Below are 127,699 nucleotides of genomic sequence, written 5' to 3'. Positions count from 1 at the left end.
AGGCATTAAATTACAAATTAAAATTTATTTTGTCATATAATATATGAAGCATTTTGAAAACATGTTCCATGTTATATGAAGCATGTTTAAGATAACATACTTATCTAAAGTGGTATAAAATGGCACTCTTAAGAAAAATTAGATTTATTTACCTTGCATCACATTGAGAAGATTAAAGTAGGAGCCTTCTCTGAAAAGAAGAAAATCTTGCTAATATAAAAATATGAGTGAAAGTTAACAGCAATTAGCAAACACCCAGTGAACCTGCATATCTGCTGACCTCATTATAGAAGCTACTTCTCAGGGAAATGGCAATAAAAAAGATAAAGGTTTAATAGTTGTAATAACTTTCTGAAGGAGAAGTTTCAGAAAGTGTATGATATTTTAAAGAAGCATGTGCCCAAGTTCAAGGCATAAAATTATGCAGTCAAGTCTCTTTTCAATCATACTTGATATATGCAGCATTTTTATAACAACTGGAGGTAGTCAGGTTACTTGATTGTGCTTTAAAATGGCATCATGTGCCTGGAAAACACATAATACTGGCCCTTTGAGGTTTTACTGCAGACTTAATTTGTGCTTCTTCTATTTGGCCAATAATTCTTGCCTTTTACTCTTGGAGAATTATGGTCAAATGAGTCGGTCACAAAAAGCATTATAGGTTCATGAAACCACATCCAAACTTGTATCTATCGGATTTCTGGTCAGCCAAAGCACTTGGTTTGTTTTTGGATCACTATTAATGCTGACATCATGCAGCTGCAGACAGCCACAATCTCATGAGAGTAAGGTGGCTGCAGTTTTTACAAGCAGGCGTCTCAGTTACTCTGTTACTCTGCAACAGCATTTCCACACAGTGACAGGAACCTCCTGGTGCTCTTTCTATGAGCCGACATCTGACTGGCTTAAATGTTGGCCTGAATATTATGAAACGTCATACAATATTTGATTGTAGATTGCTGAAGTTTAAAGTTTGATCTGCTTATTATCCTTAGAAACAGGGCATGAACTTTATTGACAGTGCCTTTAAATAGCAATCTTTAAGACTTGCCACATGTTGTCAAGCAGATTTAAGTCATAATTTTGACAGGGACATTATAACATATGGATACACATTGATCTGAACCATTCCCTTGTAGCTCTGGTTGTATATTTAGGGTTGTTGTCATGCTTCATGCTTGAAGGTGAATCTCAGACAATCTCTTACACAGAGAAGCTGTACATGAATACAAGAGACAAGGAGGGCGATGTAGACTTACTATTGTGATAATGACCAAAGTGACAAGAAATATTTGATATCTTTTTTTAGTAACTGCAAGACTGTGTCACAGTAATTAAAACCTGACAAACACAAATGCTGCTCTTGAAAAGCAATCCATTTGTAATGCTCTTCTTTAAAACAGCCGTCTCATAAAGAAGTGTGGTTTGTATCACTAAACTGCACACAGTGTGTATTTTAAAATGTATTTATCTTTATTAATGCTTTATATTAACAAACAGGGAGAAAATCAAAATTAGTTCATTCAGGCTTTTTTTGTCCTGATAGTGCTGCCAAAAAACTTGTTGCAAAATATTAGATCAAGGATTCCCATTCCCTGTTGTCTGCCTGCTGACTGCTTGTGAAAACTGCAGAAAATTAGATTTTTCTTGCAATGTACACTGAGTTTGAGATGGACACGCTGATAAAAAGCTGTGAATGTCTAGTTTCTTGTGGAGTTGACTGCACTTTCCAGAGGTAAAGTGGTCAATAATCCAGTCAGTTGGGTTTCTCACAGCTGCCAACATCACAGTGACTGCTCAATTGTGTTGGACGAGTCGCAGAAATCAAAACATGTGATCTGTACATCACTGCCAACATTTCTCCAAATGCAAGCTACATTGACTTCATGAAGGCTCTTAATTGATTACCTGTAAGGTGAGCCAGCAGCAGTCTCTGCAACAAGATGTAACAAGATGGCGGCGCCCTGCTCGGCTGCGGCTACTTCGGGTCCGGTTAGCATTGTAAACCTTATGCCACATTCGGCAGCTAAAACAGAGTTTTCCGTACTGACAACGCAGCGTCGTAGTGTACGAACAGTGTACACTCGTAACAATATCGTTAGACTCAGGAAATCAGGGCTTTTAGACTCCATCTGCACGGAAACGCGAACCGTACTCGTTAGCCTCGGACTGCTTCTCCGAGCGGCTAGCGAAACAGGGGTCCCTCCAACAACCACAGGACGCCCATGGAAACGTCGTAGACGGCGCGATAGGAAGCAGAAGCGTGGCTGTCGCGGAGGACTAACAGCTAAGCTAAAAGCTAACCCGTACAGATCGCCGCTTCCTTCACTGCTGCTCACCAACGTACGCTCCCTGGAAAACAAAATGGACTATCTCAAGCTGGAGCTACACTCAAAGCTGGAAACAAGAAACTGCTGTGCCATTGTCCTCACTGAAACATGGCTCAGTGCATCGGTCCCAGATAGCGCAGTTAGCCTGGACGGGCTAACAACATTCAGAGCCGACAGAAGCGGTGCTCTCACAGGTAAAACCCGAGGGGGTGGCGTTTGCATCTACACGAAGAACAGCTGGTGTAACAACGCTTCCAGGGTCTCCAGTCACTGCTCTATAGACATTGAACTCCTGACTGTGAGATGTCGACCCTTTTATCTGCCACGTGAATTCACCAGCGTCACCATTGTTGCTGTTTACATCCCACCCAGCGCCAACACGAGCAAGCCTCAGTGTTCTCTACAACAACATCACGGACATGCAAGCCACACAACCGGAAGGTGTTTTTTATTGTTGCTGGCGACTTCAACCAGGCCAACATGAAGACCGTGCTTCCAAACTTTCACCAACATGTGGACTTTGCTACTAGAGGGGAGAACACTCTGGACCTTGTCTACACCAACATAAAGAAGGCCTACAGAGCAGCACCCCGCCCCCACCTGGGCTCCTCAGACCATCTCTCTGTCATGCTAATTCCTGCATACCATCAGAGAGAGACCTGCAGTGAAGAAGGTGAGAGTATGGCCTGAGGGCGCCATGTCTGCACTGCAGGACTGTTTTGAGTGCACTGAATGGGGCATCTTCAAGGAAGCAGCTACACACAACCAGCACACCAACTTGGAGGAGTACGCTGCATCTGTATCCGACTATATCAGTGGTGCATGGAAAAAGAGACAGCAACAAAAACAATAGTCACTCGGGCAAACCAGAAACCTTGGATGACCAAGGAGGTGGGAACGAAGCTGAGAGAACGCAATGCTGCTTTCAGATCTGGATGATGCTGCGGCTCTCAGGTCTGCGAGGGTCAACCTGAACCGGACCATCAGAGACGCTAGCGAGCCCACAGCCGGAAAAATCCAGGGTCTCTTCCAGGACTCCAACAACACCAGGAACTGTGGCAGGCATCCGTCTATCACAGACTACAAACCCACACCTCCATCCTGCCAGACCGACACTGCTTCCTCAACGAGCTCAACAACTTCTTCGGAAGATTTGAGGAGCTGAACAACAATCCTGCGAGGAAAGCGACGCCACTCCCCCGATGAACAGGCGCTCAGACTAGAAACATCAGCAGTGCGGAAGGTTCTGAGGAAGGTCAACGCGCGGAAAGCTGCAGGTCCGGACAACATTCCAGGTCTGCTAATCAAGGAATGCTCGGACCAGCTGGCCACGTGCTCACGGACATCTTCAACACGTCCCTGGACCAGGCTGTCGTCCCACGGTGCTTCAAGTCTGCCACTGTCGTTCCGGTCCCGAAGTCAACCACCATCACATGCCTTAACGACTTCCGCCCCGTCGCACTGACATCCACCATCATGAAGCTTCGAAAGACTTGTTAAGGACCACATCATCTCCACGCTCCCCCCATCACACGACCCTTTCCAGTTTGCATACCAGTCCAAGCGCAGTGCTGAGGATGCAGTCTCCACTGCTCTCCACCTGAGCCTGGAGCATCTGGAGGAGAAGAACACCCACGTGCGGATGCTGTTCCTGGACTTCAGCTCAGCGTTCAACATCATCACCCCCAAGACCTGGTGGGCAAACTGGGCCCCTTAGGAATTAACACCCCCCTCTGCAACTGGCTGCTGGACTTCCTCACTGACAGAACCCAGTCTGTCAGAATGAAGAACAACACCTCCGATGTCATCACCCTGAACACCGGCACCCCTCAGGGCTGTGTCCTGAGCCCCTGCTGTTCACCCTGATGACCCACGACTGCCGTCCACACTTCAGATCCAACCACATCCTGAAGTACGCGGACGACACCACAGTGGGCCTCATCCGGGACAACAACGAGACGACCTATAGGAGGAGGTGCGGCATCTGGTGGACCGGTGCAGAGGAAACAACCTGATCCTGAATGTCAACAAGACCAAGGAGATCATCGTAGACTTCAGGAAATCCAGACCCACCCACAGACCACTCCTCATCAACGACTCAGCTGTGGAGGTCGTCAGCAGCACCAAGTTCCTGGGGGTGCACATCAACGACAACCTCAGCTGGTCTCCCCACATCTCCTCATGGTGAAGAAGGGCCAGCAGCGCATGCACTTCCTGCGTGGGATGAAGACAGCATCCCTCCCACCCCCCATCCTTCAGACTTTCTACAGAGAGACCATCGAGAGCCAACTGACCAGCTACATCTCCATCTGGTCTGGGAGCTGCAGGGCCTCTGACTGGAAGTCTCTACAGAGGTGGTGAGGACAGGGGAGAAGATCACGGGGGCTCTGCTCCCCTGCATCAAGGACATCGCAGAGAGGCGCTGCCTATCTCGCGCTCACCAGATCCTCTCCGACCCCACCCACCCCAACCATGGACTGTTTTGCCCCCTGGCGTCTGGAAGAAGGTTCCGCAGCATCTTGTGCAGAACAACCAGACTACTGAACAGTTTCTTCCCCCGGGCCATCAGACTGCTTAACGCCACGTAACACCCCTCCACACACTCACAAACCAAATGACCCCCCATGGACATGGTCAATACATGCACTTTAGTTTAGTTTTGTTCACAACACTGAACCTGTGTATTCTATGGCACTTGTATTGTATTTATTTATTATTGGGTAGTTTAAGGTTTTAGCTCTGCTACACTGGTAGCCAAGTAACGACATTTCGTTGTCAAGATTCACCTTGTGTTTTTTTTTGTACAATGACAATAAAGGAAGTCTAAGTCTAAGCCTAAGTCTCTCTGCAGGGCAAAGTGCTGGGGCTGAAGACTTCAGCTTTTGAAAATGACAGATTGTCACAGCGCAGCGGCTTTATCAGGCCAAGGCAAAACGACACACCAGTATGGTTTCAGCATCCCGAGGCTGCTACTTAATCAAATCTAGTCAGTGAGGGTCAGGGTTTAAACAGCACCTTTTGACCTATTCCTGTCCATTCATATGTGTAAGTAGCAGCATCACTGCATTAGCTGTCACTCCAGCTAATGCAGTGATGTGAGATAAAACTGCAAACCAGTCTTCCTCAAATATTCTTATTTGCTGTCCAAACATGTGGAGTCTTTATAAAGATGTAAGGCTGGTTCAAAGTACTGTCGTGAAAAAAAACTATTTCCAAGCACTGTTCAAGTAAAATCACCCAATCAGGTTTATTCATGAATTGTGCACAACTCAGAGAGCTCATGAGACAATCAATAATCAAGCCAGTCTGGATGCAAAGCTCTGCCAGGCAGAGACAACATGAGCTTTATGCAAAGATAAGGGATAGCAGCTGTGGAAAACAAACTTCCAACCTTGTACATGTAACCCAAATAGTTCTTTTGGTGAGAGTTTACAAACATTTTATATGACATGACTAGCAGATGTGACCTAATTGTAATCTTTTCCATCACAGTACTATTGATAATAACTTTATGAAAATGCTGCTAATGATCTGAACTTGTTTGCTTTTTCTTTCTTAACTAATGGTTAAGTTTTTGTTTTGTTTTTTTAAATCTCCAGGCATAAAAAAATGCAGACATAATGAGAGTTAAGACACAAAAAAATAAAGTTTCTATAATATTTATGATTACCTCTTAACATAAAGTTCAGTAAAGCAATGAAAATTATGAAATAAAAACTAATTTACTCAAGAAAAGTCACAAAAAAGCTGACAACTGAGATTAAATCAAAGATTCAGATTAGCTTTATTTTGGTGAATTCACATTAAAAAAGGTATACAAAATAAAACACTATTTTAGAACCAATGATTTACCAAAGAAGGAAGAAGCTGAAGCCCAGGCAGCTCTATGGCTTCATCAGTTTACAATAATGAATGAAATCTATTATGCAAATAAATACATACACATGTACACACAGACAAACCAAGCAAAGTGACACGGAGTCCCAGGTCTGTTTAAGAGTAGGTCTCTCTTTTTCTTGCATTGCAGCTGCGTGAATGCGTTTTGCTCCTCGTGTTTAAACCACAGTCTGTGTTATTTCCCACACGTAGGCTGAAATGCCAGATCTCAGGGATTATAAATCACAGATTCTCTGGAAAGCTTCCAGCTTGACTGAGACCAATGTGTTTGGTTTCTGTGAGTGAATCCAGCTGTTTGGATCCACGCGATGCAAACAGCTGCATCCAAATTGAGTAGATTGCTGTATTGACAGATGGTGGACCATTACTCCTGTAATCAATATTCTTTATTTTAGGTCTCTCAAATGAGAATTGTGCACCATTTTGACCTCAGTTTTTTTCTACCTGGTGTCCTTTTAATTTCTACTTTTAAATGCCTTTTTAAAAAATGTATACGTCTTGAACTGAACATATTTTGTTACTTTCAGCACAAATCAATGTTTTTTCATATTGGGACAGCAACAGAGAAATGCTTTTAAATTTAAAAGTGATTTAACAGATACTAGTTTCAGCATTTTTTTTCAATACAATGAAGTAATTGTCCCATTTTTAGCTGCACCGCTTTTCGATATGGGAAGTTTCCCAGGCTGACGTCGGATAGGGGAGGCGGAGGAGGTGTGTGTGATTTAGGTACTGAAGAGTCGGGGTGAGAAGGGTGTTCAAGCACCAGAAAAAAAACAAACAACTTATCTGTCCCTTGATTAACTTTTCTATTGCTTTCATGAAAAGTTTATTCCCCTGTAGGTTGTTGAAAATAAGGGGACTATTTGGTAGGCTAGGAACTATATTCATTTCCCAAATCTACCAAATAGGTAATAAAAGAAATATTGTGCCAATGTCATTAGATCATTAAAAGCTTAGCTAAATAAATATTTTCCCACAGAAAAGGATGAGGACTACAGAAAAAATATACATTTTGTTTTAGAAGATTTGTCTATTGACAATGCAACAAAGTACATTTGCCATTTTTATGCAGTGTGTAAAATACAATATTAACAAAAAAAAAAACATTTTTACATTCAAAAAACCCTTCATAACACACAGACCTCAGGCCTCTGGTCCAGCAGATAAATATTTCCCATATTCTCAAGTCCAAAACTTGACAAGTATGGGCTGAAGGCGGATCTCAAGAGCGATCTATCACAGCAAAAGAGCAAGAGTGAATTTAAGCAATTGTGAATGGAGGACCCTGGGCATGCGCTCTCGCTCTCTCTTTCTCTCTCTCTTTTTCTCTCTCTCTTTTTCTCTCTCTCTCGCTTGTTTCTCTCCACAGGAGAAGAAAACCAGCCTGTGAATGGGTTCAGCACTTCCACCCCTCACCCACTCTTCTCTCTCACATGCTCGCTTTCTCTATGTCTTCTGCTGAGAGGAATAAAAAATAACATGCATTCACAGAAGAGCACTCTCAAATGAAAGCATGCTTCACAGGAATTTGCCGTCACACAATTTCTGTTTTGATGCTTCAAAGGGGAAGAAGACCAAGTTAATAAAAAAATAATATGAAAAAAACACTGCTGCTGAGTTTTTATGGACAATATTCTCCGTTTGTTTTCACGTTTTAATAGAATGTGTTTTCTTCCTTTCTCCTCCTCCGTACATCAAGAGGAGGCTGCAGCTCCAGCGATGCATGGAGGATCACCTGGGAGATTATTTGAGAAACACCACCTGCGGGGTTTTGAGTGGCATCATTAACAAAGGTCAGATGTGCTCACTGTGAAATTATACACACACGAATTTCTCATTGACTTGTTAATGGACCTAATTTCCTTTGCGTTGGGTGACAATTTGGCCTTTTCTGTCTGTTGTGGGAACATTTAGACAAGAGTGCAACAATGCATTTGATTTAATTAAGAGGCTCCTTCTAACACTTTGCACTTGGATCTAAGCAGCCATGTAAATACTGCTACTGCCAGTAATGAAGCAGGCAGCAAGACAAATCAATGTAGAGTCTGAGAGAGAGCATGGTGGACTGTAGTAGCTCAATCCGTAGCTGATGGATATAAAAGTGAAGGACTACTCTGTTCTGGTGTTGTTGTTTTTAAATATGTTGAGTATTTAAATATGCTGAACTATTAATCCAATTAAAAAACTGACAAAAAAGTGTCCTGGTACATGTAGCTGATAGCTGTTTGAATAAGGTCTCCAGTAAAAAATGTGAGAATCTGTTTAGCATTTAGGAAATTATGATTAATGAAACACGCTGACACTTTATTGTGCCTGCCAAACATAACGCTGAGGGGAGCGGTTGACCGCTACAAGATGTCGGCCCTGTACTCGTCAGCAACATTAGGCAAGAATGCTCCATGAGGCATCTATTCTTTATAATGTCTATGATTAAAACTGTTAGTGTTGTTGGTTTTCAAGTAAATTAACACCGCCATATGGAGAGGACTCACTTCTCCACTTTCTACAAGAAAACTTGGCATTCCCATGGTCCCAGTCTGCTGCTACTGATTTAATAAGGGCCATCATAAACTATTTACACAATGCTCCATATAACACAGATGCTTAAATCTTATCTCCTGGGAGGTCAAAGAGGCAGATAAGTGTGCAGCTGTTTTAATGGCCCGAACAACGTGAACACGTTGCAGTCGTAACACTGGGACGAGGTCTGTCTTGCAAAGAAACACACCGTTAAGAGTCAAGCAGCTGTGTAAGATTCACTGCTCTGTCATGTAGGAAGATTGCAGCTTGCTCTTGTCAACTGAAGAGAGCGCTTGCTTGGTGGAAATGGATGCAAGAAGACTGATGTGTGTTGTGCTCATTCATGCAGCTGAAACATATGAAACACTTCACAGTGCCTGTATTTTCTCTGCCCCAGGAGTAAGCGTTAAACGCAGAGGCTCATGCAGCTCAGATGTAATCACCACAGTGTGATGAAATCAGGACACACACTACAGGGATGGCATGTTATCGCCACAAAGCACAGTTTGAGCACATGAAACATTCTTTGTTGAGTAGATAGAGTGGAGAATGTTTCCACAAGATGTAAAATCTTTTTTATAATAGGAATTCAAAGCTTTACAAAACATGTGTAAGTTGATTGTAAGGTATGCTTAAGTAATGTGGGATCTTATTAAACCCTTGTGTCTTAAAGTCCACATAAGTAGGAGTTTAGGTCATGTTTGGTTTCATCAATGCGAGGATTAAAATTGTTCATCTAAACTGATCTATTTTAAACCCAGCAGAAAATGTTGAGGTTTCAATGTATTGTATTTCTAAGCTACTCGGTTTCATTTAGCTGCAAGTTTTCTGTGAACAAAAAAATGTGATGATCAACAAAGAAAACAGAACAATGACTGACATGGTTCTGCCGTGTTTTCAGTGTGTTCGCACTGGTGGAAAATTCCAAAGTGGTGTCACATTTGTGTAGACTAGCGCATCATGTGTAGACTGGATGTAGCTTTAGTTTAAAGGTTAATTTGACACCAAAACAGTCAGTGTGAAACTCTATTGGGTTTGTCAAATAGAGTCACTGTTCAAAGTCTGTATATAGTCAGGATACACCATACACCATACTGGGCTCATTACAGTCAGTTGTGGAGTTCCTTATGGTTCTGTACTGGAACCTATTTTGTTTTTATTATATTATCTTCCTTCCTTAATTCAGCACTTCATTGATGTTTCTTGTCATCTTTTTGGATGATCATCTCTTTGATTATCTGATTAATAAACATAGAACAGTAGTTAAGGACAGCTTTTTGCAGCTTAATCCAGACAAAACTGAAAACCCCATACAGGGGGGCATTTTTTGGGGAACTGACCAAAAAAAAAAAGCCACAAAAAACAGCAACCATCCTGCACTTGGCCTGACTTGGTCAGATAGCACTTGGTGAGACTATTTTGCATAGCAGCATCTATCATTCCTTCAACTCTGGCCAGCAACATGCATCCATTTTCTTACTAACTCCGACCAACATCCCTGTCTCTGCTCAGTTCTTATGGCGTACTTTTCAGAAATGCATTCTTTAAACACATTTTCAGTTGTGTTTCATTTGTCGTACGCTTTTCAAATTATGAGCACCTTTGTGTAAAATCAAAATAAATTTGTTCAAAATGGCATAAAATACCTTTTAAAGAAATTATAGCTTGTCTACAATTTGTCTGACAGCACCTACACTGGTGCTGTCATTAAACATACCATACATCAAATATGTTGATCAATGTTCTAGTTATTAATCAAATGGAACTGTAAACAGGTGGGGCTTTAGCTTTGATTTAAAGAAACTCAGTGTTTCAACTGTTTTGCAGTTTTCTGGAAGTTTGATCCAGATTTGTGGAGCATAAAAACTAAAAGTTGTTTCCCCATGATTGGTTTTGATTCTGGGGATGCAGAGTAGTGGAGAATCCAAAGACCTGAGTGGATTAGAAGGTTGATACAACAACAACAAGATCTTTAATGTTTGTCAGTGACTTATAACCTAACAAAAGTATTTTAAGACAACCATTTAGACCTCAGACAAATCAGCGCCATGAAGTGGTATAGCGCTGAATGAGTGCAAAGGTCTCTCAACTGAAGAGTCAGCATAACTCTGAGACAGTAGGAGATTAGAGAAAGACCTCTCCACACTGGCTGCCTCTCTATCCACTCATAGATCAAACTCTCCCCATATTAAATAAATAGTTTTGATTGATAGGGTACAGGCAGGGTTCGAGGTAAATAGGAGTGGGGAGGGAAAGGCACAGTCCACTAGAGCAAATGACACGTGAGCTCTCACACACTTGTGCTTTCTCCAGGTTGAGTTTCACCTATGGACAGAGTAAAACCATACAAGCTGTTTCCACCTGCCTCTGGTTGTGCTCGGCTTAAACTGCCTGTCATCCACTGAGGAGGGTGCGGCATTCTCTGAATGCCATCAAAGCAGTTAGGATAAGTGTGTTGACAAAAGGATTTGCTCTTCATTCATCATTATTTGCACAAGTGGCTTTGCTCCTGTGATTTTGGTGGTTTCATGGCTGCGATGTTGGCTATTGTTCACTTCTCACATGAGAAAAGGTTGTCTTACTGCAGCACCAACTAAAACAAATGAGTGTTTGTAGTCATCTCCACAGGCGAAAGGGACATATCATCTCGTATTTGTATGCTCTTGAAGAAGGTCATGTTGTCTCCTGATAAAGATTCATAATAGAGCAGTCAGTGTGCCCCGATGTCAAACCGCAGGGTTAGGAGAGAGGGGTGCATGTGTGTGTGTGAGTATGATTGCAGTGTGTCTGTTGACACACTTTTGAATCCACAAGTGGTCCTAACATGCTACAGATGTGTAAAGGCTCAATTCTCCTGAGGTAGGTTGTGTGTGGACAGGCGCCTTATTGATTTCCATGCTTCAAAGATTAGCACACATTAGCGCTGCTCGCAGAGAAACATATATTTTAAAACTAACTACAATTCTTTCACTTGTGTTAAGAAGCAAACCTCAGACAATAACATAACACGCATGCAAAATAAAGAAAGCAAAGCTAAAAGGATGCAAAAACTTCACTAGAATGTAAAAAATACATTTCCTCAGTTTTTGTCTCATAAAGATGTAACGCAGTGTCTGCATTTCATTTGCATCTTATTCCATAGATGCAAATGAAATGCATCTGTGGAATAATTTCATTCTCACAAAAAAATAAAAATAAAATATGGTTGGATCAGCAAATTAACTCCAAACAGGTTTGATTATTTTTTTAAGGTGATGAAGGTGTGTAGACAACGAAACGTATTTGAGAAGCAGCGTAACTGTGGAGCGCTTTGATAACCGTCTTTTAGACTGCATGGCTTGGGTTAAACCACTCTGGCTTCCTTCCACAAACTTCTGATTGATGTTTGTGCTAACTAGAGTCAGACCTGCTCATGTATATTTAGTTCTACACCTTAAACAAACAGCTTCTTAATTTGAACAAATAGAAATAATTTCAGTAATTCTAATTCACTGAAAATGAGAAGTTTGGTCTGATTTAACTGGTCAGAAAAATGTGTGGTCTTTTTATTTTTATGTTAAGTAAATTGTACTTTATTCGTGTAAATAAAAGAAAAATGAATAGCTTATTATTATTATTATCTCATTTTGTTGATGCAAATTCAAAGACCCATCAATTCTCATTTTTCAGTGCACCTGGTTAGACTTGCTTTTCAAACAATATAATGAAACATTTTGTTGTGTAACGATGGCACTTGACAATTGTTGACTGTGTTCTTTCTATAAATGTACTTTTTGTGTGTTTTTATTAAGTAAAGCACTTTGAACTGCTATGTTGCTGAAATGTGCTAAACAAATAAACTTGGTTGATTGATAGATTGATTTAGAAGCATGGCCAACACAGACTGAACAACTCTGTTCAATTCCTTGCTGACGTTGCTGAAATGACATGCAGACAACAATTTTAGAACAGTGGTGGCAGTTACTTTAAAAAGTAACTTTTAATTGTTTACCAAGTAACTTAGTTAAATAACCGATTATCTGATTTGGTAAGTAATTAAGTTACATTAAAAGTAACTTTAGTTTAGTTACTTTCACCAGCTGCTATAACAACGCTCTGCCACTTGCGAAAATTTCATTGAGCTTTGCAAATACTTAATTGCAAGTTATTTTATAATGAAACCATCAGCTATGTGTCTCTACTTATAAGGTTGAACCATTAACCCTTATAAGTGGAGACACTCATACTGTTATAAGTTATACTGTTTTGTACTGTTTTTGTAACAGTACAAAAAAAAAGTTAGTAATTTAGTCATTTCTGTGTGTTCTTGTGCAGTTCACTATTGTCTGCAAAACTCTAAATGGGATTTCAGAGCCTCCTCCCGAACCCCTAACCTCCAGGTTCTGTGTTACGGCTCTGCATTTGCTGTCAGTGTCCAGTGCACAGCAATTCTCCTGTAGATCCACCTTTACAGACACGTTCATTCGTGGCTGTTTTCACGTTTATTGCGCTGTTCATATTAGTCTCGATGTTTGCAGTTTTCTGGAGGGCAATGTGAAGCTCGACGTCGCTCACAGCAAATATATTAACTTGACATTAACAGAGACAAAGCGGGACGGATCGTTCGGGAAATGATGAACAGGGAGAGCCTGACTATCCTTAATGTCAGACAAATTCTGACATTAAGATAGCCAGGGGTTTACTATGTGGCTCTGTTTACTTCCAAGCCCAAATAAGTAACTTTACACTCAAAAACAAATTTGAGGAGTCATGACTCCTCAAATTTGCAAGTGAATTTAGAACAAAAAAACAAGTCCAAAACTTCTTATAATAATCAGATTTGGGGACAGAAACTCAAAATAATTTTCCAGCAACAAAACGAGCCAGGACCATTCCTGACGCTGGTGATAACTGTTGCATAGAAATGGCGGTCGCTCCCCAAGACGCACAATAAAATTAATAATTACAAACAAAAATAGTAATGCACAGTGATTTGGATAAGTAACTTTAATCTGATTTCTGGATTTGAAATCGTAACGCGTTACTGACGTAATTGATTATTGTTCACAAGTTCTTCTGTCTGCTGATTGGCCCAGTTGAAAATCTACTGGAGGAATCCAAGTGAATGGGAGAAAGCTTAGACTGTGCTGTTAAGTGAGGTTTAAATTCAGTGGATTAACATACGAAGGCTAAGTTAGGTTTGCTAGGATTGCCGTCTCAGTTTGCTGGCAATCCTAGCAAAAAAGACTCATCCTGGGTTTGGATGAGTCTTAGTTAGATTACTTTTATTGACAGCTTCTTTGCCACGGCTTTCTGGCCAAACTGTGTGAAGGAGACAGGTTGATGGGTGAGTGGTAGAGAAAATGAAAGTATTGCATAATCTGGAATTGTATCCCCTTGTATGATAGTTCCACTACCATGTTTTACACTGGGGATGCTGAATTCAGTGTGTGTGCGATTTTAGCTTTCCACTCCATGTAGAATTTTATTACACAAATATGTTACATGACCATCTCCAAATTTGCTACCTTGCTCCACATAACTTGTGCCAACAGGATTTCATTGCTTTCTTTCAGCAATAACTTTGTTCTTGTCATTTTTATCAAAAAGTCCAGATTTTTAAGTTCATAACTAGTAATGTCATGTGAACAGATTTTACCACCTGAGCTGTGGTGTTCAAAGGTCTGAAAGATCTTGTAAAAGTAATGAGAAAAAAATGCTTACAAATTGAAGAAGCAACACTAATTTTCTCTTTCCTTTTGTAAGACTGTGGAAAAGCTTGGGCGAGATATGTGGGTAACCTTAAATACATTTAACAACATTCCTCTGCCCTTTTCAACAAAATGTGGCAACAATTTTTCTTAGCCAAGCTTATGCTCGATTAGTCAGATAACTGAGACACCCATGCAACGTCTTCAGCTTCTGCTTGATTAATTCTTCAGCAGTTTCAAAGTGATCAAAGTCCACACTCAGTGAGAGCTCGCTCTCCATTATCATCCTGCGCTGTAAGAACCAGCAAAAGGTCAGAAAAGGAACAACAAACAGCCACTTTTCAAAGGTTCAAAAGTCACCAGTGTCCTTGTGTACAAGTAAGTGGATCCAAGTAGAAATGTGCTTTCTGACTCTTCTCCTGTGTTCTCGGGTGCTGAGTCACCCAGTTCTGTCTGCCTGCAGATAACGCTATCCAAATGATCGTTTCTTATCTGATTTGACACCCTTCTCAGCTTTGTCATTGCATTAATATATGACATGCATATTTAGTTGCTCTGATGTCAAGACGATTCAATGAGCTGTCACTCGTGTGAAGCAGACGCAGGAACCCGGTTCCCACTTTCTGCAAACCTGACAAAACTTTTTGCAGGCCCTTTCTGACGATGTTAACATACTTTCTGGACGGTTTCGTCCTTTGATTGGGTTCTTTGATGAAGACATTTAAAGAAAGCATCTGTGGGAATTTCAGACAGCCACCTTTCTTTGAAGTCATGCTGTGATTTTGCTCTGCTCTTTCTCTTTAAAATGATTTCCCCTCACGGCTCCCCTCACTCCTTCCATAACCCCCATGATTCTCTCTGCTGACGCTTGCTGGGAGGCACAGCACTGTAACATGTAGATGTAATCTCCACCTCAGTGTGCCAAAAAGCTGCAATTGAATCACGTTGAGCAGTTGATCTGTGACGTGCTGACAGGGCCGGTGAAGTGACACATGGATGTTTGCTTTCAGGAGGAGGCAGGGAGTTTTCTGATATGGATCAGAGGTGTTGGAGACACAGATATGGGAGACACACTTTCAAGGACATAAGATTAAGAAAGTGTTTCTCAATTCGAGTCCTCATGCATAGCAGGGGGGTTGAGGACTATAATTGAGAAGCACAGGATTGAGAAGAATGCGGATTTAAGTTTTGTGGCATTATAACTGGAGAGAACAGGGGAGGCATTCTGAAAGGAAACAGGATAGTCAAACAGCCAATGATGGTTTGGGTTGGGCAGCGTATATGTTCGTCTTGTTTGTGAGAATGAATGAATAGCAAGAAAAAAAGGGAAATAAAGTTCTCACATACATACTCATACACCAATAGTAGGCAACTTAGGGTTAAATGCTCAGGGGCGCAGCAACATGTGGCAGGAAGCTAGAATTGCTAGCTTCAGATTATTTCAAATTTCAGGGGCTATTCTTTCCATTGAGTCACAGTCTCCCACATTGGCCAATAGGCCTTAAAAAATTACTTGTGGAGCTCTTATGAAGGGTTTGTTACTCTCGCAACTGTGTCTTGCCTGTGCATTTTTTTTTACAGTGCGAATGGTAAATTGATTTACATTTCTGTCAGTATTCCTGGGGATGACTGACAAATCTTTATTTACATTCATCCAGAAGATTCTTTTCTCTATATCCTTGCAAGCAGCTGCAAGCCAACTTTAAAAAGTTCTTATTCTGATGTGTGGAACTGAACACCTGAGCCCCAGATAGAGTTTCTCATTGTGAAAACCAGATAGAGTAATTCTGATGTACACACTGGAGTGATCTAAGTCTGCATTCACACCAGCCCTGTTTAGTTTGCTTTAACCAAACTGTAGTTTGTTTGTCTAGGAAGTCCTGTTTGTTTTGGGGAGGTGTGACAGCACAATCAAATTCTGATGTACAACAAAAAAGCAAACTCTTGTCTGCCTTAAAACGGTAGGTCTCAGTTCGAGTGAACTGCTCTAAAAGCTGGAAGTGAAATATAGCACAGGGAAATCTGGGTAGATGTAACCAAAATAAACATGAGAGTTTAGTACGAGATGGAGAAATAGTTTATGGTCGTTTTCCAAAGACAAAAGAACAATCATACGACTGCTAAAACCTGAAGCTACTCCATTTTTGTTTACTTTTTGCGACAAAGGAAGTTGTGCTCAGTGCCCTCTTTGTTGAACAGGTTATTCAAATGGTTTGGTACATATAACAGTGCAGTGGGACAGTGAACCACACCAACTGAAAATAAATCAAATATTGCAAATTTTGTCCTCAATCAAACCGAGTCTACTAGATTATCAGGTGTGAAAATACCCTAAGCTTCTGCAACTTATCTGTATTTATATACTTCTGACCCAGTGTAGTTTTCACTCTGGCTATAAAAGCAGGTCTGCAAAGAGGAAACTCCAGAGAAGAGGGAGAACTGAAGGAAGCTACAGTGTTGGTTTGTTGTTGGCTGCTCCCTTAGCACTTGGATGTTCCCTCCAGCACAGTTTCTCAGTGAAATATTAATCATGTCTGACAGCTCTCCTGGTTGAGGATAGACATAGGACTGGAGCTTTGTGCCAAAGTACTGAAACATATGACGGAACATGGACTGGCTCAAATAGAAACAACTGTTGTAGACAAAAAACGCATCACAACTCATGACAGCACAACATGGATCATGCTCATTAAGAATGTACTGTTGTAGAGTGTGAAGTGATGACAAGCTGCCATGCAAAAGGGGGAAGAGATGAATACTGTTATGCACTAAGAAGAGGAGGATGTAGTTTAAAGTACTTATGCCTTCAGATTACAACCACAAATGTCTGTTAGGATTTTTTGTGAAATACCCAGACAAACTGGAGCACAAGGATGTCATGAGGAATACTCAGGGCACACATTCATTTTCAGCCTCTGATTGTGTATTTCTCTACTTGCTTGCACACCCAGAAACTGACATTTTCAAATATGTTCCTTTAGCATTTTCTCTCAGTTAAAAAGAACAAAAAAGGCACAGCATGGGGCCAACTCTGTCGAAACCCCTGCTAGTTCCAGATTAAAGCAAAAAAGTCAAAAAAAGAACCGACTGCAAAAGAAAGAAGTGAAAACAGGACAACTGGTCCTACTGTGCCAAAATCATAATGGTTACATGCACGTATTTCGACAGGACACATTGCAGTGGTGGTGGAACAAGTGGAAGCAAAAGTCAGGTCTACACAAGGGTCCCCCTAAAAATGAATAAAGTTTGCTAGTGTGACAAATTGGAACTTGTCAGTTGTACTGTACCTTAACTCAGACTTTAGACTTTAGCCCCTCTTGGCTACTCTTCCAGCAAACGGTCTTCCGCCTTAACACTCGAACAATATCTCTACAACCGCAGCCCACCTAACACGTTCCTAGTGATCCAGCAGCACATTCTACCACAGCTCAAGCAGCTTGGTGAAGGCAATTTGTATCATTAAGATGCCGTACAGCTCAAGTCCACTGAGAGCTAGGGAGTGACTTAATGGCCATTGCTCACACCCATTACAGTGAATCAAGCAGACTTTAGTGCTGACGACGTTAGTGAATGCTGCCACTGTCAACACTCAGCTGTACACATGAGCAAATACTCCCAAACACTGCCAAAGAGGGTGCTTTTCACTGTTTCTTTTGTGATTAAGGGCATGAAAATAGTCCAGTTAGATAATCCCTCCCTCTCAACACCGTCAGTCCCACGCACTCCCACATTATCATATGCCACTCACCTCAAGAATTTACAAAGACAAAGCCCAAAGGCTGTGCTGAAGGATGCCGCCACCTGCTTCACTTGTTGCAAGAATCTGAGCCACCCAAACCTGAAGCAACGTGACGCAGAACATAGGCCACAAAGACAAGAGCTGCGTCGTGCCATGCAGCAGCGAATCAGCCAAGGCAACAGAGATGGAACGCAAAGGGGATTTCCATTTGCATGCCCATTGAGGAGTCAGGCCCTGAAGAGCATCTGATTCATTTTTTGTTCTAGAGGGCTATTAATCTTTTCAAGCACCAGAATTACTTTGCCTCTCAGGAATGGCCAGGAGATTGAGTTTTCTATTACAATCAAGCAGAGGCTGAGTGCAGCGTGCCGGTGGCATGCTGGAGGGTGTCTATGGAGGCACTGTCCTTGGAGCTACCTTTCCCATTTAAACAAAAACAAGAGGGAGGATCCATTATTGCATGGTGACAAGCCTGTAAAATTTCTATTCAGAGCAAGATGAGGAAGGTCACAAACACATATTCTGGTGTTATGGGTCATTTGTGAAATAAAGACGGTTAAAAATCTCAAATTGGTCCATGTGTCCTTGATCGGTCTCCATCGTTTATCAAACTTATCTGCAGAGGCATTGTCGACCTTATTGCTGGGTTTCAGAAGACTTCCTGTCCTCTCACCCAGTGCAGATGGAGGGCAGGAAGTAAATGCAGCCCGTTTACTTCTGTTGATCCAGCATCAAAATGTCTAAAGTCTGTGTCCTGTACGGTTGTTCCAACTGTTCTAGTAGAGAGAAATATAAATGTTATTTTTGTGTTTCGAAGATCTGCAGGTTGCAGTAAGGTAGTTCATTAAGAAAACAACAACAAAAAAAAAGTACCGAAAAAAGAGGAAAAAAGTGGATCAACGATCTACAGCTAAAAACAGGAGAGGAGACCAACAATGGCAGAGTTTGCAGCGCCACTTTCTAACACATAATGATCAGATCATTTAAATTGTGTTTTCAGATATTTTATTGGATGTACTTAGAAGGACATTCATTCATGTGTAAGGTAAAATAAAACAGCTTGGTAGTACTAATGTTAACTCTTTGCAGAGTCACAGACAGATGTAATGTTCATTCAGTGAAATTTTAATGTTAAAAAAAGCTAAATAAATTAAATGTAAATCATTCACTCTAAAGTGTAAACTAGTTTAAATGTTATTTTTTGTTTTTTTCAACAACTTGAAATGTGCTTGGTGAGTATTGCTCTGTTTTGTTTCTTTTAGTCTAGACACACAAAATGTGTATGAAAATGGTGTCAATGTCTCATCCTGTCTAGAGCTCAAGCCTTAAAAGACTTCCATTTATTACTGTTAAACATCTGCTGAAATAAATTGGCTTGTTAAAAAAAATGAGCCAGATCAGTCTTAACACGGTTTCCTAGACCCTCCAGGGTCAATAGGGGACACTTACTACACTGGCAACAAGTTGATTAATCAAATTATAGTCAATTGTCTTGTATAATCTGTCAATGCTGTTCATTAAAGCAGAGGCTATAGCCTCTTTGTAAATGTCTGTCGGTAAAGGAAATTAATTGCAAAAGCAATCCTCTGATTCTGTGAAACTGGCCACAGACGATGAGTCAGGGTCCCACACTGACAGCAGAGGAATATGGAAGCTACTCGGAAAATGAAAAACGACGACAGACACTTCTGTCACTTAATCAATGTGAAACCCCAGCAGGAAGAGCGAGCCACCTCCGGTGGGGGTGCGGAGTGCCAGGACTCATGTCCCAGGAACAAAAGGCGGTTTTAAATGGGCCTACATTGACAACGTAACTCATCTCAGTCACAGCGAGGATGGCGCCGGTGCCTGAGGAGGTGTCGACTGCAGGCTGCGTCTTCTTGGGTGGCGCTTAACAACAGCATCCATCTCTGTAACACCATGCAGCAGAAACAAGAAATCTTCATCACTGCTGGGTTGACTCCGGCATTCCTCCTGAAAAAAGCTGGAGGGTGGAAACGATGCTGTTGAACATAACTGGCTGCATTTCCATTACAAACGTGTGTAAATCTTTTTCTATGTTCCGCTAATGTCGAAAACACCATTTCACAATTGCAGTGTTTCCATTAAAGAGATTAAATAAAAAACAAAAAGTGTTTCCATTGCAGCTTTGCAAAATACATCTTTTTCCATATGGCTGAAAAGCAATCCTGCAACAGACTGCTGACCTGTCCGCGGTGACTCCGCCTCTCACCCGGAACGTAGCTGGAGATGGGCACCAGCACCTGCCGACCCCAATAGGGGCAAAGGTGAACAGAAAATGGATGGATGGATAAAAAACCATCCCAGTGTAAAAACTGTTTTATTGAAAAACTTGAGTTTTTGTTAAATTGCAGTGTTTCCATTCATTCCAATTGTACAAATTGAAATTACAAAACTGCTATATAGTGGGTGGATAATGGTGCTGCATGTTTTTTAATAACTTACACTGTGAACAAACTTTTTCAATTGTGTTTGTTCAATAGAAACAACATTATTGTGAAATTCTAGTATTTTCAACATTTGCGGATCATCAAGTTTTGTGTACATTTGTAATGGAAATGTAGCTACTCCCTCAGCCAGTTTCAACTCTTCAATTCTAAGCATTTCTGCTCATTTGGCTCTTTAGGTTTTCTTTAAAAATGAGGAAATATAAAAGGTAAGACAGAAACATCCATGCTTGAGCTGGTCAGTGTGTCTGAGGGCCGTCCGTTACCCTATCTGGCAGCTGCCTTCACCCCCGGGTGCTCTTATCTCTCAGACAAACGCCTTGCTCGCGGCTCTCATCTATCTGCCTGACATGTGCTTCCATGTTTGTTTTCTCTCGCCTGTTAGACACGGCCAATGATATTGAGCTGTGTCAGCGGCGCTTCTCCATTCGTGCCAGATGAATCAATCCCCCGGGGTGCTCCGCTCCCCTGTTTAGTGCAGACAGAGTCTTTGCCACTTCAGTCACTGCTTTAGGAAAGGGTTTGTGCTTTTCTCACTATTTATTAGGTAAAGAATGGCTCCTAAAAATGGCTCTGTCTTCTGCACATTCAGAGTGCTGAGCGGCATGGACGAATGAGTAAAGCTAAGTGTGTGTAAAGCCATCTGCAGCAGCTTCTTTTGTTTATTCAAAAAACCTGGAGATGCAGCTTGCATGGTGAACTAAAACACATATTCGCAGGATGGGGCCTAATTAAGCATGTCGTATGAACATCGTACAGTTGCCGTAGCTAACTTTGAAGGACCCAAAGTTCAAGGTTTTGGTATCTTTGAGGCGTTTAGAAATGATCCCGGATTTAAAAAATCTGTCTGATATTTGGCTAAGAGATTGCTTTCCTACATGGTAAAATGAGCAGTGTCAAAACACTAAGAGAGTCAATTTCAACACTGAGCCCAGGAGCATGTGCTTCCACCCTGTACAGTGTTAAAGTTACACTGCTCTCGGTGTTACTTTTCGAGTGTTATTCTAAAACATATCCAATAGTGTAGGACAAAGACCCAACACCAGCAGGAAAAGTGGAAGTCTTGCACGAGAGCAGCCAGACCAGGAATCAAACCTGCAACACACTGATTGCAGGACCAACTCCTGACGCAGTCATCCCCTGAAAAACAAACCGTTTCTGTGCTGAACTTATTTCTGTGAAATTATGTGCGAAGCCTCATAAATTGATGAGATATGGAAGATGTTAATAGTCTTTAAAATAGAGGTGCAACTTTAGCTGTATATCTGAGAAATATTTAAAGTAAAGATTTACTTTTACTTTTTTAGGGGAAAGCAGGTGGGCGTTGACCCAGCTGAAGGTGAGGAAGCCAGTGTAGTGAGTGTCCGCTCACTACATTACAAAGTTGATTTGTTTTTATGTTTTCAGCAAAAATTGTCTGTAGTCAAACAAACCTTTACAACAAACAGTGACTGGTGATTTAAAGTCAGCCGCAAAGTTCTGATTAGTGCATCTCTACTTCTAACCAAATTAAGTCAGTCAATGCATAATTTTTTTTTAATTTCTTTTATGTAACCAGGTAAATCCTGTTGAGATCTGGATCTCATTTTCAAGAGGGACCTGGGCAGAGAAGTCTGCAATAAGGATTTATTTCAAATGACTTATAAATGAAATGACAACTATGCTTAATACTTTCACAGTGAAATATAACCCTCTTTTATGAATTATTGCATAAAATCTAAACTATAACAAAAAATATATAGGAATTTCAAATTCTAAAGTTCTGTATTAGTAGAGTCCAAAATTCATCAAGTCTGACATAACTTTGCATGAAGCTGATGAAGGTCTAGATTGGATATATTTGGTATTTGCAGGATAAAGCTTTACAAACAACACATCAAATGTAAGTCATTATGAATTTCTTGTTTGACATATATACAGTGTGAAGTATGTCCTTACATTTTTACTGCATTAAATCAAGTATGCATAGCAATAAAATATGAAAGAATTTAAGAAAAATAACAGAACTAATTCATGAAGATGTGAAGCTGCATATGGTTTTGTATCTATCTATTGAAGCCTTGGCGCATCTGAATGATTAGCAGTGAGGTTTTGCAAGGACTCTCCTCTAACAGTCCCACTACTACAGCTGCTGCTGCACCCAGGTGGTTCCTCTGCCTCCGCTGCAGCGAATGTCTCTCCTGCTCCAAAGGAGTAGGAATCTGCAGAGATCCTCAGCTCCTCCACCATCTGTCTGCCCAGCTCCTGGATCAGCTGCCTGCAGCCCTGTGAGTCTGAACTCACAGCACCCGCTTTCCTGTTTACCGAGGGGGAGAGTGCACTGGAGGATAAGTGGGGGATGGGAGAGGAGGGGGAGGAGTTAGGCTGCGAGGGGCAGTCTTTACATGTTTCTCCTCCTCCCTGCTTGGAGTCAGAGCAGCCCTGTTCTTCAGCTTCAGACTCGTCGCTCTCGCTGGATGAATCACTGCTGCTGCTCTCTGTAGAAGCTTGTTTTTCTTCCTCCACCACCATCCTTGCCGCACTCTCAAGTTCATCAAGCTCCAGCTCCAAATCTTTCTTCTGAAGCGGGGTGTGTTGCAGAATAGTGGCCAACTCCAACATCTTCTTGGAACTGAGATTGCCAAGAAAAAGACAGAAAACGTTTTAAAAGGAGAGTTTCTGCATTGATAAATCAGTTTGAGAAGAAAAAGAGACATCAAACTACAAACTGATCGGTATTACCACCTCATTTGGAAAGAGGCATGGCGGCTGACTTATCAACCGGCTTGACGCACTAAAGACATAGCCACAGGATAACAATCTACAAATCTAATACTCATTAAGCAAATCCCATTCTTGTATGAATGCTAAGTAGCCTGTGATTTGCGGAGGCGGCGGGAGCTCAATGAAATATGGAATTATGAATGTTTAATAATGTAAGAAGATGAGCTCTGCTGATACAAGGAGGCTCGGGACCTTTTGTTCCCCAAACCGCTGCTTTCTCGGCAAGAGGTGAGAAGAGACTGCAAGGGATTACACAGAGAGGCAGATCAACCCTGCCCCCAACTCATCCTGCTCTGAAAGACACATACACACATGTACCTCTGAGTACGGGGAGATTAAAGCAGATTTTTGGGGCTGTGAACAGAAAGAGACGGAACCAATCAGACTGCCGTTATGGAGGCTGATGGAATCACTTCATATTTTACAAGTTACAATTCCCATATTTCAAAGTTTGGTGTTTGAGACAGTATTCACACAACTTGGACTGTTCAACATTTTTCTCACAAGTGGTGGTGTATTTTATTTGTATTTTTGTCAGAGCAAAATCGCACCTCGACAAAGGAACGAGACTTTTTAGGCAAATGAGACTGATTACAGAAGACTACACAGAGCTGGTGTGAATAAACCCTAATCAATCAAAGAAGAGCTTGTTGCAGTGTGTGCTTTCTGAAATACAGCTGGGATTGAGGAACAGAGATGTGGCTTAGAACTCACTGGATGCACATGTATGAGATTCATCTGTGGGAGATTTCCTCTTCATCTGACAATACAACTGGTTCTTTAAATACAAGGAGAACTGTTGTGTGCCATTGTCAGCATGTGTCTACATCACATTGCTGATTGATGTCTTTCTCAGATCAAATACATAAGAGTTTTCTATCCAATGGAAAATTGGGTCCTATAATGTAATCAGCAACTGCAACACATTAAAGTTAATGGGGTCTCGTAAATGATTCCCTGAGACTGCATATGTCAGACCAAGAGATACCTGGGGTCATACATGCATCAATTTTCATGGTTGTATTTACAAAAAACATTTTAAAGCAAAATCAACTTAACATCCACTTTCCAATAATGACATCTATCACACAGAATACCAACAAAACACATCGAAGCTTATGGTTGTGAGTGTGTGAAAACCTTGTGGAAGATCTATCACTGGCTCTTCTGAGTGTGTAACGTGTGGCAGATAGAAAAAGATAAACCAACCATGATCAAAACAAGCCATTAGTCTGAATAGATCCTGAGGAATGAAAGTTGGAAATCAGTTGAAAAGACTGCAGTAAAGTCCAGTCTGACTGCAGTCCAGATAATAAAAGTCCAGACCACGAGTGACTCCACGCTTCGGCCCTGCTTCCCCAGAGTTTAGGATTGCCATCATTAGGTAGTACATTAAACAGGATTATTGTCCTGCCACTTTGACTTTACAGTGGTGTCGCTGTGAACGACGTAGCAGACCGTTCAGGTGTTAGACATTGTGCTGCTGATGATTGTCCTCCTGCAAAGGCCCTCTTTTTGTAAAGGCATTACCTTTGTGTGGAGAACCCCGCCTACACATTATCTATGCTGGGAAAGTCCACTGAGCTGCCAAAACCTAAAGTGATTGCAATTTGTCCCCTGGTGCAGTTAGCACATATGTGCCGCCCCCATTGCCGTGGTGATTACTGAATTGGAGACCTCTGTGGATCACCACCATTCAGGATGTGTCCATTCAAGATTGGAGAAAGTGTGCGAGAGCAGAGCTGGAGTGTGTGTGTGTGTGTGTGTGTGTGGGAGTGTGTGTGGAGGGGCCACTGTTCTGTCATTCATATGCAAACACACTCTACCCCTCTTGCCCTCTCTGGGCAAATTAAACCACTGTCGAGCGCTGGGGTGGCTCCTCATTGTGAGGCAGTCCTAATGAGAGCCCTGTTCTGGTGAATGGAGTTTGTGGAGGCTGCACATTCATTTAAGACCCAAGAAGGGGCTGTGTAAGCAGATCTTATTCTACCTCTGTACCTATTGCACACACATTCCATTTTGAATTGAGAGAAAGGAGAAGAAAACAAACAGGCAATGGGGGCCGAGACACTCTTTGTTCTTGCACACACTAACAATTTGCAGAAAATGTGTCAGAAAAATCTGAAGACAATTTGAATGTGTAGAAGCTCATAACAGACTTCTAGAAGAGTATTTGAGCCATTCCAATTTCTATTGCTGTATATGCAGATGATATGTGCAAGATTTCAGGCCTCAGGCGTAATTCATTCCATTCAGTCCATGTGTCCAGACTTGTAGCAGATGTCTGCTGGACAGGTCTGAGCAGAGATACATTTTTATGACTGCATCCACAACAAACTGACAAGAAAAAGTGTTGACATTGAACACTTTTATATGCAACACCAAGGTAATAATGTTACAGCAGGAGCAACCAATTATAAGAATGTGCAGCATGACTACCCTTCTGTGCTGCACTAACAGGTGTGTGCTGGCTAACCTGCTGGAGAAGAAATGGGGCCAGGCCCCCAACTAGCTCATCAAACTTTCTAGAATCCATTTAGATTGTTGGGAATTTGTCATGAGAATTGTAGGAAATTAGTTCACACAAAAATTTTATCTCAACCGTGACAGTGCGCATGGAATCTACACAGCTCACAGAATTCACACAGTACACTTGAGTCACATTGTCAAACATCACACAAAAAGTCTGAAATGTACTCAAATTGGAAAACACTGATTAGAATACAATAATTGTTGGAAAATATATTCCGAGTGTCTTGAACTTGCATTTTCCATGCTAATGTAACTTTTTTCTTTAAAGATTTTGTTCTCTTGTGGCCTTTATTTGAAAGTAGTTTGACAGGAAACAGGGTAATGAGAGAGGGGGAAGACATGAGGCAAATGTCACCAGGCTGGGAATCGAGCCTGCGACCTGTGCCACCACAGCACCCCCATGCAGATATAACTTTTAGCTAGTTGCATAGCTTCACAGTAGCAGATCTTCACCGAAATGACACTGTCCAAAATACTAAAGGTCACAGAGTGATGGAAGAACAGGTGAGAGAGAGGTAAGGATTTTGTTGCCATAACATTTACTAATAGTATCGCCATGACAAGATTTTGCCATATTATGCAAGCCCTACTCTTAGTAGGACTAAGAGTAGGGCCGGAACACTTTTATGTATTCTTTTAATGTTACTTCATGACATATATTTGTAAATTTTTAATATAATCTTCATAGTCGGTCAAAGATGGCTCCTAAAATCTTAGACTGCTGCTTTCTGTTTACTCTGAACTCGTCTGACATGCATTGAAAACTCATTTGAAACTGATGCCCATAAAACAGGTTTCCCTCGTCTTTTCAAGTCAAAATGTCAGTTTTTAAAATTCAAATTATAATTGTCTTTTGGAAGACTGAATCCTGATTCAACAATCAGGATTCAGTGCAAAATATACCAAAAAAAAATAAATAAATAAATTAAAAAATTCAAGGAATAGAAGAATTGATAAACAGAGCAACATATGGATGTCATATAGACAAACAGGTGGATGGATAGGAGAACAATAGAAACCTGTAAAATTCATTTGCAACTTTCCTGCCCACCATATCTGAAATTTCCTACACAACCTGGGTATCAACTCATAAAAACACCAGGAATGCCAACAGTAGGACAGGAAAACGCTCCACGTCCAGTTCCTTAGCTGAGTGAAGAACTGATTCACAACATGTGTCAACAAAAATTCCTCCATTCTCTGGAGACGGAGAAAATCCCTGCATCCGCGAATCTTAAACACCTGTCGTTAGGATTGTGTTTTCAAAGAGCCAACAGGAGGGAGAGGGTACACTGATACATAACGGTAACCTTTGCTGATAAGGAAGACAAGTGAGGGAGCCAATAAAATTTCTGTTTAGGTACCTGACACTAAAAAGCCTTTGTGGGAGCATCCTGCAGTGACGCTGGGCCAGAGGGGCCTCCTGCAGTAGAGCCACTTCAGTCACGGCCCTGTATTCTCTTTCCCCCCATGGGAAGTCATTATTGAGATAGCAATGGAGAAGGGGGGTGCTTTTTTTTCGCTTCCCTCCCTCACTCTGTGGTAGGAGAAGCTCTGTTTGCAGTGCATACAAACGCTCCATCCGGAGGGAGGGATAATGTTGTACACAATCCGGCCATTACCACACTGCTGTTGTGGCTTTCCTTCATTAAACTGTGGAAGGGAGACTTTTTTTTATTTCGCCAAGGTTGAAAAGCTTCTGCTGAAACAAAGATGCCTCCATTTGCAAAGTATTTGGCGAGAACGGGCAGAGAGCGTCTCTGCGTATGTGCACCGCCTGTGTCTGTGAAGCCAAGTTAAATTACAGTTTCGGGTTTCTCTCATCCAGCTCATGTTTGCTCAAAGAGTGGCTCATTCAGTGAGCCTATGGACTTTAAAAACATGTCAGATAAAGCTTGTCCTCAGATGTAGAAATCTGGGTAAGAGAAGTACTGGAATCCCTTGGAGAGTCTTGTGGAGGCTTCATTCACTAGCTCAAGGAAGTCGGGAAGGAGGTGGAGATAAACAACTAGGAGATGCAATTCTTCAGTGTGACTAAACACTGGAATAGCCCCACAGACGCTGATAAGTATTGCAAATATAAGAAACACAGATGACTTTATCCCATAAGACATTGTTCAAGCTTGGTCTCACAGCAGCCTAATAAAGGCTTTACTGTAGCTTTGAGACAATGAGAAGGGGATCAATCAACTGTCTGAAGCCAGTCTGAGATGGTGTTAAATGGAAGGATAACAGATTTGACTTTGGGAATCATTCTTGTTAAAAATAATTTTAAAGCTTGACATGTTTTTTAAATATCAGTAATGTAAACTAAAGACACTGTTTGATCTACCCACTTCCATTCACAAGCAAATGTGAGAAGATTTCTTTGTTTTTATATAGTCACATACAATAGGGATGGATAGATAGATCAATGGTTGAATGGATAAATGAATGGATGAGTGAATGGATGATAGGGATGATCCAGTCCATCATAGGGACTGGACTATCATTCCAGCCCTATGATGGATGGATGGGCAGACAGCAAAGGGGTGATAGAAACCAGACAGAGATTGATGGATGGATAGAGGGGCATCAGACAGAAATTCTATGTGTGATAATGTGATGCCACCATTAAGATCTTGGAGGAGACTAGGTTTCCACACAAATGTTTTCTTGTACAAAAAATACTAAAGAAAAAACACATGCCAGCTAGCCCTGTGTAGAACTAAACTGACTGCAGGGAAGGAAATGTTTACACATCATGTCTGGTTTACCAAACAACAATAATACACCACACCAGCTGTTCTGGTATGAGTTAGCAGAGTACACAGCAAACTTCTCAAGTGACACAACTCTTCCTATTGTTTAATGACGGCCAAATTTAAAGGTACCCTTGGTTTAAATGAATTCACTATTTATTGCAGTGGGATAATCTCACACTGAAAGATTCAAACTTCTCTTTGAGAATACTTACTTTATGAGTGGACACTACCAAGTTACGAAACAATCTTTTTATCTAAACCAAAATCAGCACTGGCACCGCCGATTGAAGTACTACTACTCACACAAAGTACTACTGTGCTACTACTCAACCTATCAACACGATGGTGCCTACTCTTCTCCTAAAACAGTCTCTCAAACAGTGGTCCCCTGACCAGTAGAGGTCTGTGGGTGCCCCCTAGTGGTCCGCAAGATGCTGCATGTAAACAACCGTTTATGTGCCATGAGATGAGCTCAAAGTGCGATTCTACAGGGTTGTATTAAAAGTAATGATGGAAAACTCGCTTAAAACCAAATCACTCTAAAGAAAATCTGCAGATACCGATGGAAAGAAAATAACTCCAGGAAAATAACTCAGAGCTGATGCGTCATTCACTTGCGATTGGATTCCTTTGAATATTTTGGGAGTTTTCCCAAGATGCTGCTCTTTGCTGTGATAGAAACTATCATATCCATTCCATGTGTGTCCTGCAGATGGATTGAATAAAAACCGGTCATTGTCTGACATAGCATGTAATGACAAAAATTGGTGTACAGTTTTTAAAAAAAAAAAAAAAGCCAATTTGGGGAGTAGGTGTGTGGAGGGATGATGTAAGCAAAACTTCATCACAACCAATACTGCTTAGGTCACTAGTAAATTATAACATCAAATCTAAATTGGTGCTTGAGAGTTGTAGTCTTCAAATTATTGCATAATTTGAATTGAATTTAGCACATTAACTTCCATGAAACAAGACTTACTTATTTTATTGTTGTTGCACAAAGACATGACAGAAATGTCACTGTTTGTTCACCGGAGCACACAAAGGGAATATATATGTACTACTGTATTTGTGCTAACTATAACTTTGCATTTTCAGGCAGTAAATACCATAACACAACAAACACTGTGTTGATGTATTTGTATGCATTAGGTGAAATAATGTTTATCATTCCCATCCATTTTTTAACACTTAATTTTTGTATTATACTGATATTTAATTCAAACATTGTAAAGATTTGGCTCTTTTCAGTTTCAAGCCTTTCATTTCTCTATGCTTCAGAAATCCTTGAGATTCCTGAAGCATAGAGGGCTCCATCTCAAGACATCAGCCTGTGAAGCTGTAATGACAAGAAAAAAACAACACACATAATCAGTTGTATTAACTGGAGTGCTCTTCAAACATGAGAGGAACAAATTATGCAGGCACAGTTGTCTGTTTAAAATAAGCATGTGTATTCAAGACAAAATCTGGAGTGGTCCCATGCTGAGAGGAAATCTGCACTACTTATCCCAGTGGGATTAGTGACATTTGTGCCTTTGTTCTTCCCAGCAGGACCCATCAGGATCTCCATCACTGCTGAGATAGAGCAGTTCCTTTATCTCCTTTATTTTTAAGCATCTAGGATGACCATTTGACAGCTGAGTGATGCAGCCCAGAGCTGCTCACTTTTAACAAAGATCTTGATGTCACGCTACGCATGACTCCTGGGCCAAATCCCACTCTTCAAAGGAGGATTTAATTTCTTGGCTGAACCTTACAGGATAAGCCCCAAACACAACATCTGTATTGTTCAGGTTTTACAAGAAATACTATACTAAAAATATTCACACCCCACTGAATATTTTAGCTATTTCATCATGTTACAAGCATTAACTAAAAACTTGACCTCATAGAAAAGTAGCAATCATTTTACCAGAACCATAGATAGTTGAAACCAGAAATTAACATACAAGTAACAATAAGAAAAATAAAAAGACTCATACACCTTTTTCTGTCACAGTCCGAAGTTCAAACTTTCATAGTCTTCAAAATCAAAAGTTTACTTAAATTTCTACTGCATTTGGTATCATTACCTTTGAACTGAATGACTCAGGTCAAATGTTTTGGGTTTTCTTCCAAAGGTTTCTCACAACACATTGCTGGAGTTCTGGCCCATTCCTCTGGATTTCTCACAATACATTGGAACTATATAAAAATCTGGTTTCAAACTGTGATGTCTGATCCAATAGACTGAACAGACTGATCTTATTTTTGGCAATTAATTTGATTACATTAATTTGATCCGCCTATAAATAGGCTGGGTTTCGATGTGTGTGGGACATCTGCCGTTCCACTACCACCACCGGGGATGTGGTCCTGACGCGATGGGTGCATGTTTCCAGTAGCTGTATGCTGTAGCTGACGTCTCCAGCTGGTCTATTAGCCTTTGTTTGTTTGCTTTTTTGTTGTGATTTTGGCATGGTGGGACCAGTTGTTCTGTTTTTGATCTTTCTTTTGCACTAGATTCTTTTTGCTTTAGTCCGGTAGTAGTAGGGGCTTTCACGGCAATGTATAGGGTTGGTTCTCTGCTGCACCATTTTGTTCTTTTTGATCGGCTCACCAGGTCCAACTTTTGGGATTTAGTTTTTTTCCTCTCAGTTTTGGGACAAGGGGGACTGATGGTATTTAACTCTCTCGCTTTTTTCCTCATCACAGAAAATCAAAGCAGCTGAACCAAAAGAAAAGAGAGTTTTAATTTTCGAACCCTCATTCTTCTCTCTGTGTCCTCAAATATGTTGTGCCCTCTTTGGATGTAACAGTATGATCAAACAAGCTCATCAGCAGGAAGTATGAAGGGAAACTGAGGTCTGGAGCTACAAAAAAAGAAGGCAAATTGAACAGCAAAAATCAGAGTTAGTGTGCAACGTAATTTGCTAGAAGGTCACACAGTCAAACTCTGCTCTCACTCGCTGTGTAAGGATAAGAAGATCCCATGCACTGCGGTCTTAAATCATGGTGAATTCTTTGGAAGGCAGTAAATCTGAGACAGACATCCTGGCAGTCAGTGGAACTTTAGAAGGAGAAGTGCCCATGGGATGGCTGGGAGATTAGATAAATCAAGCTGCCCCTACAGTGAGCGTACATCAATTAATCGCATATCCATCATGCGAAGATGATAACTTCTGCTTTGTTGGCGACAAGCAATGACAGGATAGAGGCGTCATATGGCCGGGAATCCATTACGTCTCATCTTGCCACGAAGCACAGGTGAGGACTGATCTCTCAAGGGAATAAGTCGCGATGCAGGAAACAATGCCAACAGCCAACATGATCCATCATCGAACCAAGATCCACTGAAGGAAATGACAGGAAAGCCTCTGAAGAAGACACTGGGGGTAACTTCATTCTTCCTTCCAGCAAATGGAAGAAGGAAATGGCCAAGAAACATGGCAGAGTGAGGGGATGAGCAGAGGGATGGGTGTATCATCAGGATGAAAGAAACATTCATCAATTTACTCACTTTGTTGCTATGTTTATTGATTTTTCAATTCCGCTAGTGACTTTTTTTCAAAACAATAATAATAAATTTTGCTTATTCTGTGTTGTGTAATGCATGTACATTGTGTGAAATATGAACACAGCAAGAAAAGCATTAGCTCTAAGCTTCTAGATTATTTATTTAAGTCGACATAAACAAAATCAGAAGTGCTATGGCACTAACAACTGCCATAGAAATTGTCATGACAGCTGCGTACAAACACCAACTATGGACATATAATAGAACAAGTACTGTGTATGCACTTTTAGCAATATATTTCATGTTGTTGGAGAGTTTTATTGGGACAGTGCTCTGCAGCTGGACTGCAGCCTGTTTGTCCTAAGCAGCATCGAAAGTGGCGATGAGCTGCTATTAGCTTCTCCTGCTTCTTCAGCACTGCAACCAGTTTGACACAGTCATTCGTTCAACATCAAACCTTCACAGCAGAGCAGACTAATTTCACTCGGTGTTCACATTGCAAATAAATCACATATGTAAAGCTGAGTTCCACTATGGATCAATGCTCGCCAGTTGCTGTGACAACCTGTGCTACTTCAATTTCTGACTGTGGCGGGGGGAGCAAAGGAGGGGAAGCAAATATGTTCACTTTTAATACTTTAAGTATTTTAAAAAGACAGTAATGAATTACATTTACTCAAGTAAGAATGGTAATGTGGTACTTTAACTTTTACTCGAGTACATTTGTTTGTTTGCACTTTTACTCAAGTGCATTGTTTGCGTACTTCCTCCACCATTGCATTTTGGAGTGATTTCCGATAGGCTTGGTGTTCACATATGCTTTTGAACTGCGCTAGAATTCACTTTAGTCAAACTAAATGTAGGTTTTTAGGCAGATCAGCGTTAGCTTTTTTTGCCCATATCACACTGCATTCACATTGAAGCAGACTAAACAGGGTTGGTATGAATACGCCCTTAAACATTATGAAATCTCCATTGAGTGTGAGCCAAAATATACATCCTACGAGAGAAAAAGAGGCAGTCAGGCTTACTGTCTCTCTCAAGTGGCTGAAGATGACAAAAGCTTTGTAGCCTGGATGTCTTTTTCCCAATGTGACGGCCTGTAAGGGCTGATAATAAAAAACGCATCTCGATCAAAAGGAGATGTAACAATAGAATCTGCGCTTGGGGCTGCCACAGAAAGAGCTAATCCATTTAATAATCGATGTAGAGCATAGCTGGAATCACCCCGTCAAGCTGACATTAAGTTCCAGAGTGCAATGAGGAGGAGCAGCAGCGCTCCAGTCGGTGCCCCTCAGCAGATAAGAGACTGATTGACTTTTCCTGTGAGCTGACAGAGCTTAAGCAGGTCCAGGGACTCGTACAGCAGCTCTGTGTGTGTCAAAATGAGAGAAAAACAGGAGGCATGGTCTTATGGCAGAATCATTATGAGGTTGTTAAATGAATGTTCATGAATGATTTCAAGATATAAATAAATCAAGCTCAGCGGCTGAGTGAAACAAAATCTCAGAAATTCAATACCAGTGTTAGTGTGGAGAAGATTTAGATTCTTATATCAGCAAAAATTCTAAGTGTTTTTATGAGAAAAGAAGTAAGTGAACTAATCTTTAACTTATTTTTCATCTGCTCCTGTAAGTAAGCACTGGACCAACAGAAGCACTGTTCCTGAACCCTTGTGACAGTGTAATGGCTAGTGATAATGCTAAACAACAAAAGCTTTCTAATTCAACCAGGAGAACGAATAGCCTAGCTAGCAAAATAGCATCAACAGCTGTGGCATCCTCCAACATGGAACCACTTGGCAAAAGTAAATGCAGAGATCTTGCTTCCATGTCCCAACTGATCACAGAATTATCTAAGCAGAGGAACAACTTTAAATTCTCTCTGCCTATGAGTGGGGGTACTGGTTCTGACAGTTTGAGATTATGCACCAAACAACAGATTGGATTACCCTTTTAGGAGTCCTTGGAGTGGGAACTGGAGAATCCCCTTCCTGGGTACTCCCTTGTTCTGCTGGGGGACTTCAACATTCACATAGGAAATGACAGATAGACCTGGAGGGGTGTGGTTGATAGGAACGGCCCCTCTGATCTCCTCTGATCTCAACCTGAGTGGTGTTCTGTTGTTGGACTTCTGTGCTGGTCATGGACTGTCTATAATAAACACCATGTTCAAGCACAAGGGTGTCCATATGTTCTCTTGGGACCAGTACACCCCATGTGTACTGGTCCCTGGGACTTTATTGGATAAATTCAGATTCGTATTCCATGTTTCAGATTTGTAAAACTGGATTTTCAATCTCAGTTTTACTCCATTTAAATGTTCCTCTCATGTTTGAAGAGCACTCCAGTTAATACTGGGACCAGTACACCCCAGTACACCCCATGTCACCAAAGTTTGATGATCGACTTTATTGTCTCACTGAATTTGAAGCTGTATGTCTTGGACACTCCAGTGAAGAGAGGTGCGGAGCTGTCCACTGACCACTACTTGATGGAGAGTTGGCTCCTGTGGTGGGAGAAGATGCTGATCAGACCTGGCAGGCCCAAATGTATTATGAGGGTCTACTGGCAGAGACTCCCGTGAGATGGAGCTTTAACTCCCACCTTCTCCCAGAAGACTCTGAACACGTTTTGGGGGAAATGGTGGACATTGAATCTGAGTGGACTATTTTCTGTGTCTCCATTGTCGAGGCAGCTTATCAGAGCTGTGGCTGCAAGATTGTCAGTGCATGCCAAGCCAGCAATCCTCGAGCCCGCTGGTGGACTTTGGTGAGGAATGCTGTGAGGCAGAAGAAGGAATCCTATCTGGCCTTTTAGGCCTTTGGAACCCCAAAAGCAGCTGATCAGTACTGCAGCTTGGTGGTTGCTGAGGCAAAAACTTGAGCGTGTTAGGAGTTCAGCGAGGCCATGAAGAAAGACTACTGTCATGGAAAAAAATTACAATAAGGTCACATCTGCAAGTCATGTCTTATGAAATGTTTATGAACTCTCACCAAAATAACTATTTGGGGTACATGTATGAGGTTGGAAGGTTGATTTCCACAGCTGCATCAGGACCAGACCGTCTTGCCCCTTGTTTTCATTCCTTATCATTGTATAAATCTTACATGTTGTCTCTGCCTGGCAGAGCTTTGCATCCAGACTGGCTTGTCTCATGAGCTCTCTGAGTTGTGGACAATTCATGAATAAGCCTGATTGAGTGATTTTATCTGAACAGTGCTTGGAAATACTTTTTTTCGACGACACTACCGCACGGCTTTGAAGTGATTCTCACCATCCAGCATCTTAGGACAGGACAGCACCAACACTGTTTATAGTGGGGATGGTGTGCTGCTGACCTCAACTTGTGACGTTGTGGCAGGTGGGCAGAATACTGTAAAGACTTCTTCAATCCTACCAACATGCCTTCCATTGAGGAAGCAGAGCCCGGGGACTCTGGGTCGAGTCCCCAGAGTTCTACAATCTCTGGGAATGAGGTCGCTAAGCTGGGTCAAGAGCGGCAAGGCCCCGGGGCTGGATGAGATTCGCCCAGAGTTCCTTAAGACTGTGGATTTTGTAGTGTTGTGTTTTTGATGCGACAGGGCAATAGTGCATGGAACACTGAACCAACTCCACACCTACATAATTAATTAATGAAAATAAACATGTTAAAGTTCTGGACCTTTCCATGACATACTTGCTGTGCAATATCTATACTCTGCTGACTGGAAATTGAGCAATTAGCGTGTCATAAAACTGATACAGCAACAGTCTTCCGTCAGAGACCTTTTTAAATTAAATGACATCAGACTTACATAGCAGACATTGAAAGACACTTTTCATCTTTCATTCCTATTCAGACACAGATTCACACACTGATGATGGCAAGCTATTTGATTAGACTTAGACTTAGCCAGAGATCCAACCATTCTGAACACACTTGGACGACACGAGTTACGACAACATTAAGTTTCTCTTTGAGAATTTTTTTTTAATTAACTTTAAACAACGTACTTGTTTCATCTTTTACTTATGTGTATATGCAACTTTTCTACACACGCAAAAATTGTCTTCAGCTCATTTATATGTAGGGAATTCTCAGGCAGATACTCTTTTACAGGGTTTGGAAAGACCCTGTAAAAGTATTTTCTAAGACAGTGTGTTTTTTTAAGTCTTTGAAAATATTCACAAATATTATGTCCCAATCCTACAGTCCAGATGACTCTTCAATTGAGGACATAACACAAGCCATCAAACTTAAACCCTGCAGCTCATTGCTTGCATTTCAGCATTTGAACTGTTCTCAGAGCAGAACTTCAGATTTGGAACTGACGTAGGTGGACGGGTGGTGGGGTTACACTAAATCCCTGCGGACCTGTTTTGTATACATCTGGGCACCGAGCCTACAACATCAGGCACACATTTTTCAACTGGGCTTTTTTCTGGATGAGTACATCACTCAGCTGAACTTTTGCCAAGAGTAAAACAGAGTTCATTACTGAGAAAAGTGCTTGCAGGCTCACCTTTAACGTATGTGAGTAAATTTTACATATGAACTAGGAGGAGGAGAAAATGCAGGACCTGAATCTTCTGAAGAATAAAGCACAGATTCTCGATGTTAAGAGCTACAGTGACTTGCACACCCTGGACTTTTTTGTCACATTACAACCCCTAACTTGAATATACATTAGCACAGCACTGTAAAGTGGATGGAAAATGATGCCATATGAAAATGCATGGTGTGCAGTTGTATTCTTTCCCTCTAAGTGAATTTATTGTAGGAGCTCATAATTTTTTCAAAAATGGTCTAATTTGTAGAACGTGTCTGTATTTAGTCTAAGTGTTTCAGGAACTCTCAATTACGCTTGTCACAATGACAAATTTTGCTGGCCAATTAACTGTCCCAGAATCTGCTGTGATAAACGATAATATTGTCATTCAGAGACCATGCTTAGTGTTGTCTACATAAATTGTCTATTGAGTTTAAGAAAATGTATGATAATAACAATTTTATAACTCAGTTTTGCTAGTTCTGCTTGAAAAGTAGCTGAAAAGTAGCAGGAAAGTAGCGAGAAATAACCGACTGAACTATTTGCACTCTTGAATTGTCCCTACTGAGACAAATCATTCGGCTGGACCTCTCATCTAAATTACTAATGTTCTGCAAGAGCTGAGTGGCACTTCCCATGGCTCTGAAGGTAATTCCCTCAAGATGGTAGTGTATGAAGCTGAGCACAGATTTGTGTGCCTGGATGAACTTACCTGACCCTCTGGATCCAGATGCAGTAATCTGTGATGTACAAGTCGTTCATTATGTAGGCTGGGTCATTCTCTCTGAAGATTTTGTGAATATTCAGCAGGCATTTGAGGACACAGGCTTTCCCTTGGCACGGGAACACAGCGTGGCAGGCAAATGGAAAAACAGTGTTATTTGAAGTCTGTACAGAGGATGAGAATGCGCTGTGGCTGCTGGCAGATGCAGCATCCATTTTAAGGCTCACAGTCTTTGTTCCATACATAAAAGCCAAGGTATGAGATGAGAGGGAAATCCTAGCATGCTGCAGGGTAATTTGATCCATATGTTTCAAGAAGAGTTCCTGGGAAAGAAGGGACTCATTTGAGTCATAGGAGACAAAGAACCTGACTGTGTGTTTAACAACCTTGACACTAGAAACCTATATCGGATTCCTTTTGCATTCTATTTAATGCTGGTTCTATCTATAGTGTGTAACTTTATTATTGAGGCTGCATAATGCTGGTGTTTGTTGTGCAATGAGTTGTAAGAAAGGATTGCACAGTTATAAAAATTTGGCCCAATATCAAAATCCAATATTTTCACTGCAGCTGGGCCAATATTTACCAATATTGCACTTATATATACTTCCCAATCCTTTCTACACCTTGAAAGAAAACAATCATAGTGCTGAGTTCTCTGCTTCAGTTTAACTCCTGACAATAATGCAATGCATTCGCAACTTGACAGCACTTAGGAGGTGATTCAGCTATTGGATTCAAATGGGTTGGACCAGGGAGATATCTCAGAGTTGCAGGACACCAGCCCTTGAGGACCAGGATTGCCCACCCCTGATCCAAGCCAGGATCAAGGGTGCTTTACCATCATGTGATGTAAAGCATCAGATGCAGTGGTGTAGAACACGTGGCCTCTGAACTCTAGAGCAGTGGAAGCACGTCCTCTGGAATGACACATTGCACTTCTCCATTTGATAGACGAGTCTAGGTTGCTAGGACAACGGTACTTTTCTGACTACATTGGAGTGTGGAGATGTTTTTCTGGAGGTTCATAAAGACATGGAGGGCAGAGTCTGGTGTGGGTGAACTTGGCTGGCCTGAATAGAGTCCTGACTTCAACCCAATAGAACACCTTTGGGAATTTTTTTTTTTTTTAGTTTTTTCTAACACTTAGCTCTACACACATTTCTAATGATTCAGATTTGATTAAGTTCAGGAAGATATTTAATTTTATGCTGTCGGGAGATACAATCCAATTAACTCACATGACTTTCATACTTTATAATTACAAAATATCCTCACCCCACAGCTCAGGAGTTGGCATAAAGGCCTGTTAAAACATATCCAGCTGGACAGATACTTGAATGGAAGACACTTGACATATAGGAGCCTACCAAATATTCCATCCAAGTCTTTGATGAGAATAATGATTTCCATACAACTACACTGCAATATCAACTATGATTCAATAAGTTATGCAGTTCTAATTCAACTCATTGTCTGACTGCATTGTGCCACAGGTACAAGAGCTGCTTCTAACAGCTGCTCCATCCTGACATTTGATCAATGTGGCTGTTAGTTCTAGAGGAAACTAAAACACACTCAAAAGTATTCAGTCATCTGCCTCTACACACCTAGGTCACGTAAGCATTTGGAACACAAAAAATCAATGAGGTGAGTGAATGCCAATTTGGATGAAATATTAGTAATATTTTGGCTCATCACATATTTCGACATGGTCTTAGTAAATCTGTGGAAAAACCTTGCAGGAAAGTGTTGTAAATGTCACATGTTGCTTCATAGATGACATTTAACAATTAGTGGTTCAGCTGTTTACAAAATTGATCATTAGGTCAACAACATAATGTAGACGCTCTGTACAGTTCTGCAAGCTGTGCACACCAAATTAGGCCATCATTTTTCAAGGTTAGCAACGCAAAACGAGGATGCATGACATGGTTGGGCTGCTGTTGACTTATAATCACAGTCAGAAGACCCACAACAGGTGACAGGAGTTCATCTCTGATATATGTCAAGTGCAATGAATTGTGAACTGGATTCTGTTTTGTGACATTACATAAAGGTTTTGAAATGGCTCACTTTCTAGACACCCAAAAATATTGTCATTGTATGCTCTTTTTAGAAGCCTTAATAATCTTTTATTATTTTGTTAAAATAGCAAAAAATAAAGGTAGTTTTTTTAAGTGCTTGGGTTGTTTTCAGAAGCAGAAGAGACCCAAATGGAAGTATAAAACAGGTAAATTATGAATTTTGCATAACATGTTATTTCGTGTGCAAACATTTTAACTGAACAAAATTAACTAAAGTTTAAAAAGTAAGTATGACAAAAGATTTTGCATTAAAATGTATAAACTACAAAAGGCATTTGCTGTAAGTGCAAAATTCACCTGCCACACTGCATATGTGATTTGAAATGGTTTGGGTTTCCACATCGGGTTTGCAGAACAACAAAAAATCTACTCCTATCATTCTGAAATATGGTCAGAATGGTAGTATGTATAGTATGTATTTCCCAAAATTATCCACCAAAACGAACTGCTCCAGCCTCCCTTTCAATCAACCATTTAAAAAGCCTAATAGTGTGGCCATCAACTCCATTAGGGCCAGAGAATCACCTTTTCTTAACCTCCACTGAGCTGGTTGGCATTGTCTACTGGCATTCCCGACCAATCCAAATAAACAGCACACGAACAGTGAGGAAAAGCTTAAACTAACATTTGGTTCTCATTTAAAACATGGGGTTATACATGGGGAGCTGTGTCCTAAGAAGAATTTGGATCATATGAGGCAAAAGCACATATGCTTGCAAGACTTGGCCTTTTTTTTTCTCGACAGGAAGACTATCATTTTCTCAGCTTGTGGAAAACTAGAGCAAAGGTTACACTTTGATTCAAGCTAAATAGAAGCAATCAAACTTTTTAAATTAGTAAAGGTCAGGTAAGCTAAATCTCTCTACCAGCTTTGCAGATTTACAAGCATATTTGCCTATTTTTATTTGCAGAATTGAAAAACATCTGTCTGGCACTTTAAGTTGACTGAGCCACTCTAACACAACCCAATGGCTTGGTCCAAATGGTTTTCCATGTGGATCCGCTTCCTTTGAGGATGTCTTCAACTGGCACTCACTGAGAGTGTCTGTAATCAGAACTGTGACGATGGTGATGATGATAATAATAATAATAATAATAATGGAGGAACTGGGTTCCTGTCTAAGAAAGAAATTCAAATAATTTACTTTTTTATCTTTGGCAGGATGTTTTGGTGCTTTTGTCTGCCCATAGGTGAACCTCTACACAAGTCTCAAGTGTTCTGCTGCCTCTAATATGTTTTCTTGAGGACTCTTCTCCAACAACCAAAAGCCTAACACAATGTTTCCTAACCCAAGGTCCTCAAGGCACACTGCTCTGAATGTTTTAGATGTTTCCTTCCTTCAGCCCATGTCATAAGTTTTCTGATTGACCAAAAATTCATCCTGAGAAATCCAGCTCTACGACACAAAACCCAGATGGAGAACTGAATGGTGATGACAATTGATCAGAATTGTCATCACCATCAGGCTTCCAGGCTTGAGGAGTGCATGAATAAGAGATGTGCTGTTGATAGTCTCATACTGCAGCAAAATTTTCACAGCAGTCTTAAGTATTAGAGAAAAGTGATGTTTTAAAGTTGATCTCACTTTGGTCAGGGCAGATTCAGTTTGTGGCCTTAACAGTTTGTTGAGATTTTGAAGTGAAAAATCATTGGATCAGCGAACATATAACCTTAATTTTTCTTTGCAAGAGCTTCAGTGATGAAATATTATTTCAAATGAACACGATGTTTCTATACCCTTTAGTAAAGGGTATAGAAAGTTCACTCCCTTGGATGCTTTAACTCTTTTTTTATTGTTTTTACAAATCCGTCATGATCAACAAAGTAAAAAAAAAAAAACAAACAAAAAAAAAAAAACTAAGAGCAGTAGCAGGTTTTGTAAACCAAACAAACCTGTAGAAAGTGTTTTGCGTTTGTAAGGTTTTTTCCAGTAATAATGAATGCTTGGAAGATTGAGAGCCACAGCTTCCACCATGTCAGGAGCATTTAATCTGTGACGGGACTATTGGTAAAAACCAATAAAAGAAAATCACTACCCTGAACGTACTCAGACTCGGTTGTACACTTTTTTGACTTTTCAATTACTATTATAGTAGTAGTATAATATAGGTCAGAGTTGTTTAACTTCTCTCTGATCAGATGCCTCAGCTTTCCCAGCCTTCTCAACATTCAGGAGACTACAGCATCTTCTATAAAGTATCTGGATGCATGAACAAAGACATCTGTCGACTAGATCCTGTTGCAGGTAGCATATAGCTTTCCTGTCATGTTTGTAAAAGAATGACATTATCCTCATGCTGGCCTCCATACCTCCTAACTCCAGTGTCTCCTACACTCCCTGCTCCTCCCTGCATTTCTGATAGCTCCTGAGTTACACTTCTGATGCAGGTGGAGGGCCTTTTTGGGAATACTTAACATCATGCCTAAGGGCTGCTTAAATATTTACCACTGGATAGCATTTCCTCTGCAGCCCTAACCTGTCTACCACTGTGGAAAGGTTTGTTTTGCTAATACCTATGAGTGATTGTTTAAGCAGCCTTGTGAATGGAATGGCTTAAAATGGGACTGTGCATTAGTTTCCCTCACTATGACAAATTAATGAAGATGCAGTGTGCTGTTACAGATTATTAGGGGAGAGCCACATTACTCATTTGAGCATAATGTTTGAACTATGAAGGAGTACAGCAAGAAACATGAATGAACAGGGTTCTTACACATTTCTATGTTGACTGAAAAGTTAGCTTGCTTGTTTGTGCGTTGCCTGGGTGGTTTATGGATGGACAGATCAGCAGGTCGGTGAATGGATCCAAGAGCTAGACTTTTATTTGTACCAAAAGTTGCAACAATTTAACAATGAAAATTAATAAATTCAAAAAGTATTTCTGCAAACTTGTTCCTTTTATTCAATTTCCAAGCTTTACAAGGAACTCAGAACAAAGCAGTAACTCCTACCAAAAGCTGGGCTTGAGTATTAGATTTTGTGAACTAAAAAAATATATTAGGTTGAAAATGGAAGTAGATGTTCGAACATATGAGAAAGACAGTGTGGGGAAAGAGTGACAAACTGTCTTTTCTCTCAGTCTTGAATACTAATCTTCGTACTCGGTGAGTTGACGAAATGCTAATCAGGGCTTAAAAGGCCTAATTTGCTCTCATTTACCAGTGTTAGAATTGTCACCAGCAGGATAATCTCAGCCTTTAGATGTACCAAGTGTGTTTACATTGTTGACTATTCACAGTCTGCAGGGGCGTCTTCCTTGTCAGACTAATCATGAGTATACTTTAAGTTCATTTAGGATTAGTTAACTTGAAGTGTGTCATTTTAGAACAACTAATTTTGTGCTAATTGTATTTTAATAGTAATTAAGTTGTAGAAAAGAACAATTCAAAGTGTACTAAGTGTACTATCAGATGCTGTTTGGAACAACTAAAGTTATACTTTGTATACAGGTTTTTATGTAACATTAACATGCTTGAATAGTATATTTTAATTACAAATTTAAATTAAATTTTTTTTTAAATTGCCATGTTTCATTAAGCAAATCTTTTTGTAATTTCAAATTTCACAATTACATGAAATTCCAATTACAATGGATGTCCAGTGGCATGCCATGGGGTTTCAGTCAGGGACTTCAGTAGGCGTCAACTATATCTGAACAATACACACATTGTGAAGGACAATGCAAAAACTATTCACTACACCAAGCTCCAGCCATCTAATAATATGCAAGTAAATAAAAATACTCCAAGTTCAGCAAATATATATATAACAAAATATACACGCAACACATAATTGGTCAGCAATTTACCGAAATCTTTCTATGTTTACCGAAATCTTTCTATGTTCCCCAAATAAGATCGATGTTAATCTAAACTGCTCAAATAGCACATGTGAACAATTAAAAGTAATAATGTTCTGTAACGTGTGTATGGGAATGTAATACAAAAGTAACACTCACTCATTACTTGTAAATAAAATCCATGCGTCTGTCCTAGTTGTTAGCCACTCATAGCGCTCATAGTTAGTTTTTAAAACACCTTAAGAAGTTCATGAAAGTATATAAACTTTGATTGGCTGATAATTTTGTCAGTAGTGCCAACTATGGCATATTTCATGGTCTTTTTGTCAAAAGGGTAGCTGAATTTGTACAGCAGGTCCTGAGGCAGAGCAGCTTGCCAGATGTGCCAAGGGCACATTTTTAAATAGGAAATGAAAGGAAATATTCAATAATACCAATAAGTAACATGTTTGCAAAATAAAAAATGAAGTTACAGATACAATTTACACTTTTTCTTTCCAAATTTCTAGGACTAGCAGAGCTGGCTCTGACATCCCATTACTGATGGACACATAAATACTTATTGCTACTGGCTTTCTGAAGGTAACAGGTGCATTACTAGTCCCTTTTAAACTTTTATGTTGTGTGGTGCTCTTTGGTGACTCACCTGACTGTAAAATTTTAGCCGTGTCACAAATTGACGAGGCCAATAAAGCAAAGTGTCTGTAGAGGGGGTAGCACAAAACCCTCCGCCCAAAGGACACCAGGACGTCTCGTGAGCAGCTGTAGGTCTGCATAAAACAGAACATGACTTTGTGAAATGTATCCCACCTTAAAGTTAATATGTACTAGGAATTCAATTGACAATTGGAATCAGAGTTGGCATCCTGAAGGAAGAGGACTTAAACATGAAGTTAGATCTCAATGTCCAAAGTGAAGTCACCGGTATTTCCTTTGTGTAACATTTTTTTTAAACTGTTTGAATGAATTGTTTTAATAACATATTTCACAAGTTTCTTTCATTTGTTTATCATCATTTGTTTATCAGACCCAAATTATTGCAGTTCTGTCAGAGGACAGTTGGGATATAAAACCCATCGTTGGGTGTGTTTGGCTCATTCATCTACACTTTGCCACATAAAGTTAGCCCTTCTTACTTCAGTTTAAACTTGAAGTCATAGGGGCTTTTGAAAAAGGTAACTATTGTCTATATATTCAGACAAGTCTGTGGTTCATCTAGTCTATGAAAGAGCAAAAGAGATCAATTATTTTATCAAATACTACAAAGGACTTATCGTTTTTTACATTCCCAAGTTCCTCGGATTAAATATGAAGCTCTAATTATTCCTCACAACTACTCCTTTATAGAGTGAACCAAAAAGGGGACTCGTAGTTCTTAAACACTTCTGCGACCCTGGTCTCTTAATCGTTGCCTCTCGTTAATCACTGCATGCTGTCTCTACTTTAAAGTTATTTATCCAGGCTTCCCGCTCCCTTCTCCTCTTGTAAAGGATGCACTGTTAGGTTGTGGAACGTATGTCGGGGGTGGGAGGGATCGTACCCTTCCCAGGGGCTTGTTTAGCAGAAGTGTAAATAAGGTTTGTTGCTGCTGCTCGCCAGGGGACTCGGGAACACCAGCTCAGTCAAATGAGGACAAGCAAACACGAAGTATACCATTGTAGATGAAGGAGAGTCTGAGGCACCAAGTAAGACCTAAAAAACAGATATGGGAGTGAGAAAATGGTGATGGTGACTCGTAAACGGGCTGCCAGTCGAAGACAGAGCTGGTTATTGTTGAGATTAAGGAGGGAGGCGAAGATGGAGCTGGCGGGGGATGGAGGAGATGCTATGCTGATGGAGGCAGACAGCCCTGCTGACTGCCTGATGAGCATTAAAAGGGCTGCCAGGCAGGCGAAGACCATTCTCTCCCTCAATGCCGCCGCTACCGACATAAACAAAAAAGTCCACCTCTCAATCTGTAATCACAGTCTCCTCCAGGAACTCTCGTCCGATCACATGAGCATATCCAACACCCATTAAAATATTCAAATAGGCTCTGGGAGGCAGCCTCTGACACAACTCCCTGGTGTTAATGACAAGATGAGCCATGTCATAGACATAGACGGACTATTGTCATTCAACTGTACATTTAAAATGTGCATATTGTGCAAAATGTCTTTGCAAAGCTCCAATAGTAATACAATAAATAAGTAAATAAATGAAAGTAAATAAATAAGTAAAGATGATAAGCAGTGGACAGTGGACGTGTCGACTGTTAGTTCAGAAGAAACCAGACTTTTTTTTATATCACTATAGTGATATCAATAAAAGTACTCTGCAGTTGCTTTTCAAGTGGTTCTAAACTGTTTTATGCCCACTGTCTCAACCGGCATACGAACACTCATAAAAATCAAGACAATCAGAAAGGAAACACCATCTATCCAAGATGCTGGACTCAGACAATGCAGCTAGATCTCCAGATACTAGGATTCAATCTATGATGGACAGACTGAGAAATTCCATCTTTACTAAAGTGGATATTGTTGCTGAAGGTTTACACTCTGAGGTCACATCTGTTAGAGGGGAACTAATGCCCCTTTTCCACTGGTTCTATGGAACCACGCACCACTCTACTCGGTTTGCTTTCCGGCTCCCACTGGCATTTTTTCAAGGCCAATCCTTGCTTTTTCAGTCTGCTTTGGAGTAGGGCCAGCTCCTGTTCACTGATTGGCCGTGGGCGTGGTCAGATGTAGCAGTAAAGACAGAAGAAAAACAAACTGATTGGCGCAAAATTTCAAACTCTCTGCAACGCGAAAGCGATGGAGTCCTTTTCAGCTAATCTTTACCATTTACCATCATCAATCATAACTACACATTTCATAAATGTGTCTGCCCAACTTATAATTATGAGACACAAAGTCATAACTATGGGATAGAAAGTCAAATTTTGACTTTCAAAGTCATATTTATGAAATATAAAGTCTTAATCTGAGTTTAAAAAAGTTAACTCAAGTAAGAGAAGCATTACTTCAACATATTTTTACTCAAGTAGAAGTAAAAAATAGCCATCCAAAAAATTACTCAAGAGGAGTAGAAAGAAGTATTTGATAAAAGGTTCAACTACTGAGTAACTTATCAAATTATTAATTATCTAATATATAAAAATTACATCACCAGACAGACCAGTTGAGTAGAAATTTGGGTATTTTAAAGACAAGCTACAAAAACAAGATCAGGCAGAAGAACATTTTTCCAAATCAGATTTTGTTTAATAAAAAAACTTAAGAAACTTCATCAAAAACTGCAGGTCCAAGTCTGCATCTGGTGAATATTTGGCTAAAATACATTTGTTTTTCACTTCTTGTGTATCGAATTCCGAAGTTTTTCTTAAGAGTCGTGATACTTCATAATAAAATTGCTGAAGCAAAAGTGAAAAGTACAGCATATTAAAATACTCCTGAAAGTAATTGTTTTCAAAAGAAGTTACTCTAGTAATTGTAATACAGTAAATGTAACTAGTTACTACCCAACTTTAGTCATACTTATGAAATTCAAAGTCCTATTTTTGAGATAAAAAGTCATAATTTGAACTTGAGATATAAATCTATAAGTATGAAATTCAAAATCACAATCTTGAGATAGGAGATATGATTGACTATTATTTATAATTTAGATTTTCTACATCATAAATATGAGATTCAAAGTCATGATTATGAAATATGGGCTTCCAGAAGATTGAGCACCCATAATCTTATGGGTGACTATGTGACTTTCCATTTCATAATTATGACTTAGAACATCAAAATTAGGCCTTTTTCTTGTAATTCTGAGTTCCTCCTTGACTTTTTTTTTTTCTTTTATAGCTGAAATGAGAACCAAATACGGCATCTTGAAGCGCCAATAGTTATTTATCTGCCAATAAATAAATAACATTAAAATTAAGCTTGGGAACATGAATGCATATGAACTGGAACATTTATTCAAAATTATTTTTTGCAGTCATCTTAAATATAATTGTTCAGTATTTTAAAAAAATGTAGCCTCACCTCTAGCCAACACAGAGTACCGCTGAGTTTTCTAATAGTCCATGGTGACTCTACCTGCCGGGGAGAAATGAACAATTCTGTGACACTTTAAAAACAGAGGAGGAACATTTAGAGGAGGAGTTTTGATACAGTCTGTCTCTATTGTACAATTTCCCAAACAGAAAGTAAATTAATCTATTAGTGGTGTACCAATTTATCAACCAACGATTTATCTGTGCCTACTTACTTTATTTTGGGAGATTGGCCAATACTTGCACGTGAAGCTGATCTTATTCCTTGATCTTATTAATCTCAGCAGAGGTTATTCCTTGATCTTATTAATCTCAGCAGAGGTTTAAAAATCAACCATCGCTTTCTTCTGCTATACAGCGACAGAGATTTGACTGACAACCCTCCCATCAGTTCATGCTTGCAGTAATCACCCCGCTGATGCCAGTGGGGCGTCAAATAGGATTGTTTTATCCCAACTCTTGGATCGTTTGAAATCTCAGAGCTTCCAGAAAGAATGGAAATTGTTATTTGGGTAATTCTAACTGACCAAAAGAGAAGTTTGGTCTGATTTCACTTCAGACAGGAGTATGTGTCTTCATCTGGTGTATGTAAACTAACAGTTTGGTAACATGAATGCATGAATGCATATAAACTGGAACAATCTGTTACATACACCAGATTTTTCATCTGGTGTATGTAACAGTTTACATACACCAGATGAACAATTGGAACTGTTGCTCAACAGTGCAGTTGGTAGCACTGTTGCCTTGCAGCAAGAAGGTCCTGGGTTTGATTCCTGGACTCTGCATGTTTTCTCTGTGCATGCATGGGTTCTCTCAGGCTTCATCACACAATCCAAAAACATGACTGTTAGGTAAATTAGTCTCTCTAAATTCTCCTTAGGTGTGAGTGTGCATGATTGTTTGTCCTGTCTGTCTCTGTGTTACCCTGTAATGGGTGACCCTCCTTCCTGTTGATCTCTTGATATAGGCACCAGCATCCCTCGCCACCCCACTAAGGATAACATGTAAGATAATCAATGGATGGATGCTGCTCATCAGGAGTTGCCTTCACACTTACATTGTGTTCCCCCTCTGTACAACGCACTTCATAGGAGTACGCCAGCAGGATGTCAAGAAGGCTGAGCCATGCTTGGCAACGAGATGTCTTGTCCAGCAGGAAGGAGCGGTTTGTGAATTTTCTCAGCTGCTCTTTCTCTTCATCACTAAAAGAGACGGCTTCAGAAAAAAAAGGGATATAAACATAAAACTGACTCTAAATGTTGTGCACACATTACTAGGTATGAAAATAAGTTTTACCTCTGCTTTACTGTTCCAAACCAAAAAATAATGTGTGTTTCAGTGTATTCACAACCTTGGACTTTCTCAAAGTCCTTATAAGCTTAATTTTTTATGTACTTCAGAGTTTTTATGCAACAAATCAAAACAAAAAAATTTCTTAAGAGCAATTTTGGGAGGTCAGCCAAGTCACAGTGAAATGTAACGTAAAATGCGGTTTAAAAATGTGTTCAAGCTGCAGGAACAAAAATTGTTCTCAAATAAATTATTGAGACCTATAGAAGTAAAATGTTTAGGACATGGTTCAGTTTGGTTCAATGTCACTGATGTAATCTGCTATACCTTTAACAAATTCAAGACTGAATAAAAGTTTTAATGAGTCACTCCACTTTATAAAATTCCTCATAAATATTGATTTATTGTAGTAGCTCTCAATACAATGCATTATTATTATGTATTATTTAATGATAACCTAAGTTTTTTTTATTTTGAAACCTTTATTGGACTTGCCATGTCCTGAATGACTGAGTACAAGAAGGTAAAAATAACAAATATCTGGGAAATATAACTTAACATAAGTCTCAAAGAACCAGGGTTTTATTAGAAAAATATTCATATTTTATTTTGTGGATTTAAAGGTGGTAAGAAGCAAAGACATACTTTCTTCGAGGTTTGACCTCAATTTATCTCTGCTTATCTTCCCATAAATAAGCTGGTTTATCTTCTTCTGAAAAAATATGATGCATCCCCACAACATGACACACCCACCAGTATGTTTCACTATGGTGATGGTGTGGTCAGGGTGATGCGTGCAGGTAGTTTACCACCAATAATATTGGCCCAAAAGTTCCAATTTTGATCTCTGAGCAGAGTTCATATGTTTCTGTGTTCTGTGTTCCCAACATCCTTATTGTCCCTTTCCTTCAACAATGGCTTTCAATAGCCTCCATATGTAGTCAGAACTGGGATAATTGTAAAAATGCCCCCAAAAGTCAGACTACCCCTCAAGAAGTGAGGCAAAGTCCAACTTCTCACAGTTATGACTTACAAGACTGACTTTGGGTTTCAATGTGGCCACTTCTCCCAACAATAGTAAGACGTGGTGGGATCATGTTTATTTTACAAGACATGTTTGCAAGAGTCCATCTAAAACTAATGCGTCATGCATTGCTTTTAATTCTTAACTGAACAAATTAAAAGTGGGTTTTGTGTTGGAAAGTAAAATTTAAGACAGCATTCATAAAAGGTGTTCCAAGTAATGGCCACTCTGGGGTTCACATGTTGAGAACCTGACATTTCAGTCAATATCAAACCTGCTGCCTTGGTTTCATTAAGTGGTTTGTTCTTTAATGTTTTTAGGATATTGTTTTCCTTCCACTTAATAATCAGCAACTCTATGTTCGCCTTTCACATATAATTCTAATGAAATACACAGAAGTTTGTAGTTGTTACCAGGTCGGTAACACTTTATTTGAAAGAGTGTTCATAAGACTGATATGACACTGTCATAAATATGACAACACCTATCATGAACATGAAGTCTTTATGAATGTTAATGACCGTTATCACAATGTGTCATTTGGTAAATTGTGACACTTTAATGCAAAGTTGGCTCTTTTAATATACTTTTAATGCAACTTTTAAAGCAATTTTGCATTAAAAGTGACACTTTGACATCAGTCACAAATATTTATTAAGTATTCTTCATGTTCATAACAGGTGTTATGTCATGTCAGTCTTATGCACACCCCTTCAAATAAAGTGTTACCTGTGACCAGCATGTATCAAGGTAATAGGACCTGATGTATTGCTGTAGGAACAAACAGCTTAATCAAAGCAGATCTAGTGTATTAAGTCAATGTCTATATTGAGTTGAATAAATACGAGATGCATACCATTTTGCTAACTTTATGTTCAAGTTTGATTAAACAAAATTAAGTTTTCTTTACAGAAAGCGGTGCAGAGATCATTGGGGCTAAACTGCTCTTTCTCAGGCGACCTGCAGCATTGCACTATTTCTGTGCTTGAAACACATTCAGTGTACCAGTAGGTGCCAAACACAATATAATTAAAATGAAAAGTAAAAGATTACTTACCACACTTTGGTTTTCAGTTGAGAAAAAATGTATATCAACAAATGTCAAATGTGTATTTTTGTCACTGAAACTGAAAGTTATATTATATAGTCATACAGTAGAGCGAACTACTTAAAGTCTATTTCTGGTCATTTTGATGATGATTGCTTACAGATAAAAACCCAGGAATGAATGTCTCAGAAAATAAAAATATTGTGATGGAAACTCATAGTAGTTAACTTGAAATATTTTCAACTGTTTCTGAGCTTCTAATTGGTCTCTCAAGCTGTTTCCAAAACAAATGTGCACAAAACTTTGCTGATATTTCGATAATGTAAAAAAAATTAAATAAATCACAATTGCATTGTTTTCATTAAGAAAAAGTGAAACAGTTTGTTCATGAAATGTCATTAAAAAAACATTGCATGCCATCATCCTCCTCTCATTTCTTCGTCTTTTCTGCCAGTAGTAACATCTGATTGCTGATCAGGTCTTGTGATGTGAAAAAAAGTGTTTTTATTGCAGTTTTGCAAAACAAATTAATTTTAATGCAGTCGATAAACCACCTCAAGTCTTTCACAATTGCCATGTTTCCATTAAGGAAATTAACTTTTGTAATTCAAATTTGTGTAATTTTGAAGTCAATGAAAATGCAGTCAATATTTGAGTTATGGATCCATCGATTTTCTAACACCTTTCTCCCTCGTGGGGAGAAAGGTGCCAATCTCCAGCTAACATTCCAGGTGAGAGGCGGGGTACACCCTGGCAGGTCGCTGGTCTGTCGCAGGGCAACACAAAATTTGAGTCAATCGGATACAATCCTGGAGAACACTGTTAATTGAACAGATGTTAAGAAAACAGTCATTGAGACTCTCCACAAGGAGGGGAAGCTACAAAAGGTCATTGCTACAGAACCTTGTTGTTCAAAGAGTTGTGGGAGCACACAAGAGAGACGGGTGAGGAAAATCTGGATTCATCCCAACTGATGTGGTGATCACAGTATTTGTTAATAGTGACAATTTATATTTATGGAAATGCTATTTTATCACTATTTAACAATAGTGACAATTTTCTGATATTGTTCAGGCCTCATTTGAGTGTGTATTCACACCAAGAAAGTCCTCTGATCGATTTGTTTGGTCCAGACCAAAAGAGGAGTCTTTTTTTCCATTTGGTGCGGTTTCTATTACATTGTGTTTTCTTTTTTACATTTTACATGTAAAAAATGTATAATACACAACTACAATTTGTAGTAGTTGTGCATTACAATTTGTAATGTGCTTTACTACAATTTGTAAGTAAAGCCACGTGGGTGTCGATCATTACTCCCAGTGGGCAGAAATGACAAACTTCAGAAGTCCTGCTTGCCACATGTGTACTGCTACTACAACTGCGGCTCCATTTGGAATGTCAAGACCAGGTCATAAAACTTAATGTGATATTTTAAATTTTTGAACAACATTGGCAAATGCTGAATGAGATGAGACATTCTGCATGTCTTAACCCACAACATGCTACCAGCAACATTACTAAGCAGAAGGCATCGAATCAAGTACAATTTCTGTCTAATCAGTACACGTAGTAAAAGCGTTAGCAATACTGAATGCCTCATTTTAATCACAATGCCAAGCAATGGTAACTTGTAAAGTTCAGAAAGATATGCAGTTACTTTAGTTGGTCTAGATCAGGGATGGCCAGCATGCGGCTCCTTGACCGGTTCCATGCGGCTCTTATGTTCATAAAGTCGCATTCTGCCAGACGTGCAATAATGACGAGAAGTAGTCAAATGAACTGTCATTTATTGACAACAGCAGCACGCTATTCCTGTTGTCCGTAACCATGCCAAAACAACAAAAACAAAAAACAGTCTTTGTTTCACTTGCAGCTTTACTCTTTTCAGTCGTTCTGCTCTCACGCAAACCTCCGCTCACCCCTCACTCTCACTCCCCCTTCCCCTCGCTCTCTCATCCATCCTGATGCATTCGCGGACAATAGGAAATCATACACTCTAATTTAAATCTCTAAACAGCGTAACATCCAGTAACTTTTAGCACATACAGTAGGGTCGCTATAATATCCAAGTTTTGCTTTGCTTGAGTTCAACACGGTATCTTTGTCAAATGAGCATGTGCGCAGTTTTTCAGTAAGAGTAAAATCATGAGTAAACCTTTCGCGCTCAAAATGGCAGGGACAAAATACACAGGAAAACGAAAATATGAAGATGAACACAAGACGTTTGACAGAGTGGGAGAATTTATATTTTTTTGTTGAACGTAGTGGAAAGCCATTCTGTTTCATATGTCAGGTGTCCTTGTCGCATTTTAAGACTTCAAACCTTCAGCGCCACTTCAGCTCACTCCATAAAATAGCACATGTAATGCACATAATAAAAGGAAAAATGAATTGTAAAGTGTTCTATTTTTGTTTGTTTATTTGGTTAAACAGTGTTTGTTTGCATGAGAAAGTGCACACAGTTCATTGTTGAAAATGTCTGGCCTGTGGTCTTTGTAGTGTTAAAATAGTGTGAAATTTACAATAAATCTGGCTGAGCAAAAGTATGAGTATGAGGAAGGGATGGGTTGATGTTCATGTGTGCCCATGCATATGATGTGGCTCGTTGCGGTAACTTGGTAAAAAATGTGGCTCTTGGTCTTTGTCTAGTTGGCCACCCCGGTCTAGATGGAAGCTGGACTATATTCACACCAGAGGTGAACTGTACCAGAGTTTGTTTGAGTGTACTCACACATGAACGTAACGTCTGGACCATTTCTTCCGTTATATCTGGTTTGACACCTTAAGAATATTATTAAGTCTGTAGGCATTATGCCTGTATGAGATGGCTGAAAAATGTATCATGATATAAGCATTCAATAACAGCCAATATCAATGCATATTGATTAGCGTTTTGGTTCAAGTAACTGAAAAACTGCCAAAATGGTGACACGACCCTTCTAGTTTTATCCACAGTTTTCACTCCATGCTGTCAATTTTTATTTTTAAGTAGTCATGGGGCACAATGACAAAACCAGATAGTGCTGCTGTGCCATTTACTCAATAGGTTGTTGGTAGGTCACCAAAGAGTGAGTGAGTTAGTGGATGCTGGCCTGGCTGTAGGACGTTGAGCAGTTAAAGCCTACATCTCACCAGAATACTGTGCAGTTCTCGATCAGAGTGAAGTTATTGAAAATTCTAATGGATGTATTTTCTCTTTGTATTTATGTGTTACGCCTCTATAAAGGGGAGTAATGAAAACACAGACACAATGTTACTCTTTGCATATCCGGTGTTATAATTTCAAAACAGTTTCAGACATTACTCTGTTACATTGAACATTACACACATTCTAGTTATGCCGGCACAGTAAAACAAATCGAACACACACAGTAGCCTACGCCGTTAACCAGGAAGCTAAGTATAGCATAGCAGCTCTTAAACTAGTTATCAAAATCACCGCAGCGCTCTCTGTTAATTAAACAAACATCGCTATAACAATCACCACAACATTCTCTGTTCATTAAACAACTATCGTGTTAGAGCAATTTCTTATGAGTTCGAACTTTACCTATAAAGAGGAGTAATGAAAACACGGACACAATGTTACTCTTTGCATGTCCGGTGTTATAATGGAGCATAACCGTTACGTCCCCCTACATTCCAACAGACAAAACAATCGAGCCCCGAACGACCAACAAACTCTCAAAACATTCGATTCAAAAGGTTAGACTTTTCAAGAACCACAAACAAACATAGGCGGAAAAGCAACAAAGAAAAGTAACAGTAATAAAAAGTACATTTCTTTTAACTTCTTTAAGCTTAGGCTACCTTTTGTCGTATCTGTACCGTTTATCTGCCTGTAGTGCTGAACTTGAGAGACCAGAATAATCGATCGCAGATCATTAGATCTTGTTTTCCTTTTTCGTTGTTTGAAATAGTTTTATAACCACTACACACTCTCCTTCAACAGAAATGTCGTCCTCGACATTCAATAAGGAAAGGAGTAAGATGACAACCATAATCCATAAAACCATAGCGAGATCACTCGGTCCATACACAGGCACATGACCTAATCAAAGTCTTTAAGTGCCAATATCAAATCTAAAAAGGTGGATCAGCAATACACAAACATAGGATCATAGGTGGACATCTGAACTGGCCCTGGCCATATAGGCCTTGCTTGAAAGGGTCCATAATAGTGCACTGGATCAAGGCAATATGTGGACCTTGGTGGAAGTCCCAAACTATAACAAGAAGGATGACCAAATTCATCATAGGTGAATCGCTGTGGTGGTCGCCGTTCTCTCTGAGGCCTATCTTGTACTTGCTCATCTCCACTGTGGTTCCCGCATGCAGGAGGTGACATGGATGGTAATAGGGCTGGCTCCACCATTTTCCAGGTGTTCAGGTGCTCCATCTTGCTCCACTAGCAGGTCAGGCATCGCTTGAGCTTCCTCCAGGTTTAACACCGTCTCTTGTACCTCTTCTGGCCTCGTGCCTGCCCTTACTGCTGTGGGCTCAGGGCCTGCCGACACATTGTTGTGCTCCTCAGTAGTGGGACCTGTTCGGTTGTGTGGTTCAGGGCATGGGTAGTAAAACCATTCATCCTCTGAATCCTCATCACTGATGTCTTTTTGTTGACTGTCAAGTTCACTGTCACATGTCTGTTTTGAACCTTTTCTCCGTGATCTGGCAACTTTTAGGGGAACTTCCAGAGGTAGGTGGTCACAGGGAAGTAAGAGGTTGCGGTGTAGTATCCTACTATCTCTCCCCTTTCCTTGTTCAGGTACCACCTCATATACAGGAGCATCCTTGTTTAGGGTTAGGGTTAGGGTGGACATCAACCTTGTGGATGATGTCCTCCCAATGGTTGCGGAGTCCCACCTCTTGGGGTCAAATTCCTAACCAGGACACGGTCTCCGGGTTCCAACTCTGAGCTCTTTACTTTGCAATCGTGGTGTCTTGTTTCTTTCAGCTGATGTTCTTGCATTGTTCCTCGTTATCTCATAAGCTTGTTGCATTCCTTCTCGCCATTTTCTCATGTACTCCCTGTGATCAGGTGTACCTGTTTCTGGTGTCAAGCGGAAGAGTACATCAATTGGCAGTCTTGGAGTCCTTCCAAACAGAAGAAAGAAGGGGGAAAAGCCAGTGACTTCACATTTTGTGCAATTGTATGCAAAAACCAATCTGTTCAGTGAGTCTTTCCAGTTGGACTTCTCTTTCTCTGTAAGGGTCCTCAGCATTTGTATGAGCGTAGGGTTAAACCTTTCAACTTGACCGTTGCCTTCAGGATGATATGGTGTTGTTCGCGAGCCCAAAACTCCAGAGGTTCTTTTTAGTTGTGACATGAGCTGGGTTTCGAATTCACCACCTTGGTCGTGATGAATACGTAGGGGAAATCCAAATTTTAATGCATAATCATTAAAAAGTTTATCAGCCACAGTTTTTGCTGACTTAGATGTTGTGGCATAAGCCTGGGCGAATCTGGAGAAATGATCAATTATGACCAATATGTAATCATATCCACCAGCTGACTTGTCAACATGCAAGAAATCGAGAGACACCAACTCAAAAGGCTGGGTTGTAACAATATTAGTAAGAGGTGCTCTAGTCTCTCGGCTTGGTTTTCTCTGTTTTATACATGTGCAGCTCTGAGCCACATAGTGATGAATGTCCTGTTGCATGTATGGCCAGAAGAAGCGTTCTCTCACCAATGAAGTGGTTCGATCAACCCCTTGATGTCCCATGCCATCATGTAGTTCCTTCATAACGGTTGCTTTGTACTTTTCAGGCAAAACAAGTTGTGTTCGGTTGGCTGTTTTTCGACGCAGGATGTTGTCATCATCCAAGGTCAGTTTTTCCCATTCGTGTAGTAGTCTTTTACTCTCTGTGCTGAGTGATCTTAGCTGGTTTCTGTCAGGTTTTTTATTTAACTGACGATATTCAATCACTGGGCCAATATTTTTATCTTCCCTTTGAGCTTGACAAATCTCTTCCAATGAAAGAGGTGTTTGGTGTGAAGTGCCGATTTCTTTGCATTGAGCAGAAAGTGCCATGGACCACACTGCATGGGAACTTACGTTCTCAACTGACTGTACAACTGCTTGAACTGAACGGGATGACATTTCCTCAGTACAGTGTTCCATCATGATTTTAATATCCACTGGCAGCCTTGACAGAAAGTCTGCATCAATGTTTTCTTTCCCTGGTCGGTATCGAATGGTAAGGTGAAAATCCGCTAATTCAGCCACCCACCGACACCCGGTTGCATTCAGCTTTGCTGTAGACAAGACGTAAGTGAGTGGATTATTGTCTGTATATACAGTGCATGACGAGCCAATCAAATAGTCTCTGAATTTTTCACAGACGGCCCATTTTAAGGCAAGAAATTCCAATTTTTCAGAGTGGAAATGGTAGTTTTTTTCAGATTTGGTGAGTGTCCGTGAGGCATATGCTATTACACGCATTTTTCCTTCCTGTTCCTGGTACAAAACTGCCCCCAGACCCAGATTGGAAGCATCTGTGTGTAGTACAAAGGGTTTACTAAAATCAGGAAAGGCGAGGATTGGTGGTTCCACCAGGTGGTCTAACAGTTCCTCAAGCAAGTGCTGATGTTTTTCTGTCCAAACAATGGGAAGGTTGGAGGGGATCCCAGTTTTTCTTTTATTCTGTCTCTGCCTTGTAACATGTTTGTCATTTTGATTTGAATCTGTGGGAGCTCTCATGAGATCATAGAGAGGGGCAGCTATTTGAGAAAAATCTCGAATATACTGACGGTAATAACTCAGGAGGCCCATAATGGCTCTTAGTTCTCCCACAGTAGCTGGCCGTTTGTCTTTCAGGGCCCTGACAGCAATGGTATCAGCAGGGTCAATTTTACTGCCCTCTGATGAAACAATGCGCCCAAGATAGCGAACCTCATGCCGAAATATTTCACATTTGGCTGGCTTCAATTTGATGCCATACATTCTCAACCGTCTAAGCACAGTTCTGACATGTTCAACATGGCTTTTGAATGACTTACTGAAAACAAGGATGTCATCAAGGTATGGAATGCAAATATCATCCCTGAGTCCCTCGAGACATTCTTCCATGCACCGCTGGAAAGCAGCTGGTGCGTTCATTAAACCAAATGGTATTCGAATCCATTCATATAAACCCCAAGGGATCACAAAAGCAGTGAGGGGCTGACTGTGTTCCGCCATAAAACCCTGATGGTAAGCTTTACCTTGATCTAACAGCGAAAACCATGAGTTGCCTCCCAGGCCATCCATAATGTCCTGTACCCTGGGAATGGGCTGGCGGTCTGGTACAGTCTTATGGTTCAACTCACGGTAATCGATACAAAGGCGTAAGCTCCCATCTTTTTTCCGAACACACACCACTGGAGAAGAATAGGGTGAATTTGATTTGCGCACCCAACCTTGTGTGATCAGATCATGTAGATAGCTCTTCATCTCTTGATATAATGGTTTTGGAACTGAGAGGTAAGTTTTAGCCACGGGTTCTGTGTCTTTCAGTGAGATGGACAGTCGCAGGTTCTCGATGCATCCAATATCCTCATCCGAACAGGAAAAGGAACCTGACTCCTCTCTTAACATCTGTTTAACCAGATCTCTTTCAGGGGGACTGAGATGATCCAAATCAACTGGGGGATCCCAGTCACAATCAGAAGTTTGATGTTTCTTCATCTCCACATTAGCTACTGTTAATGGGGAAATGGAGCAGGACTGTTCAAAGATTGTCGTCGGGTAAACTGCTTGGACTGGCTGTGCTGTCCCAATAACAGTCTTTCCAGAGAGTATTATGTCATGGTCCATTGGATTTTGCACATCCACAGTCATGAATGATTTTGTACCTTTCTCTAGTTTTATGAGAGTGTCAGTGAACTCTAGACCTTCCGACCACTGTGGGTTGACACTAGGTTCGAAAATCAGAGTGGTCTCCTGTAGAGGGGTCATCATAACACGGCACTCTACTTTTACTGATGTATGTTTTGGGACATGTACTTGTCCTCTGGTGGTCTTAACATCATACTCCAAAAATTGCTGTTCAGCAGCAACTCTAGCCACAAACACTTCAGCATCATCCATTTCAAAGTTGGCAAAAGCTGCTTGGACAGCTTTGATTAACTGCTGTTTATTGGTGTCTTTGCTTTGCTGCAGCTCAGTATCCACTATCAGGCCAATGACATTTGAACCAATAATAGGGCAAGCAAGACTATTGCCTTTAATTACTAATGAAGGGACAACAACTTCTGTTGTTGGAACTCCATCTGCAGCTAGTTTGAATGTGACTTCTATCCATCCCAAGTATGGCATGTTTTGGCCATTGGCTGCAATGAGATTCAAAGTATCACTGTTTTCAATTATCTCAGAAATGTCTTTCAAAGTCACATGTGGCAGGTGTTTCTGCTTTCCATTGTTCACTGACTACAGTCACTTGTGTGAGCCAGAGTCCCACAATGCTCTAATTTGCTGACCTTGGATATAGCAGTCAACCAGATATTTTTTTCCAACTAGTGGAGCAAATTTAATTTGCTTTTCCTTTCGTGGTGTGGCTCGGACAGTACTACAGGAAGTTGTTGAGCATTGATTTTTATGTACAACCCAGTGTTCATATTGACATCCCTCTGAGCAATATAACACACTCTTACAAGATGAACATTGTCTCAGTCTCACCTTTAACCCGCTTGCACCACAGTGTGCACAGTGTTGGGGCACTGCTGATGACATGGTCACTCCCTGCCCCGCTGGGGTAACCCTTGCTCGTTTAAAGCACTCCCTCTGAATTGGCCGGATCTCCTCATTCTGCAGCCAGCTGAGAAGTGTTCACTGCTGCCACACCTGAAGCAGTGAATGCAATCCTCCAGATTTTCCTGTTGGCAGGCGTAGCACCTCCTCCTCGGCCGTGGTGAAGTGGTGGAGAGGGGGCGTTGATTTCCATATCTCTGATTGGGTGGGAGATGTTGCCCTTGGGGTGGTGGTAAATAATTGTCATGTGTTGAATGGGGTTGCAAGTAGCTGTATTGCACTGGAGTAGCTTGATGGTAACCATGATGCACTGCAGGCTGGTGTGTCTGTGATGAGTTGTGGTAAACTGGTGCTGATTGAGCTGGTGTGCAATCTGGTCCTGATACTGGGTTTGGGTGCTGCCTCTGCAGATAAGAGGACTGCTGCATAGACTCTTTAATAGAAGACACTTCAGCTTTCAGATCTTTAAGCAGAGTCATGTTTGCTTTCATCTCCTGCAGTTCTGAGAGAATATCTGTTTGGCTCTTGCTGTGACTCGACTGACTTATTTTGTCCCTCTTCTCAGTGGTGGTGTGGTCAGACTGTGAACAGTGACAGATCGCTGTGGTGCATGCATTTTTTTTTCTCCTGCCTCTCACTTTCATAGGCACATGCAATATTTAATTTTTCGAATAAAAGTTAATCAGTAACATCAGCTTGTTCTAGAGATGGCTGAAGGTCACGTTTTATGTTATCATTCAACAAACCAGTCATAACTGCATGGAGAAACATGTTCTGCAATAGCACTGGATCATAACGTAAGCCTGACTCTGACTCTTGAGATGCAAACAGAATCTTCTGTCGTAGATCTAGAGTGCGGATGAGAAAACTCTGAGGGGTCTCCTTAATGCTCTGTGCTTCTGATGACAGTTGTTTATATAATTCTGTTGCACTTTTTTCCTGATAATGGCAGCGCAGTATTCTTCTCAGAGTGGGGAGTGTAAGGTTGTTTTTTCCCTCTAGGTAGCTCCGTAATTGCATCCCTGGGACAATGGCCCTTATGACAGCATCAACAATCTCAGTCTCTGGAAAGCCTTTGAGAAGGCCATGTTCAATTTGTCGTGCGAGACTGGAAAATGTGAGGCGATCCTTTTGTCCTGGGTCTCCAATTTGTCCAGATATTTTGAATTCTTTGTGCCATACAGCAGGGGTCTGATGTAGGACTGAAGCTGGAATTTCAAGGCTGGACATTGGAACTTTATGTACATCCTCCTCGTGAGCATGTTTTAATTGGAAGGGTACATGAGACTGAGAGGGTCTGGTTTCTGTTGATATACTGCCCAGTGTCTCATCATATTCATTCTGTTGTTCGTGTCGTGTTACTTTAAGTTCCTTTACTTGGATAGCTGCAGCCTGAACTTGGAGTTCAGTTATCTTATCTTTCAAGCAGAGAATCTCTGACATTCCCAAATCCTCTAACTTTTGGAACTCATCACTCTGTAGATGATTACTAATCATTAAGATGAGCGATGTTCTATTCTTTCCTGTCACATGTTCAAATTTTGACCCAGCAATGGTGAGAAAATCACACAGTTCTGTTAGGCTTTCTGCTGGCAGTGTGCACAAAAGTCCTATTATCTCCGGCTGTAATGCCTCTACCTCGGTTGACCCCATCTTCGTTATGGTAGCTGATCAGTGTTCTGTTGTAGCAGTATTTTTCTGCTAAACCTTGGTTGCAGCACTCCTGGCACCTTAGGTTAACCTCAGATTACTTTTGCCCTCGGTTGCAGAAACTCAGACTGCCACACAGTTGTCCAGCAGATGTCGTCGGCATGGGTAAGTAAGTTAAAAGGGAACTGAATGAGAGCTGGAGATGTCTGGTCCTAGCAGAAGTCAAACTTTGCCTCACTCAATCCCAGAGGTGCCTCCAAAATGTTACGCCTCTATAAAGGGGAGTAATGAAAACATAGACACAATGTTACTCTTTGCATGTCCGGTGTTATAATTTCAAAACAGTTTCAGACATTACTCTGTTACATTGAACATTACACACATTCTAGTTATGCCGACACAGTAAAACAAATCAAACACACACAGTAGCCTACGCCGTTAACCAGGAAGCTAAGTATAGCATAGCAGCTCTTAAACTAGTTATCAAAATCACCGCAGCGCTCTCTGTTAATTAAACAAACATCGCTATAACAATCACCACAACATTCTCTGTTCATTAAACAACTATCGTGTTAGAGCAATTTCTTATGAGTTCGAACTTTACCTATAAAGAGGAGTAATGAAACACGGACACAATGTTACTCTTTGCATGTCCGGTGTTATAATGGAGCATAACCGTTACGTCCCCCTACATTCCAACAGACAAAACAATCGAGCCCCGAACGACCAACAAACTCTCAAAACATTCGATTCAAAAGGTTAGACTTTTCAAGAACCACAAACAAACATAGGCGGAAAAGCAACAAAGAAAAGTAACAGTAATAAAAGTACATTTCTTTTAACTTCTTTAAGCTTAGGCTACCTTTTGTCGTATCTGTACCGTTTATCTGCCTGTAGTGCTGAACTTGAGAGACCAGAATAATCGATCGCAGATCATTAGATCTTGTTTTCCTTTTTCGTTGTTTGAAATAGTTTTATAACCACTACACATGCACTATATACCATTAATGATTTATTACCCTGACCAAGTAGGTATAATTTTAATCTCTTTGAATTAGATAAAATATTGACAGTAAATTCACACTTGCAAGTCAAATCAATTTGAGGAAGACTCAAGATATAATATTTCTATTCATGCCCATGATAAGTGCACGTAAGCATGCTAAATGGGTCAGTTCATGTAAATGGAATAGCCACAAGGTTGAAGGTTTCATTGGATACCTCAACAAAATTACCTCAACAAAACTCATAATCAAGCTAATACTGCTGGCATGTACTGATTTAGCTTTCAAGGATGATGTGACTCCATGAGTCTTTCAAGAGGTGGAGAACCAAAACCGACTCACTATGAAGATTATCCTCCACCTCCTTATCAAGAAGTTCAGCAGAAAAGTCAATTCTAAGCGCCGCAAGCACAGCTGACAAAGCCCCAGTGTATTTAGACAGGTAAAGCGAGGATGTCCAAGTGTAAACATTCTACACATCCTTCAGATCTAGGAAGGTTTTGCTCCAACATACAGCATCAGACAACAGGTTAGACAGGAGGAAAATGCACTCAAATTTCTTACATCGCCGCATATGTTTCATAATGTTTTTGTGATGCCTTTTTGCAGTGGGGTTAGAAAAACAAGTAGAGGTTAAAATTATTTTCACACATTAACAGTTTATGGGTCAAAATGGTGTGCCTTTTTCTTCGCCTCGTTACGTCAGATTAATAAAAACCTGACAAATTTACACAACGCGAAACCGGCAACCTACAGTAAGTCTGTCTGCTGCAGCTGTTGACTGAGTTTGTGGCTGCAGTGCAAGAAAATTGAATTAGACTGAGTAAAATGTGCAATATCCATATGTTTGATAGCTCAGCCTGGAGAAAAATATAGGGGTTTTGCATGTGACAGTGTTTTTGAAGACTTCTGAAAATTAATTAACCAGTTCCTTTTGAAAGAAATCTCTGCTTAATGGGGATCTGCACCAAGTCTAATGGGGCGATGCAAACAGACTTCAATACCATTTTAGCAACCTAAGATGGAATTGAAGCCTTTCAGCGCTTTTGCTTAGTGCTGAAAGACACGCTGGATGTCTGCGGCGGCAGTGAGCTCCCAGTTTGCCCTGCTCTTTATTCCTCTCCCAGCTCCGTAGGAAACAGCTGAAAGCAATTCCTTACTCTGCGTGAGGATGAAGAGTCCCTGCTCTCAATCTCTGATGTGTATACTGTGTTGCCTAAAGCAAACAGACAAACACACACACAATATCTCTCTGGCTGCACTGGGAACTTGGCTCTGCTGCAAAAGAGATTCCTGCTGCTTTACGTCAATTCTCTGCAGACGTTACCTGAGTCTCTCGTCAGTGCAGCCACAAAGGGGAGAGCACAGCCAAGTGGACATAAAAGCCCACATGGAGAACATGCACTGAAGTTGGGCTCAAGATGCAAATGAAAAAAAACAAACAAAAAAAAAACAAGAAGTGACTGGAAACAGTTAGTTGACACAGGTTGAATGCATATCAGCAGCACAAATTTCAGCATAATTAGGAAGTTTATGATTGAAATGATACAATGCCTTGCAAACGTGGAAATAGCGTTTAATCTAATCCTGCTTCTCTTGAAATCAACAATCATCTACTTTCTTTTGTTCACAGTTAAGATAAGATGATGGTTCCAACACCATGACACAAAGCAGTCCACCAGCTCTCTGTCTTCTTGTCCATCACTGATAAACCCAACAACTGCAGAGTCATCTGAGTATTTCTGGAGATGACAAAAGTCAGACTTGTGCTGGAAGTCTGAAGTGTAAAGAGAGAAAAGGAATGGTGAGAGTACAGTGCCCTGTGATACTCCTTGTTCGACACACAGTTTTTCACTCTTACAAGCTGTTTGTTTAACAACTTCTGGTCTCGCTCCACCCTCGCCAGATTAATTTCCCACTAGAAGATCAGGGTTCTGTCCAGGTGTTCTCAGATTTTTGTATCTACTTCAGGGGTAGTATTAGCAGCACTGATCAGGGTACAGCAACGAAACAATTTGATTGACAGCTGACTGTATTCATTGATTAGATTGTGATTCACGCTGCTGAAAACTGCAAACAGCACTTAGCTTTTAGGAGTTAACGTTCAGCTGTGGAGCATAAGGGGCAGTTTAATGAGGAGTAGCGACAGGAACACATGCGGTAACTTTTGCAGCAGAATGACCGTGAATTAGCAGAACATGGATAATAAAGAAGAGAGAAATGGTGCACCTGTGATCAGCTTTCTGACAAAGCTGTTATTTTGCATTGACAGTGTAAAACACCAGAACCACATATTAACTTGTGATTTGAATTTTATTTTTCATTTGGATTAAAAAATAATAAGAAAGCTTATGAGTGGCTATTGATTTACATCTTTTGATGTAAAAAGATGTGAACCTAAGTCCAAAAGGTTGCACATGTTAAAAGACAAAGTGCCAGAATATAATTACATGTACAGCAAAATAATCAGCTGACAGAAGCTTTAACTATTTGGGCCAGCAATAGATTTCTATAAAGCACAATGAAATATCTGGGTTTACTTTGGTCTATCAGAACCAGAACCTTAAGGTTCTCCACTACGAGTGTCGCTCCAAACATCAGTGGAGTTAGCCACAACTTTGGTGGCCCTGAGGTGCAAACCACTTCCAAAACTGACATAGCACAATTACAAATACACAGCAACATTAACGAAGCACTACAACATTAACAAAACGGAAAGGATATGTCTCACTTGAAGACCTGAGAGATCGCTGAGTGGACAGCAGTGCGTTTGAACTGGAAGTTATCGCTTGAGCGGGTCGGCCCGTTGTTGCGATACGTTATAGTGTCTGCCATAGTGAAGGTGGCTAATTTGCCAGCAAGCTAACACAAATAAATGGACCGAACTTCGTAAAGTGACGTTCTGCAAAGTATTTTAAATTAATGAATGTTACTGACACAATCTCTCACACACTTATATATAGGAATAAAAAAAATAAATAACATTAAAAAAAAAAAAAAAATAAGGATGTTTCAAACTTAATTGTTTTGGGGCACAATTACATTGGATACAGCTGATTCTGATAAATCATTTTTATTGATGAACACACAAACACACACCTTTACAGTGTGTATTCATGAACAAATTAACACAATTCCATAATTCAATATGTATTTTCTATTTCAAAACACGAATAAAAACATAACTTCATTTAAATTTTTAGGCATTTTATTGTAAAGACAAACTTTGATAATGGTTGTCAAACTTTAGCTACGTATTTTTACTTTAAAAAATATTTATTACATTGTAATATGTCAACTGTGCAATAGAAAAGTGTGAACAAAATCTAACAGTTGAAATTATTTTTAATTTCTTTACATAAACTGTCATAATTACCTAACACTTCAAGTTGAGATATTACACTTAAAAAAACACAAAAAGTGAAAGAAAAAAAAGTGTACAGTACATTACAATTTTTTTTTATATCACACTGGCAACACAGAGACAGGCTGGGGTTCAGTCTGCTGTTCAAGCTGGGAACAGTTTGGTGACTGGGACTTCTGAGACATCTGGCTAGCCACAGGTTAAAGCGAGTGATAAAAATGATCTAACAGTGAAGTAGACAATACCTCCCTGATTCATTCACATTCAGGAAAAAAAAAACATATCTTCACCATATGGGGGCATTGACTTAGCATCTAAACACAGACAATGCGGAGATGAGCTGTGAAACATAAGTAAACAGCTCCAGATCTGATCTTTATGGACCTGTCCTGATAAAATCCCTCAGTCTTCACGCTGCTCTCTGGATTAATGTACTTTCAGTCCATTTCAGGTTCGCTGTTACATCAAACAAATTATTGTAACCTACATAAACTATAAGAAACATCTTACAAACTGACATGCCTTAATGTAACCATGTTTGACAACAGACAAACAGCGACCTGTCCTGCGAACCAAGACAACAATAAATAAATGACTAAGGCGCCTGTTTCTCATTGCCTCTCCCTCTTTAGAAAAACAATGCAGTATGAAAAAAGCTAGCTAGGCTAAAAAATAATCAGAGTAGTTAACTGGGCCAATTTAGTTACAAAGGAAACATTTCTTGGTTGTTTAGAAGTTTGTTTCACCATGGAAATGCACAGTACTGGCCACAAGTCAAGAAATTCTGCTTGTACATTTACATTATTATTAAGTTTACTGCTTACCTGTGAAAGGTTAAGGCACTTTGTACTGTAAAACCGTTGAAACGAGTCCACGCAGCATGTTTCCTCCACTGCTACTTTCAAGATGGCGGTGACGTAAGTAGGAGTCAGCGTATACTTATCATGCCTATTGTCCAATCAGCGATTTCTCAGGTCTCCAAATGGGACATACTCTTTCCATTTCGTTTATGTTGTAGTGCTTCGTTAATGTTATGTTTTCGAATTTGTTGAAGTGGCTTGCACCTCAGGGCCACCATACACGACTGCTGGTGGTCCTGATTTCTTACTGAGACGTGGACCAGCACAAGTCTCTCCAAGACTTTCATGATGTGGATTGTCAGGGCAACAGATTTATAGTTTCTGATAGTTTTCTTCTGTACTGGAACCAAGCAGGATATCTTCCATAACAGAACCTTCTCTTGGGTCAAGCTAAGCTTTAAGAGATGTTGCTCTGCAGCTTCAGAACTTCAGGACTCTGGAGCTGACACCATCTGCAGCCTTGTACTGGTTCTGCCTCTCCAGCTGCGGTGCAAATCTAGAAGTAATTACGTTTTTTAGAGAGAGAAGCTTGTTTTTTTCTTAGCTTATCTATCTCATTTTATACTGTCGGGACATAGTGACACTTTAGTTTTTTTGTGTTTTTTCTGTGTACTCCAGTAGCCAATAAGTGATATTTTGTTGCCAAATTCACTGTTGTGTCTTTGTGCAATGACAATAAATTAAGTCCAGGTCTAATTTATTGAATGGGTCTGTAAAACCCAATGACGTTTGGAGCTCAAAATGTAAAAGTTCACTGGGTGTGAATACATTTGCATTAATTGCATTGATTTCACCAAATACAAGCATGGATTTTGCGGAGTGATGATGCTCCACCACAACTCTTAAAAACCTAATACCTAAATCCACACAGTAGCAATATGAAGCCGAATGATTTTCTATCGGTTCTGCAGAGCCAGTATTCCTCACCGCTATGGTCATTCATCATTACCATGAAGCCTGTCAATTCTATTGGGCATTAACCATGAATGCATTTTGGAGAGCAGAATTATTGAAAATTAATTTCTGACCTAATTCCTCTAGTTGGAAATGGCAGCCTGGCTCGTCGCTGCTCTCTCCAATTCCAGATGGCGTGACGGCATGAATCAAAATATGCTTCAAAAAATGCTGTTGTGAGTTGGAAAGCTCTCCTGGGCTTAACTCTAAAAGCCAGAGGTCAAAATGCCACTTGATCTGGGCCCTATGATTGAGTCCAGTATCAAATCAAAGGGGGCGTGTGACAAAGGGACTCTAAACACTGGAGCTCTGTGTCAACATATGGCCCATTCCCTAATCTGATCCCTGGTTAGGGATCAGATTTGTTTACACATCCAAAAGGAAAGTGGAAGAGATACAAAGAGTCTGAGCTGTCAGGACCACTTATATCAGATTGGTGTGTAAATACAGACTCCCCTGCCCCCCGGAAGACAGCTGTGTCATTGGGCTGGACAGGACAGCACAAAGAAGCTGCTTTCTACTTCATTAGCACCAGGGATGTGCAGTGAGGTTCATTGCTGGTGAAGCACCGACTTAATCAGAATCAAATTTACAAATATACGGAGATTTCGTGCATGTGGACAACGCTGGATGGCAAAAAGAGTTACATTCTTTTATATGTCATCCATAGCCACGCTGCTGCCTAGAATAATTTTGTTAACTCAATGAAACTTAAAAATGTAGGTATTATTAATTTAGTGTTATGCTACACAGTAAACGGAAAACCCTTGGAAGTACAACTCGAAACCACTTCTTTCTAGCTCTCTCTAGCAGCCATAGCAACTGACACCAACGCAACTTTATGTTTCAGGAATTAACACCAAAAACACTCAAATATTTCCAACATAAAGAACAGAACATTCAGTGCATTGTAGTAGATTGTTTTTAGACTTAAATTTTATTTTGCAATTATTAATAAGTGATTGCTTTGGTAGATTATAGTTACTGTTGCTATAAGCTAATCTAACAGCGGTATGCAGGTAATGTTTCTTTTCTGCATTTCTGCACTCTCGGCAAAACGCACTTTTCATCAAAAAACTTTAAAAAAAAACATTTATTGCCATCTTACTTTTACTTATATAAAGTCCACGTGCTGCTCATTCTGTACAAAAATATCAGTTCATCCAAAACCAAGTCTACCCTTGAAACAAGTGGAGAAAAGATGGCAAAGAAAACAGAAAAGGCAGTTCGAGCAGAACATCCATAAAGTCTGTCTTTTCTTGTATACCACTTTGTTTGAAAAGAGCAGCTACCCTTCTGTCTTGTCGTTTGAAGTAAACCTTTCAGCTCTGCCACTCCTGACTACAAGTCACCGATCAGCACCCATGTCCACAACCATCTGTCAGGTTACATATATATCAGATTTAGCAGACAGTAAGAAAGGAGGTTGTGGAGAAAAAAATAAAACTCACAGACAAGACTTCCAACTCTTCAATTGAAATATCAATTGGCTAACTGGTAAAATCATATGCACGATATTTACGATTTGATGGCGAGCCACTTAAACCTTCTGACTGATGCCATTCTTCAGACTCAGCCAAGACTAATGCTATTCAATCTGTCAGACAAGCCATTAAATTTAATTTGGCCCATTTATCTACCCCTGCGCTCTAGACTGAGGTGCTCTGTCTCAGAAAGCAGATCAAGGAGAAGAGTAGGACGAGGGGGAAAAAAAGCCTGAAACTCGACCAATCAAAAAGAAAAAGAAAAAAAAAAGAGTGTGGCAGTGGAACCAGGGTAAAGAGAGAGAATCATATACTGAGACTTTAGCTTTAGTACTCAACTGTTACTGGTTCAAGTCCTGGCCAGATTATCTTTGTTCCCCCGCCCTCTCACATGTCTGACCACTGTCACATAAAAGCCCCAAAATGCTTTTTTTTTTTTTTTTTTTTTAAATGACCAGTCCCCTGCTGTGGCACAGAGGTGGAGCGTGCCACCCACAGACAGAGGTCTTGATCCTTGACAAGGCTGTCGAGGGTTCGAGTCCTGGCTGTTGACCTTTGTCACAACCCACTTTTTTCCCGACTCGCTATCAAATGGATGCTACAAGAACCAATAAAATCCTTTCAAAAATAATCAAATAAACATGACCAACAGCCTATTCCTCCTGCAAAACTGTGCAATATGTTTCATCTAAATCTGCTCTTAATCTAATGACATTGGAGTTCTGCACTTCTGCTGTAGCAGTAAACACCATGCCAGCTTAAACAAAGGATGTGCAGGAAATAGCAGCCCATTATTAAACACCCTGGCAGGAGCAAGAGTTCACAAGCTATCACCTTAGTGTGGAGAAAATGCTACAATGGCCTATTGGCACTACAGAAATTAAGCAGAGATTTGATAAGAATGGGAAGTGACTTCAAAAAGAGAAGCTGAATTAAAAGCAGAATGAAGATGGTGGGCGAAGACAAGCTGCGTTCCAACTTGCCACTCGCTGCACCATGAATGCTGGTGTTTAAACTGGCTGAGAGACATAGCTGAGATGAAGCGATTAGAGAAGGTCCAAGTTCAATCCCTGATAATGGTAAGTGTCTTTTCTGCTAAAGAGCCCTGAGACATTAACAAAGAATGCAGCTCACTAACAAATGAGTTGATGTCTCACTCTCCCAGAGGAGGACAGCAGGGTAAAAAAAGCTCAAGTGTCCTTGTAAGAGCCATATGATTGAAATAAGCAATTAATGTTGTGGCAGGAGCACACGGCTTTCAGACTTGGGTGGTGGGTGTGACTTGGGTGGTGGGTGTGGAGGTATGAATGGGAGCCTTACTGGCATGCTGGCTTTGTATGTATAGGGAAACGGGTGCGCAGGTGGTGGTCATAATTTTTGTTGACCGTGCTATAATGTCGCTTTATTGTTGGCATCATTGTATGGTTTAGCTTGGTCAGTATGTGTCAGTCCTGTAAAGTCTGAAGTTATGGCAGTCAAAGTGGAATAAATCGATGACTGCAACAACAAAGAAGCGGCCTGGAGTGTATTGAAGCACGAGTCTGACAGTTTGAAATTCACCGAGTTAACCCAGTGCGGCCCTCTACAACACTGTTAGTTTGCCACACAATTAGTCCTTCTGAGTATCAATGTGTTGTTAGACAATCATGATGGTGTCTGGCACATACAATAGCCAACTATATGATTTCTGTTTACAGCTCTACATATGGACTATTTTAAGTGTGTCCACAGAAGATTTCAAGTGGTAGTCCTGGCAACAAAAAAATGGTGAAAACACCCAAGGGCAACTGTGGCTCTGTGGGTAGTCATCTTCCTCCTGTCACATGTCGATGTGCCACTGGGCAAGGCACTTAATCCTTTAACTTGCCTACCGATCTGCGTATTTGTGGACAAATGTGTGTGCATTTGGGAGTGCGAATGTGAATGTGACTCCAGTGTGAAGTGTTTTGAGTGGTCAAAATTATTGGAAAAGCGCCTTATACGTTCAATCCATTCACTTCTTTTAGTTTTTCCAACTGTATGACAAAAATCTGTCTAGATCTTGCAAAAAAAAGAAAAAAAACTCAGCTGATAAAATAGTTTTCCTACTGCTGTCTGATAGGGGCATTTGGGGATATAAAAGCAAAATGTACATTTAGATGAAGCTTGGATTGCTTGCAAAATTCTGCACAAAGCAAACTTGGGCTCTGCATCCTAGGTGAATTAAGGAGGATTATCAAACTCCTTCCTTTCAGCAGGTGTTAGACACAACAACCAAGGTTTCCCCTGGTATACTGGAAGCCCAGTGAAGCCCCACAAGGCTAAAACTTTCTTGATTTTTTTAAAATTGTTTAAAACTGCTTTTTTTTTAATACACCAGTAACCCTGGACAGCAGAGCAGAATCATTCCGCAAAGGCAGGTTTATAGTTGTTGCACTGAACACGGCATGAAGCTGGTCGTGTGTAGAAATCACACCATTGCATCTTGGCTGTTGTTGCAGCTGGCTCTGAAATTTATCTCAGTGTGGTTAACGACCTATTTCTCACTCAAACTGGACAATTTGCAAGGCGTTCTTTTAGAGAAGCTTCACCTACATTTATATTCACCCCCTGTGAGACAACATGTTTCTTTGGAGAGTACGGTAGGAGTCAAGTTCAAAAGCCATCTCATTTGATCTGCTTGTGCAAATCACAAATATAACCTATACCTAATCTTGTACTTTCAGGGGTGCGCATTGTGCATGCCATGCAGTGAAGATATATATTTCTGAACAAAAAATTATGTGTGGCATGTATTTTGATACCTCACACACGCTGCCCAGTGCGTGGCTCTGTGTCTGCGGTGCAGCTTGATAAATGTTTATTCATGTGTTCCCGGTCAGACAGTGCGTTAGTGAGCGACGGTTCAGCCCATGGAGGAGCTGTCGTGCTCTCCTCAAAGTCACGCAGAATGCTGGGGTTTTTGTGTGCATGTTTTGTTTTTTGCAGTGCCGTATAATGCTTCAAACTGCGCCATATCAAATGTTGTTCCAGTCAGACTCAGTTGCTACACATAGCCGCACAGAGTACAGAGGAATTTAGCCCGTAATGCCATGACTACCAAAACAAATGTTCTCTGTTTGTTAACATTTTAACTGCCAAATTTAACAAAAAACTCTACAGACACAAAATGGAACAGTTTGGTCTCTACTAGTGCAACATAAATTAAATCTCCTTATTTGTGTTTCTGTATCCAGAAGAGAGATGTGCAGTGCAGCAGGTCTAGCTAGTCTGGCAGGGCCAGTCCAATGTCGTATGAGGACAGAATTTGATTTACGGATCCCTGTTGCTAAGAACATCAGCACCACTTACTGCGTTTCACCATAGATTTAATAGAATCTGGGAGAGGGAGTCTTGTTTAATTTGTCGAGTCTAAAAGCAATCAGTGATAATTGTACTTTACTGAGATATATCTGTGAGCAAACAGAGCTCAGACTCAGAGCTTAAACTCACATTATCAGACTGTTGCTATGGTAATAAGCACAAAAAAAATCTATGAAAATTGTTCTTGCCAGATCTTCAAAATATTAAATTTAAATGTTATACAATTCAAAATATTTTTATTTATTTATGCTGAAACCATTAAATCAAATTTAACAGCATTGATATTCTCTCTATTCTCTCCACTCACCCTGCACACACACTCTTCTCTCTCCTGCCCTCTGGGAGGCGTTACAGAAGCTTACGGACCAGAACCACCAGGCACCGGAACAGCTTCTTCCCCACAGCTGTCACGCTCCTGAACGCCTCCTGACACAAACTATAAGGTCTGTACCCCCCATCCCCGGACTGTTCCCCTCACATACATGATCTGTATACAATCTTTATATAATCTGTAAATCTAATCTGCCATTACTTATCCTGTATTATAAAACAACTAATATATATATATATATATACAATCCATTTTTCATATTCCTGTATATTCTGTATAATCTGTGTAATTTGTATAATATGTACATAGTTCTCATATTGGTTTATATTGTACAAAACATTTATAGCACGTCATTATTCTCTGTTTATATCTTGTACAACTGTTTATAAATATTTATATCCTGTTTTATATTATTTCTTAGATGCAAACTACATTTCGTTGCTTTGTACATGTGACAGTGCAATGACAATAAAGTTGAATTCCAATTCTATTCTAAATGTTAACTTTCTATACATGTGGTGTGTGTTAAAAAAATAGCTTTTATGTGGCCCCTGAAGGCCTGGGGTGCTTTAAGCAGGTGCTGAATTAATTTGGATTTAACAAAACTGCAAATAATTGAATTTAATTAATTTTTATTTTAATTGCACTTTTTATTTGCTGGTTTTCAGGCTATTGTGTGTTTAAATAGCATTTCACTGACAAACTTTCATCACATAATTACCCAGTAATGTTTTTATATTTCTTGTCAACATATTTTAATATTAAAACGTTTTTTTTTTCATGCAGAAAAAAGTGCTCTTAGTGTACAGTGTTATTCTTACTTTTAGTTTGTATTTGTGTTTGTTTTGTACATTCTTTTACTTGCCAGTTACTTTGCTGCTGGTACACCTGAATTTTGTCACTAAGGAAAAATAAAGGTCTATTCTATTTCAGCACAAGTTTCAATGTCCAACAAAGGTTTCTCAAGATTCTGAATAACCTATTGTGAGAGCCCTTTTTTTTTACAACACCCAGCAAAAATGTAGCAAGCTCCAGTGTCCAAATAATTTTCAGTTATCCAGAAAACATAAAAGATGGAAAATCTGCCTTTGCTCCACCACTAAAATACACAGAATCTCCAATAATTGAAATTTGCATTGTTCTTGCGATTAAGCAATGAATTATTCAAGCTCAACTCTCCTGACACCCAAATAACAGGAGCATGGATAAAATTTTGATCGAAAATAACTGTAACTTGTGTAGATTTCTTCTTTGTTTATTTTCAAGAGAATTGCATACAGAGAGCTAAATCCAGGTTAAAATTATTACAACATGGCACACTGGTGTGTATCCCATATGGCGCTGACTAGGGGTTGTAAATAATGATGATGTTTCCTTCTCCACAACAAGGAGGTGCAGAAGCCTTCTACATCTGATTATATTTGTCGTACAGATAGATGTCACCACAAAGTCAACTAAGCAATTACGGGAAATAATGCTCATAAAACAACCATATTTAATGCCCTTTTCAGGAGAATAAGTAGCTCTTTTTATTTACTTTTAATAAAGTATGTCTACTGTTAGTCCTAACTCTACATAAGATAAAATAAGTAAACTCACCAGATTCCCCTTTCTGTTCCGTAGAAGGACTCAGCTTCGACCACCATGGTGTAAACTTCAGCAAGCGATTTATCTCATCATCTTCAAACAAGTCAGCTCTGAAAAGACAGAGATGTTAGCAGTCCCAAACAACAGAGAAAATAAGGTTGGGATTAATAATCTTTACTCACAAATAATGGTCAGAAGAGAAAGCCAATGTCTCTGCCTCCAGCCGAGCTCGACGTCTCTCAGATGCCATTGTTTCCTCTGGGTTCTTGACATCAATCACGTCACTGAGTTCCTCCTTCAGGATATTCAGCATCACAGAAATATATTTGTATAAAACCTCCAAATGTAAAATTTGGCAATGTTTCTCCGCGAAACCAACCTGTAATCGCGCAAACACTCCAGACCTTTGATTAGCAAAGCCGTATTTCTGCATGGCTCCCAGCTTCTCTTCAGATTGATCTGTGTAAACTTCCTGTTCCAGCTGCCAGTCAAACTCTTCTTCATCCTCCTCCTCACCATCTCCTGTGGTTTCACTGCCTGTTTCCAGAGATCAAGGAGTCCAGTTCAATCCCTCAACAGTTAAATGTTGCAGCATTTACCTAAATTCAAAGTGACTCACCAGCACTCAAATCTTCCACCAGAGGTTTTGCTGATCGGGAACCTTTTGGTGCAAGGAGACTAGTGAGCATTTGAAGCCCTCCAAAGTGCTCCCCTCTTGTTTCCTTAGGAATCTTCAGTGTGAAAACACCTACAGCCAGGAAGGTAAATTATAACCCTTTCAGAACTCAAAAGAAATAAGATTCAAACATCCAGGATACATTTATGTAAGCACACTTCCAGGAAGATTGCTTGTAAATTAAATATAGCATAAAATGATTTTGATGTCTTGGTAGAGATACGAGGTGACGTTATTAAACAGAGGATTTCCAGCTTGACAATATAAAGTGCAGCGAAGTTGCCCTCCCACCAACACTCTTTGGTGTGGATGCAATTACTGAAGGAACACAATATATTTCAGTTTCTACAAAGTGTTTGGAAAATGAGAGCAGAGGAAGCATAGGTATGTAGGGATCTGCTTACTTTTGAACTATATTTACTTTTATATTTTGACATGTCTGCCATTGATTCAGGCTGCGACAAACTGAGAAAGAGCTAGATTCAGCAGATAAAGTTAGGTTTTAGCCATCATCATTGCATGCATTCATTATGCTCAATGGATGCAGGTTGGCAAGCTTTGGTGGAATTTCAAAGTTTGATTAAAAATAAAGCTCCATTAGGAAAACAAATGGCTATTGTTAATTTAGTAATAGTATCAACACTAATTACAAATCTAGAATAGAAATTAAAGCTGCAGTAAGCAACTTTTTTAATTGTATTTTTGACATATTTGTTAAAAATGTCCCTATGTCATGACAGTATGCAGTATGCAGTGATCCAACTGCCATTTGCAGAAATACAACTAATCAGAACCAACAAATCAGAGCCAGGAAGACGGTCTAATCACACTCGTATACACAGTGCTCACACAGTTTCCTTAGCTCTCTGCTGTGAGACAGCTCCACCCCCCACAGCGGTAAAAATGACCACCGCTGAGTAAACAGTTTTCTGCGACATTAAGTTGTTTTTCCAGCACCAGTTTTCCAATGTTCAGGTAAAGTCCATAATTTCTGAAAGTTGCGTATGCATAAAACATATGTAACTTTGCAAATAGAAGCTACAATTTTTGCATATTTTTTTGGGGGAATTACAAAAATTACACAATTACAATACTTTTGAGGATCTGTTTTTTTCTTTTTTTGTATGTAAAATTTAAGAATCCAATGGGGAAGCTATTTTTTACTCACTTTAAAACACACTAGCTCATTTAAAGTAGACTGCTTATATAACTAAAAAGGTCAAAACTAACTGATGAGTTCAACAATGTTGCCACACCAAAGAGATGGTCGCTTTAAAGATCTCTTAAAATTTCAATGGACCCAAGTGTTAGAGCTTGAACCAATTTGCAAGAGAAGGTGACTAATTGCTTAAGAATGGAGAGCCTTTGAAGCGGGAAGTTAATGATTGCTCATTAGGAGACTAAACAAGGACACTCATTAGCAGAAGCTTTATTAGCAAACATTGCAGGCTCATACTGACATTTTGTTAGCTGCAGATATGCTGACACTTGGGTAAAAGACATGTCACTGAAGAAGAAGACTGACACTACTAAACAAATGTCAGAAACAATTATGTGACACTAATAGTCAAATACATATTATATAAAAAATAAAAATAAAATACATATCTGATAAAAAATAAAAATAAAAGTCACATATGGTCTGGTAATGTGTGATTCATTATCAGATTTTTGTTACCCCAAAAGCAGATACTACAGATTGCCCCCAACTAGTAAGGTAACCATTGTAGCATCACAGAAGGTTACAGTGAGCATTTAAATGAGTGGAATAACATGATCAGTTAAGTCAATAAAAAATGACTTATTTACTAAATCAGCCATTCAGCCTGGGGATAAGACAGTGATGCCACAAGGATTAATCATTAAAAGCAGCCAAAGCCCTGTTCAGAATCTTGTTGGAATGTAACAAATATCAACAACAGTGGTTAAACAAAAGCTTTGAACTTAGGCTGTGCATTAAAACTTTACTTTACTCTGCCCCAATGCACTAAACGTGCATTAACACCAGCCTTGTTTAGTTTGCTTTAATCAAACTCTAGTTTGTTACCCTAGAAACTCCAGTTCTTTTGGAGAAGCATGAATGCTCTTTCACGGTTCGAATGCATATGTGAACGCCCAGCGGTCTGGAGAAAGCTCCCAAAGCAGAAAGTTGACTATAGCACAGAGCATTCTGGGTAAATACAACCAAAACAAACAAGTGTGTTACTGGTAGCAGGAGAAATGATTTGTGGTCTTTTGCCAAAAGACAAAGAAGTCCTACAAGCACTAAAATTTTACACCACTCCATTTTGCAAAGAAGGAAATTAAGCTCGGTGTCTTCTTCAGAGGGTTTTGTGTTGTTTCCTTCAGTTGTTCTTGGTGCAGCACCACCAATGGTGAGTGGGGGAACAGTTCTTTTATTTGGTTTATTTGACAGTGCAGTGAGAAAGCAAACTGAAAATTTAACAAATGTTGCAATTCATGTTTGGCTTTGGAATAATCTGAGCAGAGAAGTTTTGAACAAGCCAGAAATGTGCAAGTCTTTCATGACTGAAACGTATAATTTCAAAAATGACTCTACCCACCTTTATCAATGTCAAATGTAGCCTTTTCTGTTCCATCTTCAATAATTCTTCCAGGAAGACTTAATCTAAAATTAATAAGAGTTTGTATTTTAGAACCAAAATCAGCAAAACACAAAAAAACAAACTTAAAATCAATCACAGCTGACATTACATGCAAGTTATATTTGAAGCCTGTTTGCACTGCAGGGTCTGGCCTGGCCCTGTCCCATTGTTTTGCATTGAGAAGAGTACGATGTCAAAGGCGACGGGACCTTCATGTTAATCATTCCTGATAAAGCTGTCGAGGCAATCTACCCAGAGACTGTGGAGCAGTTTTGCTCTTGGTTGTTCCATCCAACTGATTTGGTACATGATTGTCAGTGAAGAATCTGATGGCAGCATTTATCTTAAGCCCAGTTCACACTACAGGATTTTTTGGCCCGATTTTGCCCTTACGACAATCTTAGAACTTTCTGAGTTCTAAGATTGTCGCTTCCGACGATCGCTTACGACTGATCGGGTCCAGTCGGTGCAACGTCGGGACCGCTTTGATCTAAAATCAGGGATATTGAACGTGTTTAATCATCTTGGCTCATTCATCACAATGTCTGTGGTGTTCTCCCCACAGGGAGCAAGAAGGAAGTCTGTTGAATGTGACAAGTAGCCAATCAGAAATGAAAGATAATTATAAAAATCATTGCACAGAGTACATCTGGTTGAGAAGCGCATTCCAATCTTTGGTTGAAATGGCGTATTTGATTTTATTCTGCAGTCATAGTACAATTTTAAACAATACAAAAAGTTTCAATTAAAGGAGCTGGAATATGTTAAGCTTTCGCGATCAGTTGGGGAAAAAAAGGATAACTGCCATCTGATTTTCTAAAAACAAATATGCAGGAAATGCTTTCTTCTACTTTAAGCTGCTCTGGTGTTTCAGGCATTCAGTTTTCTGAAACATGGAACAGTATATATATTCTACAACATAAACACAGCAAAAAATTATAAAATTATACATAAATGGCTAATTAAACGACAAAACCGATTAAAACCAGTTTTGCATGAAAAACTCGCTAAAAGAAAAAAAAAACTCACCTCCATGTTGCGTTGCAACAAATATAATCCTTGCTCGCAATGTCTCCAGTTTTTTAATCCAAACTTTGATTTGTGGTTACACTTTTTTGGGTTAACATAAGTCCGCAAACTAAAGTTACCACTTCAATGTCGTTGTCCATGTTTGTTCGTATCTGGAATTAGAATGTCTTCGAGTGAAACCTCACACTCTACAATCGAACCCGTTACACCTACGATTTTAAATTGGCTAGTGTGTGGTCTCTCACGTTTTCAGAATCGGCCGACTTTTCAAAAATCGTGTAGTGTAAACTGGGCCTTATCCTACTAAAAAAAAAGAAAAAAATCTTATCTGAGTGTTCTGTCTGGTTCTGCTGAACTACCGCTGTGGCTTGTGAGAGGAGGAGTTACTTCTTTTTGTTAGAAAAATTATATATATATACAGCTCAAAAAAATAAAGGGAGCTCTCAAACAACACAATATAACTCCAAGTAAATCAAACTTCTGTGAAATCAAACTGTCCACTTAGAAAGCAACACTGATTGACAATCAATATCACCTGCTGTTGTGCAAATGGAATAGACAGCAGGTGGAAATTATTTTCATATTTATTTCATTCATTCAGATCTAGGATGTGTTATTTGAGTGTTCCCTTTATTTTTTTAGCAGTGTATACATAATTTATTATTATTATTATTAATTTTTGTCATTAATTTCATCCGGATTGCAAGCATTTCTGTTGCTCTGAGCATTTCACTGGCGGAGCAAATATTCCTGAAAGATAAGTTTATAGTTTATGCATTTAAAGCAGGGAGAGCGGACCAATCGCATCACTGGCACCTCTGCGCGTTGAAGCCAGCGCTGCTGCTGCTTGAGCTCTTAAGCATGCCTCCTTAAGCGAATCGAGATACATAAATACAAAATTGAACAAAAAGAAAAGCCAATGCACTTTAACTCCATAAATACAACTCTGTTATTTCAGACCCCTTGTGAGGAATTATTTTTCTTTGACGAACTCCAAATTTAGGTAAGAGTTTAAAACCCACTGTTAGCTCTGGTTGCGCAGCTCTCTGTGAACAGCAGAAATAACCTGTTGTCACGTTTTCAGATGTGTGCATTCAGGGATTGGTGAGAATGATTTATCTTTAGGTACAAACAATTATGCGCCGTTTACATCTCAATACGCCGCCCAGCGTGTGTGTCTGTCTTCCCTGAAAAGTTTAAGTCTGTGTTCCCGATCAGCCAGAGCGTGAGTGATTGACGAACCAGCGCTAACCTCATCATGCAGGTTAAGCCTGGTGAATAGATTTTGTACTCGTCTTGTAGTGATGCATCACTGTTTTTTGACACTATTGTATTTTACTTTTTTTTTTTCATTTTTATTATTATTTTTTCAGTTACACAAAGCATTAAACCATTTTGTCCACTTTGTCAGCAAGAGTTTATGTGCATGGTCATGGCGAGATCTAAAAACTCTTCCCATAAACTCGAGAAACCAAAACAGTTTCTGTGGCGCTTATTAAAAACTCAAAAGACACCAAATGGAAGAGTTACGAAAGTCACATTAGCAGCATTACATTAAATCTTGCTCATCCGAGCGCGCAGTGGAGTGGATTTAACTCATTGTGCAGGGCCAGTACAAGACTGCATGAGACTTGGAGCAGAATTTGACTTTGGGGCCCCTCTTCCTGCTAAAAATCATCAGCACCTCTAACAGCTTCTGCGTTAGATTTAGTGAAATCAGGGCGAAGGGGAGTAGTTTAATTGGCCGACCTCTCCAGCAATAAATTATAATTGCAGTTTACTAATTTGTATTTGTGAACAAACATAACTCAAGCTCAAAGATTAAATCAGAATGTAGCTGTAGTAACAAAACAATCTAACTATGAACAATATTCGTATGCTGAAACCATTAAATCTAATTTAGCAGCCTTGATAATCTCAATAAATAAATGTTGCATTTATGTATCTGTTCAAATATTAACATTTATGGGCCCCTGAAGGCCTGGGGGTTCTTATGGAGCCGTTGACTTAATTTGTAATAAACAGCCCAGTCCTACCTTGTTCATTATTACCTCGAGTAATATTTTTACTTTTTCTGTCTGCTTAACATCTTTTAATACAAAAACACCTAACCCTAACCCTAACCCTGCCCCAACCACTGGGCTTAGCAAGTTTTCAGAGGTCATTATTATCATTTACATACTTACAGATAAGAATAGATTATGACGCCTCATGTTAAAATAACAGACATATAGTCAAAATGCAAAATAAATGCTCCTCTGACCCAGAGATCCGGAAGCGGACTCTGTCCCGCCCCTGCACCCATCAGCAACTCACTCCAAACCAGCCTTGTCTGGCCAGCCTGAATGGAACTACAGCTCTCTGGGTTGCAGAGAGAAGGTGGGACTGGAAGTCCTCGTGCAGAAATACTCGCCAGGCCAGCTCAGGTCAGCCCGGGTCAACTGTGCAGTGCAAATGGAGCTTTAGTAAGAATATATAAATGTTAGGTGAACTCACCTAAGAAAGTAGGGCTTTGCATAGAACTTGAAATCTGTCCCATCGATAAACAGGTCAAACTCTGATGTTCTGGTGTAGGGCACTCTGATGCAGATGGTAAGATAATCTGGATCCTGACTCAGGTCAAACGCAGGAGTGATCATGATGTAATACCGACCTGCAACGTGAAGACAGCAAGAATCATCAGTTCACTCATTGCATTCCAACTAAAGACAGCAAGCTTTTAAAATAGCACCCAGCTCGCCACCTGGTGGAGGACGCAGTTGTTGACAATTTGGTTATGTGGAGAAGACACGTGTTTCTAACAGACAAGAAAGTAAACAAAACTTATGTGTAGCACAACAGCACAATACATTAAAATAATATGTTTTCTAAGGAGAGTGGTTTACTTAGTAGACGTTCTTCCCAATACCAAATACATATTGGTAACTTCCAAAACTCACATGAAATGAGGTTTAATGTACTGACAAAGGTTTGAGCCGAATCATTTTTTGGACTAGTATTGCAGCGTATAATATTCAACACATTTCCCGTGCATTAGCTTTACCATAAAAAGCACAACATTCTCCATATGCAATAGTTCATTTGGCAAACCTGAAGCTGACGGCTTAAAATTACTTTTTAGCGTTGAGTATTTATAAATAAATAGTTTAATTCGTTTGGAAGTAGACCGAAATTAACCATAGGCCACCAGCATTGTAAATTATTAGATGTTTATCCAAGAAACAAACCATTTTGCCGCGGACACAAAAACTTATGTTAATTTCAATGTTTTTCAAAGGGAGTTCTATTTAGCTGTACACTACAGCTAGCCTTAGCATACACGAAGCTAACACGTGATGTATTTCCTCGTGCCTTTCAGTGGAGCAGCTGAAAGAAGATTTTTGCTCTGTATCGTGCGCTACAGCCAAACTGTTTAAGGACACTGTTACGATACTTAAAGGTATAAAGGAAAATAAATAACTCACCCAAACAAGCTAGGCTATACCAAAAAACTCTCACTGCCGTTTAATCTCGCGTCTATATTTTACCGTAATATGAAGTGTTAAACGGCAGTTCAACTGAGTCTGAGGTATAAACAGGAAGCAGCATCTTTCTAGCGAATGCTGTCAACACACACTAATACTAAAAATATACACACAGAGTATGAAGTGGTGAGTCTTATGCAAGGCATGTTTAGGCTCGAGCAGCACACTGTTTATTAAAACTGCTATGTGTTTTCTTCACTCACTTTCGCACAGTGAGTGAATTTGTTTCTGGATATTTTCAAATCTGCATTAACAAAAAAAATGCATAAATTTAGTTCCACAAGGTTGAAGTTTCAGCTTGAAGTTTACCCTGCCTAACTCCCAACCCGTCATAAATATAGAAAAAATAGATAATATAGATTTTTTTTCCCCCCCGGAGTTTCACTAAGAATAAATATTTTTTAAAAATCTCTTTAGAACGACATGCAAAACTTGTTTAAAATAAGAATGTTTCTTGTTATAACAATAATCTATATGTTATAACAAGATATAAAACTTGTCATAAGATTTATAGCTCATTAAAACCCAAAATGTTCTTGTTTAAACATGTAGCGATACAAGTGTTTAATTGCCAAGCCTGGGAAATAAATTCAGGAGAAATATTTCATGATGAGCTATGTTCTCTTTCTAACAAGATACAAAACTCGTTTAAACAGGATCGCTTCTTCTTGTAACAAGAAACTTGTTTTATCTAGAGTTCCTTGTCTAAATGAGAAAACTTGTCATTTTAGCGAGTTTTGCATTAATGTTTCTTTGTGTAACAATTTTGGCATCAAAAATTCTTGTTTATATCTCATTGTAACAAGAACATTTATTATAATAAATCCTAAAACAATCAATCAAATAATTTCACAAATATGCACTACTTTGTTTTGGGAAATCACATTAAATCCCAATAAAATATTCAAAAGTTTTTGAGTAGGCTATTACAATTTTAAAAAAGTGGCAGGACTGCGGAGAAAAAATTGTCTCCAAATACCTGTGCGTGTGTAATACTGGATTTATAATCAGTTTAAGAGTTTTTGTGTGTGACCTTGGACACACACGTGAAACATGATTTATAAACCATTGAAAGATGTGCGTAACTCCGGGTACTTGTAAACATGAGGTCAAATGCATACACTTAAGAAATTGTGAATACAAGATACTTGTACACGACTACTTTTGCAATGTATCTGCAACTTTAGCTGTACGTGCATCATTACGGTAAAACCGTAGAAACCCCTCCTCCGCCGACAAAATCCCTCCATGGACTGAGAATCCGCACTCTGCTCTCCATCATCATCTGCCGAAAATTGCGAGCGGGGCGCGGTGACAAAAATGCCAAGTTGGGCCGCTCGCCCTCCGCCGTAGACATGAGCTCTGCCACGGCCGTCGCTTCTTCCACCCGCAACAAGTCCTTATCAACATGCGGATCCACTGCAAAGTCGTTGCGATCGCCGTGGGTTTTGGAGTTTTTCTACTTCTGTACTTCTTCGGGGGGAACGGTGGCGCGGACGAGCCGCCGCCGAAGGAAGTTAGAGGGGATCGGGAGTTGGAGGAGGTCGACAGATTCCCACCTTCGCTTCTCTCCGATTATGTGGGAAGTGATGCCGTGGCGAAGTTGGTCAGAAAATCGGCCACGGGAGTCGGCGAGCGTGTGGGGCGAAAAGAGGGCAAGGCGACTGGAAGAGAGGGCAGCGTGAATGCAAAAAGGTAAAGAGGACAGTTTGTGCTTCTCTTTGCTTAGGAGCCAACCTTCTCATCATTCTTTCTTCAGTCTCTTTTTAAACTAAATTCCTCTATTTTAAAAATTTGTGATCAAGGGCGAAGCTTCATCTGCAAAGGTTCTCCCTTGTGTGCATTTAACATAATGTATCGTATTTGGCTGAAAATATGTATAAATGTATGGTAATGTGTGCAGAGACACTACAGGAGGCAATAAATCATCCTCTACTGTCAGTATGTTCATCATGTTACCCCATTTTGTAAGAACCAGGCCGTCATCTCATTCTTCTATTGACTCAAAGCTGCAAAAGTGATTTGATATACAGATTTTGTATTAATAATAATAAAAAAGTAAATGCACTCATGTACAAACCGACTGAATGAGATATTATTAGAAGCAGCATATAAAGGAAGCCCATCCTGTTCATCTGAAGATTATCTGATCTATTTTTTAATTTATTTATTTTACTGTTCTTTTTCTCTTTTTGGGGAGTTACAGAAAATGTCTGATCCGTCTTGGAACGTCACTTTCGCTTTCTGCTTTACAGGATGGACCCAGTTTTTTATGTTCTTGAGCCTCATGCATCCCTTGTGCTTTCACCTTCAGTCTGACTGACAGCGTCACAAGTGGAGAAACTCCTCTACCGTAATATGTATTCAGCACAGACGCCAGGGCTGGAGCCCCCAGACGCCGCTCGCTAGATAAAGAGCCATCAAGGCATTGCACTGAGGAAAAGTCCTTTGCGTCCTTGCAGAAGGCACGCCGCTGTTGCGTGTGCTTGGAGTTGATAAGGGAGATGGGTGGAAAGGGGTCACCGGTGGGCCCGCTTAGAGAAAAAAAGGAGAGGAAATAAGAGAAATGTTCCAGAGTGTGCTAAGATTAGAGGAGGCAATGAAGAAAAGGATCGGATTTTATTTATTTTTTGCTACAGACGATGCTTGGATGGGATTGTTCAAGCAGTGCCAGATTGATATTCTGGGATAGAAATTACTCATGCTTGTCTTTTTCAATCCCTATTCTGTGGTGAATCCGCTGTTCTGTTTGTCTATAAGTCGGAACGCCAGACAGATTTCCTGCAAGACTCACCAGATGAACGAACACATGTTCAAGTTTTAATCTTTAAATTTCCTCTGGACACATCACATCACTTCCGCAGCCAAAAATAGGTTTATCCCCTCATCCTCACAATTACAACTGTTATCACAGTTTTGCTCAAAGAACAAACATTTTTCATACTTTTAAAACAATTATTTAGTCATTTATACTAGATATTCAATCTGCGGTTTTTGTAAAGCTTTGGCTTGCTTGGCAACTATAAACCGGCTGACATCACACTATGTGTGTGAGGCAGCCACCGTAAAACATGGTTTTTGATCATTTAAAACTAGGAAAAAAATATTCTGAGTCAACATTTTATGTCATGTTGAACATCTTATAGAAGGAATTAGCAAAATTAGTGTTGGTAGTTAAAATGTGGCAATAATAAAACTGATGTTGCCTTACTGATGTGTTTAGATGATGATATGTCTTGATATGACAAAGTCTGTCATGATACAAATTTCGATTCAGTTCGATTCTCATGTCTGCGATTGATATGACAATATGATATGCTGATTTAACAAATCATTTAACTTCTGGGTGACTGGTCAAGCTGAAATGGAGACTCCAGCTGATTTTTTCTTGTATCCCATATATTTAGTCAAGCCTAAGTCAAAAAGTTATCTGCTGTTGATAGTCGTGTGTAAAAACATCTTTGCAACACTTCCTTAAAAGATTTACTTCATGACTGCATGCTTCTTTGAAATACTCCGTCATTTCCTTGAAGTATGTGGCTGTTTGTTGCAAAATCTCAGTCAATTTGTGACTCAGATGTTGTATTTGACTAGTGAAACACTTTCACACTGTATGCTAGAATACTTTGGTATGCAGAGGAGTACTGAGTTATTGAAAAACTGTGGTGAATGACCCAGTGGCTCTGCTAGCCCAAACCATTCAACTTCTACCGCCATGCATCACAGTCAACAAGAGGTGACAAGTGTTCATGATTTCAAGTAGTACTTATTCATCTCTGCTTTGGTGTTGGGGGCAAAACAGTCTTTCTCCTGACATCCATCAACCATCATATCTCTGGTGTGTCTTACCTCAGCATTTGGTTTGAGACACTGCCTTCTTTCATTCATATGTTCATGTATAGGATTATATTTCTGTTGATGTTTTGTGTTAAAACAAATCTCTTGCCCTGTCACTTCAACTATAGTTAAGCAGCGTTTCTGGCAGTAAAGAAGTCATCCCCTCACCGTGGCATTACGCAGAGCCATAAAAATGTCATCTTGCATGACTGAGCTCTCTCTCTGCTCTGGGTGTTTTGAGATCTCCCTGCTTGCCTGAGTAGCCAGCCTGATGTGCTGATGAGACTCTCATGGTGAATGAGAAGTCAGGAGAAGTCTGCTGTATATGTGTGTTCAGAAATTACTGATAAATGTTACTTTAGGAAACATTCATTCAAAGTCAAATGCAGGTTGCATTAAAATGAACAATTCTAGTTGAAAACTGCCTGCGAGCATGGCTAACTGTTTTGTGCTGGTTCTGCACCTGGAGAAGGCAGAGGAGCTCAATTTTTTTCATAGATTATCTATCTCGTGTGAGGTCATATATATATATATTTTTTTTTAAGTTACATGCTGCAGCTTTAAGGAGGTGTTACAAGTGAAAGTCTACTGTCTGGTAGAGCTCCAATACATCTGTGAAATATGTCTCAGTATAGTGCAACAGCCAGAGCAGAATCCAGCATCTTGCACAGCTAACCACAGCTTAAAATATTTTTTAGGTTTTCTGCTTAGCTTTGTGACAGTCATGATCAATCTGGGTGAGCATTGGTAATTATTATGCTGTTTTCCACCAATTCTGATTTCAACATTAATAGAGAAGAAATTTTGCTGTAATAAAAAATTTCCAATACTTTTGCTATTTAATATATGTTCCCAACCTTAATCTGATTTTTATTGAACTCAGAAAATTGAAACAAAGTACAGTACATATATAACAGCTAACAGTAGCAGATCTTTATTCAGACTTTACAGTGGAAAATAATGCCACTTCCATTCCTTCGTCGATTGATTAAGGAATCACTTGTATGAAATAACTCTGCTTTGTTCCTTCCTCAGATGTTCAGAGAACGTCTTTGATTCCTGCAGCTTCAGAGTACATTAAATGACCCAGTTCCATTCTAATAGCTAAAAACTATGACGTTGTGCTGTGGCACAGCTGTTGCTCTGGTTGTTCCCTCTGCATTCTCAGTTTTTCTTCCACATTATTGTTAATCATGCTGTAAACGTTTGCCCTTCTTTTCTTTGCATGTTTAATAAAACTTGCTGTGGTGCTGCTTTGCAGACAGAGAGCTCATATCCTGCTGTCTCTCTGGTGAATGCAATGGCTTCAGTTGCAGTCACCAGACTACTTCCAGATGTGGGGAGCAGTCCTTCAAAAGTGGTCCGCTGTGCACGGCACGTCACGTTTGCCAAACAAAGACACATTTCTGTTTAGTCTCTTTTTTTCCTTTTTTTTTTAGAACTTTGTCTATTTTTTCAATTTAACATACAGAAGTATGTTAACATGTTCACAAAGCATAGACAAAGCAACCCAAAACAGAGGGAAAAAGTAAATAAATGTGTATATAAGACAAAATTAGATAAGATAATAATACTTTATTGATTCCTAGGATAGTACACAATAAAAATTAAAATAAAGAAATAAGATTAAACATACAACAATAAATAACTATGTATATATATAAAATTCCCTTCTCACCCACCGCGGGTGGTTCTTATCCTCTGAGCTCGGGTCCTCTACCAGAGGCCTGGGAGCTTGAGGTGGACTGGGATGTCTGATGTTGTTCCTGGGATCTGTTGTAGCCACTGCTCCAGTTTGGGGGTTACTGCCCCGAGGGCCCCGATGACCACAGGCACCACTGTGGTCTTCACCTTCCAGGCCCTCTCCAGTTCTTCCCTGAGGCCCTGGTATTTCTCCAGTTTCTCGTGCTCCTTTATATATATATATATATATATATATATATATATATATATATAATTATATATATATATATATATATATATATATATATATATATATATATATATATATATATATATATATATATATATATATAGACACATGAATGCATGTACAAAGAAAAATAAAAGCATTGTGGGTGGGTTTGCCTTTGGAGGAGGTGCAGTTACCTACATAGCACATGGAAACTACTAAATTGGGCAAGGCTCCCAATTAGTCTCAGAAAAGTTTCTTTAGCTTCATGAGACGTTTGTGTTTTTTACAAACTCAGTAAATGAAGACCAGGTCTCTGCAGAATAGGATCCCTTATGATGAATGAGATTGTTGGATTCAGCCTGGGGACTCTGGGTCGGCCTCCAATCTCTGCAGATGAGGTTGCTCAGGTGGTTACAAAGCTCCTTTGTGGCTTGATTCATGAGAGCGTCAATACAAATCAATAAATTAGAAAATCTAATACATAATTAATTATACATAACTTGGAGTTTAGCCACAAAATCTCACATCTTTATGTACCTGTTGTCCTGAAGTTGACTATTTTGAAGTTGGGTTTGTCTTTTAAGAACAGTACTTGTATGCAGTAAGAGCTATAAAAAAGACTGCAGGGAAGTTGTGAATACTTTTTTATCCTCATTGGTCATTGTTGCAATAAATACCTTAATACAATTTTAAGTCCATATTAGAGTGTCAGTTGATCCAGTCAATAGAATAGATTAGGACATCTGGACAAAAGTAATGCTGACGCAGACAAACACTGTGGATTGTATACTCATTTGGTGCCAAAATGATGACTGCTTCAAATGAACGTGAAAAGAAATTTTGGTATTGAAAACTCTATTTCTAACTTTAAAAAATATAACATTGACTCAAGTAAATGAAGTAAATGCCAAACAAGGCCTTATGATTTTTCAAATATCTAAATTAATTTTACTGAGTGTAGGTTTCTAATTGCAACCTAACTTTGGTTTCTTTTGTAATATATTTTCAGAAAAAGACATGGCTTTCTGCACATACTAGTATTAAAATCTTGCAGTATATAAACTATTCAATAACCAACACAGGAAATGATCATCTTTCTCATTCCTGATATCTATAAACACATGTAGGTTTAAAAACTTGACATGCCAAATAGACTCTGGCAGTAATTTCTTCATATCTGGATTATTAATGTTATTATGTTATTGATCATTCATTTTTGTTTCATATCTTAAGCTTTTTTTCTCTTGTGTATTCCAGGGCAGGCAGCGTGATCCGACCTGTGACCAAGCGCAGGCAGCCTGAGGAAGTCATGCACTTAGCTGTGGTGGCTTGTGGGAAACGTCTGGACGAGACCCTCACAATGCTCAAGTCAGCCTTGCTATTCAGCTTGAAGAAGATCAAGTTTCACATTTTTACAGAGGACTCCTTGGCCCCTCAGTTTGAAGAAAGGGTAAGAGACCTTCATCATGCAAATTCTAGGAGTATGTGTACAAATTGTTAAATGGCTCAATAATGTCACACTGGAACCAGGGAGTCAATGCACACAACAATTACATGAAAAGACCTTAGGTTTTCATATCTCTGGTGTGTCTTTTTCCTGGAAATACCACTTCTTCTCACTTCTTACAGGCAGATATTGATGTTTTGTCTCAAAATAGGAACATATTGTATTTTTAGATCAACCTTACGTGGTGTGGGATTTTTCCAGTAATGTTGTAAGTCACCAGCAAGATAAACAATTCAAATTAATGAACTTCAAACTGAACACTGAAGCATTCATTCAAATGTTGCGTTTACAAGCCTCCCTTTGTGCGTGCTGAATCAGTGCCGCTGTGTTTTGACTGTTGTTTGGGAGGAAAAAAGGGGAATTATGGGAGTCTGGGCTTGGATAATGTTGCACATATGCTGGCTTTGAACAGGGAGGAGAGTAGGAGCAGCCACAGTGCTAAGAGACTCAAGGTAGGTGCTTGCCAAGGCCTTGTGGCTCTCAAAGACAGTTCTGGACCAAAATTCACTGATTAGCAAAGACATATTCACTTTGTACGAGCTTGACCTTCAGCTATTTTAATCTATTCTTTATTTAGGCTGTAGCTTCTGTAAAATTTATTTCTTGAGGTGTACCACTCAATCGGCCACCAATTATAACGGTTATTTAGGATTCATAAGGACACTTACTGATGGTTAAATCAAACCTTTAAATAGGCAAATAAACACAAGTTAATAAAGAAAACCAATATGATGTCACTCTCTTGAAAACTCCGCTCACTCCACCATGATAGACTCGAAACAACCTATGCGCTCTTGTAAAGCCTGTCATAAAATGTGTATTGATAACTAAGAAAAAAATAAGATCCTTCATAGCACCCTCAGTAAACCGCTTACCTATCCCTTAGCACCTGCAGAAAAATATTTCTTGAGCTGCCACTACAGAAAGCCTTATACTCTTACTTGTTTTGTATACAAAGCTAAAGTTAGCTTCTGAACATAGCTTCTGATTCAGTAAATGGCTAAAGTGCTAGTCCACCCAATTTTTCACAACTTTGAGTCGTTTCTGCTCTAGCTTAACAACTACAATTTGCGATGCTCAAACCGCGATCAGACGATTCTGCCAGTCATTCAAATCCTATATTTTTTTTGTTGAAGTTTTTTCTTTTGAATAGCAGTATGATACCAATTATAATCTGTTATGTTATGAGCAAGCATGGAGAAAAATACATTAAAAATATACAAAGTATACAATAAAAACTTAGCTATCCACCAATTTTACCAAGTCGGAAATATTTTAAATATTTTGCCAATGTTATTAAATCATTAAAAGGTTTACTAAATTAGGACTATGCAAAAAAAAATTCTGACTTTAATTTCAGTGTCCTGAGATCAAAGTGAGAATTTAACCTTAAATTCTGATTTTAAAATTACATTTATTGGAAGTTTTTTTCAGTGACAGTTTAAAAAAAAACCAAATCACAGAGCCCTGTATCATACTTTCTTCTCTACATCACTGAAAACTACAGGTAATAGCAAAAGCCTCCATGTTGTTATTAGACAGAGGGATTAATAAAAAAAAACTGCCAGAAGCTGGGTTTAAATTTATTTCACAAAATAGAAAATTATGACAGTTAATATTTTGTCTTATCTAAACTCCAGCATCTCTCAATTTGCGCGATTAGCTCGATTAAGGGTCAGCATCCTGTTTGTTTACAATCAAACAATCCAAAACAATTTCCAAAATAGCACTAACATTTTAAAATGTATTATGTCCCATTTTCTGGACAAATCAAATTGTTCTTTTTAAATTTACTAAAAAAAGCAACTTTGCTGCTGTGTGCTCCGCTTTCCTTTTACATCGTGTTTGAAAGAAACTGCAGTACAATTTCCTTTCTAGATATTTTCTTTAGCTTTTGTGCCTTCTCTGAGTGATTTTTGAAAATCAGTAATAAAGAAAGTAACTAACTGAGTCTTCTTTCAATATTATCTTCAATACTGAAGAGTGAGCATGAAGTACTGGCATTTAAGTATGGTGCGTTCACTGATTGGAAAACAGTATCAACCTTTTTAAGTTGTGTTTCCATTACAAATGTGTGCAAAACTGTAAATTTTCTGCTTTGTCAAAAAAACTAAATTTTGCAAACTTGTGCAGTTTTTCTATTAAATAAGAAACCCAATTAAAATTACACGTGGATAAGTTTGTTCACACAATAAGTGATTTAAAAAACATGTCACATCATCATCCTCCAACTCTTTCGGATCATCTTCTCCTTGTGGTTTGCGGAAATGGCAACATCTGGTTGTTCATCAGATGACTCGTGATGTGAAGAAAATGTTTCCAATGGAGTTTTGCAAAATAATCCAATTTCAATACGGGCTAAAGAACTCTCAACTAATTACTTATTCTTAAACATGGGTTATAATTTTTGTTTTTTCTTTCCTTTGGTTTGTTATCTAATTTATGTGAAGCACTTTGAATTCCATTGTTGCTGAAAATGTGCTATATAAATAAAATTACTTTCATTTATATAGCTCGAACCTTTTATTGAAAAACAATTTTTTTCTAAATTGGTTTATTTCTTAAGCAAATTTATTTTTTTAAATTTCAAATTGCGCAATGGTAGGGTCAATGGAAACACAGCTACTATCTGTGATTATGAAATCCTCAGTCATTAAGCGTATTTTTGCTCTGTCTCAGTCACCAGCCAATCTCTTACATCTCTTACTTCCGTTATTTGAAATATATTTTCATGAGACGTGTATATCTTCCTATGCAGCTGAACCAGTGGCCTCAGTTGGTCTCAGCTCGGTTCCAGTACAGCATCTATCCCATCTCTTTCTCTGTGGGCGACGCTGAAGAGTGGAAGAAGCTCTTCAAACCCTGTGCTGCTCAGAGACTCTTCCTACCTGTAAGACCACAGCAAATTTCTCATCTTATATCCTCAACATGCTTAATGTCACTAGTACGTTAGCAAGCAGATCATTTTTTTCTCTTTTAGACAAACATATTGTTTTCCCGCTTCACCAGTTAATTCTAGGTATAGTTTATGAATATAATTAATTACATGGGTGACTTCTCACGTTTGTCTACAGTGCACACTCAAAGAAACAGACTTGTCTCTAGAGACGGATACCAACGATTTTATTAAGCGGAGCTTGTGTTCTGGTATTGATTTTTCTTTTCAGGCCATTTTCCATTGAAATAGCAGTTGGCTTTCTAGCAATGAAAGGGACATTATGCTGGTGCAGCAGATTTGTAATGTTCTCCTCTTACTTCAAAGCAATCAGTTACTATTAACCCCAAAACAAGCAGGTAAAGTTTAACAAGTCAGAGTCAACATATTACAGTTTCAAGTACAAAGTAAAATAAACACACAAACAAAAAGAGAGCATTGAATTCTTTCCAGTTTCAAACACGACATAAGGTCACATAACCACTGCTTGTGAGTTGGAGCAGCAGCACCTTCCACCTGGTCAGGACTGTGCGCCTCACTAACAGTGAGCAAAATGCCAGTGCCTGTTGTTTAGAGGCTGGTAAAGGCAACCCCTCACCACTGAATTTTTGGAGTTGTAATTTATTAAGTTTTGGACATTTACCATGCCAAATGAAAGACAAAAAAGTCAAGTCTCGTTCATTAAAAAAAGTTTTAGGAATAAAAATAGGTAATGCCTGAAAGAGGGACAGAAATGTGGGTAGTACAGTTAGGGCCAGAAATATTTGGACAGTGACACAGGTTTTGTTATTTTAGCTGTTGACAAAAATATGTTCAGAAATACAATTTATATATAATATGGGCTGAAAGTGCACACTCCCAGCTGCAATATGAGAGTTTCCACATCCAAATCGGAGAAAGGGTTTAGGAATCATAGCTCTGTAATGCAGAGCCTCCTCTTTTTCAAGGGACCAAAAGTAATTGGACAATGGACTCCAAAGGCTGCAAGTAACTCAAAAGGCCTTTCCCTCGTTAACCTGTAATCAAGTAAGTAGTTAAAAGGTCTGGGGTTGTTTCCATGTGTGTGGTTTTGCATTTGGAAGCTGTTGCTGTGACCAGACAACATGCGGTCAAAGGAGCTCTCAATTGAGGTGAAGCAGAACATCCTGAGGCTGAAAAAAAGGAAAAAATCCATCAGAGAGATAGCAGACATGCTTGAAGTAGCAAAATCAACAGTCTGGTACATTCTGAGGAAAAAGGAATTGACTGGTGAGCTTGGGAACTCAAAAAGGCCTGGGCGTCCACGGAAGACAACAGTGGTGGATGATCGCCGCATACTTTCTTTGGTGAAGAAGAACCAGTTCACAACATCAACTGAGGTCCAGAACACTCTCAGAGAAGTAGGTGTATCTGTCTCTAAGTCAACAGTAAAGAGAAGACTCCATGAAAGCAAATACAAAGGGTTCACATGTAGATGCAAACCATTCATCAATTCCAAAAATAGACAGGCCAGAGTTAATTTGCCCAAAAACACCTCAAGAAGCCAGCCCAGTTCTGGAAAAGTATTCTATGGACAGATGAGACAAAGATCAACCTGTACCAGAATGATGGGAAGAAAAAAGTTTGGAGAAGAAAGGGAACGGCACATGATCCAAGGCACACCACATCCTCTGTAAAACATGGTGGAGGCAACGTGATGGCATGGGCATGCATGGCTTTCAATGGCACTGGGTTACTTGTGTTTATTGATGACATAACAGCAGACAAGAGTAGCCGGATGAATTCTGAAGTGTACCGGGATATACTGTCAGCCCAGATTCAGCCAAATGCTGCAAAGTTGATCGGACGGCGCTTCACAGTACAGATGGATAATGACCCCAAGCATACAGCCAAAGCTACCCAGGAGTTCATGAGAGCAAAAAGGTGGAATATTCTGCAATGGCCAAGTCAATCACCAGATCTTAACCCAATTGAGCATGCATTTCACTTGCTCAAATCCAGACTTCAGACGGAAAGACCCACTAACAAGCAAGACCTGAAGGCTGCGGCTGTAAAGGCCTGGCAAAGCATTAAGAAGGAGGAAACCCAGCGTTTGGTGATGTCCATGGGTTCCAGACTTAAGGCAGTGATTGCCTCCAAAGGATTCGCAACAAAATATTGAGAAAAAACTTTTTTGTTTGGGTTATGTTTATATGTCCAATTACTTTTGAGCTCCTAAAATGTGGAGTGTTTGTAAACAAATGTGTATAATTCCTACATTTTCTATCACATATTTTTGTTCAACCCTTTAAATTAAACGTTACAATCTGCACTTGAATTCTGTTGTAGAGGTTTCATTTCAAATCCAATGCGGTGGCATGCAGAGCCCAACTCACAAATATTGTGTTACTGTCCAAATATTTCTGGCCCTAACTGTATATTCATTTTAATTGAGTTAATACGTCCCAAAAGGACATCCACATTATGAGGATCCCTTCACTTGGTTCAACAGTTGAATCAAATTCTCTTTGAGCAAGTTGAGCAAATTTTGAATTTTTGTCTTTCTATTCTAAATGGCAGAGGAGCTGTTTTGTGAAATTTTAAGCAGGATCGCGGGTGATCGGTGATAAATAATGACAAGACGCTGTTCTGCTAGAATAAATGTGTCCTTTTATTCCGCCACAGATTACAGCAAATTCATTCACACAACAAACAATACGCAATGCTTAGATTCTTTCAATCCGCTCTTACCGTGACACAGTGAACCGGAGAGTCGACAGTTCAGGAAGAGCTGCAGCAACACGTAATTGGGCGTCCGTACTCTACTCCTACGCTACTCTGACTCTAACTCAACAATGGGACTTTTCTGCTTTTTATACTCATTACTAAAACAACCTCGAATGAAAGAAGGGAATGGCCATTTCCCCTCTTCCAGACGGGTTAGCCAATCAGAATGTTACTTCCCTGCCCAATTCAATCAACATACAGAACAAGTTCCACTTGGCCTCCTGTGGTCCATGTCTGGACCCCCGTGGTCCATGGGCTCCAGAGGCCATGAGCATTCCTTGATTCAATCAACATACAGCACTCAACTTCTTAAAATGTGTTGAAAATGTATAAAATGAGCATGAAACATACAATTTATCAAAGAACATAGAAAATTAAACATACAATTTATCAAAGAACATAGAACTCTAAATGGTTTTAAGGTCTTAAAATTGGTACGAACTGTGGCAGGTGGTTGCTGGTTTAATCCATGAAATGAAGTTTCCTCCAAAGCCAAATCTACTAAGGACTACAAAAAGACAATCAAACTCAACCCGGTCAAAGGCTTTTTCAGACAACACACTCAGCCGAATCTGTGGTGCTGGAAGAAATAATATTAGCCAGCCTTCTAATATTAAAATATGAGTGGCGACCTTTAATGAAGGTCAGCACTAATTGGTCTTTTGAAATAACCAATGTATAAACAGTTTCGTGTCTACGGGAAAGAATTTTGGCTAAAATTTTGACAACTGTATGAGGATAGGCCTGTATGAGGTACATTCCACTGGATTCTTGCCCTTTTTTGAAATAAGTGTGATAAAAGCTTTGTAAAACGATTGAGGGAGGGATCCATGTTGGAAACAATCAGTAAAGGTGGAGCTGAGCTACACAGAGACTGAGTCTGAGAATTGTTTGAAAAATTCTGAGGGGAGACCATCCTGAGCATTTACCAGACTGCATTGAGGCTATTGCTGGGGAGACTTCTGCCTGGGAGATGGGTTCATCTAACCCAGGTGTGTCAAACTCATTTTTGTTTTGGGCCAAATCAAGATTATGAAGGCTCTTAAAGGGCCGGTTGTGCCAGAATGTGTTGATAAAAGCTGTTAACAAACTGATATGTCAATGAATTCTTAAAATGACATAATATTATTGAAGATCTTTTCAGTCCCTTCAGGAACTAATAATAAATGTGACTGTTTATTTACTCGCTGTATAAATCATGGACTATAATCATACATCAACTAAATTCTCAAGAAACTGGAGGGATTGATTGATATATATTGGCAGTAAACAGATAAAAACTGTATTGATATGATTGATAATATAATATTTAATCACTCTTAGTGTTTAGTCTAGACTGTGGAGGGCCACATAAAACGCTACGGCGGGCCGGATTTGGCCCCCGGGCCTTGAGTTTGACACATGTGATCTAACCTGTTCTTAAGTTCTGGTGAAAATATGGGAATGTGAAGTTTAGCTACAAAGTCATCAGTCCTGTTAGCATTGGTTTGTGATTGTAAGCTTTTAGATACATACATTTAGATACTCCTTGTCGGAGTATCTAAATGTATAATTAATTTGACCATGATCTGTGACTATACTGTCATCTTGTTTTCGAATTCTGAAAATAGTTTGCCTTGCCCTAGAGCCCTTGAGCATGGATGCTAATAGTTTATCAGGTTTGTCTCCATGCACATAAAATTTGGATTTGTTGTGTAAAAGCAGGCGTTCAGCTGAGTGTGTTGTCAGCAGGTCAAGCCTTGTTTTAAGTTCAGTATGTCTTTTGGACAGTCAGGACACTGATTCAGAGCATATTTTACATCAACCTCTTTGATTTGTTGAATTAGGTAGTTGTGTTCATAGATGGACTGTTTTTACATTTTTGCTGAATAGGCAGTAATCTGGCCTCTGATGTAGGCATGAAAGGCATCTCATACCACAAGGCTGGAGGTCTCTTGGGAAGAGTTAGTAGCACAAAAGAAACGTATCTCATCCTGAATAAACTTTACAAAATTTTCATCCGACATTAGGGTTGAATTAAAAGGCCATGGTCTAGTTCAGACATGGGCAAACTACGGCCCCCGGGCCATATACGGCCCGTTAGTCTTTTTAATCCGGCCCGCCAAACTTGTCCAAATTATAGTAAAAACCCATGGAAGTGTAAAAATCTCATTCATTTCCCTTGCCCTTGCAATACCATCGTTCCCCGATAGATGGCGCACTAGTCATTGATCTTTGTTGGAGAGTAACTTTCCAGCTGCCGTTTCCCCCTTCGGTAAAAATGAGCGGACCAAAGAAAAGAAAAGTGGAGGCTGAGTGCCGAGTGTTTAAAAAGGAGTGGACAACAAAATATTTTTTACTGATGTCCGATCAACGGCTGTATGTCTGATATGCCAAGAACGGTTGCAGTTTTCAAAGAGTACAATATCAGCCGTCACTTGGCCGCAAAGCATGCTAACTACGCTAGCAAGCAGTCAACACAAGAACGGGCGGCTACTGCTCAGAGGTTGGCAGCTAATTTACAGACTCTGCAACAATCTGCGATTCAAGAGTCAAGTACCAAGGCAAGTTTTCTGCTGGCATTCAAGTTAGCAAAGGCTAGTGTAAATGACCTTATTAGTATTTTGTGTTTCCTCATTTAAAAACGAGTATTTGTTAACATAAGAATTTATGCTTTTATTTTGAAAGGGTTTGAAACGGAAGAGTGGTGAAGTGTGACGCCAACTTTAGACAATTAACTGCTGGTCATCGCGCAGAAAGAGAGCGCTCAGGTTGGAGTAAAGCTAATAAAGGAGTAGTTCAGATTAGAGTATAGACAGTCAGTTGGTTGGCGCTTGGTTGATGGGAACAAGGTGAGAGTTTTTAATATGTAAATATATATTTAGTTTTACTGTAAAATGTTATACGGCACTAATATTCGTTGATTAACCGTTAACAGTTAATATGTTGCACTTTATGACAGGTTTAATTACAGAATGTAAGAAAAGTGATTTATATGTTAAAGTAAAATGTGAAAACAACACTGTTTGAGTTATTAATGTATTTTATTTGTATGTTCTGTAGCTCTTACGGTGTGTTCACATAAAAAGGCATTAAATAAACGTTGTGAACCATCAGTTTGAGAGACCATCCATTCAACCGGGACGCTACAGCTAGCAAGCCTTTCTCCGAAGGGGAATTTTTGAAAGAATGCATGGTAGAGACAGCAGATCTCTTGTGTCCTGTCCCCTGTCACAAGACCCCGAAACAGCACCGCATGAGGTGTAATTGGAGCTGATCGATCTCCAGTCTGACTCCGTCTCAAAAGAGAAGTTCAGATCTCTTAAACTGAATGACTTTTATGCTTCGAAGCCACATTTCCAAACCTCCGGAGGATGGCACAGAAGATGCTGGTATTGTTTGGCTCGACACGCAGACTTTCAGCGTCATGAACATCAACAAAGCCCGTCACAGATCCGGTTAACTGACCAACACCTCAGATCGATTCTGAGAATTGCCACAACGAAACTAACTCCAGACTTTGATGCACTGGCAAAAAAAGGAGAACAACACTGTCCCCACTGAGATGTGAGTTTCTTTACTGTCTGATGAAAAAAATAGCAACTTTAGCATTTACGCGGCAGCGGTACAGTAGCTTAACTAACATGCCGCACATCGCTCTCATTTTAAATACCCCTTTCTGTCGTTGGGTGATAATATTGTAACGATTCTATGTTTTAGTTTTGCTGGGGTTCACATGGTTATATGTTAAAAGTTACATTGTGTTGCTTATTGTTACATGTAGCGTTATGTACTTCCGCTGTCTGACTGCTGACTCCCACTCACACGTGATTGGTTGGTCTGTCATGTGGGGGAGGAGCAGCAAGAGTTCTGTTGTCAGTTAAGCTGTCAGGGAGTGAAGCAGTTTGTTAGGAGCTGCAGCCATAATAATAGCAGCTCCTGTTCTTATTTTTAATAAACCCTGTTTGACGGAACTAGCTACAGTGTTAGCATCATTATAATATGTTCTGAATGTTGAAAGTGATTCCATTGATCTTTTTCCACTAAATGTTGATTTCTTTAAATTTGCACCTTCAATTGTGTGTTTTCCATGCATTTCAATACCCAGGTTTAATAAATTACATTGCATGTCCCAATGCTCCTGGCCCGGCCCCTCTGTCAAATTTTAGAACCGGTTCTGGCCCGCAAGTCAAAAAGTTTGCCCACCCCTGGTCTAGTTCTTAGGGGGAAGTGAGGAAGGGACGGGGATAGAGTGAGTCGGGCTTAGTCTGAAATAACTTGACATTCACAGGAACGTATCTGCTGTAGCCATTTAGTATCTGTAATAAAATGATTGATTCTCGAATAGGTTTTGCGTACATGTGAAAAGTATGAGTACTTCCTCTTGTCAGGATTTAAAGTACGCCACACAAGAAAATAGTTGTTTAAAAAAATTTTCATCATCTGTATTAGAAGCGTAAACATTGATCAGGGTGACCAGAGTGCCGTACAGTTTCCCACTTACTATAATAAACCTGCCATGTTTATCAGCTACCATGATATAGGCCTCAAACTGAGTATTCTGGCTGGTCAGTATGGAGACCCTTCATGCCTTAACCTGAAAATGGGAGTGAAAGCATTGTCTCCTCCAGTATGCCACCGCACCTGGTCTATCTTGGAACTCAGCATGTTTGCAGAAAATTTGAACTCAGATTTCAGATCCTCACCGTGTTGCTGAAGCAGTGTGGTGACAGCCTTTACCGTAAGCGAGCATCCTCCCTTCTTATTTCATTTTGTGCTCTTACATTTCATTACTAGTGGATAAATAATCAAAAACAATAACCAAGATGTTTTTGTATTGACAGGTGGCGTAGAATTAGCTTTCTGTGGGGTGAATTTAATCCAAAGACTGGATTTTCCCACAGCAGTCCGTTGCTACTCTACGCTGTCCACATGGCAAACCGGAAGCTTTTTTTTTTTTTTTTTTTTTTTGCAAAACTTTGATTAGCTGTTGCAGCTGGCTGATTAACAGGGAACATGAACCCAACAAGAAAGCTGCTGGTGGAAAACAATGGAAAGTTATAGTGGAATTTGGAATAAAAAAGCATGCAGATCCAGGCTCCATCCTGCAAAATTGCTGAGTCAGCTGCAAAAGAAAAAAGACCTGCAACCTGACTTAAAATTGCATCAGTGTGGGAATTGGTTATTATTTGTAAGTAGTTCCTTTTAGTCTGATGAATATTGCACATGCAAAATATTGTATTTTGTAAAGAAGAATACTCCAAAAACGTTAACATTGTCTCTTCTGACAGTATGGCTCCACACTGCAGCTCCCAACCTTTACAGTTCCACTACACTGCTTCACTCTTGCATAGCATTGTTTGTGTGTGGGGGTATGTGGGGGTGAGCATGTGTGTGCGTGTGTGTGTGGGTGTGTGTGTGCCACAGTCAGAAGTTTCACATCAAACATATCCTGAATACATACGGAAAGTTTTAAGTTTATGATTTGATTAATTAAAGGAGTAGAAAATAAATTTTAAAAAAGTTTGTCTTCTCTTGTTAAATTATAAAATAATTTTGACAACCCTGTTTTATTAGAAACCTAAGTTCATTATACCTCATAACGAAGCCTGAGCGCTGCCGGACTCTTAGTCTCCAGAAGTCACTTCAGTTGAGCCTGTCACACAACGTGTAGTAGGGAAAGAAAATTTCAAAAGCAATGTATTTTACCCTGATCTAAATAAGTTCAACAACAACTCATAATATAATCTATATGGAATAGAATGACAAGGAGTTTCTCTGTCTTCATTACTGCAATTATCCCTTAATAGAAAAAAAACACAGAAAGATATAAGAGTTTCATTTAGGTGGCCAAACTACAATACTTAATTTATTGAAAGTTTTTTTTTTTCTATGAAATATCTTCAAAAACAGCAGTTAGTTTTAAAAGAAAAATCCAAATCACAAAAGAAATTACAAACTTATTCCAATTTCAAAGTTGATGTTAATGAGACATTAGTTAATCAATTGGAACAAATTTTAATCTAATAAGCCATTAATTGACAATGGTAAGTTGATTAATTGTTTGCATCCCTGTTATGTGCTACTGCTGCCTCCAGGTAATCCTGAATGATGTGGACTCATTGCTTTATGTGGACACCGATGTTCTGTTTCTGCGTCCTATGGATGATATCTGGATGTTCCTCAAGTCTTTTAATGAGTCCCAGCTGGCAGCCATGGCTCCAGAGCACGAGGTGCCCAAGATCGGCTGGTACAGCCGCTTTGCCCGGCACCCTTTCTACGGAGTGACTGGGGTCAACTCTGGCGTGATGCTCATGAACCTGACAAGGATCCGCAGAACGCTGTTTAAGGTGAGCTCCGAACACAGCCCCCCGTAATTCTATGCTGTGATAAACACACTATATATAAACAGTGGCCTGTAATTTATTCCTCCACCACTAAGTGCTCAGAGTGGCTCTGAACAAGACTTTCCAGATCACCACACAGACATCATGCCTCAGCGTCTCTACGGGCATCACTTGGAAAGTGGAATACAAATGTCCTGCCTCTTTGATGACTTTCTTTCTCCTCGTCTTTCTCTTGCAGAGTAGCCTGACTGCTGGCGGTCTGTTGTGGAAAGATCTTCTTCATCCGCTTTACCAGAAGTACAAGAACCACATAACGTGGGGAGACCAGGATCTCCTCAATATTATCTTCCACTATAACCCAGGTGCAGTGTTTGTTTCACTTTATTCATCACATCTAATGTGGAGAAAGAAACCAAAACTCCTCTGAAACATTCTGTACTAAAGGCTGAAAAGCATACTCTGCTCTGCTCACTAATGCTACAGTCTTTTAAAGCCGTCCTTGTCATGGCTGCAGGTGTAGACCGAGTTTCTGCTACAGCTGTCAAATGTGGGCATTAACTTCTCAGATGCAGCGGCTGTATGCTAGCTGCCAAACAACAGTGTAGAATCAAAGCCCAATGTCCTTCAGATCAATTTCAGTGAAATGCAAATTTACACTAATATCTTTGTTTTTCCATATTTGACCAAGTTATTAATGAATATGCAATAGAAATATTGCTGTCAATTTTTTAAACTTTCCTAATAATTGATACCTTTACAGTAAGGTTCATTTAGATCAGGGGTTTTCAAAGTATGAAATAGTGAGCCCCCCCTTCAAGGAGCACAATGCCTTCTGCCCCCCCCCACCCCCCTAATAATCAACCCACACACAAACAAATGCCACTACAAAACACCTAATAGCTTAGAACCATCTCATCTTTTAAAATGACACTTTATCTGAATGAAATTTAACACATGAACATTTTAAAACATTTTCTCCCATTTCAATTATTTTATCAGGGCCTTTGGATGGTAAATATGCCCTTTTTTCATTTTTCTAATGATAAGAACAACCCCAAACTCATTTTTCAACCGTTTTCTCAAACAAACGTTACATCTGAGCTTCTGAGTTTAATGTTTGATACCAACAGTGTTTTCACATCTTAACAAAAACATTTTGATCAGATCTTTGGAACACATCTGTAAATGTTGCACATTTCCTTAAAATTAAAAAATAAATCAAAAACCTAAACAGTTACACAATTGTGGAGCTCTTTTTGTGGCTCATCTAAACAATTTAAACAAACAATTTATCTCGAGCTAAAAGAGCGTGCTGTATGAAAGAGCGGAGGCATACAAAGGAAAAAAAAACATTTACGCACGCTATGCGCACCCTTTCTTTTTCTATCACAGTCCTGAATCATGTGTAACTAATTTTATGTATGATTTTAACTAAATTGGCAACATGGCAACATTACTGTTCAGCTCACCTTAGTTTTAGTGGGGACAATGTGCTTGTGCTTTTGATGCGCAAATCCGGTTAATGCGGAGTTGCACTGTGGAGCGGTATACCGGCAGATCATTTTCAACCAGCACCTTGACCGGGATTTATTTCTAATCATTGCGAGTGCGGAAAACCCACATTCGCAGAGATAGGTTGAAGTGAAGGGGTTGAGCACGTTTACTAAAAATTTGTCCATTTTTTTTCTCTCACATCAGTAGACAGCAAGCGGATAGCTTCTTCTTCGGTTTATTTTTTCCCTCGCACCGCGCCTCCCCTAATGTGCTCTGGCGCCCCCCAGGGGAGGCGCGCCTCACACTTTGAAAACCGCCGATTTAGATCATTTGTAGCTTAATTATAGACTATCTCCATAGCTAAAGGTTGTAAAATTAATAAATGCCAAGAAATGTACTACTAAGACAGCTTAATTAACTAGATTTGTTTGCTTTTTAGTTTAATTGTACAGAATTTATGTCACATTAAGGTGGAAATTGTTTTAAAATGTCTTTTTCTCCCCTGCAAAAAGCAGGTTTTGTAACAGGGATGTTTACACTTCAGCAAATGTTTTAAATCTGAACATGTGACGATGTGTACTTTTTTTTTTCTTCTGTTGCAGAGAATCTTTATATCTTTCCCTGCCAGTGGAACTACAGACCTGACCACTGCATGTATGGGAGTAACTGTAAAGGAGCTGAACAGGAAGGCGTGTCTATTCTCCATGGCAACCGTGGAGTTTATCATGACGACAAGCAGCCTGCGTTTAAAGTAGTCTATGATGCAATACATAATGTAAGTACAGGTGGATAAAAACAAAAAAATATATATTTTTAGATGAAAATTTGTCTCAATATTATTCAATCAACCAAAGCAAATATCAATTAAAAAACAAGTTGTTGTCAAATTCTTGAATTGTAATGAATTTGTTTTTGTTTTGTAGTGGAATATTTCATTTTGGAAGAAAGAAATTTGACTAAAAACTATTTTTTAATTAAAATCACTTATTTTTGTCACATGAAGAGAAAAAGTTCTTTGCAAAATATAAACTTTTATTTGCGCATGTCAGAAATCTTTAGTTGCAATTCTCAAATTTTTGGTTTTGATGCTTGCTGTTTTTGGCGAGCCAGTGTAACTCCAAATATATACTTACTTCCAGTTGCAAAATGGAAAACCAAGCTTGCAAATCACAGGCTGAAGCAGGATATTCACATAATTTCTGTATTTCTTATTAATGTTGCAGTGTATGTCTTACACTGTAACAGAAAAAAAGAAACATACTTCTTTAGAACAAATCTACAAAATATAGTTTTATTTTGAATTGCATTATTTTGAATGCCTTTTTCCATGTTATGCTATGAGTTAAATTGCTGTTCTTTTGAAGTTTGCTGTGATCAATTAAGCTTTGTTGATAAAGGACTATCAGTAGTGACAACTGCCGGTCAAACATGTCTCACATTAAAGATATCTGAGTCTTGCCAGTTTCCTCAGCTCAACCGGAAATGATTGACGTGGCCTGAATTTAAATGGAAGTATGTCACCATTACTTGACCAAGTTATTAATTGGTCAAGTAATTGGTTTACAATTGGTTGTTTAGGGCACAGTTCAGAGCTGGGTCAGTCAGCACTAACACGTCTTTATGCCCCACCCAGGATGTTCATTTTCCAGCAATTAAAACTCTTGAGTTCAACCAAAAAAAGCCAGCAACGAAACCAAAAGTTCAAGAATCGCAACCAAAGACTTCTGTCCTGTGCCAATTACAGTTTATGTTTTGCAAGTAGCTTTTTCTCTTCATGAGACAAAAATGAGTAATTTGAAATTAAAAATTTGTTTTTAGACAAAATGTTTTTTCCAATATCAAATATTCCATTGCAATATTTTTGCTTGATTGAATAATATTGAGACAAATTTACCACCATATGCAATTTGTAATTCAGCATCATCTTCAATGTGCCTCATGACTTTAGAACTTTCTTTAAAATCAAATACCATAATTATGTTTTTTCAAAATGTTCTGTCATTCATGATGTTCGATTGGTTGGAAAGCTGAAAAGGTCTTAGCAAACGCTTCATCAGTCACTATTGTTTCTATGCAATTATGATGTGAATTTTGAAAAAAAAATTTAAATCTTGCAAAAAAGAAAATGTGAATTAGATGTGCTTCTCTCTACTGGTTTGAAGTGCATCAGTCAGACCACGTAAAGAGTGATTTCATCAGATGTTGATGTTCCTCATGGCTGCAAAAAGAATAAAAAAGAAGATGCAGTAAGACATGTATGTGCTACATGTGTGTACACATACATGTAGCACATACATGCAGCACATACATGTAGCACATACATGCAGCACATACATGTAGCACAAACATGTAGCACATACATGCAGCACAAACATGTAGCACAAACATGTAGCACATACATGCAGCACATACATGTAGCACAAACATGTAGCACAAACATGTAGCACAAACATGTAGCACATACATGCAGCACAAACATGTAGCACATACATGCAGCACAAACATGTAGCACATACATGTAGCACATACATGCAGCACATACATGCAGCACAAACATGTAGCACAAACATGTAGCACATACATGTAGCACATACACGTAGCACATACATGTAGCACAAACATGTAGCACATACATGCAGCACATACATGTAGCACATACATGCAGCACAAACATGTAGCACATACATGCAGCACAAACATGTAACACATACATGCAGCACAAACATGTAGTACATACATGCAGCACATACATGCAGCACAAACATGTAGCACATACATGCAGCACATACATGTAGCACATACATGCAGCACAAATATGTAGCACATACATGCAGCACATACATGCAGCACAAACATGTAGCACATACATGTAGCACATACATGCAGCACATACATGCAGCACAAAGATGTAGCACAAACATGTAGCACATACATGCAGCACATACATGCAGCACAAACATGTAGCACATACATGTAGCACATGCAGCACAAACATGTAGCACATATATGCAGCAAATACATGCAGCACATACATGCAGCACAAACATGTAGCACATACATGCAGCACATACATGTAGCACATACATGCAGCACAAACATGCAGCACAGACATATAGCACATACATGCAGCACAAACATGTAGCACATACATGCAGCACATACATGCAACACATACATGCAGCACATACATGTAGCACATACATGCAGCACATACATGCAGCACATACATGTAGCACATACATGCAGGACATACATGCAGCACATACATGTAGCACATACATGCAGCACAAACATGTAGCACATACATGCAGCTAATACATGCAGCACAAACATGTAGCACAAACATGTAGCACATACATGCAGCACAAACATGTAGCACAAACATGTAGCACATACATGTAGCACATACATGCAGCACAAACATGCAGCACATACATGTAGCACATACATGCAGCACAAATACGTAGCACATACATGCAGCACATACATGCAGCACATACATGTAGCACATACATGTAGCACATACATGCAGCACATACATGTAGCACATACATGCAGCACAAACATGCAGCACATACATGTAGCACATACATGCAGCACAAACATGTAGCACATACATGCAGCACAAACATGTAGCACAAACATGTAGCACATACATGCAGCACATACATGCAGCACATACATGCAGCACAAACATGTAGCACATACATGTAGCACATACATGCAGCACAAACATGTAGCACATACATGCAGCACATACATGCAGCACATACATGCAGCACAAACATGTAGCACATACATGCAGCACAAACATGTAGCACATACATGCAGCACAAACATGTAGCACATACATGTAGCACATACATGCAGCACATACATGTAGCACATACATGCAGCACAAACATGTAGCACATATATGCAGCAAATACATGCAGCACAAACATGTAGCACATACATGCAGCACATACATGTAGCACAAACATGTAGCACATACATGTAGCACAAACATGTAGCACATACATGTAGCACAAACATGCAGCACATACATGCAGCACATACATGTAGCACATACATGCAGCACATACATGCAGCACAAACATGTAGCACATACATGCAGCACAAACATGTAGCACATATATGCAGCAAATACATGCAGCACATACATGTAAATTGTTCACCCATAATCAAATAGCAAAAGTTTGATCACTTCTAAAGTTGAAGTGATCAGAAAGCAGCAAGACTCTCCTAAAGAAATACATTTGTCTTTAGATTCAAGGTGACGAATGCTGTGAGACTGGCAAAAGCCAATTGTTGAAGTGACATGAAGGCTTGTGTAAAGCATTGTACTATGTGGTTGGACATCATTATCTTTTTGTTATGCAAACACTGATAGAAAAACATCTCACACTTCACAACAGTTAGCTGAAAAAGGTGGGACTGCTTCTTTCGCTTACAAGAAAGGGCTCATTGAAAAAAATCTCTCAGGCTGGCTGTCGACTGGGTGATGTTGATTTTCTTGAGCTCACATTAACAATCTGGGTCAGTTTTTTAATTTCAGATGGCAGTTTTGCTGGCAGCAAAGATAAGCCTCTTAGAGATGAGGCGGAATGTAATTTATGATTAATACACAAACCATACCCCACCCCTCCTGACAGAATTTGTAAATGCCGTTTACAGACTGATGAATTCTTTTTTTAAAAATACTCTTTATTTAACCTTTTCCATTATTACAGTAAAACATTCAAAGCACACAGAACTTAGGGCACTGATTTGTAATTTAGTAGGAGAAAAACAACATTACAAAATGTTAGATCTCATGATTCTATTGCTCTAATATGTAAATTATTTACACCAATGTTTTTTGAAAGTGTCCTTTGATGCATAGAAGATATGCCAGCTTTTTTTCAGATGGTGCACTGATGGAGGGCTCAGGAGTGAGAACCCGGGTAGGAGGAGCGTTGATGCGGGGTGGCGCTCTTGCTATCTGCTTTGGTCCCCTCCATGTTCACCAAAAGGATAATTCCTAATCCAAATCCAATCAGACGGGCTGCGGTCATACATGAAGAGTCAGTGAACAGAAAATTTATCCGTAGGAGGATATAGAGTGGGTGGGGAATCTGTAATACAGGCGTGGGCTGAGATCCAGATAGACAACCAGAAACTATCCAACCAGAGCAAAGCCAGGGGGCAAATCCAGATAACAAGAGCGAGAGCACAACAATGAGGGTGAGATGAAAGTTCTGGATGCATTATTCATAATGCATTCAATAATATTGCAGCATGAGTGTGAATGATACAGTTACCCTCCAATCCTTCAGGGATCCGAAAGACACAAACGTTTCTTCTGGAGTGGGACTCTAACTAAAGCACTTAAACTGGAGTTTCCTCTGCTGCTCGAAGCAGGAGCCCAGGGCCTCAGTTGCCACCTTTGCCCAGTTGTCCGCTTGATGCACGTTGACGTCTGCCTTGTCGATCCTCTCAGCTAGCGGATCAACTAGCTAAGCGGATCAGCTCAGCTAGTCATCAGTGACAATATTGTCCCAAACGATCGATGTCTTGTTTTGGTTTTCCATTGTCCCCCTTTAAGACCATCTTCAAATAAATCATTGATACCTTAAGTACTCCATCCGAGTCCATGGTTGTTCCGGGGCTCTCAACTCGTTGGCCAGCCACATTGTTGCTAGCTTCATTCGGACGCTTATTAGTTTTTTTGCGGCCGGGGTACTTTTATCCTGAGCTCTGAGCATCTTTATAAATTTTTATGGCTCAACAAGTTTCTCCTCCCGTAATTACACTGAAATAGCTTTGGGAATAGATACTGATAACTGACTGTTTCTCCACAGTTCCCCTTCGAGGACAACATGTTCCAGTCACTCTTTTATCCCATCCAGAACAAGTTCTTGGACACTGTCAACACTCTGTGTGGTCGGATTCCCCAGGTCTTCCTCAAGCAGATTGAAAAGGCGATGAAGACGGTGTTTGAGGCAAATGTGGTGCACCATGTGAGACACCGCAAGTGACTATGGTTGGAGAGCTGGTCTTCCTGTGGATTATGAGCAGCAACAAGATATGTCGAATTAAACTGGAGGGTGTGTGGATTGGTAGTGCTGGACACTATGGACCTCCTGGAATGGGTTACTTTACAAGACGATGGACTGCGATGATTTGGTGGAATGAACAGACAGTGCCTTGCTAAAGTTTTTCCACCCCCTTTAACTGGTATTTCATATTTTGCTATGTTGCAATGCCAAGCTTTAATGTGTTTTATTAGGGTGGACCAACACAAAGGAGTTTGATTAAGCCTCTTACTCAATACTTTCTCCAACCAAATTTTTGCCCATTCTTCTCACATTGCAGAGTGTTCCTTGACCTAAGAATGCACCGATTGACTTTTTTAACTTTCGATACTGATAACAATATATAAGATTTAGAATCAGCTGATACAGTACACAAAAACAATGCTGAATTGACATAATCAGTCTTTTTTTAAACACAGACATAAGTGTACTGAATTACAAATTTGATAACTGCACCACTATAGCTCGTTTAAATACAGAACAGCTTAACAAGGTTGGTGAAACATATAAAATAGTACAAGTTTAATTTAAGTGGGTGCAATTAGAAATATGACAGCCAATGTAAAATAATGAAGAAACTAAAACTGACAAAAATAATAGGTTGACTGCGTTGGTCAAACATGTAAAAAATAAACTGCATCAAAAAGTTTTGATCTTATTTCTGGCTTATTTAGAAAGCTGGACCGATTTTAGCCAATACCATTTTTTTTACTAACAAAAAAAAAAAAAACTCTCAATCCAAAAGTTGAGAACAGAGGGGTGACTATTTTAACCACCCATGCAGATGTGACCCGTCAGCCCTCCCTCCCCCAAAGAACAAAAGGTTGATTTTCAGATTTGTTGAGGTATATGAGATCTGTGGATGAATTTGGTTTCTCATGTAAGTATTGGCTGATCACCAATGTTCCAAAATAAAGAAAATTGGGGGCAATTTATCAGTGCACTCATATTTATAATGCTTTCATTAGCAATACAATTACAATTCTTGATATTTGCAATAGAAAAATTACTTCAAAATCTGTCAGGTGCTATAAATTTTTTTTAAATATATATGCAAAGCTCCACTGTGAATTACTTTTACCTTGCAATTCAAATTAAATGTTGAAAAATTTTACATTTTTGCACTGGATAAAAAAGTAGAAAATTGGTTATCTATTATTACCTCAGTTCTTTCGTTTCACTTCAGATATGCAGTGTTTTGTGTTGGTCTGTCATAAAAAATCATATCAGGCCGCATTGTGGTTATAATTTGACAAAATATGTGTAGTTCAAGGAGAATGACTGTTTAAACAAAGGCACAATGCTGATCAATTATGCAACAGAATATTTTTGCCTTTTTTTTCCATCTTGTTCTACAAAAATAAGAATGTATTGCATAAAATGCTGTGGGTAAAAAAAAAATGTAGGTAGCACCTCATCAAAAACGCAGAAGAATATTTTTAGGTATATTTTTTTGTTATGCATTTTCCAAATTGTTATTTTTTTCTCACTTTTCAGGCAATATTTAACAACAAACAAGTAACTTTCAGAAATATGAACCTTTTAGCAGTATTTTGAATCATAGGCATGTAAACGAGAACAATCCAATAATTTAGGATCTTTTTCATAATGCCACTATCAGTATTAACTATAACACAGTAAATTAAATATGATTTTTTATGTTGAAGACAGATCCTTAAAATGCACTTTGTGACATTAAAACAGGTTTTTATTATTATTCTTTTTAAGTGAATGTACACATTTTAAGCAAGTTTGCTTTACTTAAATCAAACCAAATGTGCAAGTTTTTTATGAACTTTGGGTGAGAATGTGCCATAAAAATATTATTGTGTACCATGTTTACTATCAGAAGATTTGGAAGTGTGTGTGTTTGAAAAAGTGTCTCTGCTTGAAGGTTTGTGGTGTGCCTGAGTCGTTTTTTTATGTTATAATAGTGTAATTGTATCACATATCTCAATTTGCAAATTTGAAATACAGTCCACATGTTTTTAAATAAAACAATATAATGTTTTGAAGCTGCTTCAGTCCAATTTTTCTTACACTATATGTTATTAAAAAAAACTTGTTTGTCCTGAGGGGTAATTTCAAATATGCTGCAAGTATGGTTCTATTTAAAGATTAAATACGCTCATCTTGATGCATTTAAGACAAATGCCTTCTGGGATAAACATATGGTTTTGGGAAACAATAAACATATTTAAAGGAAACATTTGCACATTTTAATCCAAAATGTAAGCAAGCAGAGTTCCAAAATTAAGTCACAGAAGTTTCCCTTTCAAATAGATTTAGGATTCATAAGAAAAATAACAGATAAATAAGAAATTACATGACACAGGTCTTTTTCTACATGTTTCTGAACTGACCCTGACTTTAGATTTTTTTTAAAAAGTGAGTTATTTCAACGAATTTAAATAAACTTTAAATTCTGGAGGCAAATATTCAGTCACAATTGGACTCCCCTTTTGGAACAATTTCAGCTTGTTGAGTTTAGCAAATTCCATAAAAAGTGTCTGACACATAGCTTGTTAAGGAACTTTTACCCAAAAAATGTGACTGTAAGTACAGTCGTATTCAATAAATTAGAATATGCATTCAAACGAGGCCCATTTGTCAGATTAAATGTACCTTTTGAAAATAACATTTATTTTCTAAATAAATGCTACTCATTAGAAGTATTAAATCATTTTCATTAAGCCCAAATTTCTATTTTTAAATATAGCTTTTTCTTGTATTTTATGTTGTATTATGTTGTTTTTAAGTTATTTAAGTGTCTATAGGTCTGTATTATTATTATTATTATTGTTTTCAAAATGTTATAATTTTAAATGTCTTGATCTCATTACTTGTATATAAAAAAATCACAAATAACAAATAAAGGCTTTCAAACATTCTTCTGTGTGTCATTAACTTATATAATGGGTTTCACTTTAGTAATAAAGTTACAGAATTACATGTTATTTTTAGTAATATTCCAATTTATTGAATGGAACCCATTCTAGACAGAACGGGTCTGTATAGATTTGACCATGTATTTGTAAGTAACTATTAAAACGATTTCAGCTGTTATATTGAACAAACTCCATGTATAAAAGACTTCAGACGAAGTATAATATTTTTACCAGAACTTTATAAGATGACAAAATGCGAAGAGGATACAAACTGATAAGCTGTAGTATTGCTTTTTTATCTACTGACAGATTCAGAATCTTGAATTACTTCATTAATAAACAAAAGAAAATAGGATGTTTTTAATAAGACATTGTGCCTTCCAGGGTTGTTTCTGGTGTAGGACAGACACCGTAAGTAACAAACAATACTATCTAATATCTGGACAATATGGGGATACAAATTTGCTTTTTGTTCTTCTACAAGGTTTTTATTTTATATATTTGTAAAACTTTCTCCCAGTAATATTTTAAATCTGTGGGAGACAGAGTGTGGTCCACTCACAGCTGGTTTTGTGTCTGCTGCTAAACAGCCGGTGACCTCACGGCGCCATATTAAAATGCTCCCTCCTGTCTGCCTGTGAGCTTGTAGCTTAGCAGCAGCGGCTAGCCACCACTCTGCCTTTTACATCCTCAACCCTGAGAAGAGGGCAACGACGTGATGGAAATTGACTCGCTTGAAGAGGCGCTCAGAGGTCACAAATCCAATTTCGCTTTCTTCGTTTTGATTAAAAACGCCTCGTAAAACAGAAGTTTCGAAATAGTTGTTTTTCTAAAAGAAAAACGTGTTGCTAGCTAGCTACCAGTTTAGCTTTAGCTGATGCTAACATAACAAGTGTTTTACGGAACTGTTAGCCGTGCGTTCACGGTGTTCGGTACAATAAACCAACATGTTAAAATGATTAACCAGTACATTTAAAAGCAAATACCGTTTTCCCTATATTAAGTCGTTGGCTTAGGCTGACTTTTACAGCCTGGCTTCAGGTTTTGTTTAGAAACGTTTAGCGGTCGCCTGGTTCGGGCTAACTTAGCATTCCAACTTGGGCCAGTTTTAGCTAGAAAGCGCTCTGAAATAGATTATGTAAATAAACTAGGCGAATCAAATGTTCCCACGGCTTGAATGAGAAAGTGTAACCGACCACCTGCTAACTGATAGCATTTTTGGTTGAAGTAGGTGCTAACTTAAGGAAATTAAACATCCTGTTTTACGTCACAGAGTTACCACAATTGACCATTTTGCCAGGATAAAAGAAAACTCCTTCGAAGTAACAGTGTCAACAGTTTATGTATGTTGACACTACTGTCTCCTCTTTTTTGACCTCATTACAGATTTTGATAAGAAAGGGAAGAAGGAGCCTTCTCCCCTTTTGGAACAATTTCTATGCCATGTTGCCAAGACTGGACAGACCATGTAAGTGAAACTCACAGGCCTCATTTTTGCTATTCAATCATGAAAGTATGCATAGAAAAGTTGCTGATCAATGTATATTTCACAGCTGTTCAGTACAACTTAAAAGTCAAAAGAATGTTTAGGTCCAAGACAGACTTTTTCTTTTATCTCGAGTGTTTGTGTAGGCAGCAGGAGAGTTTGGATATTTCACAACTTTTAAGCCTACACATAAATGTATGCTAGGCAGAAAAAAAAAATGCAATGCCTATTGAAGACATGAGTGTATCAACGATGTTCTGTTCAAACTGAAAAGTGAGATTATTTTTCAGCAAGTATGAAATGACCTTCTGTGCTGTAAAAAATTGGGAGACATTATCATCTTGCATAGCTGAGCTAAGGATTATAATATAAAGGATTATAAATGATCCCAAAACTTTAGTTTTTGGTTGTTCTGATTAAGGATTAATGTGGTTTTATGGATAGGGTACAGAATGCTATACTTAAGTGTATGCTATAGATCAAGGGTCACCAACTTTTTTGATACTGGGAGATACTTTGCGGTTACAGAGGAACATGAAGGGCTACTTGTTTAATACAGACATAAATTATATTGGCTCAGCTTTTATGACAGTAATACATATATCATTGCATGCTGCCTGATTATATTAATGCTAGGGATCACTCACAATAGGTATCAATAATGATTTACCATTTTAGGTAGTTAATCTTTATTATGTGATCAGAAGTTCTCAGTTCACAAAGTTTTAAGTTTGATTTATTTTTGGTACTAAATTGCCCACAAGTGTGACTGAGGATTGTTGCAGTAGCACCTGCAGCTGCACAGCTGTATGCACTGTGCCCTTCTTGACATTTTCCTTTTTTGTAGCAGCTCCCCAGTACTTGAATTAATCAGCCAGTTTATCATTTAGTGTTTATTTCTTTGATCATCACTTCAGTCACCAAAATCACCAAAGTCACTGTGAAAACTAAAAACATACAAATATTAGAATTCTAAACATAACTTTACAATACAAACAACAAAACAAAACGTACCTTGCTGCTTTCACTGGCACAAACACTTGGTGTTCCCCAAACATTTTGACAGTTCAAGTCATTCATTGGCACAATGATTCTACCTGCTTTTATAAGCCTGCCCTCATTAGCCCTGGCAGCCGGTGAGGTACATGCCAAAAAAACCACCCCAAACCATTACCATTAAATAAACAAAATATAAACCAACAATGCTAATCAAAACAGACAAACATTCAAAAACAATCTGAAACATTTTTAATTTAGAAAATTTACCTTAAATAATTTAATTTAAATAGTTAATAAAAATACATTAGTTAGGTAATTCATTTTAAATAGGTCACAATCCATTACACTTTAAAATAAAAAAACAAAAAGAAGAGTTGTATTTTTTTATTATCGAACCCTCTTTATTAATCACAAAATTGTGGAGAAAAAAGATCTTTTGTGTCAGAAACATCTCATATGTATCGCAGATCACGGTCAGTCTTTGGGGACGTGCACGCCAAAGCATAAATCTTATTGTTCATTTTGCTTATGTTTATTTGGTGGCTCGGCGCTTTTTCTGTAAGGTAAAATGAATGAGTGGATTTTGATCCTAAGTTCTAAGAGCAGTTATTTGGATTACGACTCAGCTTTTTACGGTGTGCGCGGTTCTGGTCGGGTTGCCAGTTTTAGCCTTTTTGTGGTTTTGTGAACAGAAAAGCTGACTTGTCACCTGTTGGCTGACATCAGCAGATGTCTTGGGGAAAAAAGATCAGACAGATCCGAGGGTATGCACAAAACTATCACTGCACCTGACCTGCAAGAGCACAACCACCTGTCCAACACACATCGTGTGTGTGTCGCACAAAACCAGCACAAACCTAAACCACAAAAGTGGTGCACTTTTTTTTTCTTTTTTTTGCAAACAATGCTAAGTAATAAAGACATGGAAGTGAAACCTACTCGTGTGATCCACGGAAAGAGGATTCCCAGGCTCAGGTGGTGTCAAACGTCCAGAGGAAGAGGAGGTGAAGGAACAATATTTGCTTAATTTCTTTCTACTCTTTTGGGGAACATTTCAACTAGATTGTTTAACCCACAGTCTGAGACGCTTGGTAAGAGCGGCAGATGCCAGCCAGTCGGTGACCTGTCAGCTCTTCAGGTCGAGAAACATCAAAGAAGCTCATTAATCGGTGACCCACTGCTCACAAGGTGCACATCAGCTGTCTGAGTTGTCAGCAGTAGTGACGGGCAAATGAGGCCTCATTGGGTGTATGGCATATTTCCCAAACTGTGCCATTACTGTGTTGCTGTATCACTTAATGGGGACATCTGCTGGATTTAAAGTCATTCCAGGCAAATGCAATGAAGACTGGAAACAGACTGAGCAGGCTTCATTCACGTTTGTATTTAAAAACATTAGCTGCTGTAACAACATTGGGTCGAGGCAATAGGATCATTTACAAACTATCCCTCCTGCTTTTGAGAACACCCTTTCACAGGGCTCTAATGATGACGGTGTACATAGAAATTTACTTGCAAGTTTGTATAAGGTAGGGTAATGTAGCCATTGCGTTTTCCAGTAGTGGATCTTGTGATCTTGGCGTGTTCACCTCAGAGATGCATCTTTGAACCTCGATAATGGCATTGGTGGTGACATTTGAAAAAGCCTTGGTCTCTTCAGCTTCCATATCCAGCTGCTGCCACAAGTTATCATCTGAGAAAAAAATAAAAAGTATCTGTTACTAATTCATTTTAATTACATGAAGTGATTCGCAAGAAAATTAAAATACACATTTAACAGTCATGGCAAACCTGAACTGGGAGCAGATGGTTGAGTTGAAGGTAAAGTTTGGACATCTTCCATTTGTCCGTCCAGTGTTTCTCATTTCTGCCGCACAGTCTAATTTTAGTCTTTTCACTGCATCATTGGCTTTTGAAGCACTTACGAATCCCATTGTCTTCTACCGAGGATCCAGTAATGTTGGTATAGTCATTCTACTTAATGACTCCACGTTGCACAGTGTTTCTAGCGGTTTTCTTTTAAGGTTTTCCACAAGATTAATTGCAGTTTTCATGGTTACATTTAATGCATTGTGTTGCAGTGAGTGATCCACCATTTTAAGCACTGGAATTACACTTTCCACTCCCCCAGACTCTAACAGCTTGGTTAAGTAGAGAAAGCACACGGAATGTGTCCTCAATGATTTTGTAATCATCTGTAGTTAGCTGAGGTATGTCACTTTTTAACGAGGCCAGAGACACCAACACCGACTCCTTCTGTTCTGCCATGCGTTCCAGCATTAAATACATGCTGTTCCATCTGGTTGATGCCTCATTCATTAATTTCTTCACTGGTCCACTCATCTGTAACTAGACTTGTTCCAGCTTCTCTTTGGCTGTAGTACTGGTTCTAAAGTATGCAATGATTTGCCTTGTTTTATTTCTGATATCAGTCTCAATTGGGTCACATGATTTTAGAATTATTGAATTTAAAGAAAGCATTATGCAAATCGTGTGCTTGATTAGAAACTTTCTGACGCATCCAATCATGTTTGCAGTCACATCTGTGACCAGACATGTCACTTTCTCTGATATGCCCTACTCCTCTAGGCCTGTCACGATAACGGATTTTGCTGGGCGATTAGTTGTCTCAAAAAATTATTGCGATAAACGATAATATTGTTTGAAGACCTTCATACACTGATTTAATGGAAATTATGTAATAATACATGCGATTTTCTGCCAAAGATAGATGCACTTTATTTTCAAAAGAACACTTAACACTGGGACTAATGCACAAAATAAATAAAACAACCAAAAACAAAAAAATAAAATGGATTCTCAGTCTCCATTAACAATAAATGTACTTGAATAAAAACTAAACATAAAGCCAAAGTGGAAGTAAATACTGCATTTAACCAAGAGTGCAGATTATGAAGTATGTATAGTGTATTGCCCTTCAGTAATCATTAGATTTAAATAGAGAAGAATCCGATTGCCTGATGCAATAGTTCAAACTACAGGATTTTTTTACAGCGAATGACAATTTTAGAACGTTACACAAGTGACAATCTCAAAACGGATGTTATGGTAGATCGTTCTGTGTTACGGTAGATCGTTGTGGCCGTTCCGATCTAGATCAAGGATTTATCCAGACTGGGAGCTTAACGCAGCCTGTTGAACGTGACCTGCCGGCCAATCAGAAAGCGCGGATTCTCCTCGTGCTTTCTGAGGAGAAACGGAGGGAATCCCGAACAGCTGACACGATGCGACCCGAAGTCCAGCAGACATTGGAAACAACATGAATATTTATTCAACAGTTTGTGCAAAGAAAATATAAATAACTAGGGGAGGAGTTGGAGCGAAATTTGTACCAGAAAACCCGGTAACTTTTCAGCTGTTCTTCGTTAATGTGACATAAATAGGTTATAATGATTTTCATTCAGTCAGGACTGACACTAGCCACATGCATTGCAGGTAGATTGTAGTAAGGAATACATTAATGCCTGGTTTCAAAATTAGTGAACTGGACTTATTATTTTGTGTCCATTGTTGGACACCACGGTTCGATCGAACAGTTATACCTAGGATTTCTGTCAGCTAATGTGTCTCTCAGGTTTTGATAATGGGCCGACAATCGGCGACATAAGATGGTGCAGCGCGCTGGGCATTACACTAAGAAATAAGGAAGGGGGGGTCAGTGGAGAGCACCGGAGTTGAGCCTTTTTTCATTCAGTGTCATCAACAGTAAGAGAAAAAGGCAGGAAGAAACGAGATAGCCGATAATTGAAATGAGGTCGATAGTTTTATCGTGCGTTAACTGATTTATTGTTTTTTGCGACAGGCCTATACTCCTCCATTATTTATTTTTTTTCCCTTTGGGCCAGATTTTCAGCACTGTTCCACTTCCAACATTTATTTATAAAATGTATGGTTCTCATTGTTGACATAGTGACAGGTCACAGCCAGGTAAGTGTCCATCTTGATGGATGTCCACATGTCAGTTGTTGAGCTAACTGCAACTGCAGATTCATTTCTGTGGTCTCTGGCTATATAGTTAACATGAATTTACGTAAAAGCTATCTTTTCTGATTAAAAACTTCTGAACAACTGCTGCATTTCAGAACCTCTGTCTTCGTTTTTGTATTTCACCTCATGATTTATTTTTTTTTATTCCTCCAGGGTTCCATGGTCACAATTCAAGAGCTACTTCCTGTTTAAATTGGAAAAAGTGATGGATGACTTCAGAGCCTCAGCACCTGAGCAAAGAGCTTCGGTGAACCCAAACGTGGAGTCGGTTCCGTTTGAGGATATGAAAGAGAGAATCTTGAAGATAGTGAAGGGATACAATGGGTAGGTACTTCAGAGAAATATTACATCCAATAAATTATTGTAAAAGGGGTGTGTCCAAAGTGCAGTCCATTTGTGGCCGTTGGAGTGATGTCTTGTAGCTCACAACTGCAGTTCAAGAATGATACAAATTTGTTTCTTGAATTTTTCATTATTATAAATTAATACTGTGGGGAGAAAGAGAGGGAGATCAAATTAATTGTAAAAATAATCTGTATTTGATTACTAAAATGTTCTTTTTAGAAGCACTAATATTAATGCTGCTAAATTAGATTTTATGGTTTCAGCATAAAATAAAAGATTTGGAAATGTTTAACATTTAAGATTTTAAGGAGCTGGCAAGTTTATTTTGTAAAAGTTCAAAGAGCAGTCTACATAGTTTGTTTTGTTACCATAGCTACAATCTGATGCTGTGCGTTTAATTTTTGGGTTTGAGCTCTGTTTGTTCATAAATACATCTCAGTAAATTGCAGTTACAACTGATTGCTGAGGTTGGCCAATTAAACTACTCTCTCCTCCATATTGAAATGCAGTTAGTGGTGCTGATGTTCTTAGCAGGAAGCAGGACCCCAAAGTCAGATTCTGCTCTCTTGGACCGGCCCTGCATGATGGGCTAAATCCGCTGCACTGTGCACCTCTGCCCTGCACAAAGATGCGAAGTTCAGAGAGATTTAATTTAATGCTGCTAATGTATTTTTAGTGGCTCTTCCATTTCGTGTCTGAGTTTTTAATAATTGCCACAGAAACTGTTTTGGTTGCCCAAGCTTAATGGGACAAGTTTTTCAGATATCTACGCGCATAAACTCTAAATGGACAAAGCATTCGATTTGGTTTGATGCGTCATGTAAACGGAAAAATAATAAAATATAGTCACTCATTCTGCTGGTTTTGAAGTGAGCGCGAAAGCTCCATCGCAGGCTGAACCTGCATGATGAGTGGTTAACACTAGTTTAATAACCACTAATGCACTGGCCAACCGGGAACACATGCAAACACTTTAAATCACAGACAGAACCATGCGCTGGGCAGCGTGTTGAGATGTAAACCCATGCGCTGCTCATAATTCTTTGTTCAGAGATAGAAATTATTATCACTGCTTGCTGAACACACATCTCTGAAAGCACAACTACGTGTTAAACCCATCTTTTGCATAGAGCTGCGTAACCAGAGCTAACGTGGTGGGTTTTAATCTTGACTCCTACATTGATCAAAAACTCTGGAAGGAAAAATAAGTCCCCGCAGGGGATTGATATAAATATCCATACTGATCAGCCTTTGTCCAGTTTAAGTGAAAGGAGGGGCGCACGATCCAGGCTGGGGGTAAGCAGTGGCAGTGTACGAGGCAACACGAAGAGGTGCCAATGGTGTGTTTGGTTGCTCTCCCGGCTTTGTACCATTTAAATGCATCAACTATAAACATTTCTTTTAGGACTAATTCTGCTCTGCCAGTAAAACACCCAGCACAACTGAGACACTTGCAGTGGCTTATTTAAAAAATTAAAATAAACAAATTTGGCAATTTTTTTCTTTTCCCTAAAAACATAAACCTGTAATGCTTAACTTGGGGGGGAGTCAAGCAAAACATGGGGGCTTTCAATACACTGAGGAGAACCCTGCTTCAGATCTTTCACAATTTAATTCCAGCAGTGTGATTAATATGTCTTTTCTTTTACAAACGAACACAGGGGCAAAGGCCCACCTTCCAGCCTGAATGGAAACATTTAAGTCAAACTTTATTCATGGGTTTTAATGGCCAACCCATCTCGAGTTTAACCTAAATCTAAATAAGTTTATAACTGACTCATTTCATTTTGTTTTTATTTGTAAAAGGTTTGAAAAAAAAAACCTTTCGTAAAAGGCAATGATTCTGCATTGTTTATGATTTTAAGGTGACAAAAGCATAAATATTATGTTAGAAACTGTAAAAACAAAAGGGAAAAAAGAGGCTTTATTTGTCTTTTTTGTTGTTTTTTCTTAGAATCCCCTTCACAATCCAGCGATTGTGCGAGCTGCTCACAGAGCCCAAAAGGAACTACACTGGAACAGATAAGTTCCTTCGAGGCGTGGAGAAGGTTGGTTCTAATCTATGTCTGTGATTGTGCCTTTAAACTTTTCAAACAGTTGCTTTGTTCTAAATTGAGCTTTATTTGTTTTAGAATGTGTTGGTGGTAAGCTGTGTCCATCCCACTTCAGAGTAAGTGTATGGTGTATGCTAAAGAATCATTCTATTTTTAGATGCGTAAAAATAGAATGAGTCTTGTGTACAATCACATTTTTAATCTCGTTTTAATCCTTTTTTCTATTTTTTCCCAGGAAAAACGGATGCAGCACTGTTAACCGAATGAATGGAGTGATGCTTCCAGGAAATGCATCTGCTTTTATAGACAGGTTGAAAACTGAAGTCTTTTTTGTCATGGCTGAGTTTTCGTTCTTAAAAAGTCCTGTATTAATGTGTCTAAATTCAAAATATCTTACAGGGTTTGCCCCAGAAAATATACTAAGCCTGGTGGTGGGGCACCAGGCCAGTCACCAGCGTCCCACTGTGTTCTATATTTGAAATTGTTACATTGACACAAAATATAAAAACATTAAAGGTTAATCACATTTCTGGAAAATATTGTTGACGATGCTTAAACACACAACTACAGAGTCTTAACAACTATATAGTTGTGTGTTATGATTCTCTATAATGGTGCATTAAAAAATATATTTTTTATCACTGTTGTTAAATCCCAATTAAGTAATCAATCAGTGGATCTTCAAACACTATCTAATGCTGGTCACATTTAGAACCGTCCCATGGCATAAATGAACTAAACGGTTAACTACCCCCAGACCTTCAGGGATCCTCACAAATGCTAACATTTTAACATGGACCCAAGATCTGGAATTTTAACATTTGTTTCGGAAAAATGACAATAATGTTAAATTTTAATTTATGGTTTCAGCAGGGATACATTAAGACCTTCATAGTTAGATTGTTTTGCTAACATAGTTAGAATTTGACAAAAATGAATTTGTACTTATCAAATTCTAATTACCATAGATTACTTTTAGGTTCGGCTAATTAAACTTGACTGCAGGGTACGTGAAGCCTGGTGGCCTGCAATGCGTATGATGCAGTATGGGAACCTTTGGTCTTAAATTCATTAAGAATCTCAATTGCCTTTAATTAATTAAGAGGTCTTGCATTTTGTTATGGCAGGACCATTTAATGTAGGGCCATTTTTCTTGCTGGACTTCTATCAGTCAAACATTTGAGTCACAAACAAATATTTTCATTGCATTCTGTGACTCAAGGTGGTATCTTTGCCAGCTACCTGGCCAGGCAGTTGTGACTGTATCATGAGTACAGTTTTTGCTATGGTTGCTTGTAATGGAACAAGTTCTTTCAACCATCCTCTCTAGTTATAGATTTTTCAATCTTAAATTCTGTTAAAGATAATACAGATAACCTGTAACTATTTTTTTTATGTCAGGAAAGTAAATGGTCCAGGAACCCCTCGACCATTGAACAGACCAAAGGTGTCTCTGGCCAACTCACTAGCAGCCAATGGTCTGCCAGACAGCACAGACAACAAAGACCTCAACATGGAGCACGATGACAACAAAGACACCAGGTAGGACAGGATCTATAGAAAAGCCATCTGTCCTCTTCAACACAACCAGCAATTGGAATCTGTTTCTGTCATTTGTCTCAATTCCTCGTTAGCAACGTTTTGCCTTCAGAAGGCTCCCCAGGGAGCGCTGTGAAGAACAAACACTCAGACGAAGAGGAGGAGGAAGAGGACATGGAGGCTGAACACAAAGAGGTAAAGAGACTGAAGTTCTGCAAAGACGATGAGGAAGAAGAGCAGGAAGTGGAGACGCCAAGGTCCTCGGACAGCAGCCACCACTTTAAAGAAGCTGAAGCCATGGTTCAAGAGGAAGAGGAAGAGGAGGAGGAGGAGGAGAAGGAGGTGTTCAGCACTGAAGCTGCCACTGAGGAGCAAGGTAGGTTCTGATTGTATTCAATTATTATTTAATGTCCTCCCCATCAGACTTAAAAACAAAGGTTCTACTCTAAGCTGCCCAGAGTTTTTGGCTTGCTGTCAAAGTTAGTTTTAAATTGTTTATCTTCTTCAAAAGGTCCTTGAAGATGAGCTGAAAATAATGAGCTGAATAATAGACTACTGAGAATGTGATGGAAAATATTGAGGCATAAATTCACTGCTCCATCAGACCCACTAATAAATAACTGACAAAGTAATGAAAAGTTAAGAGAGGACTCAAGAGGATGGAGTTCTGTGTGCATGTGTTTGCATATATGTGTGTCAAATATATTTTGTATTTTTTAATTCAGTTAAAAAAAATATATATATATATTTTTTTATCTGTCCCGCCTACTGATTTAAAAAAGAGAAAAAGTTTCTGGTTGGATGATGACCAGCCAGGTTTGTGGTGTATCTCTAGCTGCTGACTACTGCTTTATAAAAACAGATAAGTGCATTTAAATGTAGCTGTATATTGTACAATTATAAAAACTTGTTGTACCTCCCCCCTTTTATTTTGTCTATCTTGTTGTTTAGAACCAACCAGGGGCACACTGTCTGAGAGTTGTGAAGGATCCAAGCAGGAGGAGGGTGATCCGGCTGAGAGGGAGGTACCGTGCGCTTCAGAAGAGGAGGGCAGCGACATGGATCAGGCAGACCAGCAGGCCCCCACTAGCGTCCAGGAGAACCAGGAGAGCAGCCGGGACGGAGAGGAGAGCAGCAGCGACCCGGTCAGCAGCAGCAGCAGCAGCAGCAGCAGCAGCAGCAGTAGTTGTACAGAGGAGGGGGCAGAGGCAGCCCAAGAGGAGGCTGCTGTCACTCCCTCCTTCAGTACATCTGAACCTCCTACAGAGAATGCCACCTTAAACACTGAGACCACCGAGGAGCCCATGGAGCAGGATTAGACTGAAGGCCACCCCTTCTACCTGCAGGCGCATGTGACCGTAAACCAGCCCGTTCTTTCCATCAGTGGTCACCATGACGACAGGCACCTCAAACACCAGATGAACACCTTGCTGAACACTCCTCCAAAATGGCTGCTGTTTTGGAGGAGTTCATTTTCTGGGCTCCAGAAATAATTTTTTTTCTACTGGAATATTTTACAGGTTTTTGTTTTAAAATCCAACAGGGTTGATTTTATTAGCCTTGGAATTTTTTTCCTCTATTTTGATGGTCAGTGAGTTTATTTTGACCTCTGTGGTTTATGGCTCAAGTTTTGGACCATTTTACTCCAACTTGTAACAGGAAGTAACTTGCCATTCTTCAGACTATTATCATTTAGGAGACTTTTCATAAGAAGTAAAACCACTTCTATGAGTTTTTAAGTGTTGATTTATCTTTAATCCACCAGGCTACATCAGCCAGTTTTTTTGTTTTTACAATTGATTTCTCAGTTCCTGTGAGATGAGAAGCTTTTATTTTCACCACTTGCTATCCTCATATTTCAAGCGTCTTTCTGCAGTGATACACTACCAGTCCCACTGAACTATACAGACATGCTCCCTTTTGTAGTAGCATCCTCTGTAAACTGAAGTTTTCTTGGATGCATACAACCATAATTTATTATGATTTCAGTTCAGTGACTTCTTCTCGAGTACGTTTTGGAGGTGTTTTTTGTCTGCCGATTGTAGTTCCTGAAAAAACCAGCTGTAAGTACAAAGATGGAGCGCTTTCTTTGTATCGTGATGTCACCACGTTGTTTCACCGACTGACCGATATCCAGTTTTTGGTTACAGTTCTACACCTGTTTCTGCAGCTGTACTTTTTTGATATTTAGAATTTTAAATTTCTGTAAAGTAATTTTTTTGTAGATTGTAATACAGTATGTGTTCACTGCCTTTGTGAAACAATATATTATTGTATAATTTCTGTGCATACTCTGAATGCTTTTGCTTTCAGCGCGGTATTCAGAAATAGCAATAAATGTTAACATTTTTAAGTGTGGTGGTTGTGCTTATTTATAGGGCTTAGAACTGTTACAGCAGAGCACAGTTGTGAAGGAGAAATAGAATATTCTATGTTTAGACCTCTGAAAAGCGGTGTATGTTTCCATCCAGCTGTTTTCTGACACGTCTCCTATTGAGGTTGGCGCCCATCTCCAGCTGTCAACGGGTAAAAGGTGGGGTCACCCTGGACAGGTCACCAGTCCATTGCAAGGCAATACAGAGACAGACGGGACAAACAACCAGGCACACACACTCTCACACCTAAGGAGAATTTATACAGATCAAATTTGGACTGGGAGGCAGAGCTGATCGAGCTGTAATTTCAAGCAAATGTTATGTTGAGGTAAGGTGGAGGAGGTAAGGCAGGAAATGATGGTAAGGGGAAAACATGGACATGTCCAAAATATGCAGGGCAGTGTGCCTGGATGACCAGGGTGGGAAAACACTCTTAACTTGCCTTTTCTGAGTTCAAGTGAACAATTCATTCATTCACTTTAGCCTGTGCCCTGACAGTTTGTTTTGATAATTGACTTGCAGGCAAGCCACTGGAAAAAGTTCATGAATGGTTCCAACAATAGATAACAGAATAACAAAGTGTATGTTTTCTTAAACTCCTCTGTCTGGATGACATTTTGAGCTGGCATGGATTTTTTTTTTTTTGCTGAGAAAAGGTGGACAGTACACCTTGCACTTCACACACAGATGAGGAAACCTTTGTCTACCACTATGGCCATGTCTTCAGAACGATGGCTAGCCAACCCTGACCCCAAAAGATTTTTTTGTCATTTATTGACCCCTGAGAGTGAAGAAACAAAGGTCACCTCAACATGCGAAGCCATTCCCATGGGACCTTGCATGAGACATATTTGGAGAACATCTCACTGTGGAGGAGAGGAGAAGCAGGAGTTTGTTTTGCATTTGAGCTAAGTACAATCTATTACCTGAGTATCAGGAAAATCTTTGAAATCATCAAAGAGGTCAGCTTGGACGTTCTGTGCATCCAAGCTGCTTGTCCTCTGGAGTACTGGTTCCCTGCTTTTGCCCATGTACCAACGCAAATACCTCAGTGCTCCCTGCAGCAGTGTTACCAGTGCATAGCTTGAGAAAAGGAAGTTTTTGTCTAACCTTCTTCTCACACCAGACTTATAGATTGGACCTAAATATGACTTTCAGCATTGATTTTAGGAACAGGCTCTGTTGTCACTGAGAACTTAAGCAAACACTCAAATGTTATGCAGATTATTTGGCATTTTTTTTGCCTGTTAGGAAATTACTCGCTCTGTTACACAATTTTTGTTGCAAAAACCCTAAATAAGAGCATTATGTTCTGACAAAGAAAAGAAAAATTCATTTTTTTGTTATTTTGATCTGCACAGATCAGAATTTGTAGAGATTTGAGTTGATAATTAAGATTACCAAGTACTGCTTTTAAGTTTCTTGAATTCACCTCCCCAGTATTATTAGAGTTTTTCCTGTTATATAGACAATAAATATGAACAAATGAATAAAAATCCCATCCAAAAAACCTAGAGCTCACTTTGTCCATACAAAAAAAAAAAAGTTTACATGCTGCTGTGTTTGTCTTATATAGCAAAAGGGAAGCTTGGAGACTTTACCACTCCTCCATTTTGACAGTTTTCCATTGCTCTGTGTTTTCCAGCTCAGAGTTCAGAGCAGATATAAACAACACAAATTCACAAATTTATTTCTCTTTGTGGGCCCTTTAAAGCCATCTAGAAAATGTGCAATTAGCAGAGTTCACTGTCTATTTGGACATCCAGGGTTTGTCCCCACCTGGCCAGCCGCCAGACTTTACTTACCCCCTCCAGGCTCAGCGTTAGTTGTTTTTATGTATAAAAAACAGAACACTTTTTATTCCAAATAAGCCAGCAAGAGTCTCTGCAGCGATGAGAATATCACCAATCACACTGATGGCTGCCTTGTGAGCTGTTGCAGTTTTCAATTCAGTTCTTTTAAATTAAAATAACACTTTATTAATCCCAACAAAATTAAATGTTGTAACTTATTTATTCTTTAAAAAGTTATTGTAGAAAGTGAATCTGCAGACACTCCACCTTCCCAAGAGGTCTGGTCATCCTCACAAAGAGGATGACTAAGGTTGTCCATAATTTTCTTCATTGTATGGAGAATCCTTCTTTGCATAACAGGCTTCTTAATCAGGCTGTTGGGTCTTTTTAGGTTCCTGGTTCTGATACGCTGCCCCAATAGATGACAGCAGAAGAGACGACGCTCTCAACAACAGACTTAGAAGATCTGCAGCATCTTCCACAAGAAGTCCAGTCTGCTCTGTCCCTTCTTTTAGACGGCTTCATTGTTTTGTCTCCAGTCCACTCTGTTACATTTGACATATAATTGCAATATTGTTAAAAAAACACTTGAAATGACTTTAAATTTCAAGTTTCAGACTTGACATCTGCTTGTCTTGACTTGGGACTTGAGGATAAAGACTTGCAGAGATTTGCAAAACATTGACTTGGACCAACCTTTGCGTGTTTCTGTTGCTGCTCTGTGGAGTCAGAGTTGATGCATGGCATCTCGCTGTGGTTCTCCTGCTCTAGAGGGTCATAAACACGACACACTCACTGCCTGCCTCCAGAGTGACCCAGGCCCCTCTGCCTCGGAGGCAGAGGGGCCTAACTGGCTATTTATTTATTTGTTCTTAGCATCCCAGTTCTTCTGTGTTTCTTTGAGAGTTTCTATTTTTATAATTTATTTGTGCTTTATTTGTGCACAATGACATTAAAATTTATTCTAATTCTAATTTCCAATAGATGTGTAAAATCTGATTTCTAAAATTAAATCTTTGATTAGAATACAGTAGATGTCATCTTTTAAAAGTTCAGCTTTAAAATTCCTATAAGTGTTTGTCTTGATTTTATTTATCTTTGATTTTAGTTTAAGATGAATAGAACGCTTGATATTAATGCCTCTGAAATAAAATCATCCATCTCAGGCATTAATAGCTATTGATAAATTCCAGATTTTTAAGCACCATGAGAATTGCCTGATATTGTTCTCCAAATATCAACCAATGACTGGCTGTCACAAAAATCAAGCAGGACTTGATTTTTGTATTATGAGGGTTTTTGGTAGCTTTAGATGAACGTCTTTCCAGCCAATCATCAGATGCCGTAATGACGTCCCCTTACGATTTTAAAGTTGTTATCCGACTGGAGCTGGCACATTATCACCTTAGCCAATCAGATAGACCACCATGGTTGTTTCTTGCCACTTGTACCATATCAGGATATCGAGTATCAATAGTGAACGTGACCTGGCTATACAGAC

At 39.3% G+C, this 127,699-nt stretch overlaps 3 protein-coding genes across 3 annotated transcripts; 2 read left to right on the top strand and 1 right to left on the bottom strand.

Annotated features, from left to right (window-relative positions):
- Window positions 1–22,259: 22,259 nt before the first annotated feature.
- On the bottom strand, window positions 22,260–81,909 carry shq1 (SHQ1, H/ACA ribonucleoprotein assembly factor). The gene is made up of 12 exons (XM_055022935.1): window positions 81,816–81,909; window positions 80,848–81,004; window positions 77,281–77,345; window positions 74,660–74,788; window positions 74,420–74,577; window positions 74,223–74,335; window positions 74,053–74,150; window positions 48,425–48,582; window positions 47,354–47,407; window positions 43,975–44,098; window positions 37,429–37,549; window positions 22,260–23,258 (listed from the first exon to the last, which is right to left on the bottom strand). The coding sequence occupies exons 2-12, from the start codon at window positions 80,988–80,990 to the stop codon at window positions 22,697–22,699; spliced, it is 1,725 nt and encodes a 574-aa protein (XP_054878910.1). The 5' UTR covers window positions 80,991–81,004; window positions 81,816–81,909; the 3' UTR covers window positions 22,260–22,696.
- A 1,227-nt stretch (window positions 81,910–83,136) lies between these two features.
- gxylt2 (glucoside xylosyltransferase 2) lies at window positions 83,137–110,726 on the top strand. The gene is made up of 7 exons (XM_055022961.1): window positions 83,137–83,570; window positions 88,885–89,077; window positions 91,893–92,024; window positions 100,892–101,143; window positions 101,379–101,502; window positions 103,237–103,409; window positions 108,478–110,726. The coding sequence occupies exons 1-7, from the start codon at window positions 83,284–83,286 to the stop codon at window positions 108,652–108,654; spliced, it is 1,338 nt and encodes a 445-aa protein (XP_054878936.1). The 5' UTR covers window positions 83,137–83,283; the 3' UTR covers window positions 108,655–110,726.
- A 1,485-nt stretch (window positions 110,727–112,211) lies between these two features.
- On the top strand, window positions 112,212–124,383 carry ppp4r2b (protein phosphatase 4, regulatory subunit 2b). Its single transcript, XM_055022963.1, has 9 exons — window positions 112,212–112,351; window positions 112,986–113,067; window positions 118,246–118,416; window positions 120,392–120,485; window positions 120,570–120,607; window positions 120,727–120,801; window positions 121,893–122,033; window positions 122,126–122,406; window positions 122,982–124,383. Exons 1-9 carry the CDS (start codon window positions 112,318–112,320, stop codon window positions 123,347–123,349), a joined length of 1,284 nt encoding a protein of 427 aa, XP_054878938.1. The 5' UTR covers window positions 112,212–112,317; the 3' UTR covers window positions 123,350–124,383.
- The last annotated feature ends 3,316 nt before the right edge of the window (window positions 124,384–127,699 follow it).

Source organism: Poeciliopsis prolifica, unplaced genomic scaffold (genome assembly GCF_027474105.1).
Source record: "Poeciliopsis prolifica strain line A6 unplaced genomic scaffold, Auburn_PproV2 SCAFFOLD093, whole genome shotgun sequence".
In the NCBI taxonomy this organism is placed as follows: Eukaryota; Metazoa; Chordata; class Actinopteri; order Cyprinodontiformes; family Poeciliidae; genus Poeciliopsis; species Poeciliopsis prolifica.
This window is presented reverse-complemented; position numbering and strand designations above follow the sequence as displayed.

Bases quoted from the DNA above. Each gene is read 5' to 3' on its own strand.
- gxylt2 (XM_055022961.1), top strand. From the start codon at position 83,284: ATGCGGATCCACTGCAAAGTCGTTGCGATCGCCGTGGGTTTTGGAGTT. The intron at 101,503-103,236 runs GTGCAGTGTTTG...CTTCTGTTGCAG, and splicing joins TATCTTCCACTATAACCCAG to AGAATCTTTATATCTTTCCC. The intron at 103,410-108,477 runs GTAAGTACAGGT...GTTTCTCCACAG, and splicing joins TCTATGATGCAATACATAAT to TTCCCCTTCGAGGACAACAT.
- ppp4r2b (XM_055022963.1), top strand. From the start codon at position 112,318: ATGGAAATTGACTCGCTTGAAGAGGCGCTCAGAG. The intron at 112,352-112,985 runs GTCACAAATCCA...ACCTCATTACAG, and splicing joins GCTTGAAGAGGCGCTCAGAG to ATTTTGATAAGAAAGGGAAG. The intron at 122,407-122,981 runs GTAGGTTCTGAT...CTTGTTGTTTAG, and splicing joins AGCTGCCACTGAGGAGCAAG to AACCAACCAGGGGCACACTG.
- shq1 (XM_055022935.1), bottom strand. From the start codon at position 80,990: ATGATCACTCCTGCGTTTGACCTGAGTCAGGATCCAGATTATCTTACC. The intron at 74,578-74,659 runs GTGAGTCACTTT...CTCTGGAAACAG, and splicing joins GGTGGAAGATTTGAGTGCTG to GCAGTGAAACCACAGGAGAT. The intron at 37,550-43,974 runs GTGAGTCACCAA...TCCCGTGCCAAG, and splicing joins GGCTAAAATTTTACAGTCAG to GGAAAGCCTGTGTCCTCAAA.